General features: G+C 37.2%; 15 protein-coding genes, 1 long non-coding RNA gene and 1 pseudogene across 22 annotated transcripts in view; 6 read left to right on the top strand and 11 right to left on the bottom strand.

Moving 5' to 3' along the window:
• The window catches only part of LOC306879335 (fibroblast growth factor receptor substrate 2-like), a 10,246-nt gene extending 6,447 nt beyond the window's left edge, over positions 1-3,799 (top strand). The window contains exons 7-8 of the mRNA XM_079432180.1: positions 48-956; positions 2,115-3,799. Coding sequence (XP_079288306.1) covers positions 48-956; positions 2,115-2,543 — 1,338 coding nt within the window. The 3' untranslated portion in view covers positions 2,544-3,799. The remainder of the gene's footprint in view (positions 1-47; positions 957-2,114) is intronic.
• Positions 3,800-11,762: 7,963 nt separating this feature from the next.
• Positions 11,763-19,257, top strand: LOC306878654 (sodium- and chloride-dependent GABA transporter 2-like). Its single transcript, XM_079431122.1, has 14 exons — positions 11,763-12,047; positions 12,275-12,409; positions 12,742-12,882; positions 13,370-13,457; positions 13,669-13,801; positions 14,004-14,138; positions 14,279-14,382; positions 14,598-14,722; positions 15,031-15,143; positions 15,240-15,377; positions 15,568-15,670; positions 16,765-16,865; positions 17,000-17,170; positions 17,351-19,257. The coding sequence occupies exons 1-14, from the start codon at positions 11,879-11,881 to the stop codon at positions 17,465-17,467; spliced, it is 1,773 nt and encodes a 590-aa protein (XP_079287248.1). The 5' UTR covers positions 11,763-11,878; the 3' UTR covers positions 17,468-19,257.
• ppil1 (peptidylprolyl isomerase (cyclophilin)-like 1) lies at positions 19,219-21,196 on the bottom strand. Its single transcript, XM_079431152.1, has 4 exons — positions 21,028-21,196; positions 20,081-20,235; positions 19,774-19,842; positions 19,219-19,515 (listed from the first exon to the last, which is right to left on the bottom strand). Exons 1-4 carry the CDS (start codon positions 21,081-21,083, stop codon positions 19,295-19,297), a joined length of 501 nt encoding a protein of 166 aa, XP_079287278.1. The 5' UTR covers positions 21,084-21,196; the 3' UTR covers positions 19,219-19,294.
• Positions 21,197-36,069: 14,873 nt separating this feature from the next.
• LOC306878661 (alpha-enolase-like) lies at positions 36,070-44,019 on the top strand. Of its 5 annotated transcripts, XM_079431135.1 has the most exons (13): positions 37,014-37,149; positions 37,597-37,687; positions 37,968-38,056; positions 38,153-38,248; positions 38,891-38,949; positions 39,049-39,118; positions 39,569-39,702; positions 39,991-40,213; positions 40,304-40,501; positions 40,602-40,803; positions 42,785-42,893; positions 42,996-43,054; positions 43,168-43,561. In XM_079431135.1, the coding sequence occupies exons 3-13, from the start codon at positions 37,972-37,974 to the stop codon at positions 43,232-43,234; spliced, it is 1,302 nt and encodes a 433-aa protein (XP_079287261.1). In that variant the 5' UTR covers positions 37,014-37,149; positions 37,597-37,687; positions 37,968-37,971; the 3' UTR covers positions 43,235-43,561. The 5 variants fall into 5 exon arrangements, with proteins under 5 accessions (XP_079287260.1, XP_079287259.1, XP_079287258.1 ...); XM_079431134.1 differs by lacking the exons at positions 37,014-37,149; positions 37,597-37,687 and adding an exon at positions 36,070-36,249; XM_079431133.1 differs by lacking the exon at positions 37,597-37,687 and having other exon boundaries at positions 36,959-37,149; positions 43,168-44,019.
• A 564-nt stretch (positions 44,020-44,583) lies between these two features.
• On the top strand, positions 44,584-56,622 carry rereb (arginine-glutamic acid dipeptide (RE) repeats b). The gene is made up of 17 exons (XM_079431099.1): positions 44,584-44,839; positions 45,646-45,694; positions 46,140-46,264; positions 46,426-46,525; positions 46,767-46,865; positions 47,017-47,097; positions 47,184-47,337; positions 47,493-47,585; positions 48,479-48,675; positions 48,762-48,938; positions 49,051-49,161; positions 49,813-50,951; positions 51,148-51,382; positions 51,781-52,471; positions 52,563-52,703; positions 53,716-53,893; positions 54,149-56,622. The coding sequence occupies exons 1-17, from the start codon at positions 44,814-44,816 to the stop codon at positions 54,180-54,182; spliced, it is 3,630 nt and encodes a 1,209-aa protein (XP_079287225.1). The 5' UTR covers positions 44,584-44,813; the 3' UTR covers positions 54,183-56,622.
• On the bottom strand, positions 54,772-59,396 carry LOC306878647 (uncharacterized protein). The gene is made up of 3 exons (XM_079431107.1): positions 56,857-59,396; positions 56,662-56,778; positions 54,772-56,534 (listed from the first exon to the last, which is right to left on the bottom strand). Exons 1-3 carry the CDS (start codon positions 59,387-59,389, stop codon positions 56,467-56,469), a joined length of 2,718 nt encoding a protein of 905 aa, XP_079287233.1. The 5' UTR covers positions 59,390-59,396; the 3' UTR covers positions 54,772-56,466.
• LOC306878673 (uncharacterized protein) lies at positions 58,744-70,815 on the bottom strand. The gene is made up of 10 exons (XM_079431153.1): positions 70,754-70,815; positions 70,000-70,084; positions 69,730-69,813; positions 68,507-68,548; positions 68,252-68,386; positions 68,037-68,062; positions 67,899-67,929; positions 67,597-67,685; positions 64,374-64,440; positions 58,744-59,421 (listed from the first exon to the last, which is right to left on the bottom strand). The coding sequence occupies exons 2-9, from the start codon at positions 70,037-70,039 to the stop codon at positions 64,393-64,395; spliced, it is 495 nt and encodes a 164-aa protein (XP_079287279.1). The 5' UTR covers positions 70,040-70,084; positions 70,754-70,815; the 3' UTR covers positions 58,744-59,421; positions 64,374-64,392.
• On the bottom strand, positions 62,522-63,227 carry LOC306878666 (RING finger protein 223-like; the record flags this gene model as incomplete). The annotated part of the gene is made up of 1 exon (XM_079431143.1): positions 62,522-63,227. One exon carries the CDS (start codon positions 63,225-63,227, stop codon positions 62,556-62,558), a length of 672 nt encoding a protein of 223 aa, XP_079287269.1. The 3' UTR covers positions 62,522-62,555.
• Positions 70,816-71,920: 1,105 nt separating the features above from the next.
• On the top strand, positions 71,921-75,662 carry LOC306878656 (interactor of HORMAD1 protein 1-like). The gene is made up of 8 exons (XM_079431124.1): positions 71,921-72,080; positions 72,305-72,394; positions 72,542-72,686; positions 72,891-73,042; positions 73,168-73,216; positions 73,325-73,412; positions 73,611-73,708; positions 73,806-75,662. The coding sequence occupies exons 2-8, from the start codon at positions 72,339-72,341 to the stop codon at positions 74,826-74,828; spliced, it is 1,611 nt and encodes a 536-aa protein (XP_079287250.1). The 5' UTR covers positions 71,921-72,080; positions 72,305-72,338; the 3' UTR covers positions 74,829-75,662.
• Positions 73,994-78,852, bottom strand: LOC306878651 (kelch repeat and BTB domain-containing protein 12-like). Its single transcript, XM_079431118.1, has 6 exons — positions 78,778-78,852; positions 77,349-78,520; positions 76,886-77,156; positions 76,526-76,676; positions 75,998-76,195; positions 73,994-75,870 (listed from the first exon to the last, which is right to left on the bottom strand). Exons 2-6 carry the CDS (start codon positions 78,428-78,430, stop codon positions 75,701-75,703), a joined length of 1,872 nt encoding a protein of 623 aa, XP_079287244.1. The 5' UTR covers positions 78,431-78,520; positions 78,778-78,852; the 3' UTR covers positions 73,994-75,700.
• Positions 78,853-81,827: 2,975 nt separating this feature from the next.
• On the bottom strand, positions 81,828-87,711 carry LOC306878657 (transmembrane prolyl 4-hydroxylase-like). Of its 2 annotated transcripts, XR_013784960.1 has the most exons (11): positions 86,719-87,711; positions 86,117-86,489; positions 85,948-86,029; positions 85,170-85,360; positions 84,913-85,009; positions 84,591-84,753; positions 84,257-84,442; positions 83,943-84,033; positions 83,699-83,822; positions 82,346-83,173; positions 81,828-82,287 (listed from the first exon to the last, which is right to left on the bottom strand). XR_013784960.1 is itself a non-coding variant. In XM_079431125.1 (10 exons), exons 2-10 carry the CDS (start codon positions 86,462-86,464, stop codon positions 82,953-82,955), a joined length of 1,503 nt encoding a protein of 500 aa, XP_079287251.1. In that variant the 5' UTR covers positions 86,465-86,489; positions 86,719-87,040; the 3' UTR covers positions 81,828-82,952. The 2 variants fall into 2 exon arrangements, 1 of the variants encoding a protein (XP_079287251.1); XM_079431125.1 differs by having other exon boundaries at positions 81,828-83,173; positions 86,719-87,040.
• Positions 87,712-91,221: 3,510 nt separating this feature from the next.
• On the bottom strand, positions 91,222-102,257 carry LOC306878642 (myosin heavy chain, fast skeletal muscle-like). The gene is made up of 41 exons (XM_079431098.1): positions 102,234-102,257; positions 101,929-101,982; positions 101,421-101,633; positions 101,182-101,325; positions 100,916-101,072; positions 100,752-100,779; positions 100,540-100,651; positions 100,279-100,371; positions 100,102-100,165; positions 99,919-100,017; positions 99,680-99,783; positions 99,431-99,569; positions 99,195-99,313; positions 98,930-99,079; positions 98,678-98,848; positions 98,267-98,573; positions 98,080-98,150; positions 97,896-97,983; positions 97,643-97,760; positions 97,135-97,258; positions 96,917-97,053; positions 96,571-96,826; positions 96,224-96,466; positions 95,963-96,139; positions 95,678-95,823; positions 95,490-95,580; positions 95,023-95,412; positions 94,815-94,941; positions 94,595-94,713; positions 94,318-94,514; positions 94,052-94,235; positions 93,794-93,959; positions 93,558-93,682; positions 93,169-93,477; positions 92,880-93,083; positions 92,669-92,794; positions 92,418-92,588; positions 91,926-92,030; positions 91,755-91,850; positions 91,537-91,668; positions 91,222-91,345 (listed from the first exon to the last, which is right to left on the bottom strand). The coding sequence occupies exons 3-41, from the start codon at positions 101,622-101,624 to the stop codon at positions 91,325-91,327; spliced, it is 5,814 nt and encodes a 1,937-aa protein (XP_079287224.1). The 5' UTR covers positions 101,625-101,633; positions 101,929-101,982; positions 102,234-102,257; the 3' UTR covers positions 91,222-91,324.
• A 6,034-nt stretch (positions 102,258-108,291) lies between these two features.
• LOC306879186 (myosin heavy chain, fast skeletal muscle-like) lies at positions 108,292-117,634 on the bottom strand (annotated as a pseudogene). Its single transcript has 26 exons — positions 117,616-117,634; positions 114,496-114,551; positions 114,324-114,374; positions 114,064-114,196; positions 113,807-113,930; positions 113,589-113,720; positions 113,244-113,499; positions 112,897-113,139; positions 112,641-112,817; positions 112,398-112,543; positions 112,219-112,309; positions 111,744-112,132; positions 111,534-111,670; positions 111,342-111,448; positions 111,060-111,256; positions 110,808-110,977; positions 110,562-110,725; positions 110,358-110,482; positions 109,955-110,263; positions 109,531-109,734; positions 109,318-109,443; positions 109,027-109,197; positions 108,833-108,937; positions 108,659-108,754; positions 108,426-108,557; positions 108,292-108,312 (listed from the first exon to the last, which is right to left on the bottom strand). The product of its transcript is annotated as a myosin heavy chain, fast skeletal muscle-like (transcript).
• LOC306878671 (actin-related protein 2/3 complex subunit 4-like) lies at positions 116,889-120,839 on the bottom strand. The gene is made up of 6 exons (XM_079431151.1): positions 120,781-120,839; positions 119,721-119,839; positions 118,766-118,877; positions 118,040-118,135; positions 117,796-117,966; positions 116,889-117,705 (listed from the first exon to the last, which is right to left on the bottom strand). The coding sequence occupies exons 1-6, from the start codon at positions 120,781-120,783 to the stop codon at positions 117,700-117,702; spliced, it is 507 nt and encodes a 168-aa protein (XP_079287277.1). The 5' UTR covers positions 120,784-120,839; the 3' UTR covers positions 116,889-117,699.
• Positions 120,840-121,552: 713 nt separating this feature from the next.
• LOC306878667 (uncharacterized protein) lies at positions 121,553-122,622 on the bottom strand. Its single transcript, XM_079431144.1, has one exon. The coding sequence runs from the start codon at positions 122,608-122,610 to the stop codon at positions 121,945-121,947; it is 666 nt and encodes a 221-aa protein (XP_079287270.1). The 5' UTR covers positions 122,611-122,622; the 3' UTR covers positions 121,553-121,944.
• A 6,562-nt stretch (positions 122,623-129,184) lies between these two features.
• Positions 129,185-136,250, bottom strand: LOC306878675. Its single transcript, XR_013784961.1, has 5 exons — positions 136,161-136,250; positions 135,660-135,730; positions 135,348-135,422; positions 134,176-134,333; positions 129,185-131,001 (listed from the first exon to the last, which is right to left on the bottom strand). It is a non-coding gene; the product is annotated as an uncharacterized lncRNA (long non-coding RNA).
• A 4,456-nt stretch (positions 136,251-140,706) lies between these two features.
• LOC306878662 (GATA-binding factor 2-like) overlaps positions 140,707-141,028 on the top strand; it is a 7,389-nt gene continuing 7,067 nt past the window's right edge. Inside the window, exon 1 of the mRNA XM_079431137.1 lies at positions 140,707-141,028. This exon is cut by the window's right edge and continues 397 nt beyond it. The gene's annotated coding sequence lies outside the window, so the exon portion shown is untranslated.

The raw sequence follows: 141,028 nt of genomic DNA on the forward strand, positions 1-141,028 counted from the left end.
CATTTACTTAAACATCAGTTTAACTAACTTTTCTTATTTGTTTCCAGACCCATACGTATGTGAATACAGTGGGCATGGAAACTGACCTCTCAAGCCGCCACTTTGTCCACTCCCTGCCGGAAGTGCGGCCCACCACCTACCCAGAAACCTCAACTACCACCATACGTGGGGGCCCAGGCCAGCCCAGCATGCACTGCTGCCCACTGGACGACCCTCACAAAGACCCTCAGGTCTTCCTCCAGTCTGGAGCCCAGGAGGTGAAGTTCATGTTGGGTCCGACTCCAGCACAGCGCCACATGATGGAAAGAGAGAGAGACCGCCACGTCACTCACCCTCTTCGAGCACCAGACGGCAGCTCCGAAACAGAAGGAGAGGAGACTCCGTCTGTACACATGTGCAACACACACTCTTACCACCATTGCCATCATCTAATGCACCGACACCCTAGCATGGAGCATTGCCCAGAAAGCCAGTTAACGTACGAGAATATCAACGGACTCCGAGGGACACGTAGGCAAAGGCTTAGTCCGAGCACTGTGTCTCAGTCTCAGTCTTTGGGCTCCAGTAGCAGTAGCAGCACCACTGGTGATTCCCGCACACACACACATCCGCACTCCCTTCCGCTCACACACACGCATGCTTCCTCGCTGCCTCCGCAGGGATACGGCTGTGACCGGGGAATGGTGGTCGGTGGTCATCGGCGCACCGCGTTACTCAACTATGAGAACCTTCCGTCGCTCCCCCCGGTTTGGGAATACCGTGCACTTCAGCGTGAGGAAGAAGAGGATCAGGATGAAGACGAGGATGAGGACGAGTATGAGGAGGAAGAGGAAGAAGAATATGATGAGTATGAGTATTCTGAAGGGCCCGCAACCCCAAACGGATACCACCAGGAGAGTGGCGGCGGTGGTGGGATTCATCGCGATGCCCTGCAGAACTACGTCAACACTGAACAGGTGTGTCAACAATAGCATGGGCAAATACATGTAAAAAATATGACAAATCTAATTCCAGGGTAATATCAGGGAATTGTAAAATACTGATTTCCAGGCCTGGAAAGTTATATGAATAAGTTAAATGATATAAATGTGTATGTGTGTGTGTGTGTATATATATATATATATATATATATATATATATATATATATATATATATATATATATATATATATATATATATACTGTAAGTAAAAAATTTAATAAAATGCAACAAATATATTTTTATAAATAAATATTTAGATTTTAAATATATATTTATATAGATATTTATATGAATATCGAATATACATGAAATAAAATGTCAATCAAAAATAACAAAAAAAATGCAAATAAAATATAATAAATATATTTTATTATAAAAAATTGTAATAAAAAGTAAATAATAATAATATAAATGTCAGGGAATATCTAGAGGGAATATTTATTTATATAGTTATGCTGAGCTCTAATGATTTATTTGGCTAGTTATTGCTCTTTGAAAGTTCTGTATGAAAGTATTTTTTGTCATGAAAAATCATTGGTCAAAATTATACAAAATAAATTAAAAAAGTAAAATCTGTGGAATTTCAAGAGTGAATATATATTTTATAGTTATGCTTAGCATTAAATTATTATGATATTGCTTTGAGTGCAGTGTGTGAAAAATAATATTTAAAATGATTTTTAGAAAATCAGTTGTAGAAAGTGTGGAATCCCTGTCACTTCTAAAACAAAAGCACAAATCTAGTTCAAGGAAATATCATGGAATTGTAAAACAGTCATTTCCAGGCCTGGACAGTCATATAAATTACAAAGTGACATAAATTACATGTCACATTTCACTAAAATATAATAAATGTGAAAATTAAATATAATAAATTAATTTTATAATAATTGTAAAATAACTATATAGTCAAGTTTGTATAGAGTGAAAGGAAAATGTATAGAGTGAGTATATACTTTTATAATTATGCTTGGCTCCAAAACAATGTAATTGGATAGGTATTGCTCTTTTAAGGGTTCAATTTGTATTAAATAATTTTTTTTAAATCCAGTAATCATAGAAAGTAATTGGTCAATGGAAACCCTGTGACATGTAACACTGTAATATATACTTACATGCAAATTCTTAACAGCTACAGCCTTCAACACGTCTCCGTCACGCTTGCCCTCCCCACCCTCACCCACCTGAGAGGGCCAACCGGGTTTTCAACTTCGACTTCAGACGTCAGCGAGCGGGACGTGGCAGCACCACCTGCGAGCAGTACAGCCGTCACCCGCCTCCTCCTCCCTCTCGCCAGCTCAACTACATCCAGGTGGACCTGGAGGGTGAGCCCTCTGGTTGCTCGGGACACGGAGGAGGGGCTCCGGTACCACAGAGACCTCCTCCCCTCAAACGTGGCATGGCTGCCGCCGCAGCGGCTCCGTCCTCCCGCCGTGGAGAATGCTACGCCGTGATCGACCTAAAGAAGACAGCAGCCATGTCCAACCTACAGAAGGCTCTCCCTCGGGATGACGGCACCTCACGGAAGACACGCCACAACAGTACCGACTTGCCTCTGTGAGAGGAAAAAAGAGAGTTATAGGTATGACAGGAATAAAAATGAGGGAAAATGTTCAGGAAAGAAAGAGTTTTGGTGGTATTTTCCTCCCACCATTATAGTGAAGCTTCTATTTTCTCATTTTCTACACTCATACCAACTGCTGCTTGATGAAATAGTAACTCCATTGAGCCGAACACTGAGCATTTTATTTATTTATTTCTCACATGTTGTGTGGGAAGGTTGGGAGATGATAGCTAACTACTCATTACCGTGGTTTTAGGTTTCTGTCTGGGCTTCGGGCCAAAGAGTTTGGTTCAGAAAAAATACTTCATTCAGGAAACAATCTGCAGTGTTTCTAAGAGTATTAAGTTTTGTTTTGTTTGTTTGTGTTTTATATTTGTCATTTATGGTTTGTTGATTTAAAGGGATAGTTCACCCAAGAAAAAAAAAAAGAAGAAAAAGAAAGACAGCAGCCTGCTAGATAACTAAAATATCATATATAGAATAGATGATTTTTAGGTGAACTATTTCTTTACTTTTCAGTAAGGCAGCGTAGTTTTTTGACACTTGAGCAGAACAGACTTGAAACCACCATAAGTGTTTCATTACCACATGTAAGATAATTTCATAATTACCAAAATAGTTCAAGTTTCTTCTGTAACTAACTGAAGACAAGATCTTCGTCATGATAAAGATACTCCAGCAGTCTCTCTCATTGTCTGTTTCAGTTCCCATATGTAGCTATTTGGAGGCTGCAATGAGGATGAAGAGAGCTAATTGTTCAATATTTAAATGCCTCTTGATTCTCCTATCCTCAGGAATTGATTCAGTCAATTCAGTTTGCACTTATAGTTCTCAAATTGTAACTGAGCCTCCCGTTATTTCATAATTTCCCACTAATTTATTGGAAATTAAAGTTTACACAATTAAAAGTAATTAATCAGAACATGATCCATAGTATCTCTTTGGGTTTGTGGTGTTTTGAAATGGAGAATTCTGTGTTTCCAAGTGCTCTGTTTTGAGTGCTAAGATCCAGACTTTGGCTCAGCAAAACACATGGAAAGGGAGGATAATTCTGATATAGAAATGGGCTTATTTTGTTCAGTATCTGCTCAAGCTTTTGCTCTTAGCACCATTGATAGTCATTTTTTACTTTGCTTTTTTGTTTTCTTCTCAGAACACGGTCAGATATTGTTTTTAATTTTCCCAGAAATTGAAAGGAAAGAGCAATTTAAAGCAGATAATTGCATTGAAAATAAGTAATAAATATTTTGAAGTAAAAAAGAAAAGAAAAAATAGTAAAAATAGTTAAAAGTAAGATACAAAGAAAAAAACGGCTATTCTCACATCCCCAGTGACAATATACCTGAGAGTGACAATTCTCTGTGAATCCGAGAGAGTATTTATGTACATCTATGTTTTGTAAAGCTACGTAAAGCACCATATGCATATTCAGAGGTAAGAATGTTAATTATTTTTTATATCTTAAAAAATATGCCAGGAATCATGAGGCAAAACATATTTATTTAATTTAGAATTATTTATCTATTTAGCTGTCTGTTTGTTTATTTATTAATTTATTGTTCTGTATTTGAATTATTCGTAAAGTAGATAACATGTTGTTAGATTAGTCGTTTTAGAGATACCAAAGGTGGCATGGGAAACCACAGAATCTACCTTGGTATTATTTAATGTCTTTTTTAAACTGCAGTTTCATGTTGAATAATAACTGTATTTGAACATATTGTGCCAAAAATATAATGATATCACTGAACTATGTGCCATTGGTAAATGTTGAATTTTAGGGCTAACAATCAGCAACATGTAAAACATAAATGCAGCTGTTCTTTACAATTACATCATGATCAGTTCAGGGCTTGATAATATTTTGTCTACAAGTACACTAAAAAACTAGACATGTCAGTGTATTCCCAGTGAAATCCCATTGTATCTATCCTGATTAGTTAAAGGTGATATTTTATAGTCTCTAACATTACTGCTGTTTTTCATTGGAATTTCATAAATCAGCTATTTTTATAACACAGTTGGTGTTCTAAAATGGTTACACATCTTTTTTTCAATTTTAGCATTAGCTTTCTTGTGGTTATTAATTTAGCCCTAAAATGAATTTATCTTTCACCAACGATACTGATGTAGCTATACATTTCTGAAGTTATTAAAATTTTGCTAGGGACCTCCAAGAGCAGAGGTTTTTATCTTACTTGCTGGGCATGGATGTAGAACCAGTTTTTCAAAATCTTACTGGCAGCCATATTGTTCTGAGTGCAGGGCTTGGTGGGCCTTACTTATTATACACATATTTCAGCAAAAAGTTGATCATAACTGATAACTTAGAAATATCTATTTTAACTCCATTGGAAACTAACGGCATCACAGTAGATTTAGATGTTTTGCCAGAAGCCATAATTGAGAGAAAATATTTTAAGGGTCAAGTACCAGTATCTTGTTTTTTAAGGAAAATGTTCAGAGTAATATATGTGATTTATTTTTTTATCACCAAAATTTTCAAATTTAAAAATAAAAATGAAAATAAATGATTTAAAGATTATATGCTACATCATCGTGACGTTTTCACTTTGAGAGCCTTGCAGTTCAATACAATATTGCTGCCAAATAGTAAATCCAAATAAAATCAACATATTACACTCACAATCACAATTACATACATATTGTACTTAAAGAATGCGATGATGAACTATTTGGACACTTTTAGACACTTTTCAGAGGATCGATCTAGTTTTTAACATCTATATTTTGGTATTGTGGTATGATAAACATTTTGCAATAACAGCTAATGGAGTCATATCAATTAGTTTGAGTTGATCACAAACATGTTCTGTGATACAGGTCACAGTTTTGTGTGCATTCAGAAAGGACTGGATCAGCAGTGGGTTTACTGTCTTTCTCAGGCCTCATCTTGATAAACATGCGCTATATGTGTATTTAAACCAGGCTTGAGGAAAAAAAATCTATTCATCTTGTCTGTAGGCGTGGGATCATAGAGAACTTGATTGTGCCATAAGTGATTTTTGTCCACTCTTTTAAAATAACGTGTAGCTATAGTAGAAATTTAAAGGTACAGTAGCACATACTAACTAGAATCCTGTGTTGACTTTGATTGCGTGGGGGCCGCTTTGGAGTGTAAATGCTTGTTTTGTTGGTTGGTTTATTTGTTTTATGTTTTTAAACCTTCCATACACCTCATTAATTTAATTCAGTATCAAGGGAAATCAGCCTTTGAGTTATGCGTTTAGACCCAGGTTAAATGCACTGAAATTGTAATGAGGTGAGCAATCATCTGAAAGTACTGTAAGTCCCTATGTGAAATCATGATTTTGCTAAATTTCCAAGATGTATAATGACTGAATGTGCTTATTGCCCTAAATGGGAAATAGTTTAAACCTTTCAGTTTTTTTTCTGTTTCCATGAAACCAACATTGAAACTCTCATCGAGTGATTTTAATTCAGTTCTCATCTAAACCTGGGATGGTTTTCCACTTGAAGAGGGTTTCGCAGTGACCTTATCGAATGACCTGTCCTATTGGCGGTAGATTTACATTGTCATAATAAAGCTTAGGCGAAGCTCAATGACTGTGATGTACTGTACATTAATGTGAATGTGTCTCAAAAGTGTCAGAGTTAAAGAGAGAGAACGAGAGCTGCCCATGCATGGACTCTTTACCAGAGACTGCATTTCTGAAGTTCCTCAAACTGTCTCGCTCCAAAACTGTCTTACTCTCTGTATGAATGTACCACACAGAGATGGACTTGTAAAATGCTCAGATGAGGTGATTTACACTCGATGTTTCTATCCTCCCCGATGAAAAGATGTGTTAATGTTAATGTTTTGTCTCAAGAATTCCGATTTCAATTCGATTTTTTGATTGTTTCTTTATACAGTATTTACATTTCTTGTATGTAATTCTGTTTATGTACATAACATATATGGGTATGCAGTTGCAGTCAGCTTCTCCTGTGTTCGTTTGTGTTGGCGCAACAGACACTACTTTTGCCATAGCCATTTGTAGAAAGAGCAACGCCTTGACAGTCATTCCATTAGATGGACATTGCAGTCTCTATAAACAGATCGGAGATCTCCTATAATCTCTTGATGTTGCGGTCGCAACCCTTCCCCATTCTTACAATGCAAAGCAGGCATGCCCCATGTTGAATGTTATTTTCAGTCATATAAACTTTTGAAGAGAAAGGCTTGTATAATAAAATGAATGTGATTAAATGTAATGTCAACATTAAAACTGGAAATGTCATTAAATGTTTGCTCTGATGCATGTTTGAATGTCTGAGAACAAGATGGATAGCTCTCAAGAAAAAAAAAAACAGAAATGGTGAACATTATGTCGTCTTTCCATTGTGAGCTGTCTACTTAGTACACTAGATGGCAGCAAAGGCTACAAGAGCATGTAAAAGAAGAACAAAGAAATGTATGATTCTTAGGAGGTTCAAATCTGGTTTAGACTTTGGAATGACAACACACACAAATAATCTAACAAGGGAATTAAAACATTTTTATGTACATTTAAATTAATTTAATAAAAACATGAGTTAAACATGTATTATTACTATTGCTCATTGGGTTGGAATATATCAGGTCTTGTTTTATTTTAAGAAAATGTTTAGAGCAAGAAAAGTGACATTTTATCACCAAAAATGTCCTATTCAAAGCAATTAAAAAAAAAAAAAATCAGTCTAAAGATTGTATACTCCTCTTTTTTGATCATTATGATTTCATGTCGAGAGCCTTCCAGTTCATAATAAGCATCAATAGCATAATAATCACATTTATGCTATACGTGAAACACTTTTAGACACTTTTCAGGTGCAGTCTAGCTTTAACATCTGTAGTGGTGGCCTATTTTGGTACGAAAAACATTTCTCAATATTTTGGGGGATTTGATTTAAGTCACGTGTCAGAAACCTAGTTTTTAAAATTTTATCTATTTCTTTTTGAAAAAAATATCACGCCTATTACAAAAAAAAAATAAAAAAAAAAATAACATAGCCTACCCATAACACCCTAAAAATAGCCTACTGAGAGCCGTGACAACCACCTGTAATAACCCCAATTAATTGGCATCATGGCATTGTGGCTGCCAGTTCACAGGGAAGCACCACTAATTATCTTAAGAAATAGAAAAATACAGCTTATTAATAATTATTTGATATCACATGTATATAGCCTATTATTATTATCATCATTATCATCATTAGTAATTTTCGCCTATGCAAACCACACACCGCACTCGAGGACTCTCTCGTTTCAAACAAACCCAAATAGCGCCAACTCAGTGTCTTGAAAATGAGACCTCAAAGTGCTGTTTTCTTAGCGGAATCTCTATATAACAGGTAAGATTATAAAATCATTTCAATTCAAATGAATATTTGGTGAGTTGCATTGTTAGTAAACAGAATGAAAATAATGTGAATTGGTCAGTATAGCCTATCTCAAAAATGACCATTATCTCAAAATAGCCAAATTTATACAGGTTATCTCTACTTATTTATTTATTTACTCATTATTAAGGTTATGTAGAAGCTGGCAGAAAGCTGCTTATATAGGCTACATGCACTGAGCTGTAAAGCCTAGTGGTGGAAATGGAATTGAAACTCAATCCTAGTTTGATTGATGGGATTGAAACTCATATCCAGAGATTAGATACTGGCTTTCAGACCATCCACAAGTCTGGTTTTGTAAACATTAGACATACAGAACAAAAACCTGTTATTTCTGATTTAGCAAAATTGCCTTTGTTATTGTTTTTGGACAAGTTTTTGTCAGCTAAGACATTTGTGATATCATTTAATGAAGAACAAAAACATTAGCTTTCTTAAATGTCTAAACCCTTGGACGCCCAATATTCCTTTCCCATAAACAAGATCAGGCTGGAATGTTCTGAGGACAAGTAAATATTTGTTCTTTTGTACTTTAGTACTCTCTCTCTCTCTCTCTCTCTCTTTCTCTCTCTCTTTCACACACACACACACACACACACACAACTGGCAGTTTGGTAATGACGGATCTAAGGATCCTCAAATGCAAACTGTCTTGCTTCAAGAGAGCAATCATACATTTGAGTCAAGTTTTACTTTATTTTATAGTCCTTCCTTCCTTCCTTCCTTCCTTCCTTCCTTCCTTCCTTCCTTCCTTCCTTCCTTCCTTCATTCATTCATTCATTCATTCTCATTTATCATTTAATCATTTTTATTATTCCATTTAATCATATAATCATTTATAATATTCATTATAACCATCGATTAGTCATATTATTATTTTTCCATTGTTGTTTAGTCTTATGATGTGTGGTTTCAAGGGCTATTTGTCTTCACGAGTAAGAGATTTTTTTTCAAGGTTTTTGATGTCACAGTTGTGAAGTACTGATTTTCCATTGCTATGGCTTGTGGTATAATAACACTTTTTACTGGTCAGACGAAGTCTAAGCACTGAAACATACGCAAGTGATTATTCAATAAACTCATCATCACTTCATCTCCTGCTTCTACTCTTCTCTGGCTTTACTCATAGAAGACTATTAATACAGTTTTGGGTACCAGACAAGTTCCAGACAAGACTCGCTGGTGATGATGGGTTTTGGGTATTAGACGATTTGCTGACTAGTTGTTCTGTTACCAGACAAAATGGATGTTTTCTGACAGGATCTGGCATCCGGGGCTGGACCTGATATTTCTGACATGGAGGCATGATCTTGCAGTAAAAGAAAGGTTTTCACATTTAACTGCACCTGAGAATGCAACTTCACTGTGTAACAGTTAAGCATGTTTAAACAAAGTACCAATTATTTAACTATATCAAATTAAATATCATATTTAACTGTTTCATATTTATATAGCAAAACACAAAAATAATACACATGATGATTTGTTTGTTTGTTTTAAATCCTTTGGGCATACAAGCTAAATAGGCAATATAATGATTATTTTTATTATTATATTTTACTATTATACCTCTTGAAACTGCAGAGAATGAAGGAAAACAAAACATGAACTAAAAATGTCAAGATGCACTTCAGACTATTATGATATTATGTATAATGATCTGCAAGCAAAATAAAAATGTGGATGTCTACGTGGATCTTAACAAGGTGTATATACAAGGCTAAATAAAATGGATGTTTACTTAGAGTGACAATTGACCAAATTTTGATTCATTAATATTTTGTTAATTGCACAAACTATATTGTAAACATATTGCAACAAATAGTTATTTACCTTTATATTATTATGATTTAATTTTAAAAAGAAAATATAGAAGTTGGCCCTGCTCTACATCTAGGCCGAGTAAAATATGTTAACTGCGCAGAAGTTGTGCAAAATATCATCATACAAATTGACAGGCATAGCTGATGTGATTCTAGAAGAATTTGCCAAAGGTGTTGAAAAATGTTCATACACTTGATGTAATTAAGTGTAATTAAATTGTCAATACTTGAATCATATTCGTACAAAACTCGCCTTGCTTATCAGTGTTGATCTTTCTGACAATTTGTAAAGCTACAGGACTACATTATTGTGTGTTTAAATCGACTTGCTGGTAATAAACTACCACAAATTATAGAATGATTATTATGATTTCACTAATATATAGACAACAGTTGTACTGTATATTAATAAAATACTGTTTTAATTCTAAATACTTAAAATACCTTGAATTTAATTTAATCTGATTGCCAAGCAGACAATTTTAAGACATTTTTCTCAAAGAAAATATTTAAGAGGCATATTGTATCAGCTTATACAATACATCAGTTAATAAATGCCATTCAGTTAATGTATCTACAGTGCCTTCTCATCCTTCACCTAATCCAACAGGAAAGATGCATTCCAAAGAATCTGCAATCACTCAGATGATTCAGCTCTTAAATAACAGATTTTTAAAAAAACAGTTCAGTCCTGAGTTATATCAAATCCTGTGTTATAAAAGCTGTTGTGTAATGTTCCCATTAGTCATTTATTGAGATGATATAAGCATGAATTTTGTAAGGAGGGCGGATTCAAGACACTAGAGACAAAGAGGTTGCAGAGCAAGTTTACAGGTCAAATTAAGTTATAAAAACACTAAATTCATCCAAGATAGTATGAGAACTTAAAGCTTGCATCATTTATTGCAATGCTGGATCCTTTCTATTATTAAATTATGCATCAAATCATATTTTTGAGCAGTTTATCCTTAAAACAAGGCCATCTTGACCTTGCTAATGCAGCTTATAGCCATAACCAAGCACTTCTCAGATATAAATATCTCCCATGAAAGCAATGAACAGATGCCATAAACACAGTCTAAATCAAAATAACTAGTGACATTCCTCATATCGGACTCCTTAAATGGCAGCATAGGAAAAAACAGCACCTTAATATTTAATTCAAAGAGTAAATTCATAAAAGGCCCCTTGTTTGTTAGATAAACACACACAAATCCCAAACATTTTCTTTATTATTATGTGTCAAAGCTGATTTATCATAGTTGTGAAATACTGGGATTATAAACACAATTACTGTGTAAAATTAAATAAAAAAAATAAATGTAGATAATATTTTTAAAAATCTTTTGGTACCGACATAGAATATTCTATTGTGAAATTCCTTGTGTCAGGACACAGTTGTAATGTTTCTATAAAAGATAGATATTTATATTTCTACTTTATATACATTTATTTAACCTCCTTTGTAGCCAGCAGTATAGGAAGTATAAAGTTCTGCTGGTCTAAAATGATTTTAGGGGGATTGAATGTTATACTTTTTCATAAAGAGAAATCAAATAGTACATTTTTAAGAACATTCTAGTTGTAATCAAATTGGAAAATTTGCTATTGACAGGTACCCATTTTTTCCCCATGTCTCAGAAATCACTGAACAAAGATGAAAGTACAGAGATAATGGCTAGCAGCTGTCGGGTTACTAGAGTCAGCAGATCAACCCCTCATAACCTCCATAACCAGAAGCTGAGTAAAGGGCACTAGAAGAACTGCACAGGTCACGGCATGATTGACAGCATGCTAGATACACGGCTGAGAAGAAACCTTTTTTTTATCATTAAAAATGCCTGTAGTCACATAACTAATAAACTAAGTGGCAGAACAAGTTAACACATCTCTACTCTCGCCCTGAGGATAAAAACACCTGGCAGCCTGATCACCCGCCGCCCACCCTGGTAATGCTTAAAAGCTGTGGAAAAGAATCACGGTCATACACAAGCACCCCAGTAAGTCAGATATTCACTGTGACTAGACTCGCTTCTTCGAATCGTACACACACACCTACGTAAGCCCCCGCCGACAGACACAAGCGTAAGCACTGTGAGTATGGCAGGCTCCTCCACCAGGCGGACAGGGAATCAACAGGCTGATTTAAGTCCCGAAGAGAGAGGCCAATGGGCAAACAAGATTGAATTTCTGCTAACTGTGGCCGGAGCTATCATTGGGCTTGGAAATGTTTGGAGGTTCCCATATCTTTGCTATAAAAATGGAGGTGGTAAGTCGTTTTGGACAATACTTTAGATAGTTTATGATAGGGTTGGTTATGGTTTTATCTATCTATCTATCTATCTATCTATCTATCTATCTATCTATCTATCTATCTATCTATCTATCTATCTATCTATCTATCTATCTATCTATCTATCTATCTATCTATCTATCTATCTATTTTTAATATAATATATAGTATATAATATTTTAATGACTCTCTTAAATCCTTAGGGGCTTTTTTCATTCCATATGTCCTTTACCTGCTTACTTGTGGTATCCCGCTTTTTGTGCTTGAGACATCTTTGGGTCAGTACACCAGTCAGGGAGGCATCACATGTTGGAGAAAGATCTGTCCTCTTTTTGAAGGTGGGTTGCTCACTTCTCAATTTGTATGCATTATGTGACGCTTCTTAAAATGTAGTTAAATTACATATTTTGTGTGTCTCTTTGAAATAAAGGTTTGTAGCATATAGTTTTCACCTATTATACTGATTTAGTGATCCACAGCACCAAGTTTTATTGCTAATTGCTAAACTATAAATACGTTATTAAATTTAAAACAGTGTCCTCTATCTCTAGCATGTACTTTTTCATATTTTTATTGCATACTGCATGTTACATGATTTCAGTTTATTGGCAAGAAAAATAAGTTAACATTTGTTTTTAAAAATCCGTGTTAACACAACTCTCTTTTTCAGGAATGGGTTATGCAAGTCAAATTATTATTGTGTATGGCTCAATTACCTACATCATCATCATAGTCTGGGCCTTCCTGTACCTTTTCTCAGCCTTCAGTGTGGAACTGCCCTGGGCCAGCTGCAGCAATCTGTGGAACACAGGTACATTTTTGGTTAAAGGTCAAATATATGTATGTGAATGCATGTAGGCCTTGAAATACAATTACCAGTATATGGTTTCATAGGCTGGGTTTTTGATTGGGTGCTGGCCCATGAATATTTTCTTTTTTTTAAATCTCGTCAAAGTAATACATTTTAATTATGTTCTGGAGGAATTTAATTAAGTAGGCATATCTAGCATTTTCACACAAGTTTGTGATTTTTTGGATCGTGATTACATTGTTTATATTATATGTCTCAGTAAACACACTGCAACTACTTATATTATTAGATCATGTATTTTCCCTTTTATCAAACATTGATGCTTATGCCAGGAATAGAGTAGGAAATGTATAGAATCTTGTTTAGCTACTATGTATGAACCAGATGTTTTGATAAATTTCATCAGGCTAGGTCTGGGTATATGGCTTCTTCATGATTGTTACCATATGTTATATGCTTTCATCCATTTGTATCTCTCTGGTGTTAGATGCTTGTATTGTGCTTGGTGGGAAGAATTCTAGTTCAGGGTGGACGTCTCCGCTTAATGCCTCTTCCTCTGTGATGGAATTCTGGCGGTGAGTTAAATAAAAATGCAATTAACATTCACTGAATATATAATAACAATTAATATTAAAGACATTCTTATAGATTTTACTGGACATGGTACCATGGTGTATGAAATGAATATGAAAATGTTTTGCTTGTGTCTGTCATTTCACATATAGCAAGTTCATTTATATAAATCACTGTTTTATTATATTGTTTAAATGCTTTCTGCATATTCAGTTACAGAGTTTTGCGACTGTCCAGTGGAATACAGCATTTGGGCACAGTAAGGTGGGACTTGGCTCTTCTTCTCTTACTTGTTTGGATCCTGATCTACTTCTGCATCTGGAAAGGCGTGAAATCTACTGGGAAGGTTACACACATTCGTATTAGGCCTACCTGTTATGAAATAGTTAAGAGTGTAATTACAAAATGCCCTGCAAATGGCTTAAATATGCAAATATTTCAAATATTTTTATTACCAGTATCAGGAAACAATTTTTAGCATGCAATACTCAGATACTGTATATCACTTTCAATTAAAAGCCTAACTAAAATAATTATTATATTTATAGGCAGTCTATTTCACAGCAACATTCCCTTACGTTATGCTCCTGATACTACTCCTACGAGGGGTCACTTTACCTGGTGCCATCAACGGCATCCACTACTACATGTACCCAGATCTGACAAGGCTAGCTGACCCACAGGTAAAGGCATTCGAAAGCCTAGAATGGTTTACTGAAAATCTAGATTAATAAATTAATCAACCATCTCAATAGTTTTTTTGCTATATCCTGTTTTTTATGTTGCTCTTTCTGAATTGTATCGCTCGTTTGGTCTTTGTAAGGTTTGGATGGACGCTGGTACTCAAGTCTTTTACTCTTACGCCATATGTCTTGGATACCTCAGCTCTCTTGGAAGCTATAATCAATATAACAATAACTGTTATAGGTGAGTGTGCATAATATAAAGTATAATATTTTATTTGAACTGATAAAGGAGATTAATTTAATCTGTAGTTCTGAAATGTAACTTAAATATGGTCCTTTTCTCTCTTCTCGCTCTCTCTACCAAATATTACACAATATTTTACCATTTGTACACTAAAGACACCATATTTGTGATGTGACTGTTAATTTGAGCATTTCTAAAACATGTTCCTACAGGGACTCTTTCTACCTCTGCTTGCTGAACAGCGGAACCAGTTTTTTAGGTGGATTTGCCATTTTCTCTGTTCTGGGACACATGGCACAGGAGCAGGGGGTGGACATATCCCTTGTGGCCGAGTCTGGTAAGTAAGAATATTTTTTTTTTATTGTTGTTTTATTGTTTTAATGCATTCCAACATACCAAATGAACTATCAAATTTAAATTTGAATGGAATAACATTGTTGTAATACGTAAATGTCACTGCCTATGCCAATGGTCTTTAATAATCAAACAAATTAAGGCGGACTCTGTTATTTGTCATCCTACTGGATTTCAGTTCACATCCCATTATTTATTTGATCGCTATGTAATGGTAGGGGTAATGCATAGATACTGTAAGATACTTTAGGTGGTGTTGGTCATTGAACCTCCTCCCTTGGCTGTCGTCAGGTCCAGGACTGGTGTTTATAGTGTATCCTCAGGCGGTGACAATGTTGCCATGGTCCCAGTTCTGGGCTGTGTGTTTCTTTATCATGATCATCCTCTTGGGCTTGGACAGCCAGGTTAGACCTCCTTCTCTTTCTTAGCTTAACATCTGTTGCTTTGCTCTTCCGCCTGTTCCTGCCTCCCCATCCAATGCCCTTTTTTGTGTCACTCAGTTTGTTGGACTGGAAAGCATAATGACGTCAGTGACAGATATCTTTCCCACGGTGTTGAGACGTGGCTTTAGAAGAGAGCTGCTGCTTTTAGGGATTTGCCTTGTCTGCTACCTGACGGGCCTCTTCATGATCACAGAGGTGGGCCCAAGACAATTCAGCTAATAAATTCAAAAACAAGCAACCTTACAGTCAACCTTTAATCAGCTCAGATTTGCTATTCACTTATGTTACACCGAAATCAAAGATAAGGCATGTACAGTCTATGGCTTTGCATACTGTTCATTAGAATATCATTGCTTTTATAAGTATCCTACTTTCTGTTTCACAGGGTGGTCTGTACATCATTCAGTTGTTTGATCATTACGTGTGTAGTGGAGCCACTCTCCTGTTCCTGGCTACTTGTCAGTCTGTGGCCATTGGCTGGGTATATGGTGAGTAGCCTACACTTAACCCTTGTGCATCAATAAAAAAAGTAACACTTAGGTCCATAGTGGACAAAAATGGCAATGTCAGAAAATGGTCATAAAAATTGGAAGCTTGGGAGCACAGACTTAAGTTTGGTCTCATTTTAAAGACGACCCATGGCAGATTATTGTTGAAGTAAAAAAAGTTTACAAAGTGAAAAAAAAAAAAAGTTATACAGGTTTAAGTTTATGAACAATATTTTATATCTTATTTTATGAATATTTTATATATGAAACATGTTGAACTCTAAACCTGCTAGAAAATCAAAGCCATAAATATAAACAAGTTGTGTTTCAAATGTGAGGTGGATATCTCAAAAAATTAGCTTACAGTAAGATTTTGTTTGGACGCAGTACTAAATTTTCCCCATTTAATGCCAGCAAAACTCCACTGGTGCACACAGTGGTTGGATTTGTGATTTACAGTAGAGTTTTTCTTTCTCAGATATTACAAGCACACACACACACACACACACAATTTGTTTATGACACATATACAAACCACACTCTGACATATATACCAACACACCCACACAATTATAGCTGCATTATTTATCCAATTGGCTCTATAATATGCAGAAGCAGAAAACAGGAATAAAGTGAGTATTTGCTTTATAGACCCTTTATAGACCAAACCTGAAAAAATGGCACCATCTGGTAAAAAATAGTCAAAAATAAAAATTTTAAGCCTTGCCAAAAGAATGAAAGCCTATTAACAAAAATTGCATCATTTTACAGTTAAACGGCACTGCGATTAAAAATAGCCCAAAAATAGTCCAAAAGGCACTGAGAGGAACTAGTTTTTGTACCTAGTGTAAAATAGATTTATTAAAGGAAATGAGGGTGGAATATTAAAATTCCAATAAAAATACACACCTGAACCAAGATTTATGCAGTTAGCATTAACACAGGCAAAATTATATATATATATATATATATATATATATAAAATAAAAAATAAAATGGACAAAAATGTCCATAAGGTTGCAGAAGGGTTAAATGTGCATTAAAATTGTACTTACTACTTTTTCATTGGGCTTTATGTGCTTATTCTCTCCAAGGTGCTGACCGATTCTATGAGAACATAGAAGACATGATTGGCTACAAACCCTGGCCCATGATGAAGTACTGCTGGCTCTATGTCACCCCTTCTGTCTGCGTAGTAAGTCTGTTTCTATCACAGGGTAAAATGGGAACACATTTGAGCAAAACACAGTATTTGATATGCACCATATGTAAAAACAACAACAACAAAAAAAATAATCAAAATACATTTTTGTCAATTGTGTTCTGTAGGGCACCTTTATCTTCTCTCTGGTCAAGTACACTCCCCTGAAGTTTAATAACACATATATGTATCCGTGGTGGGCATACAGTATTGGCTGGTTCCTCGCAGTATCCTCTCTCTCTCTCATCCCCATTAACATGATTTACAAACTCTACAAGGGGAAAGGGACTTTCTGGGAGGTAGGTGTTGTCAAGAAAATACAATTTATTGAAAATTGTAATGTCTGGAAATGTTTCTGAAACCTATAACAGAACCAGCAGGCAACAGTTGTTTCACAACAGGAATGAATTTCTTTCATTTCCTATGGATTGAAATGTAATAGGGATAAGTGAAAAATCTTTTGTGTGTGTTGTCCTCAGCGTCTCCAGATGGCATGCACTCCAGCAGAGGATCTACCTCAGTCTCAGAGACCCTCGGCACATGATTATACTCTGTCATCCTGTACAGACAGAGAAAAGACCCCAGACAACCTTTAATCTTCAACTGCCATTACGCCAATTGTACCTATATATTAAATAGCAGTTCAGTCAATTAGTCCTAATGGGAAAATTGATTAAGTTTTTCATTATGAAGAAGAAATTAGTTACAGTATGTGGCCTAGTACTTAAAAAGGCAAAAGTTTAACGTAAGACAACAGCTGACACAACTGCATATATCCTTCTGCATTAAGCAAGTTAATAGTGCCTTGTTTTATATAAAACATTATTTATGGACTGCAGTCTATTAGTGCTGATTGTGAGCCCACCTTTTTACAAAATACTTTTAAAAAAACAATGATTATTTGTTTCACAGCAAACACTGAATCTTGCTTTTACAGATGCAGATCTTTTTACTATACAAACACATACTGTACATAAGTGCAAACTCCCTTAAAGCAGAGCAGCCATGATGAACAAAGCAGTCATGCATTTTGACAGTTGGGTATTCTCAGGGGACAGCTTATTAGAGATTTTCTTTATGATTTTCTCATGCAAGTTAACCTGCTATGAGATAAATTGAGCCTTCAGGCACTGTTTTTATATGATCCATGGTAAAAGCTTTATTGATATTTCTTTCAGTGATATTAAGTGTTTCACATACCTTGAGGGCATTATGTAAAATGTGCTTAATCAGCACCAAGGTTTTTGGAAAATACAAGTCATGGATAGGGAGATATATGTATTTTTATAGTTATATGTTTTGTAGTATGCTGTCTTTTATAGTAGTTTTTTAAACTCATATTCTAGTATCTTTTTTAGATTTATTATACATATAAAACAAAAACAGTATAAATGTAAAAAAAAAATAAAAAAATAACATAGATTATGTAGTGGGGGAATCTTTTTAACATCCTTCAGATTAGTCTAAATCATACATATCTTTATTTATATAGAAGTGTGTTTCATGCATTTTAGAGAGACAATAAACAGACTGAAGAGAGAAATTATTTTTCTTTCTGTCTGGTCATTTTCCCAATCTCCCAGATGATAAAAAGCAATGCTTTCAAATAATTGATACTACTCATAGCGAACAAGCACCCATTTTTAGGCTCCAACAATAATAGGATTTTGTGGGTCATAACCTCTATGGCTTTGTTTACTTTTTTCCATAGACACAGATTAAGCTTAATCCAGGATAGCTGCATTCAGAAATCTGGGTTTTCCATAAAAATCCTTTGAAGTCTAGGACTATAAAACATCTGTCCAGAAAACCAGGATTATGGTGATATTGGTTCTAACTGATGTTCTGCCAAAAACATCACTGCTACACAATGTTGTGTGTGCTATTTCTGTTTAACCCTTTTAAAATCTTTTTGCCTAACATTTACTCAATATGCAGTTTTAAATATTGAATATTTAATAATTAGCATCATTGCCAGGAGTTAGAAAAGACAATGATTTATGATTGCATATTCTGTAGGTGACCTTGTGCTGTGCCATGAGTATGCTTTATTTCTATAATTGATATGAGAAATTGTATGATCAAGTTTTCTCTTGTTCTGTTTCAATGAAAGCATTTCAAATATATGAGCAACTAATGCAGTGTGACTGTGCTGAAATCATGATTGTCATCTCCTATTACATCTCCAAATAATTATTAACCTTTCTGTGTCATTTGGTGTAATGTAAAAGAATGTACACATTAAATAGACTTTTTTCTGTAATAAACCAAAACTCATATAGTTAAGACACCACCATGTGGCCATGGATATGTACAGGGGGAATCAAGAGAGCAGAGAGTATATTTTATGAAAACTCTGAAAGTTTAATGTAATAAAAGGACTGTACAAAAATAAGGCATAAACTTTTATGTAAGCAGATGTCTCAGTTAGGTAGATTCACTCTCAGAATTTTAATGTCATCCATAGGGCGGTCCTGACTATTGGTTTCAACCATGCCAATACGATTAAGAATTCCAATGCCCTGGCAGACCCGTCCAAATATAGTGTGTTTCCCATCCAGCCACTGTGTGGGGGCCAAGGAGAGGAAGAACTGGCTTCCGTTTGTATCTGGCCCTGCATTGGCCATTGCGAGAATTCCAGCACCTACAAAATAAACAAATAAATCAAGCACAGGCTGATTTGTAATATAAAAACTTAAGCTATAAACTAGTTCTTATGCTGGATAATTTTTTTAATAAAAGTATGCCGTAGATTTGTGAACTGACAAAATATTTCCCGAGCAATTTATTCTACTTATGGGATCTACTGAGAAGCTTACAAACTTTTCATAGTTTTATAAATAGCCGTGCTTTTAACAATACTATTAAATCTACTCTATTTATTATTTGTTATTTTACTCACCTGTAAATTTCAACTCTGGATGCAATTCATCTTCAAACTGCTTGCCATATATAGATGCACCACCACGACCTGCAGACATAAAATAAATTATATGTAATTAAATACATTTTACAAACGGACAGCATATTAAAATGGAAGTCCATTGTACTGACGACAAAATAGATTGTTTTGCTTGATAAAACATTCACCGCCTTTATGCCATTTCTCAACATCCACTTAAATCAGCGTACTGTGATTCATTTTATGGAATTGTCAAATGAAATATCTAAAAGGAGTGTTGAATGATGAGTATTCCTTTTATCCTCACCTGTCCCTGTTGGATCGCCTCCTTGAACCATGAAGTCTTTGATGATCCGGTGGAACTTGGTGTTGTTGAAATATCCTCTTCTGCCCAGCTCTGCGAAATTCTTGCAGGTTTTTGGCGCATGATTCCAGTACAGTTCTAGCACGACAGTTCCCATCCTGGAAAGACAGTGTAAAGTGAGGGCTGGTCGTAATATGCTAAGTAGCTACAAATTATTATTTTTTTTTTATTACAACAGATTGAAACAGATGGTTGATAAAAGTAAAGATTCCTTTAAAATATTAGCATTCTGGAAAAAGTCTTAATATTAAAATCTTAAATCTTAATATTTCCTTTCAAAACCCTTAATAATTAGGGATGTAGAGTAGGGGTATTACATTGTAAATATTTCTCCTGAAAGTTTAATAGGGTTTCTTTCTTTCAAGAAGCATAAAGGACTTTTTCAGTGACTCCTCTTCTAGTAAAAGTCAGTCACAGTTTTGGTAAGTTATACATTTAGCAAATGTTTGTTTGTGAATGTAGTATTTGCCATGCAAAATATCAAAATTCACAACACACTCCATCATCTAGCTGCTGTATGTAAGACCATGCAACATCTTTTAGAGACTTAAAAGTTAAAATAAACTTAAAAATTACAATCATTTAATATAATAAATTAAAATGAATACGGGACGACGTAATTAACGTTACATCACAACGCAAAAGAATCACTGAACGCGTGAATTTTGAGTTGTGTATCACAGCACCATCTCTGATCTAAAACAATCTAACCAGTACAACTGATCAACCTGATTAGATCTTTAACTTGTTTAATACAAACATGCGGCAAAGCTTTACGTTTTTCTACATCTATAAATAATGAAAGCAATGATCACAGCTTTACTTCTGTGTTATCAAAACGTGACTCATTCACTCACACATCTATTACTAATGTCTATTCTGCGACTCACGTTGTGTCCAGCGATACTGTGGGGGGTTGCCAAGAATCCGGAGGAATTCCAGACATGTCTGTTGGTCAACAAATATGGTTTGATAGAAAGTATTAATTTTTATTTTTAAACTATATGTCGCAAAGCGTGATACGGAAGTAGGTCGGTTTATTCGTTATTGTAAATCATCAAGACCACATGGTGGAAGGGCTGCCATCTAGTGGACTGGATGATAAAGTCATGCTGTCTGTCTGAGTTACATCCACATATACACTCGCTAGGTCAGTCCAAAACAGTCCAAAATGTTATACACTATATTGCCAAAAGCATTGGGACAACCCCTTCTAATGAACAGGTTTGACTACTTTAGTAATTCCCATGAGTACAAATCTTAATGTTTAAGCATATAATGATATAAGGAATTGTGTGCTTCTAATTTTATAGCAATGCTTGGGCAGGGGGCTGTTTCATAAAAGAGGCTAATAAAAACAGGGATTAAAGTCCAAAACCTGACTTGAAATAACCTAACACATCAATCAGGACTAAAGCGGTTTCATAAACGACTATTTAAATTCAGTTTAAGATCCATGTTCAATGAGTCAGGATAATTTGATGTGCACGCTTATTCTAATGTCGATCATGGATCAAATCGATCGATCCAGCATGGAAAACAGTGAATATTTGTACTGTTTAATGCATTTTAGTCATTGCGTTTTCCTCAGTGCATAACTGACACGTCACAGGTATATTTTTCATCTGTTAGGCCATGCAAATACAGGTACATAAAAAAAAAAATAAAAAAAAAGAATATTATGAAAAAGTTTATTTTTTCTTGTAATTTATTTCAAAAAGTGAAACTTTCAGAGGGAGTTTTGGTTCCTTGCCGCTGTCGCCTCTGGCTTGCTCAGTTGGGGACACTTAATTTCTAGTGATTATCGTCAACTTGATTTATCAGATACTATTTAAACTAAACTGAGCTAGACAATGACATCTCTGAACTCAGTAATGAAATGCCTTAACTGAAAATTGAGTGTTTAATCTTATTTTTATACATTACTGACACTCTATCCTCCGATTTGATACTGTTAAGTGCTTTGACACAATCTGTATTGTTAAAAGCGCTATATAAATAAAGGTGACTTGACTTGACTTTCATATATTTTAGATTCATTACATGTCAAGTAAAACATTTCAAAAGTTTTTGTTTTAATTTTCATGAATAGAGCTTGCAGCTCATGAAAGTCAAAAATCAGTATCTCAAAATATTAGAATATTTCAGAATCAGAATGAGCTTTATTAGCCAAGTATGTTTACATACAAGGAATTTGTTGTAGTGACAGAAGTTCCACAGTGCAACAGAAAGACAGCAACAGGACAGGTCACAGATAATAAAAGAATAATATCCAAATAGGCAATGTACAAAGCAGCAAAAACACAATATATAATATAGACAACTATGTATGTACAGGTCAAGTATAATTAGAAATGAGAAAATAAAAATAAGTGAGTGTGGTGAATGGATAATGTATTATAGTTGTGTGTTACATCATTTATTGTTGAGTGTTCATGAGATGGATTGACTGAGGGAAGAAACTGTTCCTGTGTCTGGTCGTTCTGCTGCTCAGAGCTCTGTAACGTCGACCAGACGGCAACAGTTCAAAGAGGGAGTGTGCTGGATGTGAGGTGTCCAGAGTGATTTTGCCAGCCCTTTTGCTCACTCTGGATAAGTACAGCTCTTGGAGAGTGGGGAGGGTTGTGCCAATGATTCGATCAGCAGTCTGGACTACTCTCCGTCGTCTTCTGAAGTCAGATTTGGTAGCTGAGCTGAACCAGACAGTTATTGAAGTGCAGATGATGGATTCAATGATGGCGGAGTAGAACTGTTTCAGGAAGTCCTGTGGCAGGTTGAACTTCCTCAGCTGGCCAAGAAAGTACAACCTCTGCTGGGCCTTTTTCACAATAGAGTATATGTGAATATCCCACTTCAGGTCCTGGGAGATGGTGGTGCCCAGGAATCTGAATGACTCCACTGCAGTCACAATGCTGTTCATGATGGTGAGTTGGGGAGAGCAGGGGGTTTCTCCTGAAGTCCACTATCATCTCCACAGTTTTGAACGTGTTGAGCTCCAGGTTGTTAAGGCTGCACCAGACAGCCAGCTCCTTAACCTCCTGTCTGTAAGCAGACTCGTCACCATCCTGGATGAGGCCGATCAGTGTGGTGTCGTCTGCAAACTTCAGGATCTTGACAGAGGGGTCTTTAGAAGTGCAGTTGTTGGTGTAGAGGGAGAAGAGCAGTGGCGAGAGTACGCAGCCATGAGGAGCTCCAGTGCTGATGGTACGAGTGCTGGATGTGAATTTACCAAGCTTTACTAACTGCTGTCTGTCTGTCTGGAAGCTGTTGATCCACTGACAGACAGAGGTGGGGACAGAGAGCTGAGATAGTTTATTTTGAAGGGTTTCCGTGATGATGGTGTTAAAAGCGGAGCTGAAGTCCACAAACAGGATCCTCACGTAAGTCCCTGGTCTGTCCAGATCAGGGATGGGCAACTTCGGTCCTCGAGGGCCACTGTCCTGCAGAGTTTAGCTCCAACTCTAATCAAACACACCTGCTTGTAGCTTTCTAGTGATCTTAAAGAACTTGATTAGCTGGTTCAGGTGTGTTTGATTAGGGTTGGAGCTAAACTCTGCAGGACAGTGGCCCTCCAGGACCGAAGTTGCTCATCCCTGGTCCAGATGCTTCAGGATGAAGTGCAGTCCCATATTGACAGCATCATCCACAGACTTGTTTGCTCTGTAGGCAAACTGCAGGGGGTCCAGTAAGCGTCCGGTGATGTCCTTCAGATAAGCCAAAACCAGTCTTTCAAATGATTTCATGGCTACAGACGTTAGGGCCACAGGTCTGTTGTCATTAATTTGAGTAATTTGGGATTTCTTTGGGACGGGGATGATGGTAGAGCATTTGTAGCATGAGGGGACTTCACACAGCTCCAGTGATCTGTTGAAGATCTGTGTGAAGATGGGGGCCAGCTGGTCAGCACAGATTTTTAGGCAGGCTGGTGGCACACCATCTGGGCCTGGTGCTTTCCTTCTTTTGTTCTTCCTGAAGACCTGGCACACATCTTCTTCGCTGATTTGAATTGTAGGTGTTGGGGAGAGGAGGGTTGCTGAAGGTGTTAAAGGTTGTGTGGAGAGGTGTTCAGGGCGGGTGTGGGGTTGATTTTTCAAAACGACAATAAAACTTGTTCAAGTCGTCTGCCAGGTGTTGATTCTCCAGAGCGCTGGGGGATGGTGTCTCGTAACTGGTGATATCCTTCATTCCTTTCCACACTGAAGCAGGATCACTGGAAGAGGATTTGTTCCTTAGCTTGTCAGAGTAATTCCTCTTTGCCACTCTGATCTCCTTTTCCAGTGTGTATTTGGCCTGTTTGTACAAGACTTTATCCCCCTTTATGTAAGCATCTTCTTTGGCCTGACGACGCTGTCTGAGTTTTGCAGTGAACCATGGTTTGTCATTGTTGTACATTAGATGAGTCCTGTTAGGAATGCGCATATCCTCACAGAAACTGATATAAGATGTTACAGTCTCTGTGAGCTCGTCCAGATCGATGGCAGCGGCTTCAAAAACAGTCCAATCAGTGAGAGAGAAACAGGCTTGTAGATCCCACTCTGTTTCATTAGTCCATCTTTTAACAGATCTTAATACAGGCTTTGCAGATTTAAGTTTCTGCCTGTAGGTCGGAATAAGATGAATCAAAGAGTGATCAGAGAGTCCTAAAGCTGCTCGTGGAACAGAGTGATATGCGTCCTTTATTGTTGTGTAACAGTGATCCAATATATTACTGTCTCTGGTGGGACATGTGATGTGCTGTCTGTATTTTGGCAGTCCGCGGGAGAGATTTGCTTTATTAAAGTCCCCGAGAATGATTAAAACAGAGTCCGGGTGTTGTTGCTCACTCTCTGTGATCAGATCAGCAAGTTTCTGTAAAGCTGTGCTCACGTGCGCTTGCAGTGGAATGTAGACACTCACGAGAATGAACGAGCAGAACTCCCACGGCGAATAGAACGGCTTGCAGTTAATGAAGAGCGTTTCTAGATCTGAACAGCACATCTTCTTTAACACAGTTACATCTGTACACCACCTCTCATTGATGTAGAAGCACGTCCCGCCGCCGCGCGATTTCCCCGTTGATTCTGCGTCGCGATCTGCTCTGGTCAGCGTGAAGTTAGGCAGATGTAGTACGCTGTCCGGTATGTCGCCATTTAGCCAGGTTTCCGTGAAACACAGGGCAGCAGAGTTAGAAAAATCCTTGTTTGTCCGGGAGACTGACAAAGTTCAGTTCAGAGAAGGAGTTCATCCGTTTTGTTGGCTAGAGAGCGGAGATTCACCAGATGAATGCTAGGCAATGACATTCGAAATCCGCGCTGTCGAAGCTTCACGAGCGCGCCGCCTCGCTTCCCCCGCCTGCGCCTCCTGTAGCGTTTGACCAGAGCTATGGCTCCGCCAACTACAATGTCCAGCAAAACGTCCGAAAAATCTAAATCCGGTAAAAGATTTTGTGGTGTTCTGCCGAATGTTCAGCAGGTCATCCCTGGTAAAACTGACCATATTTGAAAAACAGGAAAAACAAACAAAAACAGTACAAACACTGAAGAGCAGCACAATAGCTGCCATCAGCGGCGCCATGTAGAATTTTTTAATGAATATTTGAGTTTCAATTAATGACCATCCCTACAGTATAAATTCCTGGTATCTCTTGTTCTTTGAAACTACAATAATGGGGAAGACTGCTGACTTGGCAATGATCCAGAAGATGAACATTGACACCCTCCACAAAGAGGGTAAGTCACAGAGGGTCATTACTGAAAGGTGTGGCTGTTCACAGAGTGCTGTATCAAAGCATATTAAATGCAAAGTTGACTGGAAGGAAGAATTTGGGTAGGAAAAGGTGCACAAGCAACAGGGATGTCAAGCAAAGCTGATTCAAACACTTGGGAGAGCTTCACAAGGAGTGGACTGAAGCTGGAGTCAGTGCATCAAGAGTCACCACGCTCAGACATCTTCAGGAAAAGGGCGACCAAGCCACTTCTGAAACAGAAACAACATCAGAAGCATCTTACCTGGGCTGTGGAGAAAAATAATTGGACTGTTGCGCAGTGGTCCAAAGTCCTCTTTTCAGATGAAAGTAAATTTTACATTTCATTTGGAAATCAAGGTCCCAGAGTCTGGAGGAAGAGTGGAGAGGCATAGAATCCATGTTGCTTGAAGTCCAGTGTGAAGTTTCCACAGTCAGTGATGTCATCATCTGCTGGTGTTGGTCCACTGTGTTTTCTGAAGTCCACAGTCAACGCAGCCATCTACCAGGAAATTTTAGAGCACTTCATGCTTCCTTCTGCTGACAAGCTTTATGGAGATACACACTTCCAAAGGTACCAAAAGCTGGTTCAATGACCATGGTGTTACTGTGCTTGATTGGCCAGCAAACTCGCCTGACCTGAACCCCATAAAGAATCTATGGGGTATTGTCAAGAGGAAGATGAGAGACACCAGACCCAACAATGCAGATGACCTGAAGGCCGCTATCAAAGCAACCTGGGCTTCCATTACACCTGAGCAGTGCCACAGGCTGATTGCCTCCATGCCACGCCGCATTGATGCAGTAATTAAAGCAAAAGGAGGCCCAACCAAGTACTGAGTGCATATACAGTAAATGAACATACTTTTCAGAAGCCTGACATTTCTGTTTAAAATATCCTTTTTTTTATTGATCTTATGTAATATTCAAATTTTCTGAGACAAAGAATATTGGGTTTTCATTATCTGTAAGCCATAATCATCAAAATGTAAAGAAATAAAGGCTTGAAATATTTCACTCTATGTGTAATGAATCTATATAATATATGGGTTTAATACAGCCATGCTAGCTCAAATCAGTTAAATGTGTGTTCCTCTTATCAGTTAAAATGTAGTCTAATTTCTATTATTTATTTAAATTTTTAATTAAGTGATTTTAATTTAGAATTTTTAATGCTTTAAAGAGCAATTTTAGATTGTAATGTTTTAATGTTCTAATAACCATAAAAGCTGTCATAAACCAGAGAGAAAGGCTGCATTGCTAGAAACTGCAGATCAACTGAATGCACAAGTAACAACTATGTTAAAATGTTTTCATATGTTTTTTTTTTTTTAAAAAGGTCATTCAATTTTGGGCACAATACATTAAATACAGTTGGTTGAAGCCTATTTTTATACTTATTTGATTATTTAAGGTGTATTTTCTGTATACTTTTATTTTTGGACTAATAATAAAGTCAACTAATTGTATGTGAGAGAGAGTCAGTGGTAATATCAATGCGTTCCTATTGGTCCGTGTTAGAGGAGCTCAGCTTAGCCTGACAGTTATCCTACTCCTGACCAGGTTATTTTACCAGAATAAATTGCCACAGTGACTGAGCTTGAGCTATGGTAATTTTGCTTTCGAAAACCAAATCAAGTGAAAATAAGTCAGAATTGTGAAAAATCAACTGAAATAAGCCTGTTTTACTGAGTTTTATGAAACAGCCCCCGGACCCTTTCTATTATAACATGACAATGCCTCTGTGTATCAGGCAAGGTTTAAAAAGAAATGATTGATTCAGTCAGTGTGGAAGAAATTGACTGGTCTGCAGAAAGCAAAGTCCTAATCTCAGCTGGTGTCCCAATACTTTCTGCAATATAGTGTAGTATGATAATGTATATAGTAATATATTTTTCTAGTTTTGCTCCGTTCTAAAATATGTAATTGGCTTTGATCTGCTCTGCTCTAAAATATTTTACTGGCTATCTATTGCTCTGCATGTTTTTGTAGAAAATAAAAGTTGAAAGGTATAGTGTGATAGTTTAAATCTGTTCATTCAAAAAATAAAATGTACCTGGCATACAAGCTGAATAATGTAATTTCAATTATGTCTAAAAATCTTAAGCAATCACAAAAAAAGTGTCAAAAAATTTGTCAAAATGTGTCAATCCTGTGTTTCATATACAAAATGACAAAGTCAAATACCTATTTGTTTGAAATTCACTTTTATTGTTTATTGACCAAAATAAACGTAAATAATAATAAATAAATTTACATGTAGTGTGCATTTAAGCAAAATATGCATACATACAATTAAACAATATAAAGAGTCAGAACCATATTCTTTAATACATGTTTAAGAAAAGTACATATATCAGGTACAGCATTTAAAATACTTAAAAAAAAATAAAAAGATAACTCTAAACACTGTTTAAAAAGTAAATAAATAAATGAAAAACTCATCCTTTGTGGCAGTGTAGGTAAGGAAGGAAAAGGAAAAATGGTGATCAAATTCCTTGTGATTGATGGCATTACCAGGCAGTATTAGACAGAGTATCAACATCTAAACTTGCCTGGTAAGACACAAATCAGAGGATTTAACAGCAGCGGAGAGGCAGAAGAAAGGGTCTGATTTCATGTGACTGTAGAAGAGATAAAAGCAGACAAAAAGAAAATGACAGAATTAAGTTTATTTTTTCAGGAGAAAGATCTTGAAGGAAACCGTTTAAAGGATCTGTTAGTAAAAGATAAAGTGCAAGCAGAGATTCAAAGGGGTATTGTCAGAATTAAGCATCAGCATCCAAATGGATTTTGAGACAACTTGGTAAGTATGATTTATGTGGACAAAAACAGCTAAAATATTACTCAAAATATCTTCTTCTGTGATCGTTTGTCTTGTACAGGTATGGAACGACATGAAGGTGAGTAAAAGATGACAGAATTTTCATTTCTCGATAAACAGCACACCCCTGAAATGACTTAATGGGCAGAAAATTGCCTTATTTCCTCATTCACATTCAGAACACAACCAAATGTTTTACTGAGTCATTCTTACAGATATATTTAACATAGAAACTAATTTTTCATATAAGTTGTCCCTTCAGTCTGTGTTATTTATATCTTTCTTTTATCATTTACTAGTTTAAATCACATAAAAATGTTGACTTTTCTTTGCACATTCCATTGCATAATGACCTGCAAAATAAGTGAAATGGGTTTCAAATCAGTAACGCACACACACACAAAAATTAATTTTTTTCTATTTTCCTGACTGGCATTACTTCCTCTTCAGCACAGTGAACAGGAAAGGTGAATTGTGTAGGTGCAATACAATTAGTGCTTGTCACACAGATCTCAGGTGTCATGCACACAATAAGACAAGAAAAGGAGGATGAACTGATCGCTGAATTGCACATTACACATTAGAGGGTGTGTGAGTATGGAGGAATTACTTTTGGAACATTCATGAAGGCATTTGGACGTAACAGGGTGGGGTTCATAACTTTACTGATGGCTAAGTGAGAGGATTGATACCTCTTCTTTTAATTACACTCCCTTTATTTTTATCAAGCAGTCTCATCCAGTCTTCCTGGTTTAAATCATTAACTTGATTTATTAAAGAACATTTAAACACATTCTAAAGTCAAAATATGCTACATTCCACACTTGATCACAATTTTGAAAGCATTTTCTGTTCATTTTCTATTAAAGTCATGGTCACTGAGCCCCCAGAGTGCATCGTTACCAGACAGTGTTAGAACATCAGTGAACAATCAAGCACTGCCAGGTAAGATGTACCCTAGAGACAATAAATGAAGTTCTTCTGCATCATAGTATTCAAATGATCCGGCCAAAGAATACACATTTTCATAGCATATTTTCCTTTGTTTATTTGTGTGTGCATTTATTTGCATAGTCTGCACATCCACACCCAGATGCAAAGCATTTGTAACGATGCTTGAGGAGGACCATCTGCATCATTACCAGGCAGTATTAGAGAAGATATAACATCCAAAACTGCCTTGTAAGATGGAGATAGTCATCCAGTGTTTGCCACAGTTGTTTTTTTTTTTTTTCTAAATCTAATTATTTTTAGTTCGGCATGAAACATGAGGGGAGCCAAGGACTCTCTGCTAATGTCTATCACTATAAAATCAGTTACTGTACTTTACCAAGACAAGGTGTTTGTTAATGATTATCTATTTTCATGACTGGCCCATTTTTTATAGCTTTATGTATTTCCTTTAAACACTGCTTATCTTGAAACAGACCCCAAAGGCTTTTGATGTAAGCATATTACTGTGCATGCTCATTTGGACTGGACCACTTCCAGTTTCACTATGCGCTTACTCTTTTTCTTGACAACTGTTATTAGAAAGAACAAAAACATTGTAACACCAGAAGTTTATTTCTTAGGTGTACGCCCTGGCCTGCATCCTTGGAAACCATGACCTTTGAGACGTCTCCATGACCAGGGAGAGTTTGACTAATTGGTTGCACCTTCATCAAAACAAAATTGCGCCTACAGCCTCCAAATCCCATTACAGTCGCACAACATAGGTGGTAAGGAAAGCGCTTAGTCATGCTAATCAAAATGGCTGATCTTTGTCACCTATACCTGAGTGTGCACCTGACTGACCCCTCACCTGTACAATAGATTAGATAAGATTAGATTAGATAACTCACTTACTACTGAAACCAAGCTAAGTAAATTTTTACATTTTGGCTCTATTGTTGTTTAAAGTCAATGCTCAAAGTAAAATTGAAAAGATCAATTAAGATTACATTTTCTCTTCCTTGTACCTTTTTATTAGAACACTTTCAAGTGAAGAGAGGAAAAATTGTGTGTATGAGATTGTATCAGCAATCAGATTTCATGATTATAAATAGTTTCTCAAATGGAACAAGTCTAATTTGTGTTAATTTGTACAAACCACCTTATATTATAACATTAAAAACTTTTTTTCCATTACTGAACATAATTTATTTTAATGCTTTACATTTCTTCTTCATACCCCCTTTGTTTTAAACTGATCAAACAGGTTTGACCCATTACGGAAGCGAAAGTTAACATGCTGGGCACTCATAATCCTTTATGTTTCACAAATCTTAATTATCCATATTTCAGACTAAAATTCATACACTAAAGAATGAAAGGAAGATTTTGTTTATCTAAAATACAATTAATTTTTTTTAGACTCATTGTCTTTTTTAATAGCTTACTATTAGCATTTACTAATAGTAAACTATACTATTGTATATATCACCTGAGAGAAATATAAAAAATATATATTTTTTTTTTCTTTGCAATTTATGAATTATTTAGTCACATTGTTGAACATATTCAAATAATTAAAAAAAAACCTATTAGTTACCCTATGAATTCCTGTTGCCGTCATTCAGTATGGAGTCCCGGACAAGAGATGCCATTGTGTCGCGGCGTCGCTTTAGCTGAGGAAGATCACTTCCTGCTCCTTCCACTTGTTAAAGGTATGATTGCTCATTCCACGTTAGGCCAAACCTCTCGAACCGGTCTAAAGGTACCTGATGAAGACGCATAGACAATAGTAATGGAGTCTCAAGCATGAGAAGAAACACAATCTCCTAAAGCTCCTGAAGCGAAGAAACTGTTCCTACAAAACATCTAGGTTTTCAGGTACACCTTGGAGCCCTGCCCAGGTGTCATTTTTACACTGGAACCAATCCCTGGCCTTCTCCAAGAACAGGTGTGTCTTGTGTTCTGTGATTGGTTAGTTTAATGTGGAAGTGCCTCTGGGTTTCTGAGTACACAAATAAGACAAGCTTTTAACCTTCAAAAAGACCACGCCCCATCCTCCGTCTCGCTTGTTCTGGGTCAGACTGCAGGGCAACAGACAAGAATAAGCCTCTTCTCCTCTTTATTCAGTGTTACTCTCATTTCTAGCGCTCATCATTAGATTAGAGCTGTAAAAAAGACATTCAGTAAATGTGTCCTCTGTGAGGCCCTATGATCATTTACATTGTTTACACTGATAATAAACTCCACTGGGGCATTGAATTGACAATATGAAAACAGCAGAAATGAAACTGAAGGCCAAACTGATAAATATGGTATTTACTGTTTTTCTAAATTATTATTTTATTTGCCTGTAAAACAAAAAATATTAAAAAAAATTAAATAATCTCTAATTCAAAGACAAACAGAAAACATGAATTATTATCATTAATTTTTTACAACACGATTATGCAAGATTATCAATCAATGTTTGAATAAAAAAATGTTTAACACCAAAACATCAAAGACTTGAGTATAAATCAAATTGTCCTTTTGTTATAGATTTAAACTATTTGATTATTAAATTCAGACTGGCTTATCAGTTCAAATTGCAGTGAGAGCTTGTGTTCATTTTTATAACTTAAAGATGAAGAGAAAGTAATAAGTCTGCACACCTGTAATACTTAAATCTGGTACACACACACACACACACACGTGACCCTGGACCACAAAACCAGTCATAAGTAGCATGGGTATATTTGTAGCAAAAGCCAAAAAATACATTGTATGGGTCAAAATTATTGATTTTTCTTTTATGACAAAAATTATCATTAGGATATTAAGTAAAGATCATGTTCTATGAAGATAATTTGTAAATTTCCTACCATAAATATATAAAAACTTATTTTGTGTTTGGTAATATGCATTGCTAAGATCTTCATTTGGACAACTTTAAAGGCTTTTAACTATTTTTGCACCCTCAGATTCCAGATTTTCAAAAAGTTGTATCTTGGCCACATTTTGTCCTATCCTAACAAACCATACATCATTGAAAAGCTTATTTATTCAGATTTCAGATTATGTAGTGTCGGAAAATTGATAAATGTCATTTTCCACAAATTGACCCTTTTGACTGTGGTCCAGGGTCACATATATATACCAGTATACAGTGGTGTGAAAAAGTGTTGGCCCCCTTCCTGATTTTTAATTTTATTGCATGTTTGTCACACTTTAATGTTTCAGATCATCAAACAAATTTAAATATTAATCAAAGATAACACAAGTAAACACAACATGCAGTTTTTAAATGAAGGGTTTTTTTATGAAGGGAAAACAAAATCCAAACCCACATGGCCCTGTGTGAAAAAGTGTTTGGAACTTTTTGGAAGGTGTGTGTCCCATTACATCTGGCGTAAAAGTAACAGCATTTCAGAAAAAGAACATCATACCAACAGTAAAATATGGTGGTGGTAGTGTGATGGTCTGGGGCTGTTTTGATGCTTCAGGACCTGGAAGACTTGCTGTGATAAATGGGACCATGAATTGGACCATGGGAAATGAGACCATGAAAACAATGTCCGGCCATCTGTTCGTGACCTCAAGCTGAAGCGAACTTGGGTTCTGCAGCAGGACAATGATCCAAAACACACCAGAAAATCCACCTCTGAATGGCTGAAGAAAAACAAAATGAAGACTTTGGAGGGGCCTAGTCAAAGTCCTGACCTGAATCCTATTGAGATGCTGTGGCATGACCTTAAAAAGGCGGTTTATGCTCGAAAACCCTCCAATGTGGCTGAAATACAACAATTCTGCCAAGATGAGTGGGCCAAAATTCCTCCACAGCTCTGTAACAGACTCATTGCAAGTTATCGCAAACGCTTGATTGCAGTTGTTGCTGCTAAGGGTGGCCCAACCAGTTATTAGGTTTAGGGGGCAAGCCCTTTTTCACGCAGGGCCATGTGGGTTTGGATTTTGTTTTCCCTTCACAATAAAAAACTTCATTCAAAAACTGCATGTTGTGTTTACTTGTGTTATCTTTGATTAATATTTAAATTAGTTTGATGATCTGAAACATTAAAGTGTGACAAACATGCAAAAAAATTAAAAATCAGGAAGGGGGCCAACACTTTTTCACACCACTGTATACATGTGTGTGTGTGTGTATGCGTGTTTGTGGAAAAGACACTTCGTCAGCAGACTGTTGACTATAAAAATAAAGATCCACTCCCTGTGCCATCATAAAAGTACTATTAAATTGTGCTTTTAGCATTTAGAGCTATATTTGACAATGAAGTGCTTGTGCTAAAGGTCTGTTCAGAGATCGGTAGCATCAGTTGCAAGGGCTGCTTCAAAAAGAGCAGGTAAAAAAAGGTCAGTTTGCCTCCTTTCTGACCATGAATCCTCCTTTCTGAAATGATTTTTTTAAATGTACAGTATCTCACAGAAGTGAGTACACCCCTCACATTTTTGTAAATATTTTATTTTATCTTTTCATGTGACAACATTGAAGAAATGACGCTTTGCTACAATGTAAAGTAGTGAGTGTACAGCTTGTATAACAGTGTAAATTTGCTGTCCCCTCAAAATACCTCAACACACATCCATTAATGTCTAAACCGCTGGCCACAAACGTGAGTACACCCCTAAGTGAAAATGTCCAAATTGGGCCCAATTAGCCATTTTCTCTCCCGGGGTCATGTGACTCGTTAGTGTTACAAGGTCTCAGATGTGATAGGGGAGAAGGTGTGTTAAATTTGGTGTTATCGCTCTCACTCTCTCATACTGGTCACTGGAAGTTCAACATGGCACCTCATGGCAAAGAACTCTCTGAGGATCTGAAAAAAAGAATTGTTGCTCTACATAAAGATGGCGTAGGCTATAAGAAGATTGCCAAGACCCTGAAACTGAGCTACAGCACGGCGGCCAAGACCATACAGTGGTTTAACAGGACAGGTTCCACTCAGAACAGGCCTCGTCATGGTCGACCAAAGAAGTTGAGTGCACGTGCTCAGCGTCATATCCAGAGGTTGTGTTTGGGAAATAGACCTATGAGTGCTGCCAGCATTGCTGCAGAGGTTGAAGGGGTGGGGGGTCAGCCTGTCAGTGCTCAGACCATACGCCGCAGACTGCATCAAATTGGTCTGCATGGCTGTCGTCCCAGAAGGAAGCCTCATCTAAAGATGATGCACAAGAAAGCCCGCAAACAGTTTGCTGAAGACAAGCAGACTAAGGACATGGATTACTGGAACCATGTCCTGTGGTCTGATGAGACCAAGATAAACTTATTTGGTTCAGATGGTGTCAAGCGTGTGTGGCGGCAACCAGGTGAGGAGTAGTGTGACAAGTGCTGCCGGCACTGGGGAGCTACAGTTCATTGAGGGAACCATGAATGCCAACATGTAGGGCAGTATTCCAACATGATAACGACCCCAAACACACCTCCAAGACGACCACTTCCTTGATAAAGAAGCTGAGGGTAAAGGTGATGGACTGGCCAAGCATTTCTCCAGACCTAAACCCTATTGAGCATCTGTGGGGCATCCTAAAATGGAAGGTGGAGGAGCGCAAGGTCTCAACATCCACCAGCTCCGTGATGTCGTCATGGAGGAGTGGAAGAGGACTCCACTTAGAGATGTACTCACTTTTGTGGCCAGCGGTTTAGACATTAATGGCTGTGTGTTGAGTTATTTTGAGGGGACAGCAAATTTACACTGTTATATAAGCTGTACACTCACTACTTTACATGTAGCAAAGCATCATTTCTTCAGTGTTGTCACATGAAAAGATATATTAAAATATTTACAAAAATGTGAGGGGTGTACTGTGTATATATATATATATATATATATAGTTTGTCTATTTGATGCACATAATTCTTTTAAAAATAAAAATGTACTGTAGATATGGGTTTTTGTGGATTTTGATGCCTATTTGCTGCATGTAATAAATAAAATTATTTAAACTACTTTTGCAGTCAATAATCAAATTTTGGAATATGCATCTGTGTGCACTGAACAAAGGATCTGAGAATTCCAACTCTAGCAGGAGTTTATGCTGGGACACGGGGACTGCATTGTAACCTAGGCAACAGGTCAGTGCCTCACTATATCCACAAACCTGTGTGTGGATTGCTAATGATATCCCTGAGGTCTTATTTGTGAGGCATGAGGATGGAGGAACACGGGGATCAGCTGGCTGTCAGGAGGCCTCCTGAGAAACCTGTACCTGAAAGAAGCAACAAAACATCAACCGTTTCCACAAAACAAACCGTGCATGAGGGAAAATCCGCACCTGTATGAGAAACTGATCTAAACTAACATGGCTTGTTTGAGCATTATAGGAAGAGTAAGTGAAAGAATAATGGAACTGAGGAAGTGTATGTGTGTGAGAGGGCAGGTGGAAAGAGAGCGGGATAAAAAGAGGGAGGGTGAGCGATTACTGGCCCAAGGGAATGAGTTGCCAGGATTCTCCAACACACAAACACTCTATTGTGCCTCTTGTTGTTGCATCACATTCTCCCCACAGAGAAGAATACAGTGGAAGGTTAATCATTTAACAATCTGAGATTTTGAATTTGAGATATTATTTACATTGCTTACAGCAACAGACTGGCCTAGTAGGACTGTGCATCATCCTCTTGCTTTCCTGTGTGTCGTAAGTACAATGGCAAAATATATTGCTTCTATATTGTTTCTACAAAATCTTAGGACCAGAGCTTCAGCTCTGAGCAAGATTTGGAAAACACTGATCATTCTACATTCTTAAAATTCAAATAATTTTAAACTAATTATCAAACCATGGTATATAATCAAATTTATTCTGAAGAATGCAAACGCACTACAACTATATCATATTATTCCCCCCCACTGTGTGGAAAATATTGCTAGATAATCACCGTTTCCTATGAGACAAATGTTTCTTCCTCAAGGGAGCACATGGCTGCTCAGAAAGCCGAAATCTCCATTGAGCTGCATTGAAATTTCAGATCATTTTTATCTTATTATAGACATTTCCACATCTACGTATAATCGATTATACAGCAGTAAACCTATTCATTCTAAATATTTTACCTGTCATATAACTAAAAATAATTTAAAGCAATCGCTATTAAAATACATAAATTTTTTCACGTAATCGTCAACGACTGTGATTGGTCAAAGCCTAGCAGCGTTGAGAAAAGTAACAGCTAACACGTGATAACACCGTCCCCTTCGGTAGTGGTCTAAAAGATTGTTTTTTCTTGAACAAAATCTTATTATCCATTAAATCGTAAATATATAGTGAAGTAGTAAGAAAGAAGAACTACAATAAAAATGTATATCCGACAAATTTCCGGCCGCGAAGCTCCGCCCATTTCCTCACCACATGGTGAAAGACAACTGCCATTCACCTTATCTAGTCTTTTCTATGACTGTGATCTCCCCCTATGGGTAAGTTTTCTCTGAGAGCAAGCACACGCTGAGCTCGTCTAACCAGAGCCGATAGCAGTGAGTGTGAACTTGAGTGAAAGCTTGATTTCTTCATCTTGTCCTTCAATTTTACACTATCGCTGAGGTAAGAAGCATTGTATTATGGACTTTCAAATACCCGCTTAATTTAATCTTCTAGTCAACATTACATTTGATTTATATTGTAATCAGGCTTTTATATTGTAATCACGCACTGTTATTTCGATATTTAGACAGAAAGCATTAAATTCTCATTAAATCTCGAGTGTCTCACTAATAAAATACTCGATGAGAGTCACCATAAATAAGCACGTGACATTGAAGACTGTGATTAGTCCTGCTTTCCATCACGCCCACTCATATTCACACACTGTGATGGGATTAAATATTTGCAGAACAAACTATACTATACTATAAAGAAATCCGATTCCAGGAAGGAAATGAGTTTGAGACATTGGCACTGTACAGTGGAAGAAATAGTGTTGATGTTTGTATTATGTGTAGGCAAAAACTTCTAGACCAGTTTTGTAAACTTTTAGTTTTCTGTTGACAGCATAATAACCAGAGTGTGACAGCTGCTAATCCAATTAGACCTGAGTTTCTCATGATGCCCCAAGGAATAGCATAATCTTCAAAACACTGTGGTATATTTGAAAACTATTAATCAGATATTTGCTTGAAGGAGATGTGGATTTATTCATGCAGATGTTTCCCCTTAATAATGATTAGTCCTAATAACAGGAAAGAGGATTTGACAAAGTGACCCTGTGGGTCAGTAGCATTACTGTAAGGCAGATGGTGTTCTCAGGTTTCCTTGAAATCTCCTTAAGATGTGTGGTTAGATTTGTAGTTTCAGCAGAAGTAGACCCCTTTACTTTATAATCTGATCTTTTTTACTTTTTATTTATTTATTGTTTTTTTAAGGAACATGTCTATCCTAAAGATACATGCCCGTGAGATTTTTGATTCTAGGGGCAACCCCACAGTAGAGGTGGACCTCTACACCGAGAAAGGTGATTCCCCTTCTTTCTTTCCAAATTGAAAACTAAACTAAGAAGGTTTAGTGTACTGACAATACAAGCAGAACTCATCTACTGGTTTTGAAACAGGTCTTTTTCGAGCTGCAGTGCCTAGTGGAGCGTCTACTGGAATCTATGAAGCATTGGAGCTGAGAGACAATGATAAATCACGTTACCTGGGCAAAGGTAACTATGCTTTTTCATGTTTCTGATGAACTGAATGAATCTAGAAATCACATTTCATCTGGTTTTACAGAATTTATTGTTAATTGTTTTGGAAATGGCCAAGGCTTGCTGTGCTAGATTTGTTTACTGAACACAAAGGACTGTTTCTCTTCCCAGCTCTGTTTTTTTCCTATTAGATTGGAAAGGAGGACTTATTAAATGTACTGATTAATAACTGGGTTCAGCCTTGTGTTAACAGGTACCCTAGTAAACTAGTGAGAAAACTATTTTTTTTTTTTTGGTTTGATGGATCTGAATTTGCATGACATATTCAACCCAGTGTCGAATTCTGTGGTGTGAATTATGTATTATGAAAAAAATCTTAAGTGCTTGTGCATGTGATTCAGACCAGTGATTAATGCAAGAATCTGTACTGTGGTATTTCAGTATTATTTAGTGCACAATGTTTGCATGGAATAAATCAGATTGTTTATGGCTCTCGCTTGGCTGACATTACAAATGAGAAAAATCTGACAGTCTATAGCTTTGTGGCATAAACAAAGCAAGGGAATGTAGAGATGTGCATGTGTCTAATTGCAGCAGCAATGTGCTTATACCTGTAGTATATTGCTCATATCTTCCTTATTTTTCTGTGTAATGTAGGTGTATCAAAGGCTGTTGAGCATGTGAACCAAACTATTGCACCTGCCCTGATCACCCAGGTGAGTATTTTATAATTTTATTCTGAAACAAAAGAAAATAGTAACTGTAAGTTTGTTGGGTTGTTAGTTATTTTTTGCCTGTCTCTCTCTGTCACATAGGGAATTCCTGTTGTTGAGCAAGAAAAGATTGACCAGTTCATGTTGGAACTGGACGGAACTGATAACAAGTGTAAATCATAATATTTATGTTTATGCATTTAACAAATAGGAAGGTGGTTGTCTTTTGCATTAAAATAGTTTCTGCTTAACGGTTGTTCTCCTTTAAGTTACTTACACCCAATTACCCAGTTAAATTACCCTACAGTTCAAAAGTGTATGTCCAGTGAGATGTTTTTAAAGAAATCAATACTTTTATTCAGCAAGGATGCATTAAACTGATCAAAAGTGACAGTAATGTTTTTAATGTTACTAGAAATTTCTATTTAAAATAAAGGCCTTGCTTTTTCTTTTCTTTTTTATATTTCACAAGATTGCTGTTTTTACTGTATTTTTAATCAAATAAATGCAGCCTTGGTGAGCATATAAAAGTGATTAGTTTTTCATATTTAAAGTATTGCTAATATGAGGTTTTGTGTCTAGTCATAGTCCTTTAATTCCTGTTTCTGTTTCGAAATATCAGCTAAATTTGGTGCCAATGCTATCCTGGGTGTGTCCCTGGCTGTGTGTAAGGCAGGAGCCGCAGAGAAAGGTGTTCCTCTGTATCGTCACATTGCTGACCTTGCTGGAAACCCTGAGGTCATTCTGCCTGTGCCGGTGAGAAATATAAAAGTCTTGTATTTGAAATTGTACAATACGGAAGTGTCATGCGACTGAAAATATTAAAAGATCATTAAGTAGATTGTCATTTTATTTTAAAAGGGTATTTAAGTGCAGACCAGCTTTGTCCTCATGAATAATTTCAGATTTTACAAGTAGCTTAAGCCATACAGACCGTTTTCCTATTTGTTTCTTTTGTTATTTAAATCTTAATAAAAGTATGGAAGCAAATTATGGGATAAAATATTATCCTCCCATTGAATTTTGCTTATTGTTTTCCCAAAGGCCTTCAATGTGATCAATGGTGGCTCACATGCCGGCAATAAGTTGGCTATGCAGGAATTCATGATTCTGCCCGTCGGGGCCAGTAGCTTTAAGGAAGCCATGCGCATTGGTGCAGAGGTGTACCACAATCTGAAGAATGTTATTAAGGAGAAATATGGCAAGGATGCCACCAATGTTGGGGATGAGGGAGGATTCGCACCAAACATCCTGGAGAACCAAGAAGGTATCTGAAACAACAAATCGCACTGTTTGAGACTATACAGCTGAAATAGCTTACAGCTTTTTGTTGCTCTTTTCTGTATGCTTATAATAGCACTAGAGCTGCTAAAGAGTGCCATCAGTAAAGCTGGATACACAGATGAGATTGTGATTGGCATGGATGTGGCGGCATCCGAATTCTATCGTGACGGAAAGTACGACTTGGACTTCAAGTCTCCTGATGACCCGGCTAGATACATCAGCCCTGATGAGCTTGCTGACCTTTACAAAAGTTTCATTCAGGATTATCCAGGTATTCATCAGTCATTTGCTTCCTTATTTAATTACATTACCAATTTTTTTTCTTTGAGCTTAGACACAGAGATGTGACTTTGTTTTTATCATTACTCTAGTGGTCTCCGTTGAGGACCCCTTTGATCAAGATGATTGGGAGGCCTGGACAAATTTTACCAACAGCACGGATATACAGGTGGTGGGAGATGACCTTACTGTCACCAACCCCAAACGCATTGCTGACGCAGTGGAGAAGAAGGCTTGCAACTGCCTGTTGCTCAAAGTCAACCAGATTGGAAGTGTTACCGAATCCCTGCAGGCGTGAGTTCAAAACCCTGATCCTGCATTTGTACAATGATGCCACATTACCATATACTGATACCACTTATAAATTTAGTGTATAGCTTTTTCATGAAATTGCCAAAATCTTAACACTTTGTCCATACATTTTCCATAATTTCAGTGTGGACTTTCTAATCCTTATGGAAGGATTTTAATTAATATTAACATTAATTACCTCATCTGCTTTATCACTCTCGCATAAAGCGAGTCGCGCATGTAACCTGCCAAAACCCAAATGGAATTGCAAATCCTTTAACATTAGAATTTCCGATGTCTACACGGAAACCTGTCAATCATTGTCAGGGGTGGGACTATACTATGGGGAGTGTTTGTATTGGGAGGTGACGTCACTCACAGATGATCATGTCGATTGCTTTGAACAATGGAGGTAATCGGTAAAGGCTCCGCTAAAGGCAGCTGCCATTCAGTTCCTGCCTGTGTGAACAAACAGACAGTGCAACCTTCTTGGCACCTTACACAATAAAGAATTCTGTCTTTTTTACCCCAAATGCAGCAATTTTGCTAACAGCGGCAGCCATAACGGTACAAACAATAGGTCAATATTCACTATTAACCAAACACTTTCACCTGTCTCTACATCTCTGTTTACACTCTGATTGATGCAAGTGAGTAAACAGACAGTGCAATTCTACACTTATTACTGTATATTTGTGACCCTGGACCACAAAACCAGTCTTAAGTCGCTGGGGTATATTTGTAGTAATAGCCAAAAATACATTGCATGGGTCAAAATTATACATTTTTCTTTTATGCCAAAAATCATTAGGATATTAAGTAAAGATCATGTTCCATGAAGATATTTAGTGAATTTCCTACCATAAATATATCAAAGCTTAATTTTTGATCAGTAATATGCATTGCTAAGAACTTCGTTTAGACAACTTTAAAGATGATTTTCTCAGTATTATGACTTTTTTTGCACCCTCAGATTCCAGATTTTCAAATAGTAATATCTCGGCCAAATATTGTCCTATCCTAACAAACCATACTTCAATGGAAACTTATTTATTCAGCTTTCAGATTATGTAGAAACCTCAATTTCGAAAAATTGACACTTACTGTATGACTGGTTTTGTGGTCCAGGGTCACATTTTCTTCCTCTCTTTTAATCCGTAATAGAGATTGCATCGCGCCTGCTTCAAGGTCTTTTACTGTTTGCACTCCGATTGATGCACGAAAGCAATCAGACAAAATCAGCAAATCTATATGTATTTACCTATATGCCACCTATATCTTATTCCTATCTTACAATAGAGCCCCTGCCTTAAGATCTCTGTTTTCATTCCGATTGATGCATGTGACAAAACAGAACATGCTCCTTCTCTGCACACTCCATAATGGATTAAAGCGGTTGAATAAAATATAAGGTACGATGGAAAATGAGCAAATACGTATAGATTTGCACTGTCTGTTTGCGTATGTGCATCAATCGGAGTGCAAACAGTAAAAGATCTTGAGGCAGGCGCAACGCACGCTCCTTAACGGATTAAAAGTGAGGGATATAATATAATATAAAATAAAGCATTCGATTAATGGTGAATATTGACCTCCATACCTCCATTGTTCAAAGCATTCGGCACAATCGTCTGTGAGTGATGTCACCTCCCAATACAATATAGTCCTGCCCCTGACACTGATTGACAGCTTTTGTTCAAGGCATCGGAAATTCCAATGCAAAAGGAATTGCTATTCCATTTGAGTTATGGCAGGTTACTTGTGTGATGCAGAGATAGTGATAAAATAGATGTGGTAATTAATATCACTATTTAGATATGACAGGCTCATAACTCGTAAGACATGGGAAATACAGTTGCAAATGGACTTATGGAAAACTCAATTGAAAATACAATTTGCAAGTCCTTTTGAAAATTGTCTGGAATATCCTTCCATAAATCCCAGTGAAAATCAGTGTGAGCTATTTGTAACATCCCCCCCACAGGTGTAAGATGGCTCAGTCCAATGGCTGGGGTGTGATGGTGAGTCATCGCTCTGGGGAAACAGAGGACACGTTCATTGCTGACCTGGTTGTGGGACTTTGCACTGGACAGGTGCTGAATAAGCTTTAGATTGATCATAAAATTTAGGAATTTAATTTTAAGGTTACCTCTTCATGTTCAGGTAATTAACTCTTTATTTTTCCTCTTATTCAGATTAAAACAGGAGCCCCATGCCGTTCAGAGCGTCTGGCCAAATACAACCAGATCCTCAGGTAAGCTTACAGATAATTCTGTTAGAATAAAAATATTTTTTTCTAAATTTATAGGCATACATAAGCATATGTTTCACTTTTTACGCATACCTGCTTGTTTTCTTCATGCACAGAATTGAAGAGGAACTGGGGGATAAAGCTCAGTTTGCTGGGAAGAACTTCAGAAATCCACTGAACTGAAACCACAGTAGTACAATTAGAATTACTTACCCTTCCACAGTAAACATACTAATAGTTCAGTTCGAGATGTGGCAATACAACAGAATGCAGTATGTGTTATAACTAAAGATTGGGTGGTTACATATCATCACAGATACAGAAACAAGCGTCATAAACTTTGTGATGGTGTCCATTTGGATCAGTGTTACATGTACTTGTGTGATGATAATTGTATTGAAAAAAAAAAGAGCAAACAGTATTTTCCTGTAAATGCTGCATAGCAGATTCCTGAGGTCTGTGCTTGTGATAGTGGATACTGTTTAAATAAAAACATTACCTCAACTAATGAAAAGCCTTTGTATAACATCATAATGGAAATAGTCTCCAGTTTCCCTGTTTCTGACAGGTTTGAGCATGTCTTGTGCAGACGGAAATACCAATCTTTTATTTCATAAAAAAAAATATTTTTTTTTACCACAACACTGATGAATGCTTGATTTTGATTGGTTGATAGTTTTCTAAAGTTGCATGGCTATAAATAATTCCAGATCATGACAGCATTACTTTTCAATATCACTTCTACAAAGTTTTAGGCGATTTAAAATCTAAATCTAGTCTGCTAAATGACATAAAGTAAAGAGTGTAAAGACCATCGACTCCACCGGGCTAGGACACCGGCAAAGGATATAAGAATATTTACTTTTATTTATTTTTTTCCTTTATATGTTTACTATTGAAATGTTGTTATTGTTGTATGCATTTGTCAATTTTATTTAATTTCTGTATTGTCATAAATGGGTGTGTATAGAGTATTTACAGAGTGTTAACTTTTAGTTTTAGTTACTTTTTCTTATTTGTAAGTCGCTTTGGATAAAAGCGTCTGCTAAATGACTAAAACTAAGTAAAGTAAGTAAAATGGTACAAAACTAGTGGTAAAATAATGCTTTTGAATGAGTTAAAAAAAGAGGTAATAATGATCCACATATTAATAAAACAATTATTATTGTTATTAATATTATTTAATAACAATTCACCGGCTCTCTTGTTAACAGTAAAGCTGTAGAGATGTATGAAGACATCTAAGCAGACAGGGCTGAAATGAAAGCCTAATTCCACTGAGCCGAAATAAATCCACCGTCTCCACAGAGCAGTCCTTTAAATCTACACGCACTGTATTTATATCCTACATCAACCCACACACACTGACTATAACAAGACGAGATTTATTATTCTTCACTGTTCGTGCATGGTGCCTTTTATCAAATATGCAAAGGAACGCCATCAAGAATAGGGTGGTTAAATTTATCGAGACATATTGACACGGGAGGATGGCCAATCACATCTCCCTGAAGCTGATCTCCACAGACAGCGGACACGGAGATGATCCCATTAGCGCTGGCTGCAGCGGCACATGCTCAGTTATGCTTGTTGAAAGGGATCTCAGTAGGCTGTGCGTGAACACTGAGGTCATCGCCTGCGCTGAGGAAAAAATACTCAGCGCAGCCTCCATTTTGAGTAGTAAGAAATAGAGGAAAGCATAGTTTTGAGCCGCCGCCGCCGCAGCAAACAAACTGTAAACACTAGCGAAACCGCCTCTGCCATGGACGACCTGTTCAGTCCGCGAAGGTTTGTTGCTTCTTTTTATTACCGAAGCATGCGTTTGCGCGCGCCACGCTTTTTGCTACACCGTGAATACTTTTGCATTCTAGTGCAAACCGAGATGATTTTGAACTTGACAGCTCGTCTCGCTCGGCCACACACGCAAAGGCCAGCTCGGAGCCTGACGAGATAAAATGGAGCAGATGTTGTGTAGATACTGTAACCGACTGCTAAGTACGTAATGCATGTTGAACGCGGTGCTGCTCTTACAAATTAGTTTTGTTCGTCTGTTCCTTAAATATTTTTTTTAGGATTATATTTTCTTTCGCCCAAAATGATTACACAGCAAACGGTGTTTGTGCACATCACACTGTTAGTTGAACGTACTGATTTGGATTTGCACTGTTTGAATGTAATGATTTATGTATAAATATAAGAACTAGATGGCCAAGCCTCCGTTTATATAACCTTTGGAGGGAACGGAGAAGTCGGACGCTGATTGGCTGGTTATGCTATGTAGGCGGGATTTGGATTGATCATCGCGACTGCTGATAGGCAAATCACATTTTATGATTAACACTGAAAGGAGGTGATTTAAAAGGGTGGCATGAAACAGCTCACATGACAGGGACTTAAGTTTTTTAACTTAGCATGTTTCTTTTAAATATGGTATTTGTATTCATGTATTGTTTATTATAGGCGTAATTTTTTTAGTATTTACCTGTGAAATGTTGTCTGTAAGTATTGCTTGAGCCTTAAAATGTTAATGTACTGATTGATTAATGTATTTGCACAGTCATATTTCATTTAATAAATAATATTTTGTCTTTTAGGCAGTTGAACAGCACACAAGGAGAGATTCGAGTGGGACCAAGTCATCAGGTAAAATGGTTACAAAGTGTTTCCAAAAGTAGTGTATTAAAGTTGCAGTCAGTAATTATTTTTGATAAGAATAAATAAAGAATGCTATATGTAAGCATGTCTCTAGTCTGGATGAGGCAACAAAACTTTACTTTTACTTTACTTTTAGTTATTTAGCAGACGCTTTTATCTAAAGCATTTCACAACATTTCAATAGTAAACATATAAATAAATAAAATAAAAATAAACAGTGATACTTATATCCTTTGCCGGTGTCCTAGCCCGGTGGAGTCGCACGGTAGAGTCGATGGTCTTTACATTCTTTACTTTTTACTTTTCGTCATTTAGCAGACTACTGGTAGTAATGGGACAGATTGAAATGTTAACAGTTTACTGAGTGTACCTTTTAAAGACCTTAAAGACCTCTGTTATCTTATATTTTTGACCATTATATTATAATTTACAGGCCAAGCTACCTGAATTACAGCCGCCATCTACTCATGGAACAGAGTCTGTCACAGAAAATGAGGAGCTGGTGTGGGCACCTGGGGTCAATGACTGTGACCTTCTCATGTACCTACGGGCTGCCAGGTAATGGCTACTTGGCTGGATGCCAGTTCCTATTCACCGTTTTACATTTATCTTCATAATCGCTTGAGGGTATGTCTAAAAATGGATCTGAGGTGTCTGTGGATGGTGTGTGATTCAACATAATCTTCTGCATTTTTGTACTGTGTTCTCTGAATAAACAGGAGCATGGCAGCTTTTGCAGGGATGTGTGATGGAGGATCAACGGAGGATGGTTGTCTTGCTGCTTCCCGGGATGATACCACATTAAATGCTTTAAATACGGTCAGTGCTTGTAATTTGCTATATTTTATCATAAAATACATTTTTATCACAATTCCACTGAATTCAAATTAATTAAATTTGTAGTATTTTTAAGAAAAATATTGTAAGTATAATTGAATATAGATTGTAATTTATGATCTTTGATGTAATTGAATTGAAGGCAGTGAAAACTTCTCAAAAATAAACATTATTAATTTGCTGTGCAGCTAGGGTATGTCATTTTATTTTGTTTTGTGCACAGCTCCATGAAAGCCAGTACGATGCAGCCAGAGCCCTGCAGTGTCTGGTGAAGAAACCAGTTCCAAAACTCATTGAGAAGTGCTGGTCAGAAGATGAAGTGGTGAGAAACTGAATCTGTATTTTTCACTTCTATCTTGACATTTTTGTCACTGATATAGCCTGGTAATTTATAGTGGAATGAGACTAGATACTAGAGCTTTTCAAAAAGTCAAAGTTAATATTTCTCAATCTGTTATCATGTTCAATTACAGAAACGGTTTATCAAAGGTCTCAGACAGTATGGCAAAAACTTCTTTAAGATCCGTAAGGAGCTACTTCCTAGTAAGAAAACGGTATGGAAACCTGCCATTTCAAATCTAATTATATATGTGTGTTAGCTTCAGTCTTTTATTTTTTTAAAACCTATTTGTCATCTCAGGGTGAGCTAATCACATTCTACTACTACTGGAAGAAAACTCCTGAAGCCATGGTGTCACGACCTCATCGGCAGCAGAGAAGGCAGCCGGTGTCTCGCAAAGTGAAAACTCGCAACGCGACAGCTTCAGCCAATGCAACATCTCGCACTTCTTCCAGTAAGTGTGGCACTATGCACCATATGTCTGTTAATTTAATGCAGACTGTCAAAACATGATTGCAAATCTGATGTAGTTATAATTTAAAGGAAGTAACTCCGCAAGAAGTAATGTTAAGACATTTATTTTTTTGTTTTCTGTCTCCCTGTCTGTAGTGGAACTTAGTTCAGCGAGTGAAGATGATCTGGACAGTGAGGATAGTGAGCAGGGTGGCAAAGGTCAAGCCTGCAGTCACTGTCTGACCACTAGTAAGTTTTTCACCCTTCTCCAGTGGTGTATATAGCCTCTATATTGAGATTGCCGTTTATACTTAATAATTTGAGCATATGCATGTATCCATCAACCATCAGGTTGTTCTGAAAGTGACTTTCTGCAGTACTTATTCACCCTACACTGGATTCAACCTGCTTAGGTTTGCTATTCTTAATCAATTTGAGATACAAAATTGACCCTATTTCCATAATGTTCATTCCTGGGCTTGTGAAAATGTTTCTCCAACAATTCCCAATGGATATAACCAAGTCCTGTTTTACATTTTTACTTTTGTTGAATATTTTACTCAGAATTACACTACCGTTCATTTTTTTTTTTTTTTTTTAAATGAAATGAATACTTTTATTCAGGAAGGATGCCTTAAACTGACTTTTCTGCTCTTATTAAAGATTTCGATTTCAAATAAAAGCTGTTTTCTTTACTTTCTATTCAACAGAGAATACTGAAAATTATAGTTTCCACAAAAATGTTAAGCCACAAAACTATTTACAACACTGATAATAAGAAAAAATGGTTTTAAGCGCCAAATCAGCATATTAGAATGATTTCTAAAGGCTCATGTGACACTGAAGACTGGAGTGGAATTCAGCTTTGCCAGCACAGGAATAAATAATATACTGAAATAGAAAAGTTATTTTAAATTGTCACAATAATAGTGTGTCCTTTTATTTTTGATTTAAAAAATGCAGCCTTGGTGAGCATAAGATACTTTGAATGGTAGACTGTTAAATTACAGAAGTAAAATAGGTTGCAAACATCAATTAACTTTGACGTTAGCGTCAGCCTTTAACTCTTCAGATGTCTGTATATACTTTGAATTTGTATGAGTCTTCTTTTTCGATATGACTCACACAAATGTTTCTTTCAGACTCCAAAGACTGGCATCATGGCGGGAGAGACAATGTCTTGCTGTGCTCTAGTTGCCACTCTCACTTCAGCAAGCATCGGCGCCTGCCACCTGTTCCCAAACCAGCAGATCCGCCTTACCTCTTCAAACCTGTCAAAGAAGAGGAAGAGGGAGTTAGACATGGGATGAAGACCCGTCGGAGTCGGGTGCCACCACATGTAGGTCTATCCTTTACATTAGTTGTGCTCATGGGGATGTAAAGAGAAGTTTGCTTAATTTAGCCTTCCTGTCCCTTTACATGTAGATGTCATCACTTCGAAGTGGTCGCAACAGACCAACCGGAAGTCCAGACAGGGGCATGTCTCCCAGCCTTGAGGATGTGCGATCAAATGGACAGTCCCCCAGAGCCAGTTCCACTGCTATGGCAACCAGGGCTTCCGGCTCTGATATCAAGAATGGAGTGCCTGGGAAGACCAACAAGGTAGTGATAAAAAGGAACCTGCTCAGTTTACAGTTTGTAAAAAGTGCACAGATGTGTATTTATCCTTTTTCTGTTGTTTAACCTTTTCCTTTTTTTTCCTTTTAAACTTTAGAAGATAAAAGTAGAGGCATCTATAGGAAAGGGTGTGAAAAGACAGAGAGAGTCAGCAGCTCCAGATGCTGATGAGCCTGAAAGGAAAAACATGAAACGACCCAAGAATCAGGTAATATAAATTTTATAAAAAGTCTTTAAAAAGTATTAAAAGTATATAATGTATTACAGTATGAAGGCTTAAGTATTAAAATCTTGGCTAAGTGATACTACTTGTGATTTTTACATGGTGGATGATAAAATGGGTAGAAAAAAAATCAACATACAATTGTATGTTGTTATAATTTGGATATTAATTGTGCACGTCCATTTCTACCTATTTTTACATTTAGATAACATTGGCGTCATCTAATACCCACTTACAGAACACAAAAAGACACTAATAATTGAATATACTATAAATGTACATATACCTTATAATGCCTAATACATAGCATGTACTGTATGTGTGTGTGTGTGTGTGTGTATATATATATATATAAAATATTAATTATTAGAGTTGTCTTGTTCTGTAAGTGAGCATTAGATATATACTATAATGTATGATGAATACATACTGTACATTATAATGTTGTGACATTTAAATTACTTCTAGATATATTTTTTGTAATCTAGTGTATTTCATAATTGATCAATTTATTAATTTCTTTACAAAATAATACAGAATTTTAATATTGACCATTTATTGGCCGTAACTGATAATAATGTCTATACCATATAGTTCTGCCATGTCTAGATTTTAAGCGGTGTATCTCTAATCCAGGAGGGGCCTGATTCTCCATCAGAAGGTGAGGGTGAAGGCGAGAGCTCCGATAGCCGCAGCGCCAATGATGATGGCAGCAGTGACACTAAAGACATTGATCAGGACAACCGCAGTTCCTCCCCCAGCCTGGCTAGTCCGCTGCAGGCCAACGAAAGCGATTCGGACTCCCCGGCACCGCCCCCTGCACCAGGCCCAACCCCACAAACCCAGCCCCAGCAGCCTGTTGCGACCCCAACAACACATGCTCCCTCTGAAACACCACCATCTCCTCAGCCCTCTCCGCCTGTGTCCTCATCCGCACCTTCTCCTGGAGCTCCTACCACCACATCGAAGGCACCATCCGTAGAGGTTTCCCAAGAGGTGCCATCTTTCAGAAGCGGTCCCAGGGGACCCGAAACCCCCACCTCTTATTCAAACTCCTCGTCTCAGCAGGAGCAGTGTCCAGGGCAGGGGCAGTCGTTCCCTGTGCCACCCCATTATCAGCACAATCCAGGTCAGCTGCAGAATCCTTCATCTGGGGCGAATCAGCCTCCAGGGTTTTCTTCCAGACCACTGCACCTTCAAAGAGAGAGCCCTCTTCCTCCTCTTCCCCCTACAGCAGCATCCCAAATCAAGCCTCCTCCGACCACTCCAATTCCACCTTCTCACAAGCAGCCCCCTCACCTTTCTGCACCTCCACCCCATTTCCTGCAGATCCACCCCAATCTGCCTCCACCTCCTGCTCTAAAACCGCTTGCTTCCCTGCCCTCACAACACTTGCCTTGTTCCCAACCTCCTCCACTGCATATAATTCCACAAAATCACCCCGCTCAACCTTCCGTTCTGACTCAGTCGCAGAGCCAGCAGGTCAAAGGTCATACTAGTGGTGCCTCTCCAGCTGCAGCTAGTTCTCACCCATTGCTTCCCCAAAATCGTCCTGCTACGGAATCCACTGCTTCATTCCCTCTGTACGCTTCTCCCATCCCTGCCCATCAGCCCTCCACGTCCTCCTCAGCAAGCACTCCTGTTGGACAGGCTCATATCAAAGAGGAGCCAATTGATGAGGAGGAAGAGTGCGATAGCCCGCCTCCCCCTCGCAGAAGTCCCTCTCCAGTACCGACAGTGGTTGACATACCCAGTCACGCAAGTCAGTCAGCAAGGTATAGAGATCACATTTGTCAATACTTTCAATTTTTAAATATTTATAAAATTATATATATACAAAATGATTTTCCCAAAGTAGTAGTTTAAAATATTTTTTATATTCTAAACAAATGCTATTCACTAAGATGCAGCATTTATTAAAATAACTGTACAATTCAGCATGCATAGTAAATTCTGTTTTGTTAATTGCAGATTCATCAAACACCTCAACCGAGGTTACAACTCCTGCTCTCGCACAGACCTGTACTTCACCCCATTGGCCTCTTCAAAACTGGCCAAAAAACGAGAGGAAGCTGCTGAAAGATCCAGAAGAGAAGCAGAGCTGAGTGCTCGACAGGGACGAGAGAGAGAAAGAGAAAGAGAGCGTGAGAGGGAAAGGGAAAGAGAGCGGGAGCGAGAAAGGGAGAGAGACTCTGATAAAGCCTCTGTAAGTATATGTGGCGTTTACTTTTGAATTTGACATTCCAGAAAAAAGAAAAAAAATTATAGTTTATCTTAAAAACTAGTTTTAGCAAGGTTATTTATTTTACAAATTCTCTTCACTGTAATGTGTAATGCCAAGTACTGTAATGCAAAAAAAGATCTGAATTATCCTGAATTTGAATTTATAATATATTTATAATTTATAGTTTATCCTTTGACACCTACACTGTTTAAAATTTATTTAATATAGTTTGCCAGTTACAGATCTGCTTTCTGTAACTGAAAAAAAAAAAAAAAAAAAAGTATTTTTACTAATTTTGATAAAGATCTGTTTAAAGAAGTTTATGATATAAAACCTTATTTTTTTCTTTTTTTATAAAACTTTTATTTTTCTTCACATAGCGTGCTTCAAGCTCATCCCATGATGGCCGAATGGGTGATCACCTGCTTGCTGCCCATGTGCAGCCAGGCCGTCCGCCATTCGAACCTCCTCCCCCGACCACCGTGGCTGCAGTTCCACCATATCTCGGCCCTGACACTCCAGCCCTCCGTACACTCAGCGAGTACGCCCGCCCCCACGTCATGTCACCCACCAACCGCAACCATCCTTTCTTCATGCCACTTGGGCCAGGCGAGCACCTGCTAGCTTATCACATGCCAGGGTTGTATGCGGCAGACCCAGCCCTTAGAGAGCGAGAGCTTCGTGAATTTCGAGAGAGAGAGATCCGAGAAAGAATGAAGCCCGGATTTGAGGTGAAACCACCGGAGCTGGAGAACCCACTTCATCCATCGGCAAATCCCATGGAGCATTTCGCCCGCCATGGAGCCCTGCCTCTGCCTCATGTGGCTGGGCCTCACCCCTTTGCCCAGTTCCACCCAGCCATGGAGCGCAGCATAGCGGCACCCCCTCGGCCGGAAATCAGCTACGCTGAGCGTTTGACAGCTGAACGGCTCCATGCTGAAAGGATGGCCTCTGTTGCTGCTGGTGACCCTGTTGCACGGCTACAGATGCTCAGTGTTACACCACACCACCACCAGCACTCACATGTACACTCCCATCTTCATCTGCACCAACAGGACTCTCTCAATCAAGGTGAGAACTTCAGAGACATAGGTTAACAGAGTTATTTAGATCACATTTCTTCAAGAAAGTAAAAGGAAATATCGATGTATTTGTCTTTCAGGCCAAGGGCCTCATCCTCTGGTGGACCCATTGGCTGCTGGCCCCCCTATGGCACGATTCCCCTACCCACCTGGTGCCATCTCCAACCCCCTACTCAGTGGGTTACCCCATGAGCATGAAATGCTCCGCCATCCTCTGTTTGGTGAGTCACCAAGTAGACTCCCAGTTTCACGTGTATTATTAAATAAAGTTTAAAGTTCATTCTGAATAATTAATATTTCCAACTCATATAGCCAGGCCTAAACGATGTCCACTGCTGAGCAGTGAAACATCCTGCCGTTTGATTAGCCATATCTCCATCATTTGCATGAAGTAAAATAAAATATCACTCTTTCAGCAGCCAATAAGAATGTAGTACTTTCAGCTCCTTTTAACACATCATGTGGAATTAATATTTAAGGTTAAGATTTAATATTATTTATATTTTAGAAAGTAGTGTCTTAGGATCAAGGCTACATTTATTTGATCAAATATTTATTTGTTTTAAAATAACTGTTTTTAATTCTAATATATTTTAAAATGTAATTTATTCCTGTGATGGCAAAGCTGAATTTTCAGCAGCCATTACTCCAGTCTTCAGTGTCACATGATTTGGTGTTCAATAAATATTTCTTATCATTATCAATGTTGAAAATGTTGCATCGTAATATTTTTGTGGAAACTGATATATTTTTCCAGGATTCTTCGATGAATTGAAAATGAAAAGAAAATAAATTATTTGAAATTTAAATATTTTGTAACTAAATGTTTTACTGTCACTTTTAATCAACTAAATGCATCCTTACTTAATAAAAGTAACAAATTATTTTAAAAAGCACACATACTAACCCCAACATTTTGAAATGTATACTATACTGTATATAATTTAATATTAATACAAACATCGAATGTCCCTCTCTCCAAATCAGTTCAAAAAGAGTCTATTGATTCCGTCTTTTGCTGATGATAATAATCATTGTGACTTTCATGACTCAAACAGCCAAAATGGCTGAAATTTACGTCCTTAATGTAATAATGCAATAATGTTTGTCAACCCCTTGTTGCTTTATTGTTGCCTCACGAGACAATCCAGCATCTACAAACACATTACAGTCCCACAGTAGGAAATAGCTCTCAGTAATTGAAGTAAGATATTCTCTCTCTTTCTTTAATAGGAGCACCATTCCCCAGAGAGTTACCAGGACCCCTGGCTCCTATGTCAGCTGCGCATCAGTTGCAGGCGATGCAGGCACAGTCAGCAGAGCTGCAGAGGCTGGCACTGGAGCAGCAGTGGCTACATGGACATGCACACTTACATAGTGCTCCTCTCCCCAGCCAAGAAGATTACTACAGGTGAACCACAGAGACCTTAACGTTCTGTTCGAGAGTGCATGTGTAAATAAGCACTTAGCAAGATTTTTTGATGAAAGATTGCAAAAATATTTGTTTTTTGAAGTAGCGTGTACAGAAGAATGATTTACAATAAGACTGGGAACATAAAGCAAAAAATTGTTTACTAAAAGAACTTCATGTCACTTTTTTATAAATGTTATTGCCTGTTGGACTCCACTTGGATCCTTAAATGACAACATGTTGTCTCTTTGACAGCCGTCTGAAGAAAGAGGGAGACAAGCAGTCCTGAAATGAACAAATCCTCCATTGTGGATTACAAAGTGATTCTGTGTTCAGGGTATCAGACCTTATATTTCAGAAAACCCAGCGTGGGTTTATCCCTGTTTTGGCACTTATAAACATTTGACCGACTCCTATGTGCTGTATGAAATAACTAGCCTTTTGGAGCACACTGAATTTTCTTTCCTTGCATGAACACTATTTAGAAATTTCTGTAATTTAGAAGTTTCTGTAATAAATTAAATTCCCATATAACGTCATTGTTGTGCTAAAAGCACAATATTGTAGATTTACTAAGTATTTGAAAAGTGCTATCCAATATCCAGAGTTTATCACAATTTAGTTTCAAAGTTTATTGAAACACTCGTTTTAAGAATGTAAATATTATATGTTTAAAATAATATATTAACTGTTGAAATTTAAAAGTTGCAATGATAGATTTGGATACAAAAACTTCAGATGACCTGTGTGCAAGAAATGCATGCTTTACATACTCTGTCCTTCCCTTCCTCTGAAAGCCTCTTCATCTATACCTCAGAGTGCCCATCAATATACAGTAAAACCCACATTTAGTAAACTCCACAATACCTTATTCTTTCAGCAATTTAGCTTTTTTAATTTAATAATGTAGACCAAATGCAGGCTGAGTATTAGTATGATGACTGTAGTGTTGTCTAGCTCTGCAGAACAGTTGCTTCACTGCCATGGTCATACGATGTTGTGGAAGACTGATCAGGCCGACAGTCACGTACTTGCAGTGTTTACCGCCATGCTTAAGGACACAATTTGATAGAGCAGGTCAGTTCCTGGGTCAACCCTACTTGGCACAGAAGTTTAGGAAGTTAATTTATAAAGAGGTACCTGCACTTAGCAATAAAATGCATATGGTATATTTAATGGTATCCTCACTACCAGCTTCAATCCTAGCATGTGCACTCTGCCAATTAAACAACTGGGCTACTGCTGAGTAAGTTACCCTTTCATAGTCAGGCTGGTTGGGAAAGAGCACAGCATTCTCACAATAAAATGAAATTCATTATAAACACAATAGAGAGAGAGAGTAATTCTGTGATGGTTTAATGCAATACAAGTGTATTGTTGTGCACTACTATTAATTGTTAAAATAACAATAGAAAACATGAAATGGAGTGCCAGTGTTTTGTATGTGTTGAAACAGACAGTTGAAGAGTGTTATGTTAATAACATTATTGTGGAACTTTGATGGCTCTCTTTTTTTCCCTAAAACTGCCAAAAAAATAATTATTTTCTTCAAGTTAACACTAAACATTTGTACTAGCATTTTATATGGTATATGGATATTTTAAATGGGAAATATATTCTCATTTTAGTATCCATGTCTTTATGCATACTTGTCTTCACATGCACAGTATTGTCGGGTTGCAATTACCTTTTAGTTGGAAATTTTTTCAAAACTTTCATTTCAATGATAAATGCATGATTATTACAAACGGTTTGAATTATTTTTACTCATCCATTAACACATGAAGTCAGATCATTTATTTTTTCTTCAGTACATTTTCTTTTAGTAATATATCAACTTGTTTTTTTGTAAGCAAAATTTTTGAGGCTGTTTTATATACATTTATCACACTGACATCAGTCTTTGCTTATGTTTGATAAAAAAATATTTGACATTCAGCAGCAGTCATATTTTTTCTGGCACTTTCTGATACCTCAACTTCCAACTATATTTTATGTGCAAATTTATATTCTCCATGAAATGTGCTCAAATCGGTTTCTTCACTGAAAAACTATATGAACTTTTTTTTTTAAGCTTTGGCTGCATGATGTTTTTGCATTTAATAGATACATCTAGAGTGATTATCATTGAAATATGTTTTTTATATGTACACTGCAAAATAGTTTACTTGTGAATTACATAAATATGTATATAGCACTGCTTGAGTACTGAATATAACTGACGCAAAACTTACCAGTTGTCATTTCTGGTCCATATCAACATAATATCTAAAGCAATATACGTCCTCTAACTGAACAAGTGTTTGTACGGAAAAAAAATAATGTTTCCTCCTTTGCTTTGTATGCTTTTCTTTAACAAAATTGTCCTTTGATAAGTTATTTATTGATTGAACACCTATTTTGTAACATGAATATATTAAACATGAAAATATTAGACTGTTAGTAAATATGGAATACAATCTAATATGTGTATTTACTAAAGTGTTTGTGAATTTGTGCAAAATTAACCCTTTCCTGTACACTGGCCCCTTGTGAGAAATCCTCAGAAAGATCTAATACAAAATTTTTATGGTTTATCCTTCTTTTACGTAGTGCCGCAAGTACTGGATGGCAGATATCGCGCTCACGTTTGCCAGAAGAGCTGAGAAATAATAGAGGGAAAAAGGATCATGTTAATTTTGTGTGCTCATATTATCTGAATAAATTGCCTAATTTAATATGTAACAGTCTTATTGTGTCTCATTGCATCTTTCGCATGCTGGCTTTACCTGCTTTCCACATGTCTGTAGATTGTGGGTTGCTTGACTTTAGTACCCAAGACGCAAAAGCAATGCAAACAAGGCACATGTCTGTTTGCTTTAAAGAAAAAAGGAAGCGATCTCTATCTGTAAGCATAATTGTGCAATGTTAGACTTGACATTTTCATATCTATTTAATAAAAAAAAATTATCTTAAGAATGTACCTGCGACTGTTTCCCCAACACGTATCTGATGTTCTGTCGCTTGTCCAAGGGCCTGGTTCTCTAGAAAAATCTCTGGAAGCTTTGGCTGAGCTATAGAAGAACTTGTTGTTCTCATTTTATAACTGTAGACTGTGTCAGCTGTCTTAGGAAAACCCCAAGAGTTGGCCATCCTACACCAGGTCCTTCCCATTAAAAGTTTGGTGCGTCTCAAAGAAAGGTTTCTCCAGGTACTAGTGATAAAGCACATGTTTGATGTTTCAGAGGGCTTTGCACACCTCATAACTCGGATTGGGGTGCTCTCATCTTCATATTCCGATGGGATCACCTCTTTTACCTCTGGATATTCTAGGTCTTTCACCACTGAATGAGAAGAGGAATAGATAGGAACCAATGTCTTCTCACTCTTTGTTGAAAGTTGAATTGAAGGAAAGAGAAAATTCCCAACTTCAAAGTCTGAGAAGAAGTCATCATAAGTCTCAGCCACAGATAAGTTCTGTGAAAAACAAAGTGAAGTGCATCTATCTGGGATCCAAGTCTGGTGTTGCTCTGCTTCGGTGTCACTTCTCAAGATTTCGAAGAAAGACTGCAGACACTGATTGTCTAGAATATCAGAAATCGATAAAACTGGTGAAGGCGTTGATCTCCTTGTGCTACAATGGTCCAGTAGAAAGGCATCCATGTTCTTTTCCTCTTTAGCCATTAGAAATATGTCCTGCATCTCTGCTTCTGTTTCTGAATACAAATGTAGGGAGGGATCATTCTCAGGACACAGCTTCACCATCTCATTTGATTCACTCTGCCAAGTTTCTTCTGAATCCATGCCAGAATCAAGAAACCTTTGGGTTTGCTCTTTGCCTTCAGGGGGTTCAGGGCTAGGGTTTGCACTTGCATGAAGAAGCTGTAGAAACTCTTCATCGAAATCAGAGTAAGTTGAGAATTCACAGCTCGATCGGTCTGGTTTAGAGTCATCCAAATGTGTGAAATAGTCTGAATCTGCTGTATCATCTACTAGGCCATCTTCTAAACTATCATCTTTAGATTCCACCTCACCCCTATCTAGAAGATGAGCGTTGACGGCGACCACAGGGCTGCTTTCTTCTGGAATAATGCTTTCTGTCAGTAGAGACCTGATTTTGGCTGTTCTAAGTTGCAAAATATCATTTATTGTTAGTTTTTCCATTTCATCCCAAAAGGAGGAAATTACAAATATGGGTGGAGTTGGACCTGAAGTCTTGGCACTGTTACTGGAGGATTGTGTCTCTTGGGATTCTTCTCTATAAGACTGTCCCAAGTGCTCTTGTTGTTCTGTTTTTTCTTCTTTAGTATCTGAAGGAACAGTGGGTTTAGAGGCACCCAGAATAAATCTGGGACTTTCCACATCTGTGTCATTATTAAAGTGGCTTAAATTATCATTTGTATGTTGACATTCACAGTTCATTTCTACTACGGATTTGTCATATTTATCACACACTGCGCTTTCATGATCGCAGTACTGTGGCAAAGGGCCAGTGAGATCTTTAAATATGGTCTGTGGCATCTGTTTGGGGGTTAAAAGTGAATTTAGAGAGTCGGCAGGATTTCTTTCTAATTTTGCTTCTGGCATTTCTGTCATGCTTTCCTTCTTTAGACTTATAGGACAGCTTGTTTTTTCCTCTTCGCCCTCAGATGATTCAGTGAGCGAAATACATTTAATATCTTGGATATGAAGCACATTTTGAATATTGGGTGAGTAAAAAGAAATATTTTCTTGTTCAGATTTCTCCTGCGTTTTTTGTCTCTCAGTAGTTTCTTTATCTGGTTCTGTATTGTTATTTAAGGAAGAGCACTTCTCCATCACTCCGGTATTCTGTCTGAAGTTTTTAGTTTTTTTTTTTCTTCTTTTTTTTTGGACTGAGGTGGGATCTTTTACTCTCAGACGGACTGGGCTGTCATTTACAGTCACAAACCAGCGTTCCTTTTCTTTTCTGGCCACTGTTGAACAGTCTGTCACTTCAGTTAACATTTCTATACCATCTATACTCTTTTCATGCTTTTTTTCTTCTATAGACATTTCAGAGACTGGCGTGTTTGTGGCTTGGCTTGATTTATTCTCACCATTCTCCTGATTCTCATAATTTCCTCTTAATTTCTCTAAGTTTAATTTATCGGTCAAGTTGCTGTCTTCATATGTAGCCCCCGGTTCATTTGCTCCAGTATCGGACATCTGCTCAGCAGACCTGGTATTCTGTGGATCTGGATTAGGACTAGGATATTCAGTAAATTCTGAATTCTCAGATGTATGTTCTGATATAAATTCTCCTATTTGATGCGGCTTTTGTCCTTCTATTCTATCTTCTTCACAGAGTTGGTCAGGGCTGGTGTGGGTGGGAGCAGATGACACATGGACAAAGGTTTTGTCATCGTCAGTGTCACTGAAGCCAGACTCATCTAAAGCTGCAAGCTTAGCCTGCTGAACAGAACATTCCTCACTCTCTATACAGAAACAGTCCCAGTCCTGCTCTGCTATCAGCACACTATGGTCTAAGTCATCCATTGCAGTTGAGCTCAAAAGGTTGGTTATGACATCTGAAAAAAAATAATAATAAATAATCATAATAATAATTTTTGTTGCCAAAACATATACACTACTGTTCAAAAGTTTGGTGGTTGGAAGTTAATTTAATGCATCCTCGCTGAATTAAAGTATTTCTTTACTCAAAAAACAAACAAACAAAAAAACTTTTGAACAGTAATCAGTACAGACTGCATCTTTCAATTAAGTTATATAATTTACATGTTTATTTTAAAATAAAAACCATCTGTCATGCAACATTTTGACCAACAAGAGCTGATATTGCTACAGTTGAGTTCAAAGGCATCAAAAAATAAATAAATAAATATAAGTAAAAACATTGGACATCCAAAAATAATTTATGAATCTTGAAGTATTGTGTGAAAATTTCCCAAAACAGTTTCATTTCAGTCAGACTATATTTAAAATGTGGTATACATTTTTTTTCATGCCTAATTAAATAATGTAAACCTAATTTAATATCTAGACTGTTGGTTAACACGTATGTTAACACGAATGACAGATGCTAACATTATCACTAATAGCAACCATACAAGGTTTTATTATGGTTGTGAGGATTTTTTATTTAAGTTACAAAACAAAAATTTTAAGATTGAAAGATCTATATTGATCCGATGAATAAAACTATTAAAAAAAATAAAAAAACTGTGTGACATTAGCTATTGGATATTAAAAAAATTTTGACAGTGGCCACCACACATAAAACTAAAAAGCAACATTGTACAGTAAACAAGTTTCAATTGTTCAAAAGACAAAATCTTCCTTCAGTAGGCCATTCAAATGCAACAGGCGAGAGCCCAAACTCCTTTTCAACAAACGAGAAATATCCTTTTGTTTAAAAAAAAAACTCAAATTCTGAAATATTTCAAACAAAACACTGCTCAAAGCCCCAGGGTGATCTTGGTCTGACTGTAAGCTGACTCCAAAGCAAACTGTACCCAGAGTATTCAAAACTACTCACTGCAAGGTGTGTATTGAAATATATCAGTGAGAGGAAATAGCCCCACATAAAACACAGCAGCATGATGTGCTGTTTGGATGACTTGCCTTTTGCAAATATTTTGCATGGTCCAATTGCTTAGAAATGACCTAGGTGTGATCTTGATGCCAAGAATGACAATCATGATTTACAGCTTTTTAGTGGGAAACAGTCTTATATTTTGTGGGGCGTTTTCTTCCCAACACATGTGGAGATGCATTTAGTATTAGGATAATGCATTCAGCTATAGGCTCATTTTTATATTTTCTTTCACAGGAACATCATGACTGTTTTGCAATTATTATTCGATTCAGCCATTTTCTTAATACACAAACTGAGTCTTTAGTTCTTTATTAGTTAATGAATATTAATGATACCCTGTGCATGATGTCATTTTTCATTGCGTACATGGTTAAGTTCATTTGGTACAGTAGCAGTAGTACACACAGCACAGGTCAATGGAAAATCTTTCCACAAAGTTCTAACTCCGCATCTAGTCAGCTTCCATTAAAAATATTTTCAACATCTCATTTCTTTTATGTTTTTCCTACCTTTAGTCGTTAGTTATGCTTTCGAAACACTTCGATGTTGATCCGACACTGGCATGGTATACCTTCAAAAACCCCACTGCCCTTGCATGTGGGAGAGAGGGGCCCTGCGTCCAGGTCTGTTATAAATAGAGCTATGTGTCTGATCACATGGAAGTGTGCGTGTGTCCTGCATTCTCAGAGGGGCATTCCATTTCACATTTATAAATAGGGTTTCTCTGGGGAGATGGTGTGAATCTGTCACTGATCAGCTAAGCTGCTATTCAATAAAGGGTTAAATCCTTGAACAACATGTTGGACGGAAAATCCTTTGCTTTTATGGTTTTCAGGAAGTAACTTTATGAAAACAATTTAGGATCAATCGCCACTTATCTATGGTAATAAAAGTCTGACGGTGTTATATAGTGTCATGAAGTATTACTGTAAATCTATTATAAGAATATTTCTAGTGTGTTATATTATTTACAAAAATATCCTAGTGGAAAAGAAATACCAAAATGTATTTGCTAAGTATACTACAAATACATTTACATATTTTTATGCCTAATAAAAATACAGTGTAAATGTACTTTTGGTACACTAAACTAGTATACTTCAAGTCTGCTAAATTGAACAACTAATTTTGTGCATAATGCACTTTAATTGTGCAGAAGTAGTGCTGCTGAGGTCCAACTAAAGATATACTAAAGTATATATTGCAAGTATACTTCAGGTACACTTTAAATATCTTGCATGCAAAGACTGATATTATACAGAAATCATACAATCCTTATTATATTAAAACCCATTTTAGGCATAATATTAAATGCATTGTGCAATAAAGAAATACTCCAAATACATTTTTATTATAATTTTTATATCAGTAAGTCTTAAGTGATGCCAGTAAATGTGTTAATGGATTTGAAGTATACTTTGTATGAAAAAAAAAATATTTTAAATAAATTATGTTAATTTGCAATAAAAATAAGTTCATTTAGTAGTGAAAAATATACATAAACATATAGTGAGAAACTTTTAATAAAAATATTTGATCCATTTGATTAAAATAATATAATAATTTTTATATTTTACAAAATATATTTTCCTGATAGTACAACCATTTAAAAAAATTCAGTTCATATACATGCTTAATTAATTTTTTTATTTTTTTTGCAAATAACCATGACATAATTTGCAGGCTTGTTATTTTACAAAATGTGCAAAGAGATTTTAGAGGGTTCCAGCCAAAGCAATCAAACCTGAAAGCAGGATCCTATTAAAAAGTGTCAATTATAAAAACTGTTTTATCCTTGTTTTTTTTTTTTTTTTTTCATCTGTTTTAAACACAGAAAAGTATTTGAAATATTTACAGTGGCATTTAGGAAGTATGTGATATGACAATGAAATTTCGTGCAACAAATATTGACTTTAAATGAGAAAGTTGAACTTTAACCAATACAGGTTTACTGTCGTATGAAGCCGTAAAGGTTGTGGCTGCGGTTTCAGCTTATCAGTCATGCTTTTAGACCGAAGCCTGTACAACCTGAATGTCATTTGCAATTCATGAAATTTAAACTGTTTCCAGGTTTGAATAAAAACTTCTTGTATCCACCTGTGGGTCTTAGGTACCGACTGTAGGGGTGGGAGAATTAAATATAGCTGGTGATTCTCCGAAGCATTGTGACATGGAGTCTGAGATGACAAAGCACTGGAGGGGCCACAGTGTAACGAATAAGACCACAAGAAGCACTATGAAGAAGACCACTAGCCTCTTCCAGTTTCCATAAAAACCCAAGAATCGCAGCAGCCTGTGTCCACAACCCTCTCTTCTCTCCTCTATTCTTGGCGTCTCTGGTTTATGCTCGCCGATGTCAATGCAGACGCAGTTGGGTGTCATAGGGTTTGAGTAGCACAGCCTCTTTCCATCTATAAAAACGTTCTCCACTTGTTGCTGGTCGCTTGGAAGTTGGCCCAAAACTTCCTGGCTGGTGGCCAGATCTGGAGGACCGTGCTCAGGCACGGATGTTGGCCGCCGACAAAGAGGGCAGGTGATCTGGGTACCCTCCTGTTCTGGTGAAATAGTCACAAAGCGAGACAGACATTCAAGACAGAAGGTATGGGTACATTCGAGAAGCTTCGGTGTCTTGAAGGTGTTGTCGTATTCGCAAAAGCAGATTGAACACTCCGGACCGGCATCCCAGGCATTGTTCTGGTCATCACCGGAGCCCAGTGTCTTGTGTTGGTGCCGTATTGAATTGGTACGTGATGCTGTAGATACTTCCGGTTCCTCCATTCTGTTGTGTGGTCAGAAGAAAATCTGAAATGCAAAAAGAATCCTTCAAGTTATTCATTGGCACAACTTAAAAGATAAATGCTGTTGTCCTACACTAAAAAATGGTGTAGAAACAGTTTTCAATTGATAGGTAATTTCACAAAAACATTGCTAAGAAACAGCAAGTAGCACATTAAAATGTAACATTTTATAAAATTATATTTAATTTTTAAACATATTCCAGTAATCAGGGAGTTGAGTGAATCCACGTATGACTTAAATTACAGTATGGCAAAATACGATAAAAAAAAATGATGTGATTAAAATGAACTTCAATCTTTTATTAATAGAATGCATAATGTTCTGTGTAACAAAAAGGATTTTGAATTTTATAATCCCAAATGGTTCTATGGAAAGCCAGCAGTATCTGAGATAGCGGATAACAACCACATGTAAATGTGGTTGCTATGGGCATCATTAATGCCATGCATATGATATATATATATATATATATATGAAGGTGATGCTGAGACAAAGCGTGCAAAATCTTAAAAAAAAAAAAACAATCATGAAAGGATTTTTTTTTTTTTTAATACTGTTTTTAGACAAGGACTGCCATGATGCATACCATTTTACATTTTAATCAGCATCACATATACCTGTTCATCATGACTTACTCGTTTTTACATTATATTGTACTGTGACTAGACAAGTATACATCTCCAATTTGGATCAAAGGATTTAAAGCTGGTTTAAATTGCCCCAACAAATGCTAATATTAACAGTTGTTAAATTTGCAGTAGTTTCACATTAGCTCGACAAAAACATGGTTAAAATGCTGATCCAACAAAACTCAAATATTTTTTATTTGTTTGTTTGTTGGGGCAGTGAGAACCGAAAAGAAAAAAAAAAGAAGAAAAAAGTATTACCTTAAAAAGCGGAATACAGTATTCTTCTTTTTATCTTGTTGATGCTTTCTTCTACTTCGTGTAGATGGGTTCAAATAAATGCTGAAAAGTTCCCAAAACAGGCATTTCAATGGCTGTCTTTCTCCAGACCTGTCTGTCTTGGTCTTCCGGTAAAGTGTAACTGCCTTCACCTGCTCTTCACAAGCTTGAATTATACTTCTGTGCTGTGACTCAAATGAGTTAAACCGTAAATCATTACCTTGTTCTCCCTCTCTCTCTCAGATCTTCAACCCCTCCTTCACACATACGCCGTCTGACACACGTACCTGTGCAAATGATGGAAAAGCAGGAGGGATGACAAAGAGAGGGAAGTAGGAACTGGTTTTCCGACAGGATTAGGTTACGCTTTGTCATTGTGATATGTTAGCGTAAGAATGACAAAGCATAGCAAATAATGTTTTACACAACTTTTAAAGCACATAAAAATTTTAATGTCACTATGGATGAGGATTGTATGATCTTTAAATAATTTGAAGTATACTTGCAATGGTTCCACTTTAGCACAGTCAAATATGTAAGGGATAATCAACGGCTAGCCGTGCATTAAAGGATTTTAATGCACAACGTGGAGGCAAAGAATTTAAGTATACTAAAAGTACAAGTGCAGGGTATTTTTATTAAGCACATAAATATGTAAATGTATTTGTAGTATACTTGGCATGAAATAGATGCATTTCAAATACCTTTTAGTATATTTATTTTTCACTAGGGTTGACTTCCACATTGTGGAAAAAGTTCAGTTTGGTTAACATTCTTCAAAATTTCATCTTTTGTGTTCAATAAAACTTAGAAACACATACAGGTTTGGAACAACTTGTGTGAGTAAATGATGACACTAGTTTCATTTTTGGTGAACTGTCCCTTTAACATAAATGGAATCTTAGTCTGCATGTTAATTGCTATTCATCTGTTTCCACAAAAACAATGCTTATGGGAACTGATAAGACATTGCACGTGCATAACAAAACCATAATACTAAAGAAATCGGCCATAAATTCGAACCATTTTCAAAGTCACATGACTGTTGATTGAATATATTACCACTCTCTGTCTCACTTGGAGATAAGCAGCCATGTATAAGGAGAATGGTTGGGATGTGTTTACATGTGCAACAACAGTCACGTTTTTATTTTTTTATTTCCACTGAGGGTGTGTGCAGTAACTTGTGTTTTTATTTTATAGTGTGCCAACCATTGTTGTGACTTCACTTGTGATGAATGTTTTAAATAATCCCTTAGAAATGTGTATATTTGCACTTGTGTTAAATAAGTGAGACATGACAAACATCACAGAGGATTGAGCTAATGGAAAGACAGTCACATGGTACTTGATCTATTCTGATCTACTAGTGTGTCTTATAAGGAAGTGATAATAATATTATAGGTAAAGGGATCAAAGTCCCTCCATCTGTTTGCCAAAGACAGATGTAAACTGGTGATTGGTCACATTCATAGGAGCGCTTTTGACACAAGTTCAACCTAATAGTTTACCATTTTAATAATTATTCTACAGATGATAACACAATGTAAATAGTTGCCAGCAATTCAAATTCTAAAAAGAGTTTTATAACCACCACTTCCCAGAACCTCTATATGGCAAATGAGTCTTTAATGATCAACACCAGTCACCACCTGGACTATTTATTTTGCGCACTGTGGCTCTTTGCATCATCTTTTAAATCACATTTTGCAATGAAATTATAAAGTTTTTACAAGTTAATTGTTTCTCATAAATCAAAATATCTTTTATTTCTGTAAACACTGAAATCTTCATCAAATATGATTTAATATGTGATCAATACTCACTCTAAGACATCTACATTTGAAAAAAGTGAATCGACATCCATCTAAACATAATTCCAGTTGCTGCACAACACGAGAAATGACACGAGAAATAAGTTGAATTTAAGTGGTTATATTCTACTTCTAGAATCTGTTTCACTGATGTATCCCCACGAAACCACATCATTTACCTTCACCTTAAGTAAACATTCCTAGCTTTTGCATAATCCAGCATACTAAGGATTTTAAACTTCACAAAACAATGTCCAAATACCCTTCCTAAAATGAAGTAGAAAATAGGTAGAAAAATCATAATTCTTTAAATAAACAGAACCATTATTACAAATGAGAAAACCTAAAAATTACACAAAGAAATTAAAAAATCATAAATATATAGGCATAGGGGAGGATATGGCATTTTAAAGGCCACTGTTTGCAATAAACAACTACAAAATAAAGTAAAAAAGGTAACAGACTTTGACCTTTTATAGAAACACCAGTGTATCACTCTGTTTATAATACTACAATGATATCAAGCTTTTTGTTTGTTTGTTTTTCCAACCAAGAAACATGATAAATTTAGTAGTTCTTTCATAATTTAACATTCAAATATTGTATAAAATGTACAAAATCAAAAATGGTGACTATAGGTCTTCGTTCATTAGCACATTCGCTTAATGGCACTTTGTCTTACACAATGGAAAGATGGGATAAATACAGTAGGTAACTCTGTGTTTGGCAACAGTTTTTCCACAACTTTACTTATATATTGTGTATTAACAGCAAGTTTGCAACTTTAAGGCCTAGCAAATTTGAATTTATCATTATTTACCTGGGAAAACCTTTGGTGCAAGCCATACCCTTTTATGTTGAATATAGTGAGGAATGTTGCATTATTAACAGGTGGATATTTCATGCACACTTGATAGTAGAACATGAATATGCTGTTAACATTGAAACCCAAGCCAGGAGAATTTTCAATGCTTTCAATGTTTCAATTTTCAATGTATTTTCCAGCATATGTATATGGCATTAATAAGTCCTAATGGAATTTGTGGAAATGGTACAGAATTAATAGAAAATATATATTATTTGTGTATACAGGAAAAAAACAATGATTTTAACTGAATGGTAAATATGTCAATTTATTTATGTATTTATTTTTTAACTTGGATGAGGTTTAAGGAGTAGGTTGTGTGCAAATATGACTAACTGTGGAAGTCTTTTTTTGGATCTTAGTTTCAATGTCACAAGATTCAAAAGTACAATATTACACAAAAATACTGGTAATAAATATAAACATTACAAAATTCATTGAAAAACCAATTTACTAGACGGAATTATAGTTTAACAATAAAAAATAATCTAGTAGTGCAACACCAGGTCTCTTAAAAAAAAAAAAAAAAAGGAACAATGTAATATGTGAAAAATATATAAATAGAAATAAATAACTGGCTTCAGTGAAAAGAAAAGGTTTCCAAGATAAAGCCTACATCAAGACATATCACTTCTTCATGTAGACTACAAAGGAAAATTTCACCCAAAAAGTAAATCCTATAAGAAAACAGTGCTATAGGACAGACTCATGTTTTAAATAGGGGCTCACAGCTGGCCTTTGGAGGCTGGTCACACATTGTATACCTTGGTTACTGCCCCTGTTGCCACAGTAGCTCTGCTGGATGCTGATGTTGCTGACGGCCTCTCCCTCCTGACATATCTTGGCTTGCGAACTGTAGATGATTTAAAAGATATAGGAGTAAGAACAGAAGGGTAACATTCAAAATACAGTATACATTAAATAGAGCAAGTAAAAGTTTTTAATATTCAGATAATCCCAAAAGATGTTTTGGAATTTAGCACAGTTGGAATTAGAATGCACCACCACTTTGGAACTTTGATTAAATTTAAAATACAGATTATACAGTAGTTCAAATTTCTCCTACCTGAAGATGTAGCTTCAGGAATCATGACAGCCTTGTTAGAAAAATTAACAAGTTAGTACTTTGGTATCCACACAATGCTGTTTGTGTTGATATAACATCAAAAATATTTAGACAAAAAAACTATTATAAATGTCTTACCGTCTCACTTGGTTGGAATTTAAAAGCTGGAATATAAAATGACACAATTTTACAATGCTCCTCATCTTGAATAAAAACACTCCAAAACACTACCAATAATAATAATAATTATAATAATAATGCATACATACATATCCAACACAGTCGGGTAAACAAAGTCAACCAAATCTTTAACTGATTTACATATTTATGGCTTTTAAGACATTTTTCTTTACCCTTATTGCGCCTGTAGAAGACACCAGGGAGGCGGTTGGAACGCTTAAGGTAAAAGAAAGATGCAACCGAGAGGATGAGACCCATGCTGATTAGTAGAGTTCCTAGAAGGACAGAAGCTGCTACACCTGGACCACCTGCCATTACAGACACATTGCACAGAACATGAGATTCCTGAGTGCAAATCAATATAGAAAAAAAACGTTGTTTTTGAGGGCTGTCCACATAAATATCATTAAACAATGGTAGCAACTTACCAATCACTGTGATTAAAGGTACTAGAATGTGACTAGTCCTTGCTAGAGGAAGAGTTGAAAACAAACAATTAAAGAAATAAAAAAATAAAGTATATGTACATAATATTGATTATATATAATAAACTAAATGGATCAAAAATAGCCCTTCTAGTGTTGTAAGGAATAGTTTGCCCAAAAATGAAAATTTGCTGAAAATTTACACCCTGTTGTCCTCTCACATCAAAATCCATTGACATATTTGTTTAGAACTGGATTGTTTTTCCTTGTAAATGGTACTTGATTTGTACATATTTGTATTCTGATTCCAACAAGGCAACTTTTTCACTGGAGAAAGCAATATTATGGATTATGGAGTCATATTTTAGCCAGAAGCAACGGTTTGAAGTCAAAAACATCTTAAATTTGTTTGGTACAAAAATGCTTTTCACTTCACAAAACGTTACTTGATGGGCTGGAGTTATGTGAAGTACTTGTAGATTGTGATGTTTTTATCAGCTCTTAGGACTCTTATTCTGACGGCACCCATTCACTGCAGAGGATCATTGGTGAAGCAAGCGATGTACAGGTGAAAAAGTTTGTTTTTTTGGTAACTTATTTAAAAAAAAGTGAAACTTTCAAAAGTTTTTTTGTTTTAATTTTGATGATTAGACCTAGAAAATTCGACTAATTAGGTCAATATTATCGCTTCCATGCCTCACTTCACGGATGCTGGATTTTGTGCTAAAGGAGCCCCGACTAAGTATTGAGAGCAGAAATGAACATACTTTAAAGAACTTGAACTATTCTGTTTTGCAAATCCTTTTTTCTGATTGATCTTAGGAAATATTCTAATATTTTGAGATACTGGATTTTTGACTTTCATGAGCTGTAAGGTCTAATCATCAAAATTAAAACAAAACAAAAAACTTTTTCACAATATTCAATTTTTTTTTTAGATGCACCTGTAATGCTAAATTTGATCCAAGTTTGTTTAGATGAAGAAACAAATTAATCTAGGCTCCATCTTGAATGGCCTGAAGGTGAGTAAATTTTCAGCAAATTTAAATTTTTAGGTTAACCATTTCTTAAACATTTCAATAAAGCAAGATAGAGGAATGATGCATGCATGTGCATAAAGTATGTTTACTTATAAATATATATATATATATATATATATATATATATAAAACATTACAAGCAATCTTCTGAAATATAGAGATGTTCTTAAATGTCATAGCACTTACTAGTGTTAAGTAAAGTTGAATTCCCCCGCTCCGTTGAGTCACAGGACACACAAAATGTACTGTTCTCCTGAACTTGAAGGAGCCCTAGAGAAGGATTCAAGGTTACAAAATATATATAATTTATACCAAATATCCATGTGAATTACATATAACATTTCACAGAAACAAAATGTGCACATGTGTTAAGTTTGCTCATGTTGTATTAAAAAACGCACATTTATTTGCAGGTCTGTTTAAATTTTGCTAATGATATTACTTTACCAAACATACCAGGATCACAGAGTGTTATATTCACACAGGTTTCATTCATTCTCTTTATTCTTTCACTACAGTCATTGGAGTTTTCTAGCAGCGCCTGAAACACAAATCAAAAATACATCAAGATTGGAATAGATATTAAATTCAGTTTTAGAGCACGGAATTACAGTAACCAATGTATTTACAATAATTATGGCTCTCACATACTGAATGTTGTGTGAAAAGATCCTGAAGAGATAAGCAAGAGATACCTTGGTCTCTGGAATTTCTAACAAAAAGAGCAGCACTGAGGATGTAGTAGACTATACTCATGATGAGATTACCCTGAAACCCATTATGTTTATGTTCTAAAATGCCACAGTTGGAGGTAATCCGTTTTCTGTTAAATTTAACATGTCATTTTATATATTTAAATAAAACTGTAGGGGTGGGGCAACATCAAGTGTGAGCCATCAAGGTTTTCTGTGAGCATCGCACAACACAACTCATCATCAATTCTACACTGATAATGCAGATTTATTTTCTCGGTCGGTGGGTGTATATTCTCTAAAGAATGGCATTTTACCTCCAGTTATAAAGACATACTGTACGACAAACAAGCGCTACCCCACCAAACAAGTTATATGAGCAGCTGGCTAATTACTTTAGCTTGCTGTATGGATAACTAGGATGCCATGATACAAAACAGTCTATAATTAAAACAAAAGCCATTACTGTTTCGTTCACCGACGATATGACAGATTTTATGATAATAAACACAATTTACCTGTGTAGCGCAAGTTTTAACGTCAGAAATCTGTTGACAACGTGACTTTACTTCCTGATTACTGCACTGCCAAAATACAAGTCCTTCACTATTGTGGCTTATTAGACAGCTTTTTATTATATATTTTTTATTATTAATTTACGCTCAGGTTGTGATGCGAATTTTAGTATCTAATGTAAGAAACAGATCTCAGAAGTCAATAACCTTAGAGATGATGAAATTAATGGATATATGTGAGATGCAGTAACAGAATGAGCTGCTTTACATTTTCTAAACTCTAGGACTTTTATTATGAAGACATTCGCTTTTGTGGTTTTGGTTGCTAGGATACAGTTCCACGCAGTTTTAACTGCATTAAGTTTTAGAGATTTTTTAGTTTTATTACACCCAAATACTACTTTCTTTATTGCAATTAAACCTGGTTCCTAGGAATGTTGAGTAATTATTGGGTCTAAGTAGCATAATATAAGTAAAATAAACAAGGAATCATGGTATAGTCTTTTCAGTCACTAGATCAACCACATTTTCAAGTACAGAGGGAAGACACAAGGATGACTCTGGGGGTAGATTTAAGATTGTGTATATTTGATAAAATAATATATTACAACAGTTGAACTTGAACACACACAAAAACAAATTTGTTCATGACGTGAACCACATAGAAAGAACTTCATGGGCAATGTCTTCACTGACTCCTCTTCACTTCATAAAGAGTACAGTACACAGTAAATGGCACAATCTAACACGTGGTATTTTAACAGTCAATTATTATTGCTCTCTGTTATGTCTGCCAATTAAAATGGCATATGTCTCAACCAACATTATAAAACCATGTCAAAATGAAGAGACGTACTCATTACATGTATTGTGGGGTAACGTTTCAGCAGACTGACTGTGAGCACGTGATAGTTAACTTACTCCCTACTCCTTACTAAGCTTTTTAATGTTGCAAGCATGTAACTAGCAGATTTAGCTACATGAGACACTGTACAATACCATCATAATGTCATTATAATTTCATTAATAACTGATGTATGCAAAAACTGCATGCAAACTAAAATGAAATAAACTACAATATTTTTGCACACATTATAAGTATTTAAATAGCGCCACCTATCGCCCTTTCCTAGAAATAATGGAGAACTTCAGAGGTAAATATTTACTGGCTGCGTGAACTATTTGAATTCCATAGCGCGGGAAAACCGCTGCTGTCTGTTAAAAAGTGTCACGTGCCTTCATTAAACTGTAACTGCCAGCATCAACTCGCGCCAGAATTTATTTACGTTGCCTCAGAATCATTACTGCATATCAAACAAGTGCATTTCTGGTAAGTATAACTTCTAACGATTGTTTTCTCGCTAACGTTAGTTAATCATGAAAACTAGCTGAGCTTTAATGACGGGAGACGTCGACCTCGCGCGTGAACCGTCATTTTTGACATTTGACGTTCGCTCAGATAAATTTTAGAATGTTTTTGACAACAAAAGTCAATGTTTAAATCAAAACACAAGTCCTTTGCAGTAGTTTTGATTTCATGTTTATTATTTCTAGTGGAAATAGATGTGTTGACACTGAAAGCCTGGATATGAAGCCCAATGTGTGGAATATAAAGGAGATGTTGAATATCCCTGCGACTTCTGGGTAATGTCTCATAACTGAATTCTGTACTAGAGAATTTGTCTGCTAACCTTTACTATTATTTACATTTACCCAATCAATTACCTTGAAATAGGGCCTAATAATGTAGTGTTTATATTTATGTTTATGTATATGCTCTGTTTGTTATAGAGGGATAAAAACTGCTAAAGGTGACTACTCCAGCCTGAGTGACTCCCAGTTTTTGTTGGGCTCTCAAATGTGGCCTGACAATTCACAAGGGTTTACTCAAGAGATGAGTGGACAGAGCAGAGGTTCTCAGCATACCTCTCAGGAGGTAAATATTTCAGGCCTAAACTATCTATTTATTTGGTCTGTAGAACATGTTTTATCTGGTATAATAAAATTAACATGTACTTGATTGTTTTTTTTTCACAAAACTTTAATAAATGAAAATCAATGTGATGTTGTTGTGAACAAGTCTGTAAAATATAATATTTTAAGTTTCATATTAATTCCAAATTGTCTAAATCCTCTACAGATGAAGGAGATGATGGTGTCCAGCAGTTATAGTTCTAAGCCGTTTTTGTTTGGTGGTGATGGCAAAATCTCAAACTTCACTAGTAGCAAATTTGTTGGCATATTGGATAAATTTGAGGAGGAGAAGAGAAAAGCCAAAGAAAAATATGAAAGGTAATTAGTCTATTCTTAATCCTTGTGCAATGAAAAACTATTCTAGTCTAGTTTTCTATTGCAGCTTTTCAATAGCTTTGGTTCTGTCCCGATGTATTGTTTAATATAACCATTTCCCTTTTTAGGGAAATTCTCACTCATGGAATTCTACAACTGCAGGAATCTCTGGAAAATGTAAGGATTGTACTTAGGGCACACACGCGTGTTTAATGCATTTAGAATGTTTATATTACACAGAGTCATAGTTTCAATACTATAATTGACTTACCTCTTCCCTTTTAGACCAGAGATACTTTGTCAAATCGCATTGATGGAAGTAATGACATAACCAAAGTTGTAATGGAGAAATTGGATACTTTTTCAAAAACAAGTATGCTTTTGTTCCTATGTTTTGTTTATTCTTTTAACTATATGCAGATGGTTCTTAACATTTAGCCCATACTGGCACCCTAAATTGTTAACAGATATCATATCATTAAAGATTCTTTTTGATGAGATACAAACTTAAAAAATAAGTGTTGTAAATGTTATTTATTTATAACCTATGACATTACGTTGTCTATTGCAGTTGAAGGTTATTTGAACAGTGTGAAAGAAGGTATAACATATCAGTTTGAGACTCTGCAGAGCCAAACACAAATAGAAATGGGAGACAGGGATGCCAAGGTAAGGACTGCACATGCTGACAATCGATGCATAGCTTTCAATAATGTATTTTATATTGGCATTGGTAATAAAGCAACATTTATTTTCTATAAAATAGAGCAGTCTGGCTGCAGAAGAGTTGAGCTCAGGCATGCTTAACCTCCAACAGGATCTGGAACATCTGAAAGCAGAGCAGAGCAAGGAGCAGAGCATGCTGGGAAAAATTCTGTCTCAGCTTAGTACTTTGATTTCTATTCACAAGCCGATGACAGGACCTGGCTCGGCTAGAATGATTGACAGTGAGGTCCAAACATCACCTAGTTTATTAGAGAGATTCTGTGTCGTATCAGCTGAAAAAGAACACGAGAGCAAGATGATATGCAACAGGCCTGTCTTTTATTCAGGAAAAGCAACAGAGCAGAACCAGTGTCCACTCACAACACAGAAGACACTAAACAGAAATGCACATGCTCTGCCTGAAGAAAGACAGCAGACAGTAGTCACAGAGGAGGTTTCCCCTGATGCTTCTCAGAGTTTATGCGGCACACAATTAGTTGAGACCAGACCTTCAAGCCCACTTGTGGACGTTCTGTCCACTGCATCCATAGAGGACCATGGAGGACAGTATATAGACCTGAAGCCTGAAAAACCACTGCATGTGAGAGAGAACCGATTTGTTATTGATGCAATGCCACCACTAAAAGTACCTAAGAGGCGCCAAAAACCACTGAATTATAGGGGGAAAAAGAAAGCCCTGGTTCTCCCACAAAGACAGCCGGTGAGAAAAAAAGGAGCAAATTTCTCAAACGACTGCCAGCAGAACGAAGACTTTCAGTGTGAACAAAAAGACAGAGGACCTTTGGCTTCTCTTTGTGACAACTGGAAAATGACCAACAAGTCTGTTGCAGAGAATCACTTAAAACTACAGCAGCAAGCCACCGTAGCACCAGTCAGTAGGCGTGTAGCTGAACAACCACTAAACCCCTTCAATTTGTGGTCTGAGGACACAGACAGCTCCCAAATGATGGTGCAATACAAGATGTCTGAATCGGAAAATGTGGTGCCTGAACCTAAAGTTAGTGTCATAGAAGGAGAAGGTGGCCTCTGGCAGCTTTTTGACTTCACTAATGATTCAGAATAAGATGCAGAATACTTCCATACTGTATTCTGATTACACTTACATTTGAGACATTATTTAGAGTATCTCCTATGTTCATTATTTTGAAAGTTAGAACTTGAAATTGCTTGTGAACATGCAAACCTTGTTCTCTAACCACTTTCCTTGCTATAGACATGTTCCTCTTCTGTTGCTTTACCTTGTTGATACTTTTTGAAGTATGGATTATAAAAACATAAAGACAAATAGGCAGACTTTGCTACATCTGAAAGAATATTGTTCTGTTTTTCTCATGCTGTATGACTCTAAAGCAATAACTTTCAAGCACATTCTGTAACTTAGGCATGTCGTATTTGAGAAATTTGTGCATAATTTGTTTAGGTCTTACAAATTTTTTAGACAAATCTAGTGTAACATCAGCAGGTATAAAATAGTTTTAAAATTTATTCAACTTTGTTTGCAGTTGGAGTTTGACAGATTTAGCCATTTTTAAATTTTACAAATTAAAACTTAAAGTTACAGTACATGTACTATATTGTGCAACTCTGCAATACATATTTACTTTGCTATTAAAGTAACATCATATTTTAGCACTGCTTCATGGAGTGTTACTTAATATGAGCTGTAAATTATGTTAGAGTATCTCAAAACCTTCAACACATAACTTAACTCATAATACATAACTTAGCTATTGGTAATATTATCTGAAATCAAAAAATGTAAAACGTATCATAGTTATAATCACTAATGCACTTGCAGCATTGTAAATTAAAATGGTTTCATAACTATTTATAAAAGCCTTTCTCTCCCTATATCTACAGTTTTCAGTTGTCTTGTGAATTAAACAAATGCATATTTTTAAAAAATGAGAAATCACTGTTGGATAGATAGTGTTGTCATTCCTCTACCAAGTCAGCAGGAGGGGGCATGAGTCCACGAGGATTCAGATTTGCCACTAAGCACACATCATAACTGTCGTGCATCAGAGCCTGCTTTGCCACCACAGTCCATACATTTTCCCAGGGATCCAACTGCAGGATGTCTTTAGTGATGGTATCATGACGATCTTCAGGAAAAGATGTTTAATTAAATGTTGTAAATGGGTGTTGAATTTATTTTTGTGATTGCATTAATTTAACAGGTTGAAGGCTGAAGTAAATGAACGGATACTGATATTACAATACATATTTTACCTGCTCCTTTGTAGTATCCACAGACATAAAGTTTTCCATCAACAACACCAGCATTTGATGCATTGCTGCGAAGTGATAGGAGAGGCCATGGTAAAGGAGGACCATCCCTCCAGAAATCCCCATCAGGGTCGTAGATCTCCACTAAATTAAGGCAGTGACGTGATTGACCACGATCCACACCTTCACACCCAATACCACCTGCAGGAGGAGACACTGAAATTCATTCATGGGCTATGCCTAGGTGGTTTTTATTACTTTTTTCTCTTTAGGTGAATCAACAAATGTAAAATTGAAATAAGCTATATTTTGGAAGAATGACATCAGGGTCTCACACATAGGTGAAATTATGCTTTCATGAAAAGGAGTGAACCATTGTAATGATGACTACTGTTATAAGCTTCTTGTGTTGAGCAGTATTAAGTTAATCCACAGGTCTGACTGTATGGAAATATTAACCCACAATCACAAAAAACTATCCTTTATATAAAATAAGTTTTCACATTGTACTCATCCTGTTAACATTCTCACCCAGTACATAGATTTCCCCATTGAGTGCAACTGCACTGCAACGGTATTTTGAATACTTCATAGGGCCAAGTTCACTCCACTTGTTGGTTTCTGGGTCATATTCAAGCAGGCGATTACTCATACGGTCAGGCTCGTCATCTGTGCGGTATGACTGTCGTTCATGAGACATGGCAGGACAGGTGCATTAGAGGGTAAGAGAGAAGGCAGTAAACAGACGGTCCTATGATCCCCACTTGTTTTTGTTTTCCAAATTCTAGAGATTTATTTCATTTGTACCATCAATTTTACATTCTCATGACTCTTCTTGTGCAATATATTTGCAGATTGAACCATAAAGATGACAAATTTTCACTATTTTACCTGTGGCGTCCGTCCCCCGAGCACATACAGGCGGCCCTTCATCCGAACTACACTGTGATAGGCTAGTGGCATAGGCAGAGGGGCAGCACTACGCCATGGTCCACCCTGTAGAGACCAACGCTCAACACTGTTGGTGATGAGGAACTGGTTCTTCAGCTTCATTTGACCCCCAATCAGGTAGAGGTTTTCTCCCAAAGAGCCCAATGCGTAAGAATCACGATACTCTGCTGAGCTCAAGTGTTTCCAGGATCCTTGAGCTTCCTTGTTGTACCTGAAAGGGACATAGCAAATATTAGATTCTTGTCTGTAATTCTTTTACTGTCTGTAATAATGTGATATATCTCATTTTCTAATCTTAATTTTAGGTGATCTAATGAACAGATTAATTTAAGGTTTGCCTGCATATATTTGATGTTGAAAGCATATGTAGTATTATTGTCATTTTCTCCTGCCGAAACCTCACATGAAAATCTCGACATTTCTGTCTTTCTGTCTTGACATCTTTCTTGCTCCCAGCTCTCCTGCAACAATAATGTCATTCCTTTCAGTCACCACCCCAGCAAAGACATATCCAAGTGCATCACCATATCTTGGGGAGGTGATGAAAAGAGTCCGTCCTGTTTTGGGAGCAAAACAGAAGCTACGCTCTGTGTAGCTTCCATAGCGTGAGCGAATGCCCCCGCCATCATTACCAATGCAGAGCAGGAGGTCTGTGGTCTCCATGCCATAGCGCAGCTTCAGTCGACGAGGTGGAGCATCTGAATCCAAGCTTGCTGCTTCAACTGCCTCCTCCATTATCTGAAGACATTCGGCATCAGCTAGAAGTGCCGTGTTCCGTTTCAAAGTCCCCTTCAAGTAATCTGCACCCACCAGTGGAAGACGTATCTTCTTTAAGAGCTCTGGAAGATGCCTGGCCCGGTTCTCTTCCTCTGAGCCTATACCCCCTGGACGGTACTTCACCCAGCGCATCACCACATCCAAAATGCTCTCTTCCCGTGAAACATTAAGATCGTCTGAGCCCAATAATGCCCCTAACTGGTGTGCCTCCAACTCCAGCACTTCCTCCCCAAGGCACACTTCAGTGAAGTGCTGTCGCAGATAGCGCTGAGCCTGGTCGGCCAACTCTTCTACCCCTAGATCACGTGCATAATAATAGATGCCCAGGCAATTGGAGGCATCCATGTTGTCGATCATGTAGATATGACAACGACTGAAAACATCATCCATTTGTAGAAGAAAAGCGGCAACAGAGATGCCCTGCACATTGGCTGCGGTGAGTGGAAGATTGGAGCTGTACATGTATTCCAGCAGAAGGGCCAGGCTTGGGGCCGGCATGTCTCTTAACACCACCTGACGGTTGGTGCACTCACGCAGGCCACAAGTGAACATTACGCGGAAGTAGGGGCTGAAGGCAGAAAGCACCGCACGGTGGCATGGGAAGCTAACACCTTCAGTAACTAGAACCACATCTGTTAACTGCTCAGCATCCCGCATTCGATTTAGCTGTTCCAACAGTGTCAAACCATGCTTGGCTCTCAAATCCATTTCTTTCTTTTTTTTGTCTCAGATAGCTTAATACTAGAGAAGTATTACCGTTAGACTAAATACATCCTGGAGGTCCTTCAAAAGTTGTATCTGAAGAGATGAAAACAAAACAAATTATTAGCCAATGCAGCTAAATGATAAATGGCAGCAACATGCTAGTGCACCCTTTAATGGAAAGTCCACATAATCATATTCATTTTGATGCACCAATAATTTTATCTTGCTCTAAGGGTCCGTGCTAAACAGGTCAATGCTCCGACAGGTCAAAAGAAGGCAGTATCAGTCACATTACTGGCAACAAGCTAAGTCTATTGCATTATATTAGCACATGCATCAGTGAATCGTACCAGATTTCTGGCTTCCTGTGGTGTCTGCCTTCAGGCAACAATTCGTCCATTACCCACACTCGACACAAACACACTGGCTGCCTTGCGCCTGACAGTAAACACTGGGAGAGGGAGCATGCTCAACCTTCTGTGCCCACAAACAGTGCTAATAATAGACCATGATTTGTCAAACTACCGAAGGGGGGAAACAAGAAAAACATTCAACAAGTATTGTTGAACACTGAACATTACTTGATATTACAGCATGCCTAGAAGGTATTTTATGTGTGTATATATTGTCATTTTGCTTTGTGTCTTTGCATTGCTTATGTTTTGGTATTTCTGGCAAGAAATTGGGGGAAAAGCCCTCATGAGAGCTGAGGTCAAATTTCACCCCATCATGCTCTTAAAGTGACAACACAATCTATGATCTATGTGTAAGCATTTGTTCCTTAATGCAGCTTAACCATTACTTTGAATGCATTAATAGCTATTTCTGAATATAAGTATTATCTTATTATTGATGAAGCAGAACTATGTGATTTCATTATTATTTCGTAATATTGCACAATATTAAACACACACATTGTATTTATTTTTAAATAATATATATATATATATATATATATATATATAAATATACATACCCACCACTCTGGACTCCAGCAGCGAGGACACTTTAAGCCGGGACCTGGAGAGGGTTTCTCTGGGATCCCTGGGGAAGTGGACCTGGGACATCCATTCCATCATCTTGGATTTCTCCACTGCTAACTTTATTGATACTGTTGCCATTAAGACATTAAGAAATGTAAGTAGTGATTCAAAAGTCCCACTGAGAAAAGTGACTGTGCTTTGTAAATGAGCTCTCATCACCATCTCTTACTGTAGATATTACACGATTTTGGCGAGATTGGCGTGGATATCTACTTGGCAGGCTGTCAAGGTAAGAGTGTCACAGTGAAATGTTTTAGAATGTTTTATTTAGTGAATGATTGGAACATATCTGGGCTATGTTTTCTTTTCACCCAAGCACTGTTGGTGGAACAGCTTGAACGTGGTGGCTTCTTCTCTGATGTCATCACTGAAGGACGTGTCTTTGCTACTGTGCATGATGCAGTTTTGTATTGTCTCAAGCATCAGGGCTGAGATCGTCCACAGCTATGAGAATGTTCTGGTAGGTTCACCAATATATGAACTCACTAATATAACATTCTCTTACAGTATGCAGTACATGGAATTATTGTGCAATATATAAATTAGTTATATACATGATTTTAAACTTCTGATGGATATGAGTGGGACCCGACTATGATAGAAGTCATCTGATGTCTTCTTCTTCTACAAGCCCTTTCGATTTTATTAAAGCTATATATATATATATATATATATATATAAAACTAAACCTCTTCATGAAGTTCCAAATAGAATTTGGCTCAGGAGTTGACACTAATGAAACATCTGTTACTTCTTTTTTCTCATTTGATTATAAAACAGACTTTTAAATTTATTTAATATGTTTGCGTTGAACTAGTGAAGGATTTTTGTGAATTATACAGATACCATTGTAGCGTCTGCTTAGGATCAGTGATGATCGTTGGGGCTTTATGTTTTAAAAGACTCGTTTAGCATTTTGACATTAGCATATAAATTACAGACCTGGTCCCACATTCTACATTTATATGGGTGCTAAATTGCCAATGCCACCCCCCCCCCCCCCCCCCCCCCCACACACACACACACAATCAAAAAGATGCTAGACAGATCAGCTCTCTGGTTTCCCCTCGGTCTTCAAACACATTCTAAAGGGAAGTAAATGACCCCCCCAGTGCCAGGCACCAACGGCCTGACTAGACCAGTGGACTTACCTCCACAAACACAATACACATCACACACACACACACACACACATTTTCTTTATTTAGGCCATATATAAGCGGTTATAAATGTATCTGGTATATGCATGTGTTGTATGTATGTTCCCCTATTATATTAGCCTAGTAACAACTCTTTATTTGTATTAGATAGACTCTAAACGCCTATATTCAAGTGTTTGAGTGTATCTCTGCTTTAATATCTTCTAGAGGTTTCTTTCTTGGTATCAAAATGATCTTCTCTTTATTTCTTAAACAATGATGTACACTATGTGATCGTGAAATGCATCACACAATGTTTACTATGCTTTGAAGTAAAACTGCACCAACTCTCCAGACCAGCAATATGGACCATTAACAGAGACAAAGAAAGTTTCTCCTGCTCAAAATTCATGCTTCTAATTGGCTATTCCACCCAAAAGGTGGGTGTGGATGGGAAATATCAAAAATCCCCAACTCAGACTAATCTTCAAGTAACTTTCGTCGAATGCACTGTGGACTTTCCTATCTTCAGAAAAACCATAGGAAAACCTCCGGCTCACTCCTAAAGAACTCACCAAGAATCTCTGTTGTCTACCGCATCAGGACTCTTGTTCAGCAACAAGAACCAATGCCAAGTAACTGTTTACCACTATTTAAATTTGAACCCCTTTTAAGGTGATTTTTGATTCTCTGATGATTCTCATTAGGTTGTGGTTAATTGATGTGAAATACTGCCATTCTTTTGCTCTTCTCTCTTTTTCCTTGCTTTCCTTCATTCTGCATATATGTGTTTTGCTTAATTTAGTTGTATGTTAGCTATAGTCCCATTCATTAAATCCCTTATATTCACAATTGATTGATTGTCTCTGTGTCCTGCTCACGATTTAAAGTCACTGAATGCTAAACTACTGCATAAAGTAAAGCTATTGTTCCTTGGCCAGGAAAATAATCTTTCCTAGAACTGATAAATCATTATATTGTCTGTTCGGTGGACGGACAGATCAAATAATTGTAATATCAATTCTGCTACAGTTAATTCTAAGATCTAATCTAAATATTTATTATTAATTATAACCAGTTATAATTAATTATAAATATTTCCCTTTTGAGCTAATTTGCTACATCATTTTATGAGAATTTGTTTGCAAAATGTCAAATGTTCACAGAGAAAATGCAATGTTAGCTTGTTTGTTTGTTTTAAAGAAAACAACCTAGTCTCTGATTGGTCAGTTTCATTTATTTGACAAAGTGATTATGTGCATTTTAACAGCAACAATCAATACAACAAATAAATAAAATAAGTTAACCTCAGTCAGTCATTGGATGCACTGCAACTAACAAAGAATAAACATTACAAAAATCCAAACAAATTATACAGATTGTGCAAGTTTTTCATGCTTCTTTTCAGGAACATCTGAGGAAATAAGTGTAAGAAACATCCTGGCAGAGATGGAGCCTGACTAGACGTTACATAGGTTAAAACTCTTTAATCATTTTTTGTTAACAGTTATAATTAAACTAACCTGTAGTCCATTGACAGAACTAGTCAATACTGAGTGTCCCTGCAGATAACTTTCCTCAAGTTTTCAGTGATTTAGATGTCGGTGTAAATGTCACTTCAGTAGAAAGCAATAACATACTTTTTTTTCCCCACACTCTTTGGCCAGTACACTACATCCTCCAGCAATTGTGAAGTTTGCTTTTACACTGACAGCAGTTTATTTGCTGCAAGTCACAAAAATCACAAGTCAAAACATGTACAGGGAAGAGCTACACACCTCGTATGCACTTCTATTTACTGTCACTGTTTTAGCAATTAGCTGCGGTGTGTATAGCCTTTGGAAGGTACAGTAGAGTGTCATTCTGTATGTAAACAAAGTCGTCAAATATGGCTGCATCCCCATGAAAAAATAAATAATAATGCCTTCATATATCTATATTAGGAACAGTAGCATTGTCTTTCACAATTGCATAAATCTCAGGCTGCTTATCCCTGAATCCAACCCAATAAAAGTTCCAGCTCCAACACTGGGACCGCTGGAGGTTGAGTAAAGCTCATTCAATTCTCAAAATGAGGAAATGTTGGTAGGGCAACATTTCTATGGCGTGCAAATGTGTGTACTTAGGGAAGAGTGACCTAAACATACAGTACAAAGGACGAGTGTATTTTTGTGTTTGTTGGTATGAGGTCAGTGCTTCAGGGTGTATGAGTGATGCAGAGGCAATGAATTGTGTGTCTGGATGTGTGTGTGAAAGAGGAAGTGAATGACTATACATAGATTGTAACACAGAGGTGAATGTGTATATATATGTGCATTGTTATACCTGGATTTATGTATGTGTTTATAGGTCTTGGTGTCTTTCTATGTGCTGGTCTGAGTTCAGCTCTGAAATGAGTTCTTCTTGCTCTTGTGTGTCTTGTTGTTGAGAAACAAACTGTTGGTAGCGTGCTTGCCGCTGGTAGTCTGGATCGACATTGATCCAATTATTGGCAACCCACTTAGTCCCTCTTGTCACCACACAGCCACCATGAAGAGAATACTCGTCCTGTTCACCAACCCAACCTACAGAGGGCAGCACAGCACAACAAGATAATGAACAACATTTTCTAGGTACAGTAACTTCTCACAGTGGGGTAAATCAATAGTGTGAGACCACATTAAATGACATTTAAAGAAATTCATGACCTAATGTAACTCCACAAGATGCTCCCTGGATCTTTCTTAAATAATGTTGGAGATTGATTTATAGATTTTGAATAAGGTTGTGGAGTTCATAGCAGCTTGAATGCTGCTATCATTAAAGAAAATGGGAACAAAGACATTCTGAAATTTAAATAAATATTTCAGTTAAATTTTTCACTCAAGATGTGGTAACAATACAATTTGTAATGAAAAAAAATTTAATTAGAAAAGTCATGCTTCTGAACTTAGAAGTTTGTTTTTCAAGTTTCCTGCTTAATATTAATGTTTTAATTCAGCTTTACTTCAATTACCGAAAATGATTTTTAATCATATGCAATGATTTTAATAATTTTATTAACAATAAAACAACACATTACAAAATAGCCTATAAGTTATGTACATTACCTCTACCATCGGAGAGATAGTTGTACCAAAAAACTGCCGTCCCCTTAATGGGCTTCACTCTCAGGTTGCCTTTATCACAATGTTTCCTGGTGTCCAACAGATCCACATCATTCTGTATCAGTGACTGGGAAACACGGATACATGCACCCAATTATCGTCTGTCGCATGTCCTTAAAATTGTGCAAAATTCTTGCATTTGAGTCACAAATACACATGCAAAGATGCTTTATTCAATAGGACACACCGCTTCTTCGTAAGTTCTATTATCTGCCACTGGAAAGGTGGTCTCCCCCCCTTCTTCTACATTATTAAGGTAAAACAGAACTGTGATGTACCTGCAAACAAAAACAAAAAAATACTACTTAGGGTGCGAAAATATACACAATTTTGTCTGAAATTTATATTACAGGATATTAACATTACATGATATAAACAATATCACACTCATAATCATGCTGTTGTTCTATATACATTTTTGTTTGTGTGATAATGCATATATATTTTTTATCCCATTATATGATTTCAGATAAAATATTAAACTTAATCTGTTTGTTTTACCTGCAGGACGTCTGGAATGGGGAGGTGGTATTGGCAGCGAGGCGAGTGTGTGTGCAGGCTGTTTCAGGGTACACTGGCCCACTGTCATGATGAGCGTGGTAATGGCCACCCTGCTCATAACGCACCACTTGTAGAGGTTCACTTAACTCTACCAGTGAGGATGGTAGTCGTGTTAAAAGAGTGAGTCTTGAAAGACAAAGAGATATAGCATTAATACAAACTGAGAAGAATGGACGGGAGGAGATACATGAAGAAAGCACATAAGCGGATTTTGAAATGTCAGCACACTTGATGGGTGAACAATAGGAGAGCAAATAAGGAAATTGTTGGACACCTTTTGCGGAGGTCTTGAAGAACCTGATGTGCTCCCTGACCCTGGTAGAGCCAGGTGTGTTTGCTGTTCCTCACCAGCTGGCTCCTCTCCACCCCACGCTGTAGCAGAAAACGCTGAAAGGCATCACTTTTCAGATGCCTAAACTCCTCTAAATTTAAGAGACCTGCATCAAAAGAGACATATACTCAAAACATATATATGGGCACTCAAATTTAACAAGTATTGGCGATATATGATCTTTGTATCTTTTTCAGTGTCCTCTTATCGGATATCTGCAGTAAAGCTGCAACGTTCAAATAAGATCTCCAGCTTTGGTCTTTACCATTTCCATCCTGATCAACCTTTAGGCCATCATAGATTTCCTTAAGGTTCTCAGAAGTTAACCAGATTCCATCTCTCACTCGAGAGTGTGTCAATATCTACACCAGAAAACAAGGCAATCAAGTTACAGATTACACATAAAGTAAATGCACAAACACAAACAGAGATAAACACAAGATATATCCACACATTACATTTTCTCAGCATTGCCAAACTGCAAAACTAAGGCAAAACAGACACTGACGACTGCCAATAGACCTCATGCAGTTGCAGCTGGCCATCTTGGTCGAGGTCAAGGAAATTGAAGATTTCCTCAGGAGTGAGGTTGAGCTGCTGATTAAGTTCCTCTTGACCTTCAGGGACCATAACCTGACTCTCCATCAAACCCTTCAGCTGAGCCAGATGAACAACTACACCACATTCCTCCTCTGACAGAAACTCAGGGATCTCTGCAGCAAACGCAAGCACAAACACAATCACAGCCACAGTGATGTTTCATGCAGATGAAGGAATCAACAAACACAAAAACACTTAAACAGTAAACAATGCATGCCTCAACAAGAAACTTAAGTTTTCATTTCAACAGATCACCCAAAAATAGAAATTACCTCAAAGGATATGCATTTAGTTTATTATAAGCATGCACTTGTGGTTAAGTCGTCTGCTGTTTTAAATGCTCAAGCTCTTTTCTGTTCTGATTAGCTGTCAATGTTTATTCAGTTCATCAGCTAGAAAAATCATTCTGAAAAAGTTTCCATTCCAAAGAAAAAGTTTCTTTCTGCTGTTATTGTTATAACTGTGGTGTGGATGTCACTATTCTCTAAGAATTAAAATGATTGTTAAAACTTTATAGTTATCTAGTTAAGAGTAACTTTGGATAAATATAGAGCAACTATTGCTCTATAAAAAAAGAAAACGATCTGCTAAATATCACCTTTTGTGTGTTTCACAAAAAGAAAATCATAAGGGTTATGTACAACATGAATGACGTTTTTTTTTTTGGGTGAACTATTCCTTTCCAGCAACATGTCTTTACCAAACAGAAGGGGCTTTAGACTGAGTGTCTTCATCTCATGGACTTTCCCTGGCACCAGTGACACTTTTTGGACATGGCCCACCTAAAAATGAAAAAGACTTAGTAGTTTTTGGAAGACCAAAGAACATGACAGTACTCACAGAGCTCCAAATCATCTTATACTCTTTACCCGTATTCCTTCAATGCGAGGAAGATGCATATTTCGAGGGAAGCCCGAGTCTGCAGGGGTCTGCGGATTAGACGCTCCGGTAACTTTAGGACTGTTGTCTCTGCTTGTAAAATCCCGGTTTGCCGTTATCGCGTTAGAGCCGTTATTATAATGAACATAGAGCAGAAGTGCAATGACATTGATTATATAAACGTGGAAAAAAACCATCACCACCATGAAGTAGGAGCGAGAGCACACGCTGGTCTTCTGCAGAGAGACGCGCTGACGGCGCAGAGACCGGGGTGGCGGTGATGATGGTGCTGATGCTGCGGCGTTATCCTCCTCAATATTGTCCTGGGGCTCCATCATTGTGACAGACGAGACTTTTATTGATCTGTTTAAAATACACTAATTAGATCTGTTTTCAAAAGAATATTACGACACAAGCCATAGCTGGTATTTGACAGATAGAAAATCCCGCATTAAAACAGACGTCACCCAGAAGAGTTGCTGACAAGCTAAAAGGCTACTTTTGTAACAAGCTTATCAACTACACAAAGAGATAGCAAAATATGCTAGATAACAGCGTATAGAGACATTTTATTTTGTCAGTATAAGCGTACCTCTAGCTTGTGGTAGCGTGACACTCTCTGGCCTACTCAGCACTTCCAGTTGTCAACACTCACTGTCTTGTTTACATCGAGACGCGTGATTATAGCAACTGCGCAGCTTATAGTCTCCTGCGAGCGGCTGCGCCGACGCACCGTTTTGAAATTCATTCTCTTCAAAATCCCTGTAATGACTGTCTTGTAGTGTCTGCTTATAATGATTAGAATTTATCTGCCAGCTTCCTTAGCTGTGCATCTCGAAGTGAACGTGCAGCTGACTGGACTCTCGAGGGACAACTGCTCATCTCTCACTGTCTGTGGTGACGTCCGATTCTCTAATGAGCCGTTCTTTAGAATCGAATCTTTCAGGGAGTCGGTTGAACAGCATCGTAAACCATTGCTGCGTCCCATTGTGCCTACTTATACTACGCCCTTAAAGTATGTTGCTACTCTTTTGGTGAAGAAAAAGTACACACTTTTGAGTGTGTCGTAGAAGAGTAGGCAAGCTTTGGGACATACTCTGTCGCACCTGTTAACTTACACGCACCCTGTCACTGTAAACTGGCCTGTCAATCATCTTGTCACAGTTAACATCCTCCACATTTCATTTCATTTAACTTCCTACCGTATTAGAGAGAAAAGAAGTAGCTCATTGTCTGCCAGTCGCGGGTCTTTCATGCGGAGAACTTTGCTCATATTTTTTGCATAATGATGCATTTAAAAGTTAACGACCAAATGGGTGTTTATAAAAGTTCACATTGCGGTTGCAGATTAAATATAACACGGATAACAATAAATAAATATTTTTTACCAGGTTAAATGTAGATTATTAGTAACTCAACCCCCTTTTTACAAACCTCTCTACCTAACCGTCGATCGCGCGCATCCGCCACGATTGTAGTTTTTCTAACGCGTTTTATACGTGTTTGTAGTTCTGGACGCATATGTCTGGACCATAGACTGGAAAAAAAGGTCTGGTCTGGACCGAATTCTTCGCCAGAGCGCAATGGATTGTGGGCAATTTTAGCCATTAGAGTGTGCACGGATCCACACTTCAAAAATCGACCTGAAATAGTAGACTTATGGCATACTCTTTTCGACATACTATGCTTTGGGATACACAATTGTAATCTCACATACTATTTAGGATGGATAGATGGATAAACATTGGGACATTAACATTAATTTTTTATAATTATTTATTTTCTATGGGCGGACATGCAGTAGTTAAACCTAATTTATGTCCTCATATGCCCAAACTAATGTAAAGGCTGTTTCAAAATGATGAATACAGAATCAACATGAATTTAATTCATTTATTTTGAAAAACGCACAAATATAAACAGTAATATACACTCAAATTATTAATAAAATATAGGATATACAGCGAAATATGAATGAAAGCATTCAGGACGTTCCGTGTTCAGCATCATTATAAACAGATATGCTATAGCATAATATTTGCTAGCAGACATTTCAGATAATTAAGGAAAGATACCATAATCACAGAGGTATAAATATTAACAAAAGTAGCCTACTTAAAGTCGACTGTATAAACATAATTTTTCAAAATAATAAATCTTTAAAATATTGAAAATGTTTATAAAACAGAACAATGACCAATTATAATCACATGTGAACATATTTCACACAAAAATTAAAATTCTGTCATTACTTACCCTCATGTCGCTCCAAACCCATAAGACCCTTTTGTGCAGAACACAAATGAAGATATTTTTAACAGATGCCTTGTGTACGCAAAAAACAGGAACAACAAAAATATTATTTATTCACAAATTATGTATATCCAACACATTTTCACAAAAGCAGCATGAGATGACCAGTTCTCACGCCAATGCAACACTGATGCATCATGGTGCTCTCGTGAACATGTTATTTTGTAAATAAAAATGCAATGTTTTTTGTGCACACAAAACATTCACATCACTTCATAAATTGGGGTTAAACAACTGGGGCCTGTACCATGATGGTGGCTAAACAACCTCAGGGTTACAGGATTAGTTTTGAGTTGTCAAAACCAAACCAGTCCAATCCGGCTTTGTTGGTACCATGAAGCTGATCATTAACTTTCTCTGTCAACTCAGGCTTGATCCTGAGTTAATGGAGCGTGTGCACATGAATGTGTGACATCAGTAATGAGCAGCCAGTCACATACCTTGAAACTGTGATTCACTTCTTGTGAAAGAGTCAGTGCGATTCACTACCAAAGATTAAAAGATTGAACAATATGAAGAATTTAAACACATTTACACAGCAAGATGAAACGATCGATCCATGAAAGAGGAAAACTTATCTTACCATGTAAGTGCAAGTAAAATTTGTAAAGTTTATAATATTTATAGATATAACAACACTTAAAAATCTAAACTCATATGTAGTGGTTTACAGCTATTGATTCTAAAACATATTTATATTGCATATTATCTATATGTTTATATTAATTTAAAATAAAAGCTTAATAATTACTATTAAATTAAGCTGGCTTGTGTAATGGATTTAGGGTATAATAATTATATAAATAATAAAAAATAATCATCTCCAAAAATCAGATGATTTTATCTTTAAAACTGTTTTATTATGTAGCATCCTTTAATTTGGAGTAAGAGAAACTGGAGGAGTGGCTTTATTGCGTCAGATGTGTCACTTTGCTTGAAGCTGATTGGTCAAATTTCGGTTTGAGATCTCTAAACCAGAACATAATCTGCCCCGGAGCAGTTTAGCTGTGGAGCGTAAATTACTATGGCGATGAACACTGCTAAAAACCAAACCACTTTCATAGTACCAAAACCCAGAGTTGGTGCAAACTAAACGGAAACTTACCTGAAAATTTCTCAGATTTCATTAAAAAGATCTATATTTGTGTTTCAAAGATGAACAAAGGTCTTAAAGATTTGGAACGACATGAAGGTGAGTGATGAAAATTTTTGGCTTAACTAAGACATTAGGTAAATCGGTTCCCTCAGGCACACCAGTAGATTTCTGCCAGATCTCTGTTCTTCTGGCTTTTCTGCTCCTTCCACCATCCCAATCCTGGATTATTGAGCCATGACAGAAGTTTCCACTTTGAATGCTTTAGCCCTATTTTTTTCAGTCAGTGATGATTTGGGCTGCCATGTCATCTGCTGGTGTTGGTCCACTGTGTTTTCTGAAGTCCACAGTCAACGCAGCCATCTACCAGGAAATTTTAGAGCACTTCATGCTTCCTTCTGCTGACAAGCTTTATGGAGATGCTGATTTCATTTTCCAGCAGGACTTGGCACCTGCCCACACAGCCAAAGGTACCAAAAGCTGGTTCAATGACCATGGTGTTACTGTGCTTGATTGGCCAGCAAACTCGCCTGACCTGAACCCCATAGAGAATCTATGGGGTATTGTCAAGACGAAGATGAGAGACACCAGACCCAACAATGCAGATGACCTGAAGGCCGCTATCAAAGCAACCTGGGCTTCCATTACACCTGAGCAGTGCCACAGGCTGATTGCCTCCATGCCACGCCGCATTGATGCAGTAATTCATGCAAGAGGAGGCCCAACCAAGTATTGAGTGCATAGAAATGAACATACTTTTCAGAAGCCTGACATTTCTGTTTAAAATATCCCTGTTTTTATTGATCTTATGTAATATTCAAATTTTCTGAGACACTGAATTTTGGGTTTTCATGATCTGTTTGCCATAATCATCAAAATTTCAAGAAATAAAGGATTGAAATATTTCACTCTATATAATATATGGGTTTCACTTTCTGAAATTAGTGACAAAAAAATATTGACCTTTTTCATGCTATTCTAATTGTTTGAGATGTACCTGTATAGAATGCACAAAAACCAAGAAATGTAAATTAATAATTTAATAGCAATAATACGTTCAGCGTTTTGTGATGTCCATCGCAAATGGTTTTTTTTTAAAAACCTGTTCTTTGAAATAAACTGCTGGAAAGAACCGAATCGAGGGAACTGACAGACGCGGTTGTACAGCAGCTTAGATCGAGAAGTAGCACATAGCAACCCCAAGTGGTCATGGATATCGTATCTAAAGGAGAGATTAAAAATTAAAAATAACTTTGTTTATTGCTTAGGGTTCCCAAGAAATTGTGTTTCTTTTCTAATATTTGGTGCAGGCTTTTTTTTTTTGAGAGAGAGAGAATTCTGTCGATGTGGCTTGTGAGTCATTTGCTGGATGCTAATGTGGTTTTACGGTAAGTAATAGCTAGTTCTGTCATAGCTTTGCAGGTTTTAAACAACTGTTTTTCTTAGTAGGATTTTCTACAGAAGGATCATGCATGTCTTTCAGTACATTTTTCCATTTAGCGTAAGGTTTGGATGTGCTATGATGACCAAGGTATTTGTATTCCCACATATCTGGACTTCCTCAAAAATACATTTTGTTGGAATCATGTAGGACTAGCATTTTTTAAATCAGATGAATGCACACATAGATATGGATGTAACAATAGGCTTTACAAATGTAACCAACAAAAACAAAACACAAAGACACCTCAGATGAACAGCTTTTTTATTAGTTACTATTTTGTGGACATGTTACAAGGATTTCATATTATATTAGTTCTTGTTTCTCTGCCCACTCTCTTTCTCAAAAGGTTCATTCCTCGGCCTCTTTACCCTGTAAACAAATGAAAATAATCAAATAATAAAGTGAAGCATTATCGAAATGAGCACAATACTGTACTTTTTAATAATGTTTAACATTGTAGATTTTGTTTACAAGGTTTAGGCCTATGCAAAAAAAAAAATTGTATGAATAACAAAATACTTGAGCACAAAAAATTAACTAAATATAAGTCTGATATTTACCCTCCCCAATTCACGGCTTTTAGCTCTCAGCTTGTTGACCTGGGACTCAGCAATGTCAGCTCTCTCCTGGGCTTCCTCCAGCTCATGCTGCACCTTTCTGAACCTGGTCAGGTAACCGTTGGCCTGTTCCTCCTGTCAAGGCATGTAAGACATGTTTAGGGTCATCATATCCAGAATATTTTGTTGCACACCACTCATCAAACTTTAAAATTACTCACAGCATCTTCACTCTGTCTCTTGTAGGCCTTGACTTTCAGTTGAAGTTTGTCCACAAGGTCTTGCAGTCTGATAATATTCTTCTTATCTTCTTCGGTCTGCATCAGAAAAATGTAATGCCTTAATCGGACCATTTATCATGCCTACATACATATTTGTATTTGATGGAGTACCTGATAAGTCAGTTCCTTCACTCTTCTTTCATATTTGCGGACACCTTTCACCGCTTCAGCACTGCGTCTCTGTTCTGCTTCAACTTCGCCCTCCAGCTCACGAATCTGAAACACAGATTATAATTGATGTTATTCCTGACTTTATGCTTGTGATAAAATATGTAAATTATGTATATTCCACAAAGCCATTTGCACCACGCTCTTTTGTCACTTAATACTTTATTTTGATGCATCAATCTATTTAATTACTTCGTATATAAAACCATGATTCGCATTCACAAAAATAGTCTCTTTTATCGTTTTATTTTACATGGATCACTAGCAGGGCAAAACACAAACATTTCAGCTCAAGGCCTTCTTCAGTGTGTTGAATAATTCAGTCCCTCCACCCAGTTTTTAAAACATTAATTATACTGATGTCATCTTTCATCTGCAAAATTAGCCAATGTTAAGTATCTAAAAATGTCATGTATTATGTGTATAGCCACATACCCTGGCCTCCAGTTTCTGGAGCTGCTTCTTTCCACCCTTCATGGCCAGACTCTCAGCCTCATCCAGACGGTGCTGCAGGTCTTTGACTGTAACTTCCAGGTTCTTCTTCATCCTCTCAAGATGAGAACTTGTATCCTGCTCTTTCTTCAGCTCCTCTGCCATCATGGCGGCCTGCAAAAATGTTTTACTCAGAATTCAGTTTCTTCGGTTAATAAAAATATGTAAATCAGTAGTTGACAGTTTTTACTCACATCAGTTATTGCTTTCTTTGCCTTCTCTTCAGCATTGCGTGCTTCCTGGACTACATCTTCCATCTCACCTTGAATCTGAACAAGATCTGCTTCCAATTTCTTCTTGGTGTTAATAAGACTAGTATTCTGAAGAAAATGAGAGAATGTTAAAAATAACGTTGATTATGAGTTATTCCTTAAAAAATTCCTTAAAGCAAATTATTCTTCTTACTTGGGAGTGTAAGAGAGTCACTCGCTCGCTGGCATCCACCAGTTCCTGCTCAGCCACTTTGCGAGCTCTCTCTGTCTGCTCCAGAGCAGATCTCAGCTCCTCAATCTCGGCCTGCATCAGGTTGTTCCTGCGTTCAACCATAGCAACCTGTTCTTTCATGTCCTCTTGTGCTCGTAAAGCCTCATCAAGATGGAGTTGAGCATCCTGAAGCAATCAAGAGATAGTTAGGTCTACTGATCTCATTAGTCAGATCAAGACATAGTGCTACACTGCTGTAAACAGAACAAACCTTGAGCTGTCCTTGGACGTTCCTGAGCTGTTTCTGAGCTTCAGCAGCCTGGCGATTTGCATGGCTCAACTGAATCTCCATCTCATTGAGGTCTCCTTCCATCTTCTTCTTAATTCTCAGAGCATCATTTCTGCTTCTGACTTCAGCATCCAGGGTGGTCTGCATGGAATCAATGATTCTCTGGCTGTTTCGCTTGATCTGTTCAATTTCCTCATCTTTCTCAGCCAATTTCCGATCAATCTCCCCTTTCACTTGGTTCAGCTCAAGCTGAACACGAAGAATCTTAGATTCTTCATGCTCTAGGGTCGCCTGAAAATAAGAGTAGTTTGTAGGGAATTGTTTGCTAGAACAGTGGAAATAATCTGTATTTAAAAAAAGCATCACATTACCTCAGCTTCTTCAAGTGCAGCTTGGATTTCAGATTTTTCCATTTCAGCAGTTTTCTTTGCTTTTTCCAGCTCATGAATAGTCTTTCCAGTTTCACCAAGCTGCTCAGTCAAATCTGAGATCTCCTCTGTATACGTGAAAGGGCACATAATTAACAGTGAGTTGAAACATACTAATCCATAGAAGATCTTAAAAACCAAAAGAAATGGTCAATTCTGCAATACATTATTGTACATACGTTGAAGGTTCTTGTTTTCCCTCTTCAGAGTCTCCAGGTGGTCCAAAGACTCCTCATAAGAATTTTTAATTTTGAAAAGTTCTGTGCTAAGAGAACGAGCCTCCTTCTGGGCTCCTTCCAGCTCTGCCTGGCTCTCCTCATACTTCTGCTTCCATTCTGCCAAGACCTTTATGACATTGAACATTATACCTATGATGAGGTGCATCACAGCAATATTAAATGAAACTGAAATAATGTGCAAAAGATGTGGTTGTTTACCTTATCAAAGTTCCTTTGTTTCTTGTCAAGGTTGGCAGCCAAAGCATTTGCTCTCTCCACATCAATCATGAGATCCTCAACTTCATTTTGGAGTCGCTGCTTGGTTTTTTCCAGAGAGGCACACTTTGAGTTCACAGCCTCAATGGACTCTTCAGCATCCTGCAAACGCTGAGCAAGCTTTTTCCTAAGAACAACAATGAAATGTTAGACATTGCTTCTACTTTATTTCCTGTTGAGTGGTTATTTAAGCAGATGATTTAATTTACTTTGCTTCCTCAAGCTCTTCAGTACGCTGAATGGCATCAGTCTCATATTTGGATCTCCACTGAGCTACTTCACTGTTGGCCTTTGACATGCCACGCTGGAGCTCAGATTTGGCCTCCTGTTCCTCCTCGTACTGCTCTCTGAGCAGATCACAGTCATGTCGTGCTGACTGGACAGCATGAGCCAGAGCATTTTTGGCCTTTAAAACAATAAAATATGTAAGTTATTCAGTAAGTTCAGTTCATAAGGTCATTCATTAGGAAAATGCTAATTCCTCACCTTGACTTCTTCCTCAATTTGCCTCTTCAGCTCTTCAATCTGCTGAGTGAAAGCCTGTTTGCTTCGAGTCAGCTGAGAAACTAAAGACTCTTTTTCTTCTAGTTGACGTCCCATTTCACCTTGCATGGATTTAATGATGGTCAATAACTGCAGTGTTGTATAGGTGTGTGTATGGAGAGAATGTCATTTTATTATCCCTTCTGTAGAAAATACTACTTACCATTTTCAGTCTGAAGTCTTGCCTTTTGAGTACCTAGATCATTGAGGTGGCGTACATGTTCGTCATGCTTTGTTTTAAACTCACTCAACTGATCTTCCAGTGTACGGCACATCTTTTCAAAATTTGTCTGCAAAACACAATTTTTTTTATTTATATTTTTACACAATACAGTGCTGTTTCTTGTCCAGTATTTCATACTAATACTTGCCTTTGATTTGGCAACAGCCTCCATACTGCTCGACAAGTCATCAATCTCCATTTTGTATTCACTCTTTTCTTTTTCCAGCTTCTGTTTCACACGCTGGAGGTTGTCAATCTGTTCTCCCAGCTCTGCCACAGTGTCGGCCTGCTTCTTGCGAAGAGTTGCAGCTGTTGCTTCGTGCTGCAAGGTGGACTCCTCCAGATCACGGCGTAGTTTATGGAACTCAGCCTCACGTCTTTTGTTCATCTCAATCTGGGCAGAAGTTGCACCACCTGCTTCTTCAAGCCTCTCGCTGATCTCCTCAAGTTCCCTGGAGAGATCGGATCTCTGCTTCTCGACCTTTGCACGAGCAGCACGTTCTGCCTCAATTTCTTCCTCCAGCTCCTCAATACGAGCCTGTGGTAGCATAACTTTTATGAGTTACAGTTAATTACAAGGAATAAGCATAAAATCACAGTAGCACTTTAAGTGACCTGAAGTTCTTTAATCTTCTTCTGGAGCTGAATACCAAGAGTCTGCTCGTCTTCAATCCTGCTCAGAAGTTGACTTGATTCAAAGTCCTTCCTGTTAAAAATGTTTTATAATTATTCTAAAAGTTAACAAAGGGTCTGAATTATAATGGTAAGTAGGATAGGATAACAATATTTTATTAGTTCCTCACTTTTTCAGCCTTTCATCTATTTGTTGCTTGTCATTCTCCAGATCCATTATGGATTCCTGGGCAAGTTTCAAATCACCCTCAAGCTTTCTCTTGGCTCTCTCAAGGTCCATACGGAGTTTCTTCTCCTGCTCCAGAGAGCCTTCCAGCTGTTTCACAAATGTGAAAGATTAGTAAGCATAATTTTCCTCCAAAATATTATTTTCATGCTTGATTTCTGCTGCTTGTTGTAACAAAAGGCAGACAGGTGAGTACTAATTTGCACAATTTGTTACATTTCAAACTCACGTCATCGACTTGCTGCTCAAGCTTTGCTTTGGCTTTTGTCAGAGTATTGACTTTGTCCTCCTCTGCCTGGAGATCATCAAGAGTCTGCTGATGTGCCTCTTGGAGGGCTTTCTTCTCCTTAGTCAGCTTAGCAATAACCTCATCTTGAGATGTCAATTCTTCTGTAAGGTTTTTAACCTAAGAGATACAGTGAATAATTTCAGTGACTGCAATCTGAATGAAAGATCAAGTGTTCCAAAATCTGTTTCTCAAGATATTAACCTTGTTCTCAGTGGCATGTTTCTCCTTCTCCACTTTGGCTAAGGTAAGCTCTAAATCATCAATATCTTTCTTCAGCTCAGAGCACTCATCCTCTAGTTTTCTCTTTTTGGCTGTCAGTTCCGCATTGATTTCTTCCTCATCCTCTAATCTTTCATTTGTTTCTTTAAGTTTCGCCTCCAGCTGGATCTTGTTTTTGATTAGTCCTTCACATCTTTCTTCAGCATCAGAAAGGTTTTCATTTTCCTGTTGATTAGAGCATCATTTTATTTTAGCTGTGCATTTGTTACGTTATAAAGACAAATTTATTATTTGTGATCTTTTCAGCAGGATGCCGCTGAAAAACTTACAGATGCCACTTGTAACTGCAGGTCATTTTTCTCCTGCAGCAGGGAAACCATCTTCTCCTCCAGCTCCTTCTTCTTGGCAAGTGCCTTTGCTAGATCCTCCTTCATTTTTTCAAAATTCTCTTTCATGGCTGCCATTTCCTTCTCAGTCTCTGCACTCTTCAGCAGAGGCTTGATCTTAAAATACAGCTTCATCCACGGCCAGTGTTTCACATTCATGAATGAGCGGATGTTGTACTGGATGCTGAAGATGGACTCTCTGAATCATAGAATCAGAAGAAATGGTCAGATCCTGTGTGTGAATATGAAGTGTTATCCCCTAAAGTATTTTTTTTTCAAGAAAAACTACCTTCTCTCCATCATTTTGACAAACTCTTTCCTCATAACATAGCCTCTGCAAAGTGCTTGAGTCATGGTCACAAGGATAACAAGTTTTTCATCTCGCATCTCCTCAAGAAGACCCAGAAGCCCAGCTTTAAAGAACACCTGAAATTTGGTTTGGTTTTCACATTGTTAGTGACAACTGCATAATCAACAGTGATTGGAGAGTCTTGTAAACATCCTAACCTTGGTGTGTCCAAACTTGTACTGGGTATGATCCACATTAATAGAGCCAAGAAGCTTCTCTGAAGCCTTCTTATTGTCAATGAAATGACCCTCAGGGATGACACTAGCATTCAATACTTTGTATCTAAAGAAAAGACATACAAAATATGACCATATTTACCTTGAATTAATTCAATAATGTGGTTTTGGAATCATACTAAGTTTAAATTTGCACCTGGATGGTACATACATGAAGTACTAAGAAAGGACACCAGTCTCGCCCACTAATCTTGTGTACACATTCTTTTGTGTGTAAAATCTGTGTATGTGAATTTCCATTTATTCCAAATTTATAAGATCTTGTTGCCCATGCAAGAGATATGTGTTAGGGAAAGCACACTTTTTTAAATGCAAATTACTAGCTGTGGGTACATGCCCTTCATTTAGAAAAATGCAGATTCATCAACATTACAAAAAGGCTGAGAAAACAAATTGTAAAACATATTTATACATAATGTACATTGATTACCTCTGCTTAAAGTCACCATAGAGGATTCTACTTGGGAAACCTTTTCTGCAAATTCTAATTCCTTCCAGTACACCGTTACAGCGCAACTGGTGGATGACCAGAAAGTTTTCCATAAGACCTAAAATAAAAAAAGTTCAATAAACTTTATTATTGTTTTGAGAAAAGTCGCTCATGTTCATTTTAACACAGAGTTACTAATTTAAATATACTGTATGCTTTTCTGTATTCTAACATGAAAACAAAAAATATTGACCTGGAGTCTTTGACTCATTTGGAATCAAGCAACGCACAAAATGAGGATGAGTGCTTCTCAGGTTGGTCATCAGTTTGCCCAAGTTCTCCTGTTGTTTGAAGAATAAACTGATAAGCTATCACCCAGTACACCTTAATAAAAATATTATAAAATATTAAGGAGTAAAATGAAACCACATCATTACCCGGAACAGAGCAGACACTGTCTGAAAGGAGCCACCCTTCTTTTTCCCACCCTTTTTGCCACCAGATTCAGCTGTTGATGAAGCAGTACAGTAAAGAACTATCATTTTTTTGTTAACAAAGTTGAATAAGTTTTTATATTTGTATCCTAATGTGTCAGTCATTAATGTGTGAATTTGTTTTGCAGACCTTCAGTAGAAGCATGAGCAGCATACAGGTGAGCCAGCAGTTTCATTGAAGACTTCTGGTACAGCTGAACCACTGAGTCGTTCAGAGGGTCCTTGTTCTTATCCAGCCAGCCTGTGATGTTGTAATCCACAGTTCCAGCATAGTGCACCAAGGAGAAGTGGGCCTCGGCCTTGCCTTTGGCAGGTTTGGGCTTCTGGAAGCATGCAGTTTTACCAAGATGCTGGTCATGCAGCTTGTTCTTGAAGGTTGTGTCTGTTGCCTTAGGGAACATACACTCCTCCTCAAGGATGGAGAAAATACCCATTGGCTGCAAGAAAGAGCACAGTTCCTTGAGATAGGAAAATGAATCAAAGCAAAGCACTCATGCTAAAAAAAACAAAAACACTATGTCTTAAATTTGAAATTTGTTACCTTTTCAATAAGCTCAATGCAAGCAGCCAAGTCCATACCGAAGTCAATGAACTCCCACTCGATACCTTCTTTCTTGTATTCCTCTTGTTCCAGCACAAACATGTGGTGGTTGAAAAACTGTTGCAGTTTCTCATTTGTGAAATTAATGCACAGCTGCTCCAGGCTGTTGTACTGTAGTGAACATAAAATAATTCAGTATCAGAACCAAGAAGCTAAAGCAACAGATTCAAATATTTTATCTTGTAAACTTACATCAAAGATTTCAAACCCAGCAATGTCAAGCACTCCGATGAAGAACTGTCTTGACTGTTTGGTGTCCAGCATCTCATTGATTCGGACAACCATCCACAAGAACATTTTCTCATAGACTGACTTGCACAGAGCACTGGTTGAATTATTCACCTAATTTAGAAAAAAATGATGCCATTTTATTCCATTTTATTAAAAAAAAAAAAACAGTATATTCTTAAAAATTCAGTTATGCAATTATTAATTATACATTTTTAAATGCACACACCTGAGGAACAGTTTGACCTTTGGTCACAAATTCATTGCCAACCTTCACTCTGGGATAACACAAAGCTTTCAGCATGTCAGCAGAGTTCAGTCCCATGAGGTAAGCAATTTTATCAGCCACTGGAAAAAAAATATTTCAAGTAAAATATTAATAGATTATTAAAATAATATGTTTCCTTTCATATTTTTTTACCATATATGAATATTTCTACAGCTGAATTTAGATTGAAGTCATACCCTCAGTTCCATCAGGCTCGGCCTGCTCCTCCCTCTGCTTCTGCTTGAACTTCATGTTCCCATGATGCATCACAGCTCCTGTCAGCTTGTAGATGCCTATTTTCTCATCAGCAGTAAAGCCCAGGATATCAATGGCTATCTACAAGTCAGAAACAGTCATGTGTCTCTTGTCATGTTGCTGATGGTACATTGCAAATACAAAATAGGCTTCTTATGCAAATTACTCGACAAGTTGTAAGTTCTGCTTACATCAGTTGCAATGAACTCTTCCACATCATTGATGCTCTTGACTGTGATCTCACCATGACTGATCATGGGATAGTCGTACGGGTTTGTAGTGATAAGAAGAGCCTCTACAAGAGGAATATGACAAGAAAGAAAGACTTAATACTGTAATTAATACTTAATATCTGTTCTTGCAATCTTTATTAAATTCTAATTATATATTGCAAAATATGATCCTAATGCAATAATATACAGTTTCTTACCCAGCAGTTCTGGCTTATGGCCAGTGCAGAGCTGGTAGAAGATGTGGTAGCTCCTCTCAGCAGACAACTGGAAAGTTACTCTGGACTTTTCCAGCAGATCTATGGATCAATAACATGATTGTCAGAGGGATAAAATTAATGTCAATATTAATCAGTTGATCTGTGAAAGAATATAGGACTCACAAGTTTCAATATCAGCTGATGCCAGTTTTCCAGAGGTGGCAAAATGAATTCGGATAAATTTACCCTGCAGATTTTACCAGATGCAAAATTGATTAGACAACAGTTTTCCATTACAGAATCAAAACACCAAAACATATAAGCATGTAAGTAAAGCATGGCAGCTGGCTCAGAACTCACAAAGCGGGAAGAGTTGTCATTCCTCACAGTCTTGGCATTTCCATAGGCTTCAAGCAAGGGGTTGGCTGCAATGATTTGATCCTCCAGTGACCCCTGATGGGCACATAATGTGTTAGATATGCCAGTCAAATAAGTGTTCTACTGCTTTGCTAATTTTACTAAGACTTTTTTTTGCATTGATGATTTTGATTTTGATTGATGAATATACAATTTAATAAATCCATCCTCAGTATAATATTGGCAAACAAAAAGCATATATACCTGCATTTTTCCTGGGACGGGCTCTGCCTTCTTCGGTCCAGATACAGCGATTGTCGCAAAGTACTGGATGACACGTTTGGTGTTCACAGTCTTTCCAGCACCAGATTCTCCACTGAAAATATGGTACAATATATTATAATATGCATCAGACTGCACAGTTTCTGTTTATCACATTGCATTTGTGGTGAAAATACTTTATACTTAATACGTACGTAATCAGGATTGACTGATTCTCACGATCTACAAAAGAGTAGAAAATCATTTATTACATTCAAAATAAGTGTTTTTATTTTTATTATTATTATTATTTTTAAAAACGGGATCTTTTAACAATCTTAGCTATTGAACTTAGCCATAAACATTATTTTGTTCATACCAGTGAGCATGAACTGATAGGCGTTGTCAGAGATGGAGAAGATGTGAGGTGGGGCTTCAACTCTTTTTTTGCCCCTGTAGGCTCCCACAACTACAGCATCGTACACTGGGAGCCACTTATAGGGGTTCACAGTGACACAGAACAACCCGGAATAGGTCTGCAAGAGAGTAATGTTATTTTACATTCTAAATATAGACATTGATTTATAAGTAAAACAGCACAATGCTTTTGAAACAGATTAACACTAAGCATTTTTGGTTACGTACATAGATCATCCATGCTGCATAACGCTCTTTGAGGTTGTACAGCACAGTGGGTTCGTTGAGGTGGGTCATCATGGCCATGTCCTCTATCTTATCGAACTTGGGGGGATTCATTGGAAAAATGTCATCCTCCTTCACTGTGATGGTCTAGAAGGAGTGTCATTTTACAGTTATTATAAACGCAATGCAAATGACTATAAAATTTATTTGTCAAATTTTATCTAAGTATCTCTTATACCCACTTTGCCACACAGAGTTTGCACTGTAGCTTTGCCACCTTCCCGGCTCTTGAGGACCCCTTTGAGGTACATCTCCTTGGGCTCAGTCACAAAATAGGCAGTTTTGGCATCAAATGGCGTATTTTGAGCTTCCAGTCGTTCTTTCTCTGGCTTGCGGAGGTAGATGGCCGCAGGGCCAAAACTCTGCATTTCCGCATCCGTACTCATGGTGGAACTCTGACAGAACAACCAATGTAATGCAAGTTATATTCAAAGGACCATTTACGTTTATGCATGTGTTATATTACCCTTTAACATTAGACTAAAATGTCAAATAATACAGTACTTGGTTGATTAACTTGTCACCCAAAGCCAAAAATCCTACAGTATTCAATCATACATATTAATATAACTTCATATTTGGGGGATGGTGGTTGAGAATGTCAAAACCTTGTTTAAAAAAAAAAGTTATGCATGAATTTGTCACATTGTGTAGCATTTAGAGTTAATTAAAAATATGCACCATGTTTACCTTTGTATTGCACCAATTCTTAGGACTTGATCTTGATGTTGTAATTCACCACCTCTGTGTACAGTAAATTAAAACAAGGCATTTGTTGTCAGTTGAAATTTGCTCAAATTATAAAATAAGTCATCAAGGCAAAAATAATTTCTTACAATTAGCACAGGATAGCATAGTTTTCATTGAGGAGCACAATGTTGTAATTTGGAATCAAAGGCCTAAAATATCCCTTTTTGTTAAAAGTAACAAAAAGTAAAACCTGAATTGTGTGTAGAGAAAGCATCTGCTTTGAGGCTTAGCGTTCAAATACTTACCTTTGCTGTGTAGTTGTGAGCCCTGGGAGGAGTTGGAAAAGCCCTCTTTTATACTGCAGTGTGAGTGTCCTGTCAGCACATTTCAGCATCTCATTTTTGGTCATGAGTCCTGTTTGCCCACTTCCATTTGTCCCCTTCAGCAGCATCACTGTATTATTTTTATCTCTTGAATTGAGAAGGAGTCCCAAGATGGTTTTATCTCTTCAAATTGTTATTGTCTAGTACAGAAAAGTGGAGAGATATTTTGCCCGTTTTAAGTGTTTAAATGTAATTCTGAACTGTTATGAATTACTTATTACTATTGTTCAGAATCTGCATCATTACTGTATGTACAAAAATGGATCAAGTAACAAAACGACAAAACTATATTCCAAGCATCCTCAATCATGACCCTACAAGGGTAATTAATTTATTTTTAACTTAAATAATTCAGTAGAGACAAATAAGGAGAGCAAATGAATAACCACAATGCTCAAGTCAGTACATCTAACCCTCAGTTGTAAATCCTTCTTAAGAACGTCTGTCAATAATAAGTCATCCACCTCGTTGTGGAGAAGATCTCAAATGTCACTGGTGTAAAGTTGCAGGAGCCTTACAAATTTGACATGTTACAAAGAAATCAAATTGGTATACTTCTGTCCCTTCAAGAAACAAGCAGGGATGCCAAAAGATCATGCCTTTCCTTGCTTAGAACAGCTGAGGCTCTCCAGGCCTCTCTTGGGGATGAAACAAAGTCCAAGGTGGTGACAAAATCCTTGATGTCAACAGGCCAACTTGAGTCATTGTGTGCTAATAGCTGTCCCTTTCCACACTGAGAGTGCTGGAAGAATGTGTGCATGGCCTTTTATACACTTTTAAGGTTTGAAATAGACATGCATTATGCATAAATCAATGTACATTTATGTACGACTGAATTCAAACGGGTAACATTTTCTAATGAAAACATCAAACAGAATGCCACTTTATCAAGATGCTTCCAGACCTGTGGATCAGGAACTCTTTAGTCTGATAGTTGTCTTCTATTTGGTTAGGTGTAACATGAAATTAGATTTAAAGTAGGCTTTGTGAGCCTTAAGGTCAGTCTTTCCACTGGAAAGGTTATCCCATACTGGCAAAGAACCGAAAGCTTTAAAAATTGTGGGGGACTTACTCCTGAGATATAATGGGCTCCATTGAATAAAAATGTGAAACTTGATCACCCACCCATAACACTACATTCTTATTTGGACAAAATACAAATATAGCCACCAGTGCAGTCTTGACCCACCAAATGGCAGCAGGCTCAGGGGATTCATTGTGTCTTGAACTTCCTGCATTATATTACAAAACAAAATCCAAGTGTTTTAGTGTCTGTCAAGAGCCTGCAAGTGTGCATCGTTAAAAGATTGTGGGTTTGTACAACGGTTCTTGGGTGAGACAGTCGCATCATAGTTTCAAGTCTTCGCGGCCTCTTATTTTAGGACTTTGAAATATAATACAGCGTCTTTGCTTCTCATGGTAAAAGACAAATGAGTTTGTACTGGCTTTGCTTTATTGTTCAATGTGTTCAAGTTCAAGTTTATTTGTATAGTCAAGTCAAGTCGTCACCTTTATTTATATAGCGCTTTTAACAATGTAAATTGTGTCAAAGCAACTGCACAATATCCCAAAAAAAAGGAAATAGTGTGTCAATAGTGTAAAAAGAAAAAAAAAAAATTGCAATCAGGTCGACGATATCGCTGGAAATGAATTGTCCCCAACTAAGCTAGCCAGAGGTGACAGCGGCAAGGAACCAAAACTCCATCAGAGACAGAATGGAGAAAAAAACCTTGGGAGAAACCAGGCTTAGTGGGGGGCCAGTTCTTCTCTGGCCAAACGAACCAGCAGTTCAATTCCAACTGCAGCAAAGTCAGATTGTAAGGTCTCAACTAGTTCCAGTGGTCATTTGGTAATTCTGTATGTTGTCTGAGCGTTGGCATCCTCTTAGTTCCTCTGAGGGGTTGGCATTATCTTTTCTCAGGTGTTCAGTCATCTCAGATCATTTAGGGGTTGGATCCAGACTGAAGCTTCTGTCATTCTTAATTACCATGGGATGTTAATCCCGTGACAGAAACAGAAACAGTAGAGACAAAATTAGCGTAGCTGCTGTTCCGTCTAAGCAAAAATGATTTGTTCAACCCAAGCTAAAGAATAATAATAATGTACATTTGATCAGATATAACTGCAGTACAAGATTATAAGATGCATTATGTGAATGCTTGGCTAAAGAGATGTGTCTTTAATCTAATTTAAACAGAGAAAGTGTGTCTGAACCCCGAACGTTATCAGGAAGGCTATTCCAGAGTTTGGGAGCCAAATGTGAAAAAGCTCTACCTCCTTTAGTGGACTTTGCTATCCTAGGTACTACCAAAAGTCCAGAGTTTTGCAACCTTAGGGAGCGGGTTGGATTGTAGCGTGGTAGAAGACAAGTTAGGTACGCAGGAGCTAAACCATTTAGGGCCTTATAGGCAAGTAATAAAATTTTGTAAATGATACGGAACTGAATAGGTAGCCAGTGCAGAGACTGTAAAATTGGGGTAATATGATAATATTTTCTTGACCTGGTAAGAACTCTAGCCACTGCATTTTGGACTATCTGTAGCTTGTTTATTGAAGATGCAGGACAACCACCTAGCAGTGCATTACAATAGTCCAGTCTAGAGGTCATGAATGCTTGAACTAGCTTTTCTGCATCAGAAACAGGTAGCATGTTTCGAAGCTTGGCAATGTTTCTAAGATGGAAGAATGCTGTTTTTGTAACATGGGAAATATGATTTTCAAAGGACAAGTTGCTGTCTAATATAACACCCAGATTTTTTACTTTAGAGGACGTAACAGTACATCCATCTAGGTGCAAATTGTAATCCAAGAGGTTTTGTGTACTGGTTTTTGGTCCAATAAGTAATATCTCTGTCTTATCTGAATTTAATAGGAGGACATTATTGGTCATCCAATCTTTTAAATTTTTTACACAATCTATTAGCTTAGTTTAGAAGTTTCATCTGGTCTTTTTGAGATATATAGTTGAGTATCATCAGCATAACAATGAAAACTAATCCCTTATTTTCTAATAATATTACCAAGGGGCAACATGTATATTGAAAATAGAAGAGGACCTAGGACAGATCCTTGTGGTACTCCATACTTTACTGGTGATAATTGAGATGACTCCCCATTTAAATGAACAAAGTGGTAGCGATCGGACAGGTAGGATCTAAACCATCTTAAAGCCTGCCCTTGAATACCAGTATAGTTTTGTAATCGATCTATGAGTGTGTCATGGTCTATAGTGTCGAACGCAGCAGTAAGATCAAGTAATACTAGCAATGAGATGCAGCCTTGGTCTGAAGCAAGAAGCAAGTCATTTGTAATTTTAACAAGTGCAGATTCTGTGCTATGGTGAGGCCTGAAACCTGACTGAAATTCTTCATAGAGATCATTTTTTTGCAAGTAGGAACACAATTGAGCAGACACAAATTTTTCTAAAATTTTAGACATAAACGGAAGATTTGAAATGGGTCTGTAATTTGCCAGTTCATTAGAATCTAGTTGTGGTTTCTTAATAAGAGGCTTAATAACCGCCAGCTTGAATGGTTTTGGGACGTGACCTAAAGATAACGATGAGTTAATAATATTGAGAAGCGGTTCTTCTGCTACAGGTAACAACTCTTTCAGTAGTTTAGTGGGTACAGGATCTAATAAACATGTTGTTGGTTTAGATGCACTGATAAGTTTATTTAGCTCTTCCTGTCCTACAGTTGTAAAGCACTGCAGTTTTTCTTTGGGTGCGATGAATGAAGCTGAAATACTAGACGCAGCAGAATATACATTTGTTATTGTATTTCTGATGTTATCTATTTTAGAAATTCAAAAAAGTCATTACTATTAAACTGTGAGGGAATATTTAGATCGGGTGGCATGTGTTTATTTGTTAATCTAGCCACTGTGCTAAATAAAAACCTTGGATTGTTTAGGTTATTATCTATGAGTTTGCGGATATGCTCTGCCCTGGCAGCTTTTAGAGCCTGTCTATAGCTGGACATACTGTTTTTCCACGCAATTCTAAAAATTTCTAAGTTAGTTTTTCTCCATTTGCGCTCAAGATTACGAGTTTCCTTCTTGAGATAATGGTTATAACTGTTGTACCATGGCACAGTACGTTTTTCTCTAACCGTTTTCAATTTCGGGGGGGCTACAGCTTCTAATGTATTAGAGAAGATAGTGCCCATGTTGCTAGTCATTTCGTCTAGTTCATGTGTATTTATGGGTACACAGAGCAGTTGAGATAAATTAGGCAGGTTATTTGTGAATCTGTCTTTGGTGGCTGGAACAATTTCTGCCCGGACGATAACGCGGAGCCATATAATTAATATAATTAATACGCAGCACCCGTCTGTGTAAGTATGATGCCGCATTTACACTATTAACCATGCAAAGATCTGCTGCTTACGAAGTCTCTCTCTATCTCTTGGTGGATGCAGTTGGGTTCCTTTGTGTACCACCACAGATAAGTATACATTTTTATTTATATGATATTTTTGATGCAGTTGCATGATATTGCACAGACTTGGTTTGGGGTGCTTTTAACATTAACTCACAGGGTGCAGTTCTCTAAAATATTGGTTTCAAACCATGGCAGAATGAATACCTGAGGGATAAAAAGATAAGATCCTGTTTTCATCCTGAGGAATAATTCTTAAATGTAACGTTAAGAAAGCAGCAATATAGCGAACCTGCAAGTCATATTTAGTGAGCTGAATAAACATAATTGTAAGTAAACAAACTTCTCTAGAGAGTTAGCCCTAAACTTCCCAAACATGAAATATCTTGAATATGGAATTAGTCTTCTATAGATTGGTGAAGGAAGGTATATATATCTAAACATATATTTCATGTAATGGTGCATCAGTTCTGAGCCACAACCAGCACAAACATTTTTGGATACTGTTCATAAGATGAGATTGTAAAGGTTCTCATTTTAACAAATGTGACAAGGAATGTGAGGACGATGAGTCTACAGCTGATTTTAAATGTATGAAACTAAAGGTTCAATATAATACATTTTAAGATTACTTACTTACTTACTTTAGCTACTTTAAGGTAACTGGTAAGCAATAAGGTGGTATTTGGGATGATATATTTCTATTTATAATTAATAATTTAGCCAAGATTTTAATCCAAAGTAGTTTACATCATTTATCATACTGGAGCAAAAAATAAAAGAGTAAACTGGAGTAGCACAGCTTTATAATATCTAGGAAGTGTCTTATGTTTTTGGTTATGGTTTAGATAAATGCACATGGATGAAGTGTGTCTTCAACCAGTCTTCAGGTGGAGGTTTCACCACAGAGAAGGGTATGGGGACAGAAGGCAACAAACCTGTAGGAGCATGTTGAAGTAGCATGGTGTTATCCTAGAGTCACACAGATTGGGAGAAGTATGTGCGCCGTTATATTGTGAATCATCTTCTATCTAGAAGATTCTTAGTCTTCTAAGAGTCTTAAAATGACAAGAGGTTGGTTAGCTGATATGACTTGGACACCCTTTGGATTTCACACGAGACTGCTATCCAATGTGGCATTACTTCACAAAAGTGTAAACTTTGAGTGACAGAGCACCATGTAGGCTGATTAATAGTTATTTGGTTGTAATCCAGTGTGCACCAGTTCAGATTTAGCAAAATGCATTGAGGTTGCATCATATCCCGAAAAAGGTTCTTGTGAAAGGACAAATAGGACACTCCTAGTATGGTCTTGTGGACTACATTTTCGTGTAAGCAAAGGCCACATCACGTTTAAACAATTTACCAATTATCCATAGTTTTTTATTTATACTGATACTTTAAACCATGTAAGAAGCTTTCATTTTTATTAAAGACTTATTAGTTTTTGTGTCATCAGTGAAATGAAGAGAGCAAGTCAAAATTTTAAATAAAAGAAAAGACTGCAGCCATTATAAAGGCAACTTTATTGACCACATGACTTAGCACAAATTCATATTAAATTATTGTTTATTGCTGACTCTTCTTGAAAGGTGATATTTACTCTGCAAGCTCTTTTCCCTGAGGAAGAAAAATGAGTAAATAAATAAATAAATAACAGTCAAATATTCTGGACTTTTGAGTTTAGTTTGTGTATATTCAGAAGTTTTGAATAAATAACTTTTTAAAAATACCTTTCCGATATCACGCCTCTTTGCCCTGAGCTTATTGACCTGGGACTCTACGATGTCAGCTCTCTCCTGAGCTTCCTCCATCTCATGCTGCACCTTCCCGTACCTTGCCAGGTGAGTGCTGGCCAGTTCCTCCTGTGATGAGATTACCCAGGAATCAATAGTTTATTAAATTGTCAAACAAAATAATAATGTCTTAATTATGATGAAATATGACCATATAATACTGTACTTACAGCTTCCTTAGCTTGTCTCTTATAGGACTTCACTTTCAACTGCAGTTTGTCCACCAGATCCTGCAGTCTGGTTACATTCTTCTTATCCTCTTCAGTCTGTTAAAAAGACTGCATTGTAACTAATGTTGCTGTTGATGAACCATTCCTTCTCAGAAGTTAAGTAAAATCACTTACCTGGTAAATGAGCTCCTTCACTCTTCTCTCATACTTCCGAACTCCTTTAACTGCTTCGGCACTTTTTCTTCGCTCAGCCTCAACCTCATTCTCCAGTTCACGAACCTAGGAAATAGATAGAAAAAATAAATTAAAAAAATTCTAGTGTACCCTTTAGATTTCATAACCTTCTTACAAATTGCACAAAAAAGTACCCTAGCTTCCAGTTTCTGGAGCTGCTTCTTTCCTCCCTTCATGGCCAGACTCTCAGCCTCATTGAGACGGTACTGCAGGTCTTTGACTGTGACTTCCAGGTTCTTCTTCATCCTCGGAAGATGAGAACTTGTATCCTGCTCTTTCTTCAGCTCTTCTGCCATCATGGCAGCCTGTAATCACACGTGACTCTTTTTCAGTGTTCACTAGATGCATTTAATTGGATTTGACTAGAAAAAAATGTGGTCATATAGAACATATCATTGTGTATTTTCATATAAATAGGCACTTACATCAGTAATAGTTTTCTTAGCCTTCTCCTCTGCATTTTGTGACTCCTGAACAGCATCATCCACTTCACCTTGGATTTGAACTAAATCGGCCTCAAGCTTCTTTTTGGTGTTGATGAGACTGGTGTTCTGTATATTGGAGAGTAACATGGTTTACCAATGATGATTCTGTCTAAGAGCCCATCTGAATTAAATTGGAAACACTTGAAAACAAACCTGGGAGTGTAGAAGTCCTACACGCTCGCTGGCATCCACCAGTTCCTGCTCAGCCACTTTGCGACCTCTCTCGGTTTGCTCTAGAGCAGATCTCAGCTCCTCAATCTCAGCCTGCATCAGGTTATTCCTGCATTCAACCATAGCAACCTGTTCCTTCAGGTCCTCTTGACTCCTCAGAGCATCATCAAGGTGCAGTTGGGCATCCTATTAAAAGATGAATAACTTGTTTCTTTTTTTTCTTTTTTTTTTTTGATCTGGAGATTTTTTTTTTATATTTTATTTTTTTAAAGGATAAGGATAACAACAGAACTTGGTAAACAGGTCATATGAATAACTTGTTTCATTGGAATAAGTATTGAAGAGTATGAGGTTCAGCTTCCAGCTGAGGACAACTGGAACGTTTACAAGAGCTATTCTGTTTTACCTTGAGCTATCCTTGGACGTTCCTGAGCTGTTTCTGAGCTTCAGCAGCCTGGCGATTTGCATGGTTCAGTTGAATCTCCATCTCATTGAGGTCTCCTTCCATCTTCTTCTTGACTCTTAGGGCTTCATTTCTGCTCCTGATCTCAGAGTCTAGAGTGCTCTGCATGGAATCAATCACTCTTTGGCTATTCCTTTTGATTTGTTCTATTTCCTCATCTTTCTCGGCCAATTTACGATCGATCTCCCCTTTCACTTGGCTTAGCTCAAGCTGGATACGAAGCATCTTAGATTCCTCATGTTCCAGGGTTCCCTGTTGACCAGTAGAAGAGCAATAATCAGTTAACATTACAAAAAAACAGTTTTGTTAAGTATTATAGTAGTTATTCAGAAACGCTTCAGCTTACCTCAGCTTCCTCAAGAGCAGCCTTTATTTCTATTTTCTCTGTTTCAACTGTCTTCTTGGCTTTCTCCAGCTCATGAACGGTTTTCCCAGTCTCTCCAATTTGTTCAGTGAAGTCAGACATTTCCTCTGAATAATATAAAAACCAGAGTATTCACATGTAAGCATGGAAACGGTCTGCACTTTGTATTTGTGAAAAAAACCTTACGTTGAAGGTTTTTGTTCCCCCTCGAGGGTCTCCAGATGGCCCAGGGCTTCTTCATAGGAGTTCTTCATCTTAAAAAGCTCTGTACTAAGAGAACGGGCTTCTTTTTGAGCTCCTTCCAGTTCTGCTTGGCTTTCCTAATGCTTTTGCTTCCACTCTGCCAGAATCTTGGAAAAAGTAAACTGAATTTGTGAGCAAAGACCTTATGCTGTTGTACAAACAATCAGCAACAATTAATACACCCTGTACCTTGTCAAAGTTCCTCTGCTTCTTGTCAAGATTGGCGGCAAGAGCATTAGCTCTCTCCACATCAATCATGAGATCCTCAACTTCACCTTGCAGTCGCTGCTTGGTTTTTTCCAGAGAGGCACACTTTGAGTTCACAGCCTCAATGGACTCTTCGCTGAGCAAGCTTTTTCCTAAGAACAACAATGAAATATTAGACATTGCTTCTACTTTATTTCCTGTTGAGTGTTTATTTAAGCAGATTATTTAATTTACTTTGCTTCCTCAAGCTCTTCAGTACGCTGAATGGCATCAGTCTCATATTTGGATCTCCACTGAGCTACTTCACTGTTGGCCTTTGACATGCCACGCTGAAGCTCAGATTTGGCCTCCTGTTCCTCCTCGTACTGCTCTCTGAGCAGATCACAGTCATGTCGTGCTGACTGGACAGCATGAGCCAGAGCATTTTTGGCCTGAAAAACAACAAACAAAGCATTATTTGCTAATGTTGCTAATACCCGTTACGAGACACGTGTTACCAAAATAGTAAACAATTACCTTGGTTTCTTCCTCAATATGTCGCTTAAGCTCCTCAATTTGCTGAGTGAAAGCTTGCTTGCCTCGAGTCAACTGAGAAACAAGCTTCTTTTTCCTCTAGCAGGCGACTGAATTCACCTTTTAAAAGGAAGAACAATTCCTTGAAAATGTAGGCAAAACCTTGAATTTGGAGTTTGAAGTGTGGCTTTGTACTCAAACGTACCATTCTCAGTAGCCAGTCTTGCTTTTTGTGCACTTATCTCATTTAGTTGACGGATCGTTTCATCGTTTTTGGTTTTAATTTCACTCAGTTGATCTTCAAGAGTACGGCACATATTCTCCAAGTTACCCTGAAAGGAAAAACTGCTATAAATATGACTGTTATGTTAAAAACGCAATATTCAGGAAAAGCAATTTGCGTGCCTTTGATTTGGCGACAGCCTCCATATTGCTTGACAGGTCATCAATCTCCATTTGTATTCACTCTTTTCTTTTTCCAGCTTCTGTTTCACACGCTGGAGGTTGTCTATCTGTTCTCCCAGCTCTGCCACAGTGTCGGCCTGCTTCTTGCGGAGTGCTGCAGCCGTCGCTTTGTGCTGCAAGGTGGACTCCTCCAGATCACGGCGTAGTTTCTGGAACTCAGCCTCACGTTTTTTGTTCATCTCAATCTGGGCAGCAGTGGCGCTGCCTGCTTCTTCAAGCCTCTCGCTGATCTCCTCAAGTTCCCTGGAGAGATCGGATTTCTGCTTCTCGACCTTTGCACGAGCAGCACGTTCTGCCTCAATTTCTTCCTCCAGCTCCTCAATCCGGGCCTTAAATAAACAGTGGTTATGATGATGATCAGACTTGAACCAGACTACATGATCAGTGATCCTAGTGTTATTCATTGAGAGATGGCCTGGAGTTCCTTGACCTTCTTTTGATGTCGGGTACTAATAGACTGTTCATCCTCAAGCTTACTTAAAAGTTGGCTTATCTCAAAGTCCTTCCTGTGGGAAATAGTTGTAACAGATAATTTACATACCATCAAAAATATTATTCTCTTCAAAACGTTTCAAATAAAAGTTAAAGTCTTACTTCTTTATCTTCTCATCTGATTGTGGCTTGTCATTCTCCAGGCCCATTATGGATTCTTCTGCTAGTTTCAGGTCACCCTCAAGCTTTCTCTTGGCTCTCTCAAGGTCCATACGGAGTTTCCTTTCTTGCTCCAGAGAACCTTCCAGCTATCAAGCAAGATTCCAATATTGGTTGGTCTTAAAGGCATCTACATCTAAAATTAAACAATTCAACCAATATATTGCAGCAACTAATGTAACTTACATCATCCACTTGTTGTTCAAGTTTGGTTTTGGCTTTCGTCAGAGTATTGACTTTGTCCTCCTCTGCCTGCAGATCATTCAAAGTTTGCTAATGTGCCTCTTGGAGGGCTTTCTTCTCTTTGGTTAACTTTGCAATGCTTTCATCCAGTGAGGCCATCTCTTCTGTAAGATTTTTCACCTAATAAAGAAATTTAGTGAAATTGTTAAGAGTCACATCAGGTCATATTTGATGGGTAATATGAATTAAGTGAGTAAACCTTGTTCTCAGTGGCATGTTTCTCCTTCTCCACTTTGGCTAAGGTAAGCTCTAAATCATCAATATCTTTCTTCAGCTCAGAGCACTCATCCTCTAGTTTTCTCTTTTTGGCTGTCAGTTCTGCATTGATTTCTTCCTCATCCTCTAATATTTCATTTGTTTCTTTAAGTTTCGCCTCCAGCTGGATCTTGTTTTTGATTAGTCCTTCACATCTCTCTTCAGCATCAGAAAGGTTTTCCTTTTCCTGTTGATTAGAGCATCATTTTATTTTAGCTGTGCATTTGTTACGTTATAAAGACAAATTTATTATTTGTGATCTTTTCAGCAGGATGCCGCTGAAAAACTTACAGATGCCACTTGTAACTGCAGGTCATTTTTCTCCTGCAGCAGGGAAACCATCTTCTCCTCCAGCTCCTTCTTCTTGGCAAGTGCCTTTGCTGGATCCTCCTTAATTTTTAAAAAATTATCTTTCATGGCTGCCATTTCCTTCTCAGTCTCTGCACTCTTCAGCAGAGGTTTGATCTTAAAATACAGCTTCATCCACGGCCAGTGTTTCACATTCATGAATGAGCGGATGTTGTACTGGATGGAGAAGATGGACTCTCTGGATCATAGAATCAGAAGAAATGGCCAGATCCTGTGTATAAGCATGAAGTTACCCCATACCATATACTATATTGTGAAAAAACATACCTCCTCTTCATTATGACGAATTCTCTCCTCAACGTATCCACGACAAAGAGCCTGAGTCATGGTAACCAGCTCAGCTAGTTTTTCATCTCGCATCTCCTCAAGGGTACCCAGCAGACCAGCTTTGAAGAACACCTATCACAAATAAGTAATAAAGCAATTATGCATTATTATCTAATATCTGCAAAATAAGGTACAAAATATGGTTTGACAGTGTGTACTTTTGTGTGTCCAAACTTGTACTGGGTATGATCCACATCAATGGAGCCAAGAAGCTTCTCTGAAGTCTTCTTATTGTCAATGAAATGACCCTCAGGGATGACACTAGCATTCAATACTTTGTACCTGAAACAGAAGTGATTTCATTACATTTCAGTTAAATTTTCATCTGAATAAGTACCCTTACACCACAAATAGAAGTGTCATGGTAAAAAATAAAATGTGCATGATATTCACACATGGTATGTATGTGAGATACCTCTGCTTAAAGTCACCATAGAGGATTCTGCTTGGCAAATTCTGATTCCCTCCAGTACATCATTACAGCGCAGCTGGTGGATGACCAGAAAGTTCTCCATAAGACCTGGAAAAATAGGTAGAGGGATCTTAATCTTAAAACATTCTTAAATAGGATTCTGAGTCTTTTTATTACAGCTAAACAAAGCTGATATTGTTATACTAAGCAAAGCACAATTTAATATTGGAAAAAATAACAATACCAACCAGGGGTCCCCGCACAAAATGGGGATGTGTGCTCCTCAAGTTGGTCATCAGCTTACCCAAATTCTCCTGTAGAATTTTTTCCAAAATATGTTGAAATATTTGACCAGTGTACAAGTACATATATTAATAATATTAGCATTTTTCGAACACATTTAACATGAACACATATTTAACATGGTAAACTTACCCTTAACAGTGCAGACACTGTCTGGAAAGAGCCACCCTTTTTCTTGCCCCCTGCCTCTGTACAGTATAATAAATAATACAAATATAATCTGTAAATATTATAATACATTTATTAAAAAATAAACCCTGCACAATATTAATACTTTCAGATACACTATATTGCCAAAAGTATTGGATCACCCTTCTAATGAACAGGTTTGACTACTTTAGTAATTTATATGAGTACAAATCTTAATGTTTAAGCATATAATGATATTCTAGGGAATTGTGTGCTTCTAATTTTATAGCAACAGTTTGGACAGAACCCTTTTCTATTCTAACATGACAGTGCCTCTGTGTATAAGGCAAGGTTCAAAAAGAAATGATTAATTCAGTGAATGTGGAAGAACTTGACTGGTCTGCATAAAGCAAAGTCCTAATCTCAGCTGAACACCTCTGGTGTGACTTTAAATGCAGACCTTGAGCCGAAAACTCATCACCAAACACCAATGATTTCTACATACACTATATGGGAAAAAGTATTGGGGTACCCCCTTCTTTAGAACAGAAGAAGGCACTTCCAAAACTGTGGCAACAAAGATGGAAGCATAATGCATGTATTTAAAAACTGTATTTCCATCTCTGTTGCAACAGTTTTGAAAGTGTCTAAAATGACTGTACATTGACTTGAATATTATTATTTTACTCACCGGAGTCGGCCCCAGTCAATGGCTTTGCACTCGACGTCTTGTTTTATATAATGTGTTCAATCAGCAAAACTCTCTCTTTCTCTATTTGGTGCTTGGACTGCCCTCAACTCCGCATCTCTCTCTGGAATATTATTTTTATCTGATGATAAATCTAAAGTGATTTTGGATAGAGTATTGCAGTTCAGTTCCAATATTTCCACATTTTCGAAACAGTCCAGAGCTTTGCATATCAAAGACATGTACTGAAGCTTTAAACATAGCATGCATGCATATATATACATTTTTTTGATGAAAATGAAAGAAAACTCATGTAACATTAAAATCATGTGAGAACCTTGATGCTCTGTAATAAAATGTATGCACTCTATTATAATATATAGCACTGCAGTGGTCTAAATTGTGTCAATTCAATCTTAACAATGTTCCTTGGCACTGTGGGACATCTCTCTTTAGCTGAGGGGGAGCCCGCAAATGTCACATGTATACTGTTGCAAATTACTTCCAAACATACATTTGATAAAAGACAAGAAATTTCAATTTTGAAAATAGCTGCATGAGCACACAGACAGGATGAAAGTGACCATAAGCTGCTAATTTTATTGAGTTCATCTTCATCTCAGATATAGCTTTTTGAGGTATGAGATTTGAGGCAAATGAGCATTTGCATTTTTCCATCTAGTGTTTAAACACAATAGTTGTTATACTTGGTGTGTATTTTTATGGTGAAACTAAGGTAACTTCTTCACTGCCAGCTTTATTTCTTAACCCATCTTTTGTGGTTGTCAAAGAACTGCATGCCATTCAACATGAGATTGAACGATTTATACCAATTACACTCAGAGTTTCCTTGGGATGGGAAACAAGATAGGGGCTCTGTAAAACGGGAAAGTGCTGTAAAAATTCTCAAGAGATTACCCACAACGGTGAGCTCATCTCCTCAATAAAAAGTGATACATGATATTTCATATTATCGTCTTATAAGGATTAAGTGTAAATATAGATACACTCAAGCAGCTGCCCTTCGAAAACAACACAAAATATACAACAGCCTGAAGGGAGAACTGATAGGGGAGTACTTTATTTTTATTATCTCATTTTAATTATAAAAATGAGGGAAAAGTTGTGAAAACACTAGATTGCTATCAATTCTTTGCTATAAAATAGATCAAACTAAATGACAGTACTTCAAGTATTGCCAACTAAAATTGAATTAAAAGCTTCGAATTCTCCCCAAGTCTGTGCAATAAATAAAGAACTCATTTTTAAATAAATGTAAAAATAAGTCAACTTAAATACAGGCAAAAAACATTAATTATAAAAATGCCATTTTAAAATGTTTTAATTAGAATACTAACATATGGTAGTTTTTACATATCATGTGACACAGAAGAAAGCTTAGATAACTGACCTCCGTTGTAGGAACAAACAAGTAAAAACAGGAAGCTTCTCCCTTCTGTCTATATAGTTTGCATTGCATCTACTATTTGAATATCTTGTGATGATATGAAATGTCTTTTTTCCCCAAATATCACAAAGATGCTGCATATCAAATAGTTACTGACCATTCTCAAGCTCTTCAAATATGGCCCATCATTGTATTGTACATACTGTAACATTCAAAATATACAGAAGCTAAACTTACTGCAATACGTAACTGAACCAAGACCTGTCATTCCCACAATAAACAACAAAATACAAAAAAAAAAAAAGCTATAAAGGGATTTATTTAGCATCGTCATCATTATTTTGCCATGACTGATATGGTTTGTAAGATCCATGTGCACCAGCGTGAGGTTTGTTTTTTAATATCAAAACTCAACATGAAAAATGGTCATTTGAACACAGTATATATATTTATAAAACACTGACAAAACAAACTGTTTAAATTATTGGACACTGAACATTTTTCCTTTGTGCTCATGAGGATCAACGAAGTTTCATTTATATAGACCCACCCTGATTTTAAGGTTTGTTAGAAAGGCAGAGGTAAAATTAGTTTATCCTTGTTAATATGTACAGTATATTCTCATTAATATTCACGAGCACGAGGGAAAGCTGAGTTATATTCAGAATATTGCAACATTGTGAGCGCTTTACTACTAAAAAATAACAAAGGGATTTGGGATAAGATAAAGGGAGACAGAATACACAAATGGAATTGCAAAGTATGAAGAAACAAAATACTTTTAAAACAAAATTAGGCCATTAGCAAAAGTTAAAAAAGAGATAAGAGGGGCAAAAAAGTCAAACAAAGAATAAAACAACAACAAAAGTAGTACCGTGCCCGTCTGTGAAAACCATTACTTTGCTCTTGAGTTACAATACTGCAATACTCTGAATTCATTCCTGTGACAGACGGCACCCTCTGGATCCAGCTCTTCCACCTTTGCTGGTGGTCCAGGAATCAAATTACACCTTAACCACTTCCTCACTGGCCCCACAGCTCTCCATCGTATTTTTCCGGCAACCAAGGTGACACAGGTATTGCAGCCAGCAGAAGGAGTACTGAAAATTTCCTAAAACTGTTGAGCAAAAACAGAAAATAAAGTAAGAGATTGTTGGTGTGACAGTGAAATTTTCCTTCTAATAAATCATACTGCAGAGACACTCACATTTTTGAGGAACTCCTCTGCAACTATGCGAGCCCTGGCGTTGACAGACAGTTTCATCTCACTGATTTCCTTATCGATCTCCTCCATAAAATGGATGACAAAGTCTACTAACTTATGCTTATACATTTGTTCTGTGTGGAAGTTAGTAATGAGGAAACTGATGTCATATCCCTGACAAAAGAAATGAAGGTTATTTTGTTAGCAAGAATTCAAAATGCAGTAAAATTTCTCCGCTCTCCCTCACCTCCACAGGTTTTCTTCTGAGGATGAAGAAGTTCTCAGCTCTCATCATCATGAAGCGCATGAACTTGTGACACAGGATCTTTTCAATCTCATCAGCCTTCAATTGACAAGTTGAGGTGCATCATCCAATCACAGACCATTAAGGACCAAAACAAACCATCAGACTGGATTCTTAGCTTGTTTTATTGAAACATAAATCACATACTGCTGGCTTACCACAGTGGTTCTCAACCGTTGTGACCTAAAGGGCCCACAATCACCATCACAATATTCAAAGGACCCCCTCCACCAATAAAGGCTAAGATATTATTGGTATTTCTGCTGTAACTATAACATAACTGCTTGATTTCCTATTTTGATATATTAAACCATCTAGATTGTTTGTGGGGTTTTTTTTATTATTATTTTACTTCAGTGCATGATTAATTTAATATCTCAATAATAATTTATTCATTTAAATCCTGTGGCTCCCATGGAAGTTTGCTGAGGCCCCTAAGTAGGCCCCTGGTTGAGAACCACTGGCTTACAGTGTTCAGTGGACTGCATGTGTTGATATTAATGAGTCAGACTGAAACCAAACTCCCTGACTTGTCTCATCTCCACCACAATACTTCTCTTTTTGTATTATTAGTAGCATTTTCTGTATTCTGTATATAACAATATTTCAAAACCCATCTCGGAAAGGACAGCAAGAGTGAGTTTAGGGTAAAACAATGTGTGTGCTTACCTGTTTGACAGCAATGCTGACTCGCACAGAGTTGATGGAACCTTCTATTAGAACCTTCTCTTTATCATTCCTACTGATCACAACAGGCTGAAGCAAAAGCTCCTTACTGCTCCTGTTGAGACGATTAGACAAAAACAGTAAAGTATACACACAAACACACTGGCATTCTGCATACTATGCAGTATAAATAAGCCTATAAATGGTTTTAAAATGGCATGCTGGGTCACCACCAAGTGGCCTGAAATCTGCCGCAATACCATAAACATGAAAACAGGTTTCAGTTCAATAAATATAAACTGCTGACATGCTCATTCTAACAGATACATTCCATTTTACATACAAATGGGTCAGCGTTATTTTTTTTAATACTACTATAGAATTTATTATTTTGGAATTAGCTTATTTCTACATTTTCAGTTTAATACTTTTTAACAGTTACATTTTAAAAATTAATAAGTTTAAATTCATTTAACTTGCAATCATTTTATGCAAGTTAGTTTTTGTTTTACTAATTTTATACTGTCAAGGCAACATATCTCATTTTCATTTAAATTTTAAGCTTTTCATTTCATATTTACATTGTTTTTATAAAATAAACATGGGTCTCATGATGTCATGCATGTAAGGACCTTGGAATAATCACCACGAGTAAACCAAAAACTTGATATTAAACTAAAACCCCAGTAAAACATTAGAAATTGTCATGCATCCACTATTTCTTTAAACGCTGAAATGAAAGTTTGAAGAATATACTGAATTGGCAGGTTTGACTGTATACTGCAGCTTATGCTTGTATTCTCTTTCAAACTATCTATGGCCAAATCATATTGCAAACATTTTAAAACTTTAATGTTAGGTTTGAACCAGTCAGATGTGTGCATGTAGGCTATTGACCTATCATGAAACTTTTACACACAAATAAAACACACATGCAAACACAGTAACACACACTTACCGGACTTCAACCTCAGGTTTGTTGTGTCTTTCAACCACCTGTGAGGAGAAGTTTTCCAGACAGAGAGCTGCCTGCAGTGTAGCACGCACCGCATTCAGGTACGGACGCAGAGTCGCTGTCTGATGAAACAAAAATTAAATCAGTACTCAGGATGATGAACCATGTCTGCAACCTGACAGCAAGCTCTATTTGTTCCACACACGCCTGAACCTGCAGGGAAATTTTTGGGATAGTCCTACACAAGCCCTCCAAAGAAAAGAAAAAAAAATTCTCTTTACACATTAAGTGGCTCAGTCAACCTGCAAACATCATGAATCTCTTCATAGACTGCACTGTCTGAAGCTCGACACTTCCTGAACTTAAATTCAAGACATGAAGGAAGTGCAAACCTGCATGAAACATGATGCATTATTAAAACACTGACCTTGTTTAGTATTATGTGGGCTGCCTGGAATTCAGAAATAGCTCACTGCATTGAACTAGACTCTAAAACAGACTGTACACATAAATTTCATAACTAAAGCAAGTTAATTTATACTGAATAGCTGATAACACCTAAGAAATGTTGTTCACTCATTTGTGTTGTGCATAACACAGAGGTAACCAGCAACGATCTCGACAGAATGTGCACTTATACACCCGTTTATTCAAAGGTGTAACAATACTGAAGAAGGAAAATTTGTAGCACAACACTGGTATATTTAAAAATAAAGGGGTGTCTGTTAATCATTTTCAGTCCATTCATTAATGCACAATATGAAATGAGGTCAATTTGAGTTGTCTTGCCCATAATACACAAACTCTGGATTACAACGCGCTGCCAGTGTTAATACACACTGAATTGTCAAATCAATATCAGTCAACTCGCGACTGGGGAATAAGGGTGGGGATGTTAGCTAACGTTAGGGATTTAGCACTACTGAGCAACTTCACACCAACGCAGTAACAAACACCTGGAATCAGACTTTTGCCTCACAACAGCATTATCATTCATGTAATAATGATTACACAAACAAAACACAACTCATATTTTTCCTGAAGTGTTGAAAGGCAATCCTACCATTGCTGTGTACCCGCTGGAGCAGAAGACGGAAGTGCTACAAACACCGGGCGACTTCCGCGAGTAACGCTATTCATCGGAAGATACCAACTTTTCACCAAAGAGGGGGGCGACTTCCGCGGGTAACGCTATTCATCGGAAGATACCAACTTTTCACCAAAGAGGGGGCGACGACTGTATAAATCTAACGGAATTTTCTTTTACTGCTGTTTCTGGTTGAAAATATCTTGATGGTGAAATGCGCTAACATGCCTGTATTAAGTGCTTAATTCGCTGACAATATTGCTTTAATTGATTTTTTTGCAATAAGTTGTAGAAGAGGACGTTCTTGTCAGCTGCAGCGATAGCATAACTTGTTTGTGAATATACAGTACGACTTTCTCTTGATTGTTTTACCGCCTAATATTTTTGTATCATATTTAAAATCACATTTTGCATGATGGTCGTTTTTAAAGAGCTCAGCAGGGATAAAAAAAGCAGAAAGGGGAAAATGTACATAACTCCTTCACTAAAAGATATAAATGTTATTGTCAAAAGCTTTAAGGAAAAAAAGTTGAGATGTCCAACAACTTGATTATTAGATTCCAGATCTGTCGTTTTAAATGTATTTATCTTTTCACCCCTGATGATTTTTGTGCATGCACCCTTTACGGTTAACACATAAAATGCTCTAAAGGTAATATAATTAAATTGAATCATTGATCTAATCTTGCTATAATATCTTGTTTAAATTAACAGGTTAAAAATGCATCAATATTAAACACCGGTCAAGAAGGTTGTGCAGTAATTTTTATTAAAACAATATAAAAAAATAAGAGGTTTATTTGACATACAAGTTGTATTTTGCAGTTCAGTAACATTTCATATTAAATAGCTTTTTTTTAAAAACACACTGTTTTAGCTTATATTGACATTAGTTAGCTAGTACCAAGTTTCCAGTTTAGTGCAGCAAACGAAAGTCCCTTTAATTTGAGAGAAGCATGATGCAGAAACTAAAGCGGGTGTGTCTCTACCATGAAGCCGTTTCTTAGTAAATGACAGCATACCTAAATTCAACAGAAATATCAAAATATATCAAAAATAAAAAAACGAATCCCCTTAGATCTTGGTTCTCTATCCAATAAGCTATATACAAAAATATAATCCTTCAATATTAAAGAAAGTCTATTTTGATTTCTTTGTCTTGGTTGCCTTCTTCGCCGCGACATTTGTCTTTTTGGCTGCTTTCTTCGGTTTGGGTGTCGCCTTCTTAACACTCGTCTTCTTTTTAACTGGGGTCTTTTTGCTGCTCTTCTTTGCGGTCACTCTCTTTTTCACGTCTTTTTTGGAAGCCGGCTTTGCAGGTTTTTCTGTCTTGGTCGCCTTGGTGGCACCCTTCTTTGGCTTTTTCTCAAATTTCTTTTTATTGAGCTTGAACGAGCCGTTGGCTCCCAGTCCCTTGACCTGCACGAGCGTGTCGTTGAGCAGGAGCGCGCGGACGGAATAGCGCAGATACACGCGCCCGTTCTGCTGATCAAACCAGGTCACTTTCTTCGCTTCATTGTATATCTTGAAAAGCGACGAGCCGTTTTTCTCGCCCAGGGTGCGGATCGCATCAATGACGAGCTGGCTGTACTTGCCGGGCCCCTTGCTCTTCTTTTTCTTCTTTTTAGCTGGAGAAGCAGCTACGGCAGGTTTTGCCTTATTCGCCGATGCCTTCTTGGTTTTGGTTGCTGCTGGAGCGGGGGCTTGGGTGGGTGTTGACTCTTCGACCTCAGCAGACATGATCAAACTTGATGCGTCTATGTGTGTTGTCCGAGAATATCCGCTCAAATATGATGCGAACATCATCTCAGAGTTTGAATCATCAGATTTAACTGCGGTACGCGGACGTGATTGAGAACAACAACACCGTCGGCAGAGGCGCTTTTGTTTTCGAGTTGTGTTTTCTTCCACGACTTAGTGAGCTATTATCTTGTTAGCCTGACATATATTACCAAGTTAAATTATTTATATGGGAAGTGCAAAAGGTGCTCTTTCTGTCAGTGTGCAGAAGCGGTGAAATAAAGGCAAAACCGTGGCGCGAGAAAGCAAAGAAAAGATCTTGCCCACATAATGCCTTGCGATTTTGGGTAGGGGCACTTACTTTGCTAGCGAAAATCTTTTTATGGATATTGAGACAGTTCATGCATTAAACTTGATTTGAAGATTTATAAAGTAAAGATTGTAGAATTATACTAATTCCGTTTTTATCAAATGCCTTCGAGACGTAAGCAGTTTAATTTCACTCAACTAACACATTAAACGCCCTCGCGTGGTTGTGTATTGGCAAACTTTTTCTTTGCTTCGCTCTTTTGTTCCTGGTGACTTAACACTTTATCCTTCTTGCCTATTTGTGAAAGTGAATGTTTTGCACAAATAAAGTCATGACATTTTTGAGTATTTGACATGCCGTTTTATGGTACGTTAAAGACCACGCTTTCTATGTTTTAAATGGTTTATTATATCAAAGGTGTTGCCAGAATTCGCGGAGTCTGACAACTCGTTACTAAACCACCTGGTCATAGTTAACATCTAAAATGTTCTTTACTGCACTGAGCTGCAACATGAGCTGACAGATTAGAGATAAACTGTAAAACTTTCTGTGATTTCATTTTGACCATGATAGAGAGCGTTAAAACTATTTGGGCATGACGCATATAGTTAAAATTCTATGCTAAAACATGATATGATAATAAATCTAAGTTTAGTTTAACAGAGAGTCTAACTAACAATGGGGTATTTTTCAAAAATCTCGAGCAAACCCCACCCCTATTCTGGCATATGCTGTTTAAAAACTTCAGGGGTCGCCACAGAGTATAGTTACTCCTTCCATTAGATACAGGTTTGATTAATATAACCATAACGTGATACTCCTGAGAGTTTCAAAACATATCAAGGGAATATATATATTTGTGATCTTAAAATCACTGGTGTTCAGTTGTATTGATTATTTTAGAAATTAGAATTTTTTTTTTTTCGTTTCAACAATTTTTGTGACCCCAGCCATCTCATAAATGGCAATAAGCTTCGTAACATTTTTTTCCAGATGCAAATGAACTAAAAACTAATACCATAAAATAAGAAGATATTTTTAATCAAGGTAATAATAATAATCAAAAGGAAAACCTGAATAAGGATGCATCATATCTGGCCAACATATCAGGTCGTGAAAGTTCATTATTCTGCAACACATCAGTTTCTTAGAAATAAAACAAAGAAAGAATTTAAAATTTTTCAAAATAATTCACTTTCTCCTCTAAACGCCAGATGTCTATCTACTGATAATGGTTTGTGTTGTGATTTTATACACATGAAGTGAAGTGAGTGAAGTGACATACTGCCAAGTATGGTGACCCATACTCGGAATTCGTGCTCTGCATTTAACCCATCCAAAGTGCACACACACAGCAGTGAACACACACCCAGAGCAGTGGGCAGCCATTTATGCTGCGGCGCCCGGAGAGCAGTTGGTGGTTCAGTGATAATCCATTTTCTCGAATATGTCATAATACAGAAAAAAGATGTTTCTAATTTCTTTTATTGTTAAATTGGCAGTGGGCAGCCATTTATGCTGCGAACCCCCAGTTGGGCTTTCGGTGCCTTGCTCAAGGGCACCTCAGTCGTGGTATTGATGGTAGAGATAGCGCTGTACATTCACTCCCCCCACCTACAATCCCTGCCGGCCCGAGACTCGAACCCGCAACCTTTGGATTACGAGTCCGACTCTCTAACCATTAGGCCACGACTTCCCCGGACTTAAAGACTATTTTCATCCATAGAGTTGGATGAGTTTTGTCAGGCCTGTGACTTCAGAACACAGAGAACATGGGACATCAGAAAATTACTCTGCACAGGGGAAAACAGCTTCATACTGACATATTTTTAAGTATGTACAGACCATGAGGATTTGATGCTCACTCACAAATGCGGATGGCATTGCATTGGTACAGGCCTCTTTGTGGACATTCAGTCCATCATATGTCACCTGGTTTGTTTGGCTGGCAAATGAATCAAGTGGATCAAAATCAGAACAAATTAACATAGTTACTCTCAATGAAGGCTTCTCTGCTCTTCTCGTTTTCCACCATCAAGATCACTATGGTGAAGCAGAAGCCAGCTCGGCTGTTACCACAGTATCCTGGCTGAGTGCCTGGCTGGTATGATAAGGAGATAAAAGGAGTGATGGGGAGAGAGATAAAGGGAGAGGGAGAGGGAGAGGGGGAACTAACAGTCTGCAGGCACCCAGTCCGGAAACCCAAAGCGGGCAACAGTTACCCAGCACATCCCCTTAAAGCTGAAAACACTCATGCACACATACACTTACTCTCTTACCACACATTTTTGCATACTGTACATAGCGGAGAAAAGCTTGTTTGCATTTGTCCCCAAGGAACTGTCAACATCTAGATATATGTTTCAGAAGCAGATTATGCTAAAGTTAAAAAGCCACTTTGATTTATTGAATATATTGTATTTTCATCATCTAAATAAGATGACATACATCTGTATTTGTCACTATTCATGCTGATTAAGCAGGTTAATTGGAAAACAGGGCCTGAAGGAATCGGGAGGCTGCATGTTGAGCATGTTATCTTAGTTCAATTGAAGCTCTATTTTTCAGAAAGGCAAAAATGGCCAGAAGATGGCAGCTTTGAGTTAAAAATGACTGAAAATCTGTTCTTCAGACCTTTTGTTTTGATTGAAGCATTCTAAAGGTGCTCAGTGCCATCTCAGTAGATTCTTAACAGACGTTTAATATAACTAAACATATTGGGGACAGGGGAACAACTGCTAATTATCACCTAATCCAAATATGAATAAAAATATAGCCTGAGATCCAAGAGTTGAGTCACTCTTGTCCCCATCACTTTTTTTTCATATTAGTTTTGTCCTACTGCCATGCACTTACACAACCAAAACACACTAATACATTTATTTAATATGGCACTACACTAACACTACAACATCTTCACACACATTCACTATCATTCACAAACAGATGCACAAAATGTACACATACACACACACACACACACACTCACTCACTAAAGTCCTTATGATTTCCACATTATCCAATTCAGGACAAAAGTATGGTTTCAGATCACAATCTTGTCAAAGAAGTGAATATCATAATGAAAAAAATGATCTATTTCATAATTAAAGTCCTTAACTGTAATCTGATTATACAAGTGTAAATCTGGTTTATTAAAAGATCTGTCTAATACTAATATTATTTCTTTACAGAATAAAAAAGTATAAATAATGCAGATGTGAATTGTCATTGAATTTACATACAGCCCTGCTGAAAAAACCAGCTTAAACCAGCCTAAGCTGGCCAGGCTGGTTTTAGCTGGTCTCCCAGCCTGGTCATAGCTGGTTTATCAGGCTGGTTTTAGAGGGGTTTTGACCACATTTTTAGCTGGTCAGGCTGGTTTTAGCTGGTTTCAGCTGGTCAGGCTGGTTTTAGCTGGTCAGGCTGGTCTTGGCTGGTTTTAGCTGGCCAGGCTGGCTGGTCTTGGCTGGTTTCAGCTGGTCAGGCTGGTTTTAGCTTATTTCAGCTGGTCAGGCTGGTTTTAGCTGGTCAGGCTGGTCTTGGCTGGTTTTAGCTGGCCAGGCTGGCTGGTCTTAGCTGGTCAGGCTGGTTTTAGCTGGTCAGGCTGGTCTTGGCTGGTTTTAGCTGGTCAGGCTGGTCTTGGCTGGTTTTAGCTGGTCAGGCTGGTCTTGGCTGGTTTTAGCTGGTCTTGGCTGGTTTTAGCTGGTCAGGCTGGTCTTGGCTGGTTTTAGCTGGTCTTGGCTGGTCAGGCTGGTCTTTGCTGGTTTTAGCTGGTCAGTCAGGCTGGTCTTGGCTGGTTTTAGATGGTCAGTCAGGCTGGTCTTGGCTGGTTTAAGATGGTCAGTCAGGCTGGTCTTGGCTGGTTTTAGCTGGTCAGGCTGGTCTTGGCTGGTTTTAGCTGGTCAGTCAGGCTGGTCTTGGCTGGTTTAAGCTGGTCAAAGACCGGCTAGATAGCAGACTGACATGGAATCAGCGTAGTTTCTCGTGGCATCAAAACAATGTTGATTTTCTGCTTTTTAAAAATCTCACATACTTAATAATAGATACATTAGTAATAATTTATTAAACACACCACATTTAGTCATAATATCTTTATTAATACAAAATATACAGTTACAAATACATGTTTAGAGCATACAAACCTTCTGTATACAAAGCTTCTTTATTAGACTAATATAGAAATTAAAATGTTGCAATTAAAACTAAGTTCTTTGCATTATCAGATCAGGGATGTAAACTAATCAGGTCAGGATTGAAAAAGGTGATGAACATGTAACCCACAATTTTAATATCAGTAGACAAAGTTAATTTTCAATAACTCTTTGGGTCTACACGAATCACACAAATGATCTATTTTGTATTCAAAATGAATATTTTCACTTAAAGATAATAAGTTTGCAAGTTGTTTATGTCCCTTTGTTATATTTGCATACAGTGCATCTATTGTATCTAGTATTATTGTAACGAAACTGAGCACTTTTATTTCCCTTAAGAAAATGTTTTAGGAGTTGAAATCTTATATTTTGTTTCTTTCTCTCTCACAAACACAACAAAACAGTTACACCTTCTCAAAATCTCCATTGCAGGTGTATAAATCCTATTCTATAAATCACAAATGAAGAACTTCACAGGCTCAGTTATACCTGATTTATGCAGGGATATATTTCATTTTTTTCAGAATATTCTGTAATATTAATTTCGTCATAATATTTAATTCTTTTTTTCCTGTAATGTGTGTTTATTAGAACTGAACATTTTTTATAGACTTTATTAGAATTTAACTCTGGTATTTTTGTTGTTGTTGTGGTATATCTTTGGTATAAAAAAACAAACTATGAAGTTTGTAAAGAAACATCCATAAAAGTGACTTATATACCTTTAATTTAGTCTAGAATATTGAATGTGAAATAGTAGCACTCAAAAAAAATTGCACAAAAAAAAAATTGCACTGTAGAAATATGGTTTTGGCAAGAAATGTACAGTGGCAAAGTAATTTCAGGGTGGTGTTGTGTCGATTGAGTAATAATGACACGATCATGTCAGAATTCTGTGTCAAATAAAATGGGTCAAGGGCCACATGCTGTGTTTATCAGTGGATAGAGCGCAGGTATGCATGTGGGATCTCACATACTGATATGTCATGTGAGATCTCGCATATGAGTTCTCATTCTTACAGTCGCGGTCAGAATTATAGGCACCCTTAATAAATAAGATCAAAGAAGCCTATAAAAAATAAATCTATTGTTTATACTTTGCTCTTTCATTAAAAATAAAATAATCACAAAAATCTAACCTTTCAATAAGTAAAAAAAAATTAAAAAAATAAAACAGGCATGTGATCAGTTAGAGACAAATAAAAAAAAGCAGGAAAATATCACCACGCCCACAAGCCACGCCCCCGGCACTTATTATTAAAAATATATATTTTAGCACATTAAAAGATATATCTTATATTGTAATACATACTATTGTCCTGTAAAAATAAAAAGCAGCATTTAATAATCATGATAATAATATAATATAAAGCATAAATAGAATTGTTATTATTAAAGTACCTTAAAGTATAAACTCTTCTGCTCATCAAGGCTGCATTTATTTGATCAAAATATTGTGAAATATTATTACAAATTTAAAAAAAAGTGGAAATGTAAAAAAAAAAAAGTTTTCTATTTTAATATATTATAAAATGTAATGCTGTTCCTGTGATGCAAAGGATAATTTTCTGCATCATTACTCCAGTTTTTAGTGTCACATGGTTTTTTAGAAACCAATTTTATTTGATGCTCAAGAAATATATCTGATTATTATCAATGTTGAAAAGTTGTGCTGCTTCATATTTTGTGTGGAAATGGTGATACATTTTTTTTCAGGATTCAGTAACACTTTCCAGTAAGGGTACATGAATTATCATGAATTGCATAAATTAAATTGTCAGTGTTATCCACCTGCTCACTGGCACTGTAATTTTGTGAGGAAAACATGGAAATAATTTGTTGTTTTATCTTGCAAAGACATGCTTTCTTCTGTTTCCACACACATTTTTATGAAAATGGATATAATACTGTTTTTCTGGATTATTCATTCCAAGGTGCTGCGATTTCTAAGGCGACTTATATAAAACAATCAAGGTCAAGAGCAAAGCGTGCACATTAGGATTGGTGACGAATGAGAAAAGTGAGTTTATTTAGAGTTTGTATTGTGCAGTTTCCAGCAACCACGCCACTCGTTTCAGTTTCACTTTAAATATTTAGGCTGGGTGTTTATAATACGTGGTATAGTGAATGCTACTGCAGTTTGTGTTAGTTTTTACTTATATTTTCGTTCTTTTTTCTATTCTGAACACTGCTAAATTTCCAGGATATTTTTGTGGAGTGCAGGGAATATACAGTTGGGCAAAAAAGTATTTAGTCAGCCACCAATTGTGCAATTGTTCTCCCACTTAAAAAGATGAGAGAGGCCTGTAATTTCCATCATAGGTACACTTCAACTATGAGAGAGAGAGAATGGGGGGAAAGAATCCAGGAAATCACATTGTAGGATTTTTAATGAATTAATTGGTAAATTCCTCAGTAAAATAAGTATTTGGTTACCTACAAACAAGCAAGATTTCTGGCTCTCACAGACCTGTAACTTCTTCTTTAAGAGGCTCCTCTGTCCTCCACTCATTACCTGTATTAATGACACCTGTTTGAACTCGTTATTAGTATAAAAGACACCTGTCCACAACCTCAAACAGTCACACTCCAAACTCCACTATGGCCAAGACCAAAGAGCTGTCGAAGGACACCAGAAACAAAATTGTAGACCTGCACCAGGCTGGGAAGACTGAATCTGCAATAGGCAAGCAGCTTGGTGTGAAGAAATCAACTGTGGGAGCAATTATTAGAAAATGGAAGACATACAAGACCACTGATAATCTCCCTCGATCTGGGGTTCCACGCAAGATCTCACCCCGTGGGGTCAAAATGATCACAAGAACGGTGAGCAAAAATCCCAGAACCACACGGGGGGACCTAGTGAATGACCTGCAGAGAGCTGGGACCAAAGTAACAAAGGCTACCATCAGTAACACACTACGCCGCCAGGGACTCAAATCCTGCAGTGCCAGACGTGTCCCCCTGCTTAAGCCAGTACATGTCCGGGCCCGTCTGAAGCTTGCTTCAACTTGCATTACTGAAAGCATCCTAAAGGTGTCTGAACGTGAGGGATTGCCCCGGATGAAATCGTCAGGTGAAAGGTTATCATGTGGATAATTGAATTTACTGCTAAACTATTATTCATTAATTTTACTAATAGTTAGATTGGGCAGGCCTTCACAAAAGGGCGTTTAATTACAATTAAAAAAAGTAAAAAAATTGCCTTGACAAAAGGGCACTTTGGGCATCGAGGGGAAAAGGGGCAGGTGCTCAAGCACCAAACCCCCACCTGCACGTGCCCGACAATGAGTAAAAAAAAGAATATATTTTTGATATGCAGCAAAAGATTGAAGAGCATCACAAATTGCAAAGTGGCTATAAGAACATTAGCTAAAGCATTGAAAATTCCCATTTCCACCATCAGGGCCATAATTAAAATTTCCAGTCCACAGAAAATGTCACAAATCTGCTTGGAAGATGATGTGTGTCTATATTGTCTTAATGTTTATTTTCACAGGCCTCTTTTTTCATATTTATCAAAGGTGCCAGTAATTCTGACCACGACTGTATATACAAATGTGCCTAATTTGTTTATGACTTCACATTTTTGATTCGGGTGTATGAATGCGTTTTGCCCCACATTCACTGCAACAACTCTTTCCTAACTGTGAGCATATGAGTTTCTTAATTTGTGATTTGTAGAATAGGATTTGTGCACCTCAGGATTTGAAATTGTATTACTGTCGTGTTGTGTTTGTGAGAGAGAAAGTGTAAATAAAACATTTGCAACTCCTAAAAAAAATTTTTGTGACTTCGAATTTACTGATACGCATGTGTGACTATTTTTTATAACTGCAAATTCCACTGTCACAGGTGCTCAGTTTTGCTAAAATAATACCTTCATAGAACATGGTAGTAGTCAGCCATCCATGCAAACGCAGAGAGGTCAGTGTGGTGTACTGTTACTGATACAGCTGTCCAGGCCAACATCTGATGTACTGATGTCTTCAACTGTAAACCAAGAAAACATGCAATAAATATAGTACAGTTCAAAATCCATCATACATAACCAATATAACATGGCTGCCTAATCCTGCTCCTGGAGATCTGCCTTCCTAAATTCAGATCTGGACACCCCTGCGTTATGAAGTATCACATCTGGTCTCTGGTATTATAAAGTATCAATCCAAGTTTAATTTAAGATTAGCTAAGTAGAAAATATTTGTGGCATAATACTGGCATTTTCTTTTTCATGCAATTTTCATACAAGATTAACCCTCTACAGTACGCAATATAATATCAACGAGAAAAAAAAATATTTGTGATGTTTTTCCTGCTTAAAATTGAACACTATAACAAATTCAATAAACATTTTCATTAATTTTATTTATTTATATTTTAAAAGTGTGTTGCCTCAAGGCAACATTGTACCACAACGGACAAATTAAACATTTGACATTTTTATGCATAAAAAATAAATATATTTATTGTTAACATCATTTTCCATAACCAAACACCTGAACAGTTAGTTTTATCAAGTTTTTAAAGTATTGCATATCTCATATTTAATAAAATGCAATTTCATATCCAGCTCTTGCTCTCAGGCAACATTGTACTATCGTGGATCACAAGTATAATCTAACCATCATATCAGTTATCATATCAAAACATTACAATCAGAGTTCAAGTTAAAAAATTAAGGTAAAAAAATCAGCATAACCTTATCCTAATATGCACTTTATCCTTACAAGCATGCACACACACACACACACACACACACACGCACATGCATGTAAAATCCTACTTCCTCACTAATGACACCTCACTGCTTCTGAGAAAGCAATTCCTCAACAGAAAAATCATAATGTGCAGATATAGTATCTGAATTACTATTTTTACAAATGCATTACAAAATTTTGCAAAAATGCAAATACATTTAGATAATTCTAACTCTTTTCCTTACTAATATCATATACTTGTATTATAACTTAGCAGGCCTGCATGGCCTCATCCGATTCCATTACGGTACAATGTTGAGGCAACATGAAGTTTTAATTTCCTAAAATAAATATGATGATATAAAGAAAAGTTTTTGAAAATACTTCTTAACTTAATAATGAAGGTGACTCATACTTGTTGTAGGCAATTATATGGATGAAAATTGATGATATATGCACTTTTCATTGGAGAAAATAGGGAGTCATGTGACGTGCACATGTCCTGACATTAGGTGCGTTCGACTTGAAGCACGGCTACAGACGGCGATCAACGAGAGTAGCCGCTTGCAGTCAGGGGCGGAGTTGAAAACGGAGTCGTCAAGTCGGACACTTCGGGGCTCTCGTAATTTGCTGCATCTACCTCAGTCATGGCAGATCACGTGGCGTTTGCTTGCTTTATTGCAGACGAACTGGAAGCTATAGAAATGCCGTTATTGTTGTATGAAATTGAGCACAATGAGCAACGAAAGTGAGTAAAGGTTCAATGTAATAAGTATTGTTTTAATAAACCTTTAAGATGTATGTAATATTTTGAAAGGGTGTCATCACGACAGAAACAAGTTTTAAGTAAATAAACAGAACATATTGAAAATTTGACTTGTGCAGTATGATTCATTATGCGTGTTTTTGCTACTGCAACTTAATAAAAATAATAAAAAAGCACATTTTAGTAAGACAAAACACCATGAACATTCATACGTGAACACCATGAACAGGCCTACGGATAAGCCCAATTTATTTGCCTTTCTATTATGATTTATACCAGCTTATGAAAGTGATCTGAATGTTGTATTAAGTTGACATCCAGTTGTTGGCAGTAATCACATGCAAGTGAAGATGGATGAACCCAGTAACTAGACAATTAGTATCAATCAGAATCCATGATGACCACATTATATTAAAAATCTGTAAGATTGACATTTGATTTATTCCATAAAAAAATGATTATCTAAATAGGTTATGCAGCTTAATACTGTAAAGGGTCTGTATGAAAAAGGTCCAAAATAAACCTATGCTATACGAATGAACAAAAAAGTGATTGCAGTAAAAATAATTGTAATCTTTTAATAAACATGATTTACGAGATGAAGATGACATGAAAAGTTAATTTATTTTTATTTTTTTGAAAGTCCGTATATGAGCATTAGTGGGACTGAAGTTGTCAGAATAAACCCGAAATACACGTTGGTGTTGTCATGTGGTGAATTTGGCCAATCGTGAAACAGCTGTGTCGTCATCAGCGCTCCCGCAGTCGCTCTGGAGAAATTGCGCCGGCTGAGTCAGCCGGCTGCTCTCGAAACGCTATCGCGGTACTTTGATGCCACACGTGACAGTGACGTGTGGTCGGCGCCGGTTCAAGTCGGACTAAATTTCTAACCGGCATGCACTGCTTCAAGTCAGCCGCCGATCGGTCTGCTAAGTGCTGCATGAAGTCGAACGCACCTATTGGAAGCAAAATGGACCACTGTGGGTCATGTGACCACTTTTTTGGGGTTTTCATTGATTAGTGTTTGAGTTCTACTACCCTGAGATAGCATTTATCAATTAAATGGGTGTCTCATTTTATTAAAAAATCCTAAAATAAAGTATGTTGCCTGGAGGCAACACAGTACCAAACGATGCTAAATATCAAATTAAATCAGTAAATAAGGAATAAATGTGTACTACAGAGGTGGCACAGAAGAACACAAGTGGCTTGTAGGTGTATTTTCAGATGTTTAATGAGGCTCAGAGGTTGCATAAGTGCAATTAAATTCACTGATTTTATCACTGAATCATTAATTGAATTGATTCGTTCGAACGGCTGATTCATTCAGGAGTGAAGTACATGACTGCCTTTATGAATGGGTAATTGAATCATTGACTCATTAATTTAAAAACGCAGTTCATTCTTAAACGAAACACCGCTGTATTTGAATGAAGATGCACAGCGGCTTGGCTGGACTGAAATGGTCGCACTGTAAAGCCCTGCAAAGGAGCATTAGTTCCTCTTCAAAAGTTATAGTACACACCACCACACACAAATGAGATGTGCAATCAACCTTTTGCATCATCTGGCAGAGTTTTGCCTACAAATAAATGGTGATATCTCGGTACATGTAATTTAGAGAACAGGTAAACACTGTTCATTTACATATATTACCAACACTGTAACAATACAAATCTGGTTGAAAATCTGTTAACTTACCTTTTAGGGCAATGATTACAATATAAGGATAATATTTGGCAGCTTTGTATGTTCATTTATAGTTGTCCTCATCTGAAGTCATCGTGAGATTTGGCGTCTTCTGAAGTCTTCTCAAGTGAGGCTGGATCCAAACTGGAACTTGCATAATCTTTAGTAACCTTGGGATGGGCATCCCGAGACAGAAACAGGAAACCAAAAGGAGAAAGATTAGCAGAGGTGCTGTTCGTATTATTTCACACAAAAGATGATCCATTTCTTCACATATAACTGTAGTGCACGATTATGATATGTGTTTTGTGTGAATATCTGTTAAACTGTAAATTATTTCTGTGACCAAAGCTGTATTTTCAGCAGGCGTGGTTCAGCAAGGTCTGCAGCAGGAGAGAGATTTGGGAGACGAGCATTGAGTAAAGTGCAAAATGATAAACACCTGTGTCTAATTGCAGTAATTAGCGTGGATAAGGTTATGCTGATTTTAAATTTTTTTACCTTGAAACAACTCTGATTGTAATGTTTTGCTATGATAACTGATATGATGGTTTGGTTATACTTGTGATCCATGATGGTACATTTGGCTGGATAAAAAGCCACCGGAGAACGGGAAGGTGGAGAGAGAGTCTGGACTGGGAGCTTGTGCGTGCTTCTCCCAAAAACAGTGGGATGAAACAAGCCCCCTCGCCACAGTTTAAAAGTTATTTTAAAAAAGAAAAGAAAAAAGAAATTCATATTTTTATTCAGCAAGGATGCATTAAATTGATCAAAAGTGAGTGTAAAGAATTTTGCTTAAAATAAATGCTGTTCTTTTGAAATTTCTATTCATCAAAGAATCCTAAAGAAAATTAAAAATAAATATTCAGCAGCTCAACTGTTTTCAGAAATGTTTCTTGAGCAGCAAATCAGTATATTATAATGATTTCTGAAGGATCGTGTGACACTGAAGACTGGAGTAATGATGCTGGAAATTCAGCTTTGATCACAGGAATAAATTACATTTTACTATATATTCACACAAAACAGCTATTTTAAATCGTAATATTTTACAATATTACTGGGGCTTTTTTTTGTGTGTTTTTTTATCTGATTTTTTAAAATAAATTCAGCCTTGGTGAGCATAAGAGATGTATTTTCTAAAAATATAAAATTTTGAAGAATAGTGTATATTTGAGGTTCACTGTGCTTTGGAGATGTTGTCTGACAGGAGGTTCGCTCAGATTCTGGGGTGCAGCAGGCCATCAGCATTGAAGAATCTAGGAACATAACAAGCAATCTGTCACAGAGACAACCATATTTAGTATGCAATGCCAGGTTTATTACAAGGAAAATGTAAATGCCACCTCTAAAGCAGAGGTGAAATGTGGAAAAGTTAAAAATTATTTCTTAACATAACCGAATTTGTTTCTAGGTTTACTTATTTAATATTCTCATACTGCTTACTTATGGATGTCAAACCCGTCTTAAAAAATTAAGAAGCTTTCCCAGTTCACCTGTCCTTCTCCGTCTAGGGCTCCCTTCAGACATTGTGGAATCTTGGAGCTTCCCCTGTTGTTTGTTGCTCCTGCAATCAGTAGTTTTTGTATTTGTTTAGCAGGAGAGATCACAACACGCTTGAACTTGATTCAGTTTAACTGTAGCGCAGTGACGTCGCGGATTAACGGTACAGTGCAACTGTGAGGCTAAATGTTTAGGTTAAATAAATGAGCCTATTTCCAATTACCCATTGAAAAAAACACCAGCAAAACTATTACAGAACTGTCAAAAGCTCTCATCTACACATACATATGTAATTAAAATCCCAAACTTTCATAAAGAGCTCAGTCTATGGAGTTAGCCTAATGTTACGTCCTCTGAAAACTGCTAAAATGCTAACGGACATGTTCGAAGACATTAAACCATTTATAAATTAATTTCAACAGACAATTACAAGCAAGAGAAGTGTCAGGGACAGTTGTATGTAATATCTGTGTGATTTTAGGGACTAAGCTTACCGAAAACAGTCAAAACAGCAGCGAAAGACGGAGCTTCCTGCTAGTCAGTCGTCGTTTCCATGGCAACTCCCTCTACTCCAGTGTTTGAATGAGACTCGAATGTTCAGCACGCGCGCCAATTAAAACACGTCACAGTCACGAAGAATTCACATAAACATTTAAAATTAGAACATTACATAATAAATAAATAAATAAATTATTATTAAATCATCTATTATTTTTCTATTCTTTTTACTTGTTTTATTTTGTGTTCACGGTGTGTGTGTGTGTGTGTGTGTGTGTGTGTGTGTGTGTGTGTGTGTGTACTTGGATGGGTCAAATGCAGAGCACAAATTCTGAGTATGGGACACCATACTTGTCCACCTTTTCTTTTCTTTTCTTTTCTTTTCTTTTCTTTTCTTTTCTTTTCTTTTCCTCTAACATTAGTGTTCCCTCTTTCAATCAATCTACTTGTTTAATTTTTATTAATTTTTAATTTATTTTATTTATTTTGTTTTATTTTGTGTTCACTCTGTGTGTGTGTGTGTGTGTGTGTGTGTGTGTGTGTGTGTATGTTTATGTGGTTTATGAGGACACAAATTTGTATAATGACATGGGTATGACAGAGGTATTATAATATGAAGGTGGTTTATGAGGACACTGCCTATGTCCCCGTAATTCAAAAGGCTTAAAAAACATACTAAATGGTGTTTTTTTGAAAATCTGAAAATGCACAAGGTTTCCTGTGAGGGGTAATTTTAGGTGTAGGATTGGTGTAGGGCAATAGCACACACAGTTTGTTCAGTATAAAAACCATTACGCCTATGGAGAGTCCCCATAAATAATAAACCACAAAAACCAACATGCGTGTGTGTGTGTGTGTGGGGGGGAGGGGGCGGTGGGGGCAGTAAGTGCAGGGCACAGGTGGGTATATCGATGTGGGAGAAGTGGATTGGGTGAGAGGTAGTTGATGTGAGGGGTGTGGATGGGTGTAGAGGAGGGTGTATGAGTGTGGGTTGGGTGAGAAAAGTGTGGTGGCAAGAGTTTGTGGGATGTTGGTGTATTGCTATGGGAGGTTTGGGTGAGTGGATGTCGATGAGGAAGAGTGGGTGTGTGTATAGCAGTCTAGGGTGGGGGGATTGTAGATGTAGGTGTGTCACAGTGCAGCTCTTTTCATATAGTGATGCTGTTTCTGTGTGACTGTCAGTCTGTTCTCTCCCCTCACTCACCCCCAAACCCCACTCCAACACATACAACCTACACTTTCAGATCTTTCAGACTGCTACTGTCAGTCATGCTTTTGAGAATTGTATGTAACAGTAAGTGGGAAACCTAGTTTTGAACAATGGAAGTAGTTGACTTGGGATTACTTTAGCCTGGACATTTGCCAGGAGTCGACAACAACACGTCTTGCCTTAACTTTAAAATTGTCGGAACAGAGAAAAGATGTTAATGAAAAACAAATGTGAGTTTACATTCTCTATAACAAGTAGTGTTTAATTATTTTACAAACATCACACAATTGAATTCCATCCTTGGAAATAACTGAAGTATATTTAAAATAGTACAAAGTGTTACAGAAAACTAAGAAAATGATATTCTGTACATATTAAACGTCCTCAATCAGTCCTCAATGACTCACACATTCCAGAAGTTATATATGCGTTATGCATTTCTTGTCAAAGATATTGTAAAAATTAAATTTTAGTATATTTTAATTACTGATGACACTAAAATTGTTATATATTATATAAATACCAAATTATATTTGGTCATACAACTATGGTGAATGTATTTCATCAGACAATAATTTAATCTGATTTAAGTCAGGGCATGCTACAGATTTATACTGTATTTTATGCTATAATTTATTTGTGAAACCAGTTTTATAATTTTGTTTTAGACTCCTCTCAGATATATTATATCATTAGCAACTAGAATAATTTAAGATGTACCATCTAGCATGCTTGACTATGATACTAAACTACCCTTGAATTTAACCTTGTCAGAAAGTGGAACAATCTAATTAATTTGTAATTAGGTAAAATAGACACCAGCTTGGCCAGGTTCGGAGACCAGCTTAGACAGACTGGGAGACCAGCTAAAACCAGCCTGACCAGGCTGGGAGACCAGCTAAAACCAGGCTGGCCAGGATGGGAGACCAGCTAAAACCAGCCTGACCAGGCTGGGAGACCAGCTAAAACCAGCCTGGCCAGGATGGGAGACCAGCTAAAACCAGCCTGACCAGGCTGGGAGACCAGCTAAAACCAGCCTGGCCAGGATGGGAGACCAGCCTGACCAGGCTGGGAGACCAGCTAAAACCAGCCTGGCCAGGATGGGAGACCAGCTAAAACCAGCCTGACCAGGCTGGGAGACCAGCTAAAACCAGCCTGGCCAGGATGGGAGACCAGCCTGACCAGGCTGGGAGACCAGCTAAAACCAGCCTGGCCAGCCTGACCAGGCTGGGAGACCAGCTAAAACCAGCCTGGCCAGCCTAGACAGGCTGGGAGACCAGTTAAAACCAGCCTGACCAGGCTGGAAGGCCAGCTGACCAACCAGCTAAAACCAGCCTGACCAGCCTAGACAGGCTGGGAGACCAGCTAAAACCAGCCTGACCAGGCTGGAAGGCCAGCTGACCAACCAGCTAAAACCAGCCTGACCAGCCTAGACAGGCTGGGAGACCAGCTAAAACCAGCCTGACCAGGCTGGAAGGCCAGCTGACCAACCAGCTAAAACCAGCCTGACCAGCCTAGACAGGCTGGGAGACCAGCTAAAACCAGCCTGACCAGGCTGGAAGGCCAGCTGACCAACCAGCTAAAACCAGCCTGACCAGCCTGGCCAGGCTGGGAGACCAGCTAAAACCAGCTATTTCCAGCTTAAACCAGCTAAAACCAGCCAACCATCTTAGGCTGGTTTAAGCTGGTTTTTTCAGCAGGGAGGTCCGGCCTTAAAAAAACAAAACACTCATAATCCCAGTGTAAATCAAATCAAGACTTGTAATGACTGTTATGATATATATTAGTTTAACATTCCTTTCTGGTCTTTTGCCTGAGAAAGGGCAAGACTGACAGATTGTTACTGCAGTATGCTGTTAATACTGCCTTCCTGATACTCTTTTGCGGAGGAAATTAACAGGCAATTAAGGGATCATGGGCTACACTGTTTAGCTTACACTGTCAAGCGGAGAGAGAGAAAGTGAGAGTGAGAGGAGGGCAGAGAGAATAAGAGAGAGTTCCAGGTTAAAATGTTCATCATGCAGGTTTTATGAAATCATAAGATTTGTTCAAACTGCTCCATCAGATGCAGAAAGAACACAACAAAAGACTACACAATGAAGCACTTGATCATCCTAGTGGGCTGACTCCATAATATATAAACGTATACTGGAAATTATTAAGTGCTGCTCTTTACCCTTTTGAGCCTTTTGATTACTTAAAATCTGAAGCATGAGAGGAAGGATTGTTTTCTTTACAGAAAACATCCAAATCAAATTGTAAAATGGAATTTAAGTGATAAACTTAGTTCTTTCAGTCACTTTTTGATCACAGTGCAATAAATACATAAGAACGAAAGTATAATTTAATGTCTGGTTTATCATTTGATGTGCATGTTTGGATGAATGTTACACGACAGAACTAACAAACATCTAAATCAGCTGTTTTTTTTCTTTTGGTTTAACCCTCAATCAAACACATAACAAATCTATAGCACACCACTTCATTTACAGATCGATTTATGAAAAATTTACGTGCCAAATGACTGCAGTTGTCTAATTTTGAATGGCAACGACAGGCGCTTTGAAGGAATGTCATTCTCTCTCTCTCTCTCTCTCTCTCTCTCTCTCTCTCATTCACCCTGCCTGACTCACTTTCCCTCTCTCTCTCATCAAAGTGACGGAAAGATCTTATGAGAGTCAGGGTAGGTGGTCAGCGGTTTCGTGTTGTCATTGACCGCGCACGAGACGTATCTGCCGAGACAAACGATACGCGCGCACTGGCCAGAAACTTATTCCCTGAATTATTAAAGATCAGGAGAAGTCGATAGAGGACGTTGCGTTGCATTACTTCGTAGAGGGAAAAAATAATACTCACCTCACCTGGAGCATGCGCTGGTTTCTCCAGGCGCTACATCAGTTTCATAAACTCCGATTAAATGTTCTTAAGAATTGCAACCAATTTCACTGGCAACACAGCGGTCTGCATTATTTGATATATAGTTTTCAGAGAATTAATATAAATTTAGGCCTAAATACCAATTTTTATATAAATATTATAAATGTGTACACATTATTTGTATGTTTTTTTCTTAATATAAACGTTAAGCGTTACCAATTAGCGACTTATTATCCATTCGCGCGAAGCTACAGGATGCTGCTGTGTGAAATGTGCAATAACTACTAGCAGCGCAACGAATGATAAAGAAAGAGACGCGTGGGGTAAATTGGAGTTTCAGGTGTCAAACTGGAAAAAAAGGCGAACTCTAATTGGCTAGAAAATCATTTATGCTGAAGGGAGGAGTCCGCCCTCGGCCTCTGCCTCATATACAACTATTTTGCACACTGTTTGTTGACTAGTCGCTAGTGTGACTACCTGTGGCGATCATCCTCATCCTCACATGCACGAGTACTTTTTGAGCCGTAGGCGCGTTATGGAGTGACAAGATAATAAGGTCGGTTACTCTTCTTGGACTATTTTTTCAACCTCTGCTTTTCTTCCAACGCACAGGATTTGGTTTCGAACATTATCTGAGGATCTACCTCAGTACACACCAACTCATATAGCTGGGGTAATCAGCTGTGGTGGAATTTTTGTGATCTTTGCACGCGCGATCTAGGTTATTATATTAGTCATTTAGGCTTACGCACTCATAGGCGTACTTAATTGGGCTTT

Source organism: Barbus barbus, assembly GCF_936440315.1.
Source record: "Barbus barbus genome assembly, chromosome: 13".
NCBI lineage: Eukaryota > Metazoa > Chordata > Actinopteri > Cypriniformes > Cyprinidae > Barbus > Barbus barbus.

Coding starts and splice junctions, on each gene's coding strand:
- ppil1 (XM_079431152.1), bottom strand. CDS start 21,083: ATGTCTGGAATTCCTCCGGATTCTTGGCAACCCCCCACAGTATCGCTG. Junction 19,843..20,080: donor AGGCGATCCAACAGGGACAG/GTGAGGATAAAA, acceptor TTATGTCTGCAG/GTCGTGGTGGTGCATCTATA. Junction 19,516..19,773: donor TCCAGAGTTGAAATTTACAG/GTGAGTAAAATA, acceptor TTTATTTTGTAG/GTGCTGGAATTCTCGCAATG.
- LOC306878642 (XM_079431098.1), bottom strand. CDS start 101,624: ATGAGTACGGATGCGGAAATGCAGAGTTTTGGCCCTGCGGCCATCTAC. Junction 95,413..95,489: donor AGAAGATTAAAGAACTTCAG/GTCACTTAAAGT, acceptor ATGCTACCACAG/GCTCGTATTGAGGAGCTGGA. Junction 92,589..92,668: donor CAAAGAAAGCAATAACTGAT/GTGAGTAAAAAC, acceptor ACATTTTTGCAG/GCCGCCATGATGGCAGAGGA.
- LOC306878654 (XM_079431122.1), top strand. CDS start 11,879: ATGGCAGGCTCCTCCACCAGGCGGACAGGGAATCAACAGGCTGATTTA. Junction 14,723..15,030: donor ATCCCTTGTGGCCGAGTCTG/GTAAGTAAGAAT, acceptor GGCTGTCGTCAG/GTCCAGGACTGGTGTTTATA. Junction 16,866..16,999: donor TCACCCCTTCTGTCTGCGTA/GTAAGTCTGTTT, acceptor TGTGTTCTGTAG/GGCACCTTTATCTTCTCTCT.
- LOC306878667 (XM_079431144.1), bottom strand. CDS start 122,610: ATGATGTTCGCATCATATTTGAGCGGATATTCTCGGACAACACACATA.
- LOC306878647 (XM_079431107.1), bottom strand. CDS start 59,389: ATGGATGACTTAGACCATAGTGTGCTGATAGCAGAGCAGGACTGGGAC. Junction 56,779..56,856: donor TGTTGGGGAAACAGTCGCAG/GTACATTCTTAA, acceptor TTATGCTTACAG/ATAGAGATCGCTTCCTTTTT. Junction 56,535..56,661: donor TACAGACATGTGGAAAGCAG/GTAAAGCCAGCA, acceptor ATTATTTCTCAG/CTCTTCTGGCAAACGTGAGC.
- LOC306878673 (XM_079431153.1), bottom strand. CDS start 70,039: ATGAATGAAACCTGTGTGAATATAACACTCTGTGATCCTG. Junction 68,387..68,506: donor ACCTTTAATCACAGTGATTG/GTAAGTTGCTAC, acceptor CTGTAATGGCAG/GTGGTCCAGGTGTAGCAGCT. Junction 68,063..68,251: donor CTTCTACAGGCGCAATAAGG/GTAAAGAAAAAT, acceptor TTTATATTCCAG/CTTTTAAATTCCAACCAAGT.
- rereb (XM_079431099.1), top strand. CDS start 44,814: ATGGACGACCTGTTCAGTCCGCGAAG. Junction 50,952..51,147: donor CACGCAAGTCAGTCAGCAAG/GTATAGAGATCA, acceptor TGTTAATTGCAG/ATTCATCAAACACCTCAACC. Junction 53,894..54,148: donor AGCCAAGAAGATTACTACAG/GTGAACCACAGA, acceptor TCTCTTTGACAG/CCGTCTGAAGAAAGAGGGAG.
- LOC306878651 (XM_079431118.1), bottom strand. CDS start 78,430: ATGGATTTGAGAGCCAAGCATGGTTTGACACTGTTGGAACAGCTAAAT. Junction 77,157..77,348: donor AGAAATGTCGAGATTTTCAT/GTGAGGTTTCGG, acceptor TGTCCCTTTCAG/GTACAACAAGGAAGCTCAAG. Junction 76,677..76,885: donor TCGGGGGACGGACGCCACAG/GTAAAATAGTGA, acceptor CATGAACGACAG/TCATACCGCACAGATGACGA.
- LOC306878671 (XM_079431151.1), bottom strand. Junction 118,136..118,765: donor TCAGCATTGCTGTCAAACAG/GTAAGCACACAC, acceptor TGTCAATTGAAG/GCTGATGAGATTGAAAAGAT. Junction 117,967..118,039: donor TCAGAAGAAAACCTGTGGAG/GTGAGGGAGAGC, acceptor TTCTTTTGTCAG/GGATATGACATCAGTTTCCT.
- LOC306878657 (XM_079431125.1), bottom strand. CDS start 86,464: ATGATGGAGCCCCAGGACAATATTGAGGAGGATAACGCCGCAGCATCA. Junction 84,754..84,912: donor GGTTGATCAGGATGGAAATG/GTAAAGACCAAA, acceptor CTTTTGATGCAG/GTCTCTTAAATTTAGAGGAG. Junction 83,174..83,698: donor CTATCTCTCCGATGGTAGAG/GTAATGTACATA, acceptor TGCCCTCTGTAG/GTTGGGTTGGTGAACAGGAC.
- LOC306878656 (XM_079431124.1), top strand. CDS start 72,339: ATGAAGCCCAATGTGTGGAATATAAAGGAGATGTTGAATATCCCTGCG. Junction 73,217..73,324: donor TGCAGGAATCTCTGGAAAAT/GTAAGGATTGTA, acceptor CTTCCCTTTTAG/ACCAGAGATACTTTGTCAAA. Junction 73,709..73,805: donor TGGGAGACAGGGATGCCAAG/GTAAGGACTGCA, acceptor TCTATAAAATAG/AGCAGTCTGGCTGCAGAAGA.
- LOC306878661 (XM_079431132.1), top strand. CDS start 37,003: ATGACTGTGATCTCCCCCTATGG. Junction 37,026..37,967: donor ACTGTGATCTCCCCCTATGG/GTAAGTTTTCTC, acceptor TGTTTTTTTAAG/GAACATGTCTATCCTAAAGA. Junction 39,703..39,990: donor AGGTCATTCTGCCTGTGCCG/GTGAGAAATATA, acceptor GTTTTCCCAAAG/GCCTTCAATGTGATCAATGG.